This window comes from Metopolophium dirhodum, chromosome 5 (assembly GCF_019925205.1).
Source record: "Metopolophium dirhodum isolate CAU chromosome 5, ASM1992520v1, whole genome shotgun sequence".
In the NCBI taxonomy this organism is placed as follows: domain Eukaryota; kingdom Metazoa; phylum Arthropoda; class Insecta; order Hemiptera; family Aphididae; genus Metopolophium; species Metopolophium dirhodum.
Window position 1 is genome coordinate 13,487,407 of NC_083564.1, and position 144,179 is coordinate 13,631,585.

Here is a 144,179-nt window from a genome sequence, read left to right on the forward strand (position 1 = left end):
CGTACATTTGGTATGCTACGCGTGGGTCAAAGATGGAAAACAAATAGTGCGCTGACATCCCAACCAGCAACAAGTTTACACGAGTGAGCTGGGTATGGCTCCATCATAGATAATAAAGATATGGATAGGACATAATGATCTTATCAGCGGTCTTCGTCCTTCGAGGGGAACAATTGAGGCCAAATAAAGTATACTCATATCGAGTATCGACTATCAATATAAAGAGCCTCAATTGCCTTCCCCTCCGGGAACGCGGCCTCAAATGTATTTAACATAGGCGTGGACTATCCATGGTGTCAACAACCAGAGGATCAACTTGATAATCAAACACTTAAGTTCGGCAACCTGCAGCAACTCAGGATCTTTTTATTCTGAAAAGTGTCCTAATGAGTCATAAAAAGGTTAGTTAGGTAAACCTATGGTTAGTTGAAGCTAGAGGCCTTTGCAATTCAAGATCTTTTCCTACGTATTCGGCATTGTTAACATAACTATTCTACCTTTACACTTTTTCTTCCCCCGTCTCTCACAGCTATATACAGGTTCAGCCACTCTCATTCCACACCTCCATGATCGGTATTCTGTCTATCCATCTCTTCTTCAGTCCTCTCGCCCCTCATTTCCCACCTAAATTAACTAACTTCTATAGCCACTCTCACTATCTCTTATCATACAGTGACCGAACCACCTAAACCTATTCTCTCTTGTTTTCACTACAATATGTACACTAACCTAAACTACCCTTAATTAATTAATTTCTTATTCTATCCTCTTTTGTATCTTAACACCTAACTTATTATTCTCATATCTGCTACCCTCACTCCACTTACCTACCCTAACCTTACATTTCTTTTTTATCTTTCCCTTTCATACACCAAACATTCTGAAATCCTGTTGACCCATTTCCTTATCTTCGCCATATTACACACTACCTAATTCCTATTCACTCAGTCTCTAGTTACCTACAAGTAATCGTACTTGATTATCGGTGAAAATATTTAAATATCATTGAGCGAATTCCCTACTCGAAAGAATTACTTAAAAAAATATCATACCTCCCAATTTTCTAATTTTTAACACGACTTTATTGATAGCCGGAATAGTATTATACCAGTATAATTACAATACAAATATTGAAAATTTTCGGGCAATACATCCTTTGATCAATTAACAATAATAAAAAAAAGCTACTGAGAAATAAGAATCAATCGATTCTAAAACAGAAACTTAATCTAGGTACAAATAATATCATAATATCAAATAGTGAAATGTGAAAATTTGAAGAAAATTTCCTATAGGTATATCCCGTAAAACCCCCAAAATAAAACGTACGTTTGAGGTGTTCTCTTAAAACCTAACCTTTATTTAATTGTATTTAATATTTTTGTAATAAGTTTTTTATAAATTGACTTTATTCCATATAAATGTTCTAATTTCATTTTTCAATTCGTTGATAATATATGAAACGAATTCTTTGCTTGGAAAGCAATGTTTTAGAAAATTCAGAAAATGCAGTTTATATTTAAATATTATAAATAATAATTACTGATGCATTGATGCGGAAGAATAAGGGGGTGGACAATCAGCCGAACCGAAATCGAACATCTTAAACACTTAATATAAACAATTTTTCACACACGCTTCATAATATGAAAATAAAAAATTATTTATAATTCATATTTATACCGATTTTCTACCGAAAAATAAATTACTATAATCTCAATATTATTTATTAGTTAACGATATCTTTGCTCAGAATCGTTTTTCGTTTGTTCGTTTTGTATTTTAATAATTTATACGTGGATATATTATTATTACTAATAATTATAGTAGTTGTGTTTGTTTTATTTCATTAATTTATTTAGTACTATACCAATAAATTATATATAAATTAATAATTTTTAAAACATTGTGTTCAAAAAAATAAAAAAATTAATTAATTAGAGTTTTGTAATGTACCTACCTATATTTAAAAAATAAATAAATATAATAATAACTGTTGAACTTTTAGGGACATAATAGGTAACACATTCGTGTATGTAGTATTACACTATTTATATAGGTATATATTTTATATACATATACGAGTATATGAGTAGGTATATTATTCATAAGTGCGTACACGTCAGGATAGGCAGTTGACCATTCCGTGAATATACTTTTATGTGTACATGGTTATACATCCCTAATCCCTATGATATAGAATATAGATATTAGGTGAACAATAGAAGTTAAGTATGTGACCTATAACTTATAACGTTGTATTTATAAAAATGACCAGTTATTAATTAAAATTGTATCTTATGACTATTATCAGTTATAATTCATAACATGTATTTCTATAAATTAAACCAAAATATTTATATATTTATATTAAGTACCCTGTATAGGTATGCACCTATTAATTATAATTATTCTACAAACAGGGACTGGAAAAACGACGACGGCGTTTATATCTCGCGTATTTTATACATTTCTAGTCCGGAACTAAAATATGCGCCTACAACACTTGGATAGCACATTTTTCGTGACATTAAATATTTGTTATAAGTCTTAAAAGTAAATTTAAGCCCCAAAAGAATATAAAAACAAACTTACTTTAATTATCGACTCCTTCGGCGGAATCCGTGACGTGTGTGAACTGCGACGCCCATGAGGAAACGCTCCAGATTACAGAACTTAGAATATTGTAATTTATGAAAAATAAAATTGCACGAAACGCAGGAAGTTTTTTGCTCATGTTTTCTTTGCTTATTGAAATTTTAGAATTTTTAATCGACTGTGTCTTCTGCAACGACTTTGAGATTTGCCATAGATTAAATAAATAAATGATAGATATCATACTAGGAACGTCAATATGATGAATCCACGGATATAATATAATGCAACTTTTTATATCAAAGAGTTCTGTGTTAAGGACCAATTTGTTCATTGAAATTTGATATGACAATAAACCAAAATAGTTTATAATTTTGAATTTGAATTATAATAATATGATATAGGTATTATTTAAATTATTATTTTCGTTTATCGATTTAATTATTGATAAGGTAGTGAATAGATATCAGAAGCACAAGAATAATTTTATAAGAGCATATTGTATTTTATGAATTATTAAATAAAAATGTGATTACTGGATTTTAGAGTTAACATAAAGCCATAAACGTATACAGTAAATTCATCAAATACTATAATACCAACTATGTTTTTACAATGATGTGTGTTTTTTTTTAATATTCTTAATTATTTTTTCTTGTGGTGTGTGTAAATGATAAGTATTCTTAATAAAAATTCAATTTTCATATATAATATTATATTATAGGCACTCAGTATGTAATCATATGTTTATTTTTAGTTTAATTTAATTGTAGGTATTTAGTAAATAATAATAGGTATACGAAATTGTGTTTTCAAATAGCAATTTATTGTTTGTATTAATACCTACACCATAATAGGGAACTACAATTTTGTAAATGATGTACAAATGTATTTTTGGTGTTTTAAGGCTGCTGTAAGATCAATTTATGAGAATCCTTGCATTAAATTATTAGGATTATTTGATATGAATAATTATTTTATTACATATAGGTTTATTACATATTGGTAAGTCGATCAGAAACTATATTTACACTGAATGTTAATAGTAAAAAGCTATTAAAAAATCTATTATTTGTATTTATTTGTTAATAATAATTAAGACTAAAATATTAGCAGTAATCTTGTTCCTTTCGCAAAATGTTTTTTAATTATTTTTAATTTAATTCACATTTATCCCAAAGTGATCTCTGAATAATCATTCAATGATGAATATAATAGTTACATTCTCGGGGACATTAATTGGATTATAAATTAAAATAAACTACAGTTTCCAGCTTCTACTACAACATTATTTTATATTTTATTTTATGTTTTTAATTTTTTAAACGCAGTCTGCACCTTGTGTTGGTGATTTTACACGTAATATAATAAAATTGATACTAGTGATGAGTAGGTAAGTACCTTATTGTTTAATCAAATTATTTACACGATTATTAACTAAAAAAATATCTATGAAGTATAAACATCCGCATTTCCATTAACTATAAATTCATAATTGTATGAGCTATACATGTTACATATATTTTTCGAAAAAACTATTTAAAAAAAACAAGAATAATTCCTATTTGATGTCACACGGGTTGATCTAGCAACTGACTGCTACGACAACTGTGCAATTTATTTTAAGCATAATACGTTTTTTAAACGTCCAGAAAAGAGTTTGTTTTAAGACTGTCTGTCTTGATAACAACTAATTTAATTTAAAGTGTATTGTTATATTATATTATAATGAAATTAATAATTATAGTAAAATATATAATTGCAAGACATTTAATACCTATATCTATAGCCATCTAGGGTATAAACTACACTAAAAAAAGGTAATAATATGAAAACAAACTTACTCGTAAACATCTACTCTTCCGGTGAAACGTAGCTAGAGTGCCGCCATCGCCGAAAAAAAACAGGTATCTTCATCCATCTTTATCTAATCACCTCACTCCGATGAGCTGAAACTTGAAAGTATCAAAATATTTTATGAAAATAACCTGATCAAACGAAATTTGCTAGTTTGTGTTACAACTTATCCGGTTTAACGAACTGTCCGTTTATATTTGTGGCCTATTATTTTTTTGTTCACTGAAATCCAAATACATACAATATATTATATTTATAATACAATAGTATTGCTGAAATTATTAGAATTGTTAACCGTCGCCGACGAATTGACGATTGCCATAGATATCATAAAATATATTATTTACTATGATAAATCCAAAGAACTTATATATTATTATATAAATACTCAGTAAACTTATACGGTATATTTATAAATCGTATGTTCTTTTACAGAAATCTTTGTGATCTGCAATGCACCTATTCTGGTTTTCTATTTCAATTATAGTTCGCATGCCAAATTTAACTATACAAACTGGTCCGCACGTTTATAGACATTCTAATACATTCTACCGCCAGTGCCAATAGACAAAGTGTTTGAGAAGTTATATTTTTTTGGTACCTAATTAATTTACAATATAAATTATTATAAGTTACCTATGTAGGTACTTGTCCAAAACTCGACTACCTGCAAATCATTGGTTTTTATGCTATAGCCTTACGAAGTTCACGATTTTCGGTGTTTTACGCACCCGTACAACGCTTAAAGTTTACCGAGCTTAAGTATTACAAATTAATTTTTTTTTTAATCTAGGTAAATCAACGTTTTAAAATTGATGATGCAAAAATAATTCTGACACCCACCCATGGTGGTTTTACATAACAAGTCGAGGGATGTTTTTGATTTTAATTGTTCGAGCAAGCGCAGTGTGGTACACCGGGTACATATGAAAATACCAAAAATTTCAATTAGTTATAATACATAATATAACTTAAAAATAAGACTGACCGCCAAGTTCAGACTTCCCTGTCGTTTTCAGTTAAAAACTAATGATTTTCGGCAATTATTTTTTGCAATATCGTTCTTAATTCGTTGTTACTTGTAATATATACATATGCCTATTTTAAAAATATTATTCGTGGGTAATTGAAACGTCTAAAATATATTATCATATACAAATACGATAATAAACAAATAATAATAATTCAACTCTGTGACAAAGCGCTGACAATCAAACACGTCACACTTGAATGCCCCAAGTTCATCAACTCTAGACAAATTCTCGGAAACCCATCAACAATGCAACAGGCACTTGGCGAAGAGAACACTAAAAACATATATAATTTTTTCAAAAACATAGGCTTAGCAAAATTAATTTAGAAAAATTACTAATAATTAAATAATTAAATGTTTAAATGTATATAATATATCCCACAAAATCCCTATATTGTTAAATGTAATGTATCCATAGTTGTAAGACCAATATTCACTTAATATTTTTTTGTAATTTTCACAGGCTAATAACTTCAGGAGTTGAAGCCTTATTTAAATAAAATAAAAAAAAAAATAATTCAACTTAACCGGCTACGGTATTAATAATTTTTAATAATATCAATATAAATATAGTATACAATATCCTAGGCTGACAAATCGTCTCCACTTAAAATCGTTTTTCGTATACTATGATATTATATCATTGAATTCAAATTTAACACTATCCATAACAGTCACCCACTTGAAAGATGTAATTGTTAGATGTAAGATGTAAGATGTATTGTCAGGACCGGCTCAAGGGAAAAAAGTGAACTAGGCAAATTCAAATTTTGCCGCCCTTAACAATAGAATATTATCAGTATTTTGAAAATGCCGCCCTCTTACTAATGTGCAGCTTATGTGCCACCCTAGGCTTGGGCCTATGTCGCCTACCCCTTGAGCCGGGCCTGTGTATTGTTGATTCATCAATACGATGCTGGGTGGACTTGAGGACTTCCCATGTTCAGCGACCGGCGTCGACCCGTTTTGTGGCACAGCGGAAACTTCGTACAGCTGACTGTTCGACAAAGACACTGTAATATTATTTGAAAAATATTATTTCTACTTAATCGTAATAACTGGGTATAATGAGTTTAATATTATATTATATTACAATAAATATTAAGTACCTATATTATTAGCTTCTAATAATTGGGACGTCATTTTTGTAGATATTGATCCGGAAAAAATGATGCTGGCCCAGCGCTATGCCACGGTTTATGGCGTACCTATCCGATGAAATTGTTGGAGACTCTTTCAAACTGGGCAATCTGATAAACGGTGACGTGATCGTTACTTCGCCGCCATCATAGGGTAGACCAGAATACACAAAAATGTAGGTCATCGGGCTGTCGGCTGTATGTATGATAAAGTCCTGGAAGTGGGAATTACAATAGCCCCTAAAATGCTGTTACACCTCAACCTTAATAAAAACAAAGAATGATTAAAAAATGGCAACGGAATTGGCCTACAAATCTGAAAATAAGTTTATGGACAGATAACTTCTCAACGTAATATTATGACCGATCCAATAATAACTTCCCATTAAGTAGGTACTATATTAATATAGTCTATTAATTATTTTCTATTTATTATATTCAATGTGGGGGGGCTACCGTTTAAATGCCCCCCCCCCATTTTGTTTTAGGGATAGAGCTTTCAGTTTTTGTGCACAAACGATTGGACTTGGTAATTATTTTGACCAATAAAATATAATAACTAATAAGCACGATATAATTTAATCTGCAAATAACGTACCTAACTATCTTTATATATATAATTCTACTGTACGTGTGTTGTGATTGAACTCCTCCTAAACGGTTGGACCGATTTGAATGAATTTTTTTGTATGCGTTTGGGTGACGCCCCGGATTGTTTAGATTCACAAATCATTCCCCTAGGTCCAACCAGGGGATGTGCTCAAACGGGGATTTAGAGATTTACGGTGGAAATTTTTGTTTATAAATGGTTGCCATGGGTTTTAAAACTATTATAATAATTATTATTGGTTGCCGTGAAATCAGTATATTCATTCCATGCATTTAATTTTTTTTACGCTGTGTTTTGATATTCTATGTATCGCAATTACGTAAATATTGAGCTTATTATACTCACATATAAGTTACGTACATAAAACAATGCCTTCGTCTTCGTCTTTCTAACGCCTTCGAGGACGAGGAGGAAATATTGGTCGACAGACTCGGCATTCACAATTAGTCCAGCCGTTTAGGAGGAGTACAGTGACATACTTGGTATAACTTTGATACTTTAGAGTTAAATTATAAAGTTATGTACAAACAACACGGGGTCCGCGATCTACCGCAGGTAGATTGCCTACCTGATAATATAATATACTGCTGCGAATCAGAATTTTTATTCCAGGCAACAGAAAAGTTAAGATAAATTTTGAACACCATACACCGAATATTAAATAACGAATCGAACAAAGTTTGAGTCATATAGAGTTGGTACATTTAACGGGAAACGAAGTGCACGGGATCAGCTAGTATTCTATAATATAATATCATCGGAACAGTTTTTTGTTAACGAATGTTATTTATCTGTGTGTATAATATCAGTGAGTGAATACGTCAAACACAAGGCCTTTTACTTAAAAATATAGATTTATATTATAACCTTACATTATTAATTATTACACTACAGTTTTACTTATATTTTTACACTTTTATACACCTAAAATTTTACATAGATACATTTTACTTATATTTTTTTAATACTGAAACATATTACTTAAATTTTTACACAGTTTTAGTGAATTTTTACATTTATACAACGAACTTCATACTATGAATGGAAATATGAAAATGAAAATAATTTTTGGAGGATAATGATATTCGCCTCTTCGTGGTATCCTCTGGGTAATGCTAAATGGTTCTCAAAAATATTATACACATATTTTTATTTGGGCCGAGTTTACACGTCAATCATTTTTGCTTGTAAAAACCGAGCTTACAGTACACCTTATGAACTTTTTTTTTCCTTGGGCCGAGTTTACAATCGCCATCATAAACAAATTCTATTTTGTTTAAAAAAGTAAAGAAAATCTAAATTTATTGGTAATTAATTTTGTCCAGTAAGGCAAAAAAAAAATTGTGGTTAGGGAGTTTTAGGTTGGCCTATTGGCTATAAATTGCTTATAAATATATATTTATGCCCATACGAAATTTGAGTCCTCGAACCGGACAGGTTGGTTCTGCTAAACATAAATATGATTGTGCGTGGGCCAGAGAGAGAAATAAATGGTGCGCTAAAAATCTGACATCCTCTTAAGTGTCATCAAGTTGAAGAAGCAGTTGATTGTTGACAATTTGACATTTAACATTAACTGTTGTAGGTATGATTGGAAGTAAAAGTAATTAACAGGGCTATGAAGTTAATGCAATAAAAAAGTGTTAAATATAAGTAACATAACCAAGCTTAGTCAAAGACTTAGCTATAAAATGATATCACAACTTATAGAGCCGTTTTTTATACTTTTTACACGATTTTTTTACTCGAAGTTAGGCGGAGTGTTTTTGTTGGGATTATATTTATACTCAACGACAGTCATCAATTTCCATTTAACTACGATGATTAATTACTATAATATACATTTTAAATTGCATTGCATAGTTTGGAATTTAACCTTCATTATTGGTTGGTAGATACTTAAATGCCTTGATTTTTCACTGGGCACTAAGATTAGAATATTAAGATGTTATATGTTTCCTATTTTATTATATGGTGCCGAAACACGGACATTAACTGAAACATAAGAGTAAGAAAATTGAGGCATTAGAAATGTGGCTGTATCGCCGTATCCTAAATATATCATGGACTGATCGAGTAACCAACGTGTGCGTACTACAAAGAATGCAAAATAAAAAAGAATTACTGAAGACTATAAAAACACTGAAATTATAATACCTGGGTCACATAATGAGAAATAACCATAGATATGATTTGCTGCAACTTATACTTCAAGGAAAAATAGAAGGCAAGAGAAGTGCTGGAAGACGAAGAATATCTTGGCTAAAAAATCTCCGGGACTGGTTTAGTACAACATCAATTGAACTATTTCGATCATCGTTAGAAAAAGAAGCAATAATCAATATGATTTCCAACTAAATAGATAGGAACTAAACTGGATAGGAAGAAGAAGATAGGTAGTAGATAGTTATATATTTTAAAACATTTTCATTCAGTTAAAATAATGCAATTAATGTAAACCAATGGTTTTTTCCTCGTATATTTACATGTAGAAAGACTGTACATTATATAAAACAAATTCCAATACCATATAATATACTTATTGTATTATGTTTGAAAGTAAATTTTACTTATCCATATAATCATGGACAATATTCAATACTAGTAATGTAGGTACCTATTTTGCCTATACAATACGCCGGACAACACATTATGTTTGCGTGAAGTAGGTACGAAGGTACACATTATGTAAAACGATTTATATATATATTATAATCATAGGTTAGATACGAACTATGTATAGTCATACATTTTAGAGTATAATGAACAAACGATAGATCATAGAAACCCATTAGTGTGAATTACAAAAACAAAGGAAATCATAATAAACTTGCCAAACATGTTACTCGGGTTCATTGGAGTGTTGGACTCTAAAAATAGTGTGTACCGTCACAAATTGTAGGTTTAGTCATGAAGGTACCTATCTAATTGAAATCCAAGTACGTAAAAATATGATTTTTATGTATATAGGTTAGGTACTAACCTACTTCACCTACTAATGTGTCGTGTATTGTAACAATTACTCGCCTAGAGATATAGGTTATTAATAATAATAAATAATTAACAACTTCAGCGAGTTTTTCAATCTTAAAAAGTGGACTGTATTAAAATGATAGACACCACACAACATATAATAATAAATATAAATAATAATTAGCATCCGTGTAATACATATGTGAGGGATGTAGGCGCCCACCTACTATATAATGTAATATTGGACCGATTGCTCGATAGTCGAGACAATAATATATAATAATAATACAAAACGCCGCGAAGGCAACATAAAAAATAAACAAACAAAATACAAAACAATGATATGGTATCATAAACAATGATAATAAAAGCGCGTATCACTGTCGTGATACCGCGTTACCAGTTGTTGCCGCCGACCACTCGACTGTCCTTATGACCAAGCCTCCATGACGTCTGCTTGCCCGTTCTGATCCCGCGATCCACGTTGCTGGTCGATGGCTGAACCACACTAACTATGCATGTGATACGACGTCTCCTCGCCCAGATGACACATCGTACAGACAGACCCAAATGTCCGACGCGTTCGGCGTCCGGTTGGATTGCACCCGCGCGCGATCACTACCTACCGATTATTAATATTAAACTGCTATCTTGCCCGTTACTGTTTACGTCATTTAACAACAGCGACACACGGACAATAATTACAAAAGGGAATCCAGTCGCCCGCTCGCACTCGCGATCATATTATATTCATATGCCACCAATGGCAGATGCACTCGCGTATTGATATTCCGTAATATCAATAATATGAATATTATCGAATGGCTAAACAACGCGTAAATATATTACGTGCCACAGCAGCAATAACAAAATGGCGAGTTCGGGAACAACTCGCGTCACACGACTTCGACGACTGCGGTGGGCACGGAACGACGACTAACTTAATTATTGCTACAAAGTCCGTGTACCGCGGCGGTAGGCCTCTGTTGGCGGCGGCCGGACGGGATGCCGGTTTGCACTATACGGCGGCGGGGGGTGGGGTCTTCTAGCAGATTCTACACCTTATCGGCGTAGACCCACGACAAAAATAAATATTGTCGCCGCCGGAGTCGGCACCGAACACCTACTATAAACTAGTTAGCTGTGTGCTTTATTTCAATTTCAGTATAGTGAATTACTAATTAATAATTCTTAGTAAAATACAAAATATTTTAAACAAACAACCTAGCACAGTTTTTGCAATCTACTTCAACGACTTTTCCTTTATAAGGAAAAATTATATTATTATAATTATTCAATTTTATTATTCATTCATAACACATTAAAAAAATACGTTTTCAATAATTGGTAATATCATATACATGTCAACACCGCCCTTGATAACCACTTAAAGTGTTCACGTCTATGAACAGAGCCAATTGAGTACCTATATTGATCTATACGAGTGCTAATAATGTATAAACTTAACGTTCTATGCATAGGTGGATATTGGAGTAGAGGTCTTAAGTCTCTTAAAAGATTTTGAAATCAGTCCGTAACACTTATTTTAATTTATACCTAACATATAAGATACTAGTTGTCAAAGTTTGTCCTATGCAAGCCCCTTCCATAGATATTATTAAAATATATTCTATGCCAAACTGTAAGTAGTATTAATGTTATTTATGAAGAAATACGATATTACTGATGGCCAACAAAATGAAAATTTGAACAACATTTCCTAACAAAACTGAAAACACTCTCTTTGATAACTTTTAACTTTTAATGAAAACAGTTTTCCGTGTCTTAAGGTTAGGTGAGGTTAGGTTAGTATACAGCGGTGGGTTTAAATATTATATAATAAAGTGTACCTACAATGCATATTATATTATTATAGTTGGTTATTTTGTGTGATATAGGTAGGAAATGGGCATAATTAATTTAAACCAAGTAGTGATTTCTATATGTATCTTATTTAATTTTTCAGTGAAACAATTTTTTTTTATTTTTGACATATTATTATACTATAAATAATACCAACGTACATTTACATTTTAAATATTATGTACCATAATAAAATTGGTTAAGTTATAACAAATTGAAGCTATATAAATACAAAATTAACAATAAACTTCGATTTCGTCTATATAATAATTAATAATATAATATTTAGATTTTGAATTATATGAAAAATAACGATTATTTAAGTGAATAGTTAACAAGTGAATGTACAAATATAATATAGGTATATACATGTTATTAATTTCAGTGACCATTATTATATGACATAGCGTTGACATTTATCTCATATAAATTATTAGACTTTAAAAGATTAGTCTAATAATTATAGACCTTTGAATTTAGTATAAAGTAAACGTTATTATTAATAATATGGTATTGGTGTATATACTATAATATAATGTTATTTTGTATATTATATCTACTTTTTATACGTTTTTTTTAAATATTAACTTAATTTATATCGAGTTAGCATTTTCAAGTATAGAGTATCTATAATTATTTAATACATAATTAAATTACATTTTTAATTGAAATGTATTCAGAACAATGTATACCTATCATCTAATAATGCCGAGATGGTGTAAAATATTTAATATGGAAAAATAATTTAAATTTTAACCAATTATTTGATAAAAAAAAAAAAAAAAACAATACAGAACAAAACCAAAATTAATCATCAGTATACACACAAATACAGTTTCTATACACTTTACAGATAATATTATTGTAAAATTATTGACTATATTATGCTTATATATTATATATAACAATGACTATAAATTATAATATAATACGGTTATTGGTTGTACTTGACATAATAATTTACTACGAAAATATAATTCACTGCTTTGTAATAAATGATAACAACACAACATTATATTACAACAACGTTATTATATAACAATTTGATTTACCTACCTACCTACCTACCTACATATTATTTAAAACATTGTAACGAAATAATAACGATATGTTCAATATCGATATAGGTACATTATATTATGTACACTACACAACCTATAGTCGTCGGTCATTAATAAGTCGGGAATATATTTAAATATTATTTCAATATCATTATAATATTATAATAATATGTAGAATAATGTCAAGTTGAAATACTATATTTATTATTTACATAATATATTATAATATTATATCAATTAAAAAAATATATACCTATTTATATTATTATTACACTTACATAACACAGTTTTTGTCCACGAGTAAGGTACACAGTATCACTAACACCTGGAAGCACTCCGGATTAAACATTTTACTCGGAATCAACAACGTAAAAAAGAAAACAACTAAGTTTATAAATATTGCACGCTAGTGCGTATTAAATGCAATATTAAAAACATTATAATATTATGTACGTATAAATACACAATTCATATTATTATTGTTATTATTATGTATTTGCATATATGAGAGAGAGTACATGATTCTATTTTCTATATTTTATAATATTAATTATTATACACATTGCGCTGCGATTTTACGGAGAACGTTATAACATTTTATAGTCATATAAATAAACTAAGAGTACAAAAAAGAAATATTTAATTCGTCGACCGAAGTTCGTCTCGCCGTTCTACTTCCAATCGACGCTACAATGCGTCTTATACTCTTATTCAAACGAAAACGATTCCTTCGGCGTCTGTGTTCCTAAACCCCCCCCCCCCCCCCCATTAAGGCTTGAAAAAAACTGTAAAGGCTCCCATCGAGTACCAAATCGCTCCAACGAACATGACTGCACAAAAAACTCCTTCACGCACGACTCGCCAAAGCGTATTACACACAAACACTTACCTAAGCATAGTATATACATAATATATATATATATATATTATATGTTATATATATGTGTCACGTACAATATGAAAATCGATTATAAATTATAATAATATGATATATAGGTAAGTTCTGTTTAATATATTAATCGTCATGAAACAATGGTGTTAGGTACTTATAAAATAATTTTGACGATCTAGCCCATAATAGTATTTTTAGGTACGTACATAATAATGTATAAGTGGTTTGGTGTGGCGCAGTGCGAACGCTCAACTGCGGAAACCCACTGAGTCTACGTAACGGCCGGCGATGCTAGTTCCCGGATGGGTGACCATCCGGGATTTTTAGCAACGAATCCTTGCCACACATACAAAACGTGTATTCAACCGTTCCTCCTCTCCCTGCCAACAACCTACTATCAAACAAAAAAAGTAAAAATATAACTTTGAACATGAAATCAATATTTTTTACCCTGATTTTTAACTATAGGTAAAAATTTCTTAAAAATAAATATTATGTTGTTTATGAAAAAGTCCGATTACATATTATTATAATATAATAGATAACATATAGGTACACAAAAAATTATAAATTATTATGTATAAAATTATCAACAGGATATCAGAGCACTATTTATTTTGTTCCTATCTCTGACTCACACATAATATAGTAATTTTTTTTTAGTTAATTGGTCGGACTAATCTTGTATAGTTGTATTACGTCGTTGAGTGAGCTTTAGATATAGAACGATTAAATTTGAAGTTAGGAAAATTATCTGAGTTTGTTTGTATGATTTTTACGATATTTCAATTTTTATGCAGCTTGTGAGTATAGGTAGGTAGGTAGGTATGTAAAATATAAAAACTAAAAAACGTCCATAAATTATCGCAGGCAAAAATTTATTAAAATATTATTATAAAAATGCCGACGTACAAACATAGATAATTCTTCTTAACTTAAAGTTTAACTGCAAAAGGTCAATTCACTCTAATATTAGGGTTAACAACACACCATTGGTTATGCTGAACGCAAATTTTCTATGTTTCGGTTGAGTGTCAGAGAGAGAGAGAGAGAGAGAGAGAGAGAAAACAAACAGTGCGCTGACATCCTCTCAAATATATTGTAATGTGCGTGTGTATAATAATAATAATCGGTTGTTATTGTTAAACATCGTAACTATACGTTATGTATTTTCATCTAGAATCGTAACTGTATAAGTAACTTTCTATTAACCTGATGTTAAAAATTCGTGACGAAAAAAAAAAACAAGAATGAACTCTTAACGATTAGTTTAACTGTGTCTAATTACTTATCAAAATATATTGCTTAGATATTATATGACTTATTTATGACATAGAAAAAAACATAATTATTTTATACCTTTTTAATATCATTATCCCATAATGTTATAAATTATAATATATTATCATAGTACCATATTATATAAAACATAAAGCCGGATTTACTTTTTGATAGCGGTACCGAATCGTTTCAATCTTTTCGATCTTTCGTAAACCCTCAATCCTTTTAAGTTATACATATCGGCTATCGTATATACAACTACTTCCATTGGTCGTTTAGTCAATACCTCGGAATGTCCCAAAAGAGAAAAACCATGACTACATAATATGGTTACGGTCGTCGGTCTATTTATTTCAGATCGATTTCCACTTGTACATTTAGTATCCTCTTCATATTATTGTATTAAACATTTTATTCGTTTTTCTTAATTCGTTTGTTAGATTTGGCGCACACATATCTGCATTATAGTATTATGCATAGGTATACACAATATACTGCACACTTTACGTGTACCTAACATAACTTTCTATTTATCGTAATCGCCTTTGAAGTATAATGCACAAACGATAGATTTTAGGATTCCATTAGTGTGAATTACAAAAACAAAATAAATCTTAATAAACTCGCTAAGCATTTGGGTTCGTTGGAGCGTCGGACAAAATATTTTAAGTAGATATATATACTTACAGATATACTAAAACGAAGACAAAAAAGTGGGATTGATAATTACACGAAAAAACTTTGAAAAAAAGTAATTTAATATGTATTACTATTGTGTAATGACTATACACAACTGAACAGATTTTAAAGGCAATTATTTATTAGAAAAAAAAAACTTTGTAAGAATTAAGTGTACCATTAAACGAATAATTAATTCTTTTGCCTGTAACAACAATACAGCTTTTTCTTTGACGTCCTTAAAAACTATTTAACAACAAAGTTATCTAAATACTTTTATACCTCGTAAAAGTATATACAATATCCTCAATGATATGAATGTATTTACGTGATGTCTTTGCAGAGTTTAACAAAACAATAATCATAATAAATTGTATCCAAAACAACAGAAAACTGAGAAGTGGAAAATGGATTTCAACGATGGGGAATTCATTGCTTGTAGTTAAAAGTTATAATCTTGTGCAAGTATTAGATAATACATTAATACCTACGCTGTTCCGAAGACATAAATATAGAATATTTTATGCATTTCAAGGATTTTCCTGTCGCGGCACAAACTGAATTTTTACAATTAATGAGAACGACCCTTTTTATGTAAAATTTTTAAGTAGATGATTTATTATTTTCCTCGTTCTTTAGTACATAATGTTTTTTTTTTCTAGCTTAACCCGGAAACCATGGCCATTAGTTGTTTCTTGTTTGTAGGTTGTTTGTAGCAGGAAGAACAGGAGGAACATACGTTTGTATGTGTGGCAAGGATTTGTTGCTAAAGTCCCGGGTGGTCACCCATCCGGGAGCTAGCAACACCGGCCGATACGTACACTTAGAGCGTTTCCGCAGTTGAGTGTACGGACCACGCCTCGCATAAAGTTTAACGACTCAAAAACTATACTACGTAGTTCATAATTTCGATTTAGATGCATAAACATTTTCAAAAATCTTCAGACTTTCAATTTACATGATAATAAAGGCGGTTCTCGTTTGAAGGACAAATAGTGTGTGTACCGTCACAAAATGTAGGTACCGTCTACCTCCTATCTAATTGAAATCTATGTATGTGAAAATATGATGTTTATGTTTAGGTACCTACTTTTAAAAAATTACCATGTTTTGTGAACCACTCTGTATACATCATGATTGTACCTATAATGGCTATTATACGTGACCCATATGTACCTGGGCTACGCCTACACTATATATATGTACAGAAAATAATAGTACCCATGTACTATTTACTAATTAATTTAAAACGCGAGGGGGGAGGGATCTAATGTGGAGATTCAATTACACCGCCATTTTATAAATTAGTAAATCTTCGCGATATTCTCTACAGCCGGTAGTAATATAGACGCTCTTTTCTGCGAGCTGTTCAAAGGTTTTCAATTAAGAACTCTTTGCGGCTTGGTCCAAATGAAACACGAAATATAATGTTATAAAGAGGACAAAATGCAGAGGTGGTTACGTACATATAGGTAGCTGGTGTATGTTCAATCGAAAAAGCGTAAAAGCTTGTTCCTTTGACGTATTTATATAATTAATATACATAGTATAATAGTGTATCATATATTATATAGGTGATTATTTTTTTAATCAATAAAATGTCAGTCATTCAGTAAACGTACGTGTTTTTGAAATTATTATTTTACGTTGATAATTAGAAGTCGTTACAACACTATGTTAGTATAATCGTTATAATTTTTTTTAATTTCGGAAATATTACCCCGTACATTTTAACTCCATACTCCGAAGCGAAATGTGCTTATACATATTATACAAATCGAACTTTGAACCACGAACAAGACTTGAAATACTTATGAGAGTACTTATTTAAAGACTAGACGAGCGGAGAAGTACACCAACATTTTGCAGGGTATCTAACTCCACTCTGCTCATCTGCAAATAAAATGCTATTATAGTATGTCTGTTCGACTGGTTCGAAATTATATTTTTATAATTCGAAAAATATTTTGGTTAGGTTGAATATGATGTTTAAAATGTATATATATTACGTTGTAGATTAAAATATTAAAAGATTTAACAGATATTATAATATTATATAACTATAAGAAAAAGTAAAAAAAAAAATATTCGCCGAAAAAACGACTGTTTGGTGATGAAAGAAATCAGTATAATAATGTACGTCATTATTATTACTCTGAAGTACGCGCAGGTACATAGTTCCGTTGGGGTATGCACCTTGGAGGTCGTAAAACGAGCGGAAGTTGTACCTTCATAGATATAATGTATTATACTATAACGTATCCGGTAAGTGCGTATAGCGTTATATTAGCTTATCCACGTACGTCCGCATATTATGTTTGTGTCATAATATTGGACTTTCGTGCGAAAGAGCGAAACCAATCTGCCGCCGTATAGAGACTTACACCCTCGCCCCAAACCCTCTTTCCCACCGTCTGAAGAGAGCGAGCGGTGTACGTAATAACCAACGATATTGCACGGTTCAGATATTTTGTTTTTACAAGTCAGAAAATTACGACCGAATTTTGGCGACCACCGAACGGCGGCGGCGGTGGTGGCGGTAGCGGTGTCTGTGGCGTAAAAAGAATTAACTAGGTCGGGTCAGATAATATATGTTTGGACCGAGCAATAACGTCGATTTCACGCCCCGCTGGTCAGGGCTGATATTGGCTTTGGGCGGGGTGGGACGGGTGCAGCACGAGGAGGCGTTGGCACTCCGTTGCCCGAATTCTGTGAACCATGTGATTTGGACGAGAAAGAAAGAGAGAGTGAGAGAGAGAAAATAATAATAATAAAGAATATATGTACAACATCAGTCGCACGCCCTCAAACCAAAAGTCTTTTCATCACGACGCGTGACATAATGTTTTTTTTTCCCAAAAATATTCGATACGTCGACGGCATTTTGGTCTACGATTACGGTATTCGATGGCCGTGTAAATCACCAACTCTTTCGTAGCAAAAACGCTGTACCACTGCACACCACACCTCCTAAAATGTATACACGTGTATAGTAAATGTGCTGTGCCCACAATGGACGTTTTCGGATCAGAATTTTCCCCTCAAAACGCATAAAAAAAATAAAATAAATGTCTCTCCTTAATGCCCGGTCTGCACGAGGCTAGTATTTCAAGCTAGGCTAGAATGATGGTGGTAGTACTTCCGGTGATTATCCCGGCTTACTATTATCCTGGCTTGGCACAAGCTAGACCGATTTACACGATGCTAAGAATTTCAAGCCAGTCCGGTGGCGGGGGAAGGGGGGGGGGGAGCGCTACTATATCCAAAAAAATCAAACACTCCAACCCATATTAAACCACCCTCGCTTGACACGCTATATTATGCCTGTATAGCTTCTTACTAGTCAGAAGATTCTCCAGTAGGTCGCTAGCTTTATATAACAGATAGGTAGCAGTATCTTGATACCCTAGGATGGAGTACTGGCCACGTGTAGACCGGGCACAACGCCACGGCAATGGTATAAGTTAGGGGAGCTAAATAATTGTTATGTATAATAAGAGGCACGCGCGTAGTGATTATGATGATGATGACGACGACGACGGTGATTTTTCGTTCGAGTCAATCGCCCGCTGCCGATCAGACGGTGGTGACGCGATCGTATTCGACGTAGTGCACTACGTCGTTGACCTTATGTCAGTAAACCACGTCGCGCGCCGATACGACGGCCTCCGTCTCCGCGGACTTGGCGGACGAGCTCCGGCATCCTGCCGCCGCGGACGTCGCCGAGCGGAACCGCCGGAACCACAGGACGGTGAGCCCCGACGACACGGCCACGATGATGATGGCTACGGTCAGGGCGATGCTGTACACCAGGTGTGTATAGAGCAGGTGCATGCAGTACCCGAAAGACTCGTCGTAACCGGACGGACAGTGTTCCACGCCATCGCACCACAGCGACTCGTTGATGCACGCGTCCAGCTCAGGGCACTGGCTGTGGCAGTACGGCCCGTCGGCTCGGATCCTATTTTCGTTTCGAAAACAAAAAAAAAAAACACAAAACGATTGTAACGATATACGATACCAATTGAGTATGGTGGCTCTTGAGGACAAGTCCAAAGGGCGGGAGGAAACGAAAAAATGTTGCATGTTATTATATAATAATATAGAGGCACATCTCACTTTTTTCCCTTTTGATTATGCTACAGTAGGTGAAAAAGAAGGGAACACGAGGAGTGGGTAATTTTATATGCTATACATTTTATACCTATAATATATGAAATCATTTTTATTTATTATAAACTATGGAGCTGTGCTCCCGGGGGGGGGGGGGGGAGTCAATATCACCGTCGGTCCACGTTATCGCATGGCAAAAATAAGAGAGTACATATTTTGTTATGAAAACGCATGTGTGTGTTGGTATCTCCGTCTTACTAGGTACTCGTAAATGCATAACATGGAAAAATGTACGTTTAATTTAAAATGTTTTACTTTGTTATTCTTAATATAGGAGTGAATTGGTCAATCATCAGACTTAAAGGTAAAAATAATATATGAGTAGGTTCGCGTAGGATTTGATTGATATTTTAATTTTGAAGTATTTTATTTATAGTAGGGCGCGGATTCCAATGCAAATTTCATTTTTTCTAGAGGTTCCTAAAACAGTGCTTTCCAAGTACAACATTTATTTCATATAACAGGAAATAAAAAATTAAATTTTTATTTTGCATTTTTTGAACTTTTTTCATTTTTAGAGTATTTTTAGGTTTTTAAGACATTTTATTTTTGTTTGTACACATTTCATAATATTAATAATAACCTTTTAATATTAAATGTTTTAAATAATAATATTATAACGCATTTAAAAATGTACAAAACAATTTTAAAATGCTCATAACTTGCTCAAAATCAAAACCGTCAAATAAAGCCTAAAAAGCCAAGAGGGGCATATAGTTATAATATTTATAATTTTACTCGCGGTTTTACATTACTGGTTCGTCGCAGTCGTGTTTGTATCAGGGATCATGCCGTTATTTAAACATACTGTTTCGGATTTCATTGTCGTATTTTATTTTACGGTAAAATAAAAACTACATTTTTAAGAGAAAAAAAAATTGTCACTTTATGCCTTTTCGTAGATAGAAAATAGTAAATACGATACAAATAGTATCGTATAAGAGTATATTGCAGACTTTGTTATATCCATAATGCACGGGTCAATTGCACTGCACAAATAGTAGATTACTTTTTTTACATTTTTGAGGTCGACTAAGTCCCTCTAAATACCATACTGTATATTATTGTAGACACAATATAATATATATTTTGCACTTCTGACGAAATCGATACGGTGCGCAGAGCGTAAAATTACAGATAAAGATGAAATACGTGACGTGTATACTTCCGTTTATCAGGTAACCATATTTAGGTGTATACTAACTTGAAAATTTGTTGTCCAGCAACAACATTATAGAAACAAGCGAAATATTTTTGATTGTTTAACCGAGATTTATTTATTATAATTTTTTACAGGCTGCCTTTATGTTATAATGCGGAAACACTATATATTATTTATTATGCACCCTTGAGAGGTATAGTGCTTGCTGGAATAATTTTTTAACGACCTAGGCAAACGAGTCCCTAGGTCCCAATTAGAGTTAGTTAGTAATTCATGAGGTATTTTGATACGTTTCACAACCAGCGTGCCACATCACCACATTTCACCACATCAATCGCGAAGATTAGGTTATTATTTTGTGTAAACTATATTTTCTTTCAACTAAATTATTATCTAAATATTATTAAAAACGCCCAGGATAATTAATCGGTGAAACAATTTTAGGAAAAGCGTAATTTTCCGAAACAGTGTTTGTGAACGGCTAGGTATTGTATATCTATAGTTTATGTACACGTGTCGAAATAATTTTCCCGTCAAATTAATTTTCTCTTAAAAAATATGCACGAAATATAATACACTTGTTAAAATACATCCGTTTTACTATTACCTTGTGTTGGTTTTATGCCATAGCCCCCCGGGGTGAACGCGTAATATAATATAGTACAATATTAATAAGTCGTTATAGTTGTAATTTATTATGATATTAATTTATAGTTTAACGTGGGTCTTAAGTCAAGAATCCGTATTTAGCGGCAAACACGAAATTATGTTAAGGTCTTATAGCTACTGTTTAACGACAACGAGGATTAAGTATACTTAACTAATGCCCGTAATTGGTTTCGGTTTAGAGGATGCAAAAATGAACCATACCTGGATGATAGTTGTATCCAAGACACGGTGTACGAGCCCGGATCGATTGGAATGAACTCGATGACGATGTCTCGAGAAGAATTCGACATGACGTCTCTGGTGTGCCATCCATCCGAAAACACCTGCCACACACACAATACATAGACGGTGATAATGAACTTTCGGTTCTCTCGGACTTTGACGATGATATTATGCTATATAGGATGTGGCACTGAGGCAGTGGGTCACGGTGAGTTAAAGAGCGCTGTGATCACGCACTGGCCTGGATCAGATGGAACGATGAATTGTTGTTCAATTTCATTTCGTGATAATAATACATAGTTTCACGTTATTAGTAATCGTGGTCTCGTGGTCTCGTGGAAACTTTGCCTTGGTTGTGTACCACGCGCATTTGTCGTTACCACGTTAATATCTAATAACCGTAAAATGAAATTTCCGACACAAGGTCAATATTCCCGTTGGGAGCAATGTAAATAATGAAACGGGCCATTTAACTGATGCAATTGAACTAACTTAATCGTTTGTAACAATTAAATTGAAATATCATCTTTTTCCGTAAATAAAATATACTTTGACTCTAATATGCTCGGTTCACGAACTTACGTCAAAATGTATACTCGTCAGAACCCACTGCCGCGGCCTGCGTGTGTTATTTTTTTATCATCATTATTATTATTATTATTATTATACGATGAGTATGCCGTGCAGGATTATCCGCTGTAAATATTTTATTACAATAATGTGGTATTAAATATAGAAATATTTAGGCGACAAACCTCGACCGTGTAGTACGGGTCTGGACAGACGACCGTGTGGACCGTGTCGCCGGCATGTACTATGAACCGATTGTTGGTCGGGCAGTGCACGTGTTGGGTGTTGTTGGGCACCGCGTGCGACGAGTCCGGCATCGCCAATCCGGGCAACTTGGCGTACAGATAACTGTTGGTGTACTTTTGCTGGGTGAGTATGACGAAGTGGGATTCGCACGTGGTCTGAAACGAAACGAAACAATATAAATTATAATATTATATTATTGTTGTCGCGAAAGCTGCAACGCCGAATCCATCCATGTAATATTATACAAGTCGATGACGCTCGAGTACTCGAAAATACAATAATATAGCCATATAGGTATGTAGAGACGAAGTGAAGGATAAAATATTATGATGTATTAAAAAGGTTTTAGAGTGCATTACTGCAGTCATGGTGCATCATTATACTGGTACTTACGTTGTGATGCGAGTGGAACGTGAAATGGCCGCCAGGCCCGGTCAGCAAGTTGCTCTTCACCTCGCATCGTTTCGGCACCACCTCTCTCCTGACGAACTGCACGGTGGCCTCGAAGTAGTGAAGTCGGAAGTCTTCGGTGGAGTTCATGTTGAACACGTCCCACACCATCGAAGCCTTCGAGCCCAATGTGACGAACGTGTACGGCAACAGGGACGCGTTGGTCGAACACAGACAGTGTCTTGGCACCAGCATGGTCTTCGGGCCGTTTACCTCGTCCAAAACACTCAGAGACGATCCGATGTCACCCACGCACTGTAAAGTACCTCGGTCTTTGTTCAAACGGCTATAACAACCCCGATCTCCCGAGCCGATCGTAAGTATTGTCACCTTAGCCACATCGCCGGGCTGTCCTTCCAGTCTGAATACACAACTTTAAAACGACATAGAAAAAAAAAGTTAAAAACAATGACTCACATCGTTACAATATCGATGTGCTCGTATTTGCGTCGATAAGATTTTTGTGGTGTAATCAGTTTTTAATCGTTTGAAATCAATTATAGGCAAAGTAATATTTGTGATTTGAAAATGTACAATTTTTTTATACGCAAAATATAATGGATCTATTATATTATATAAAATGTAGACAAAAATAAAAGTGAAGACTAACAAGCGTTATTTACTATTCCAGCTTAACCCCGCTTAAAGACAACTTACCCGGAATTTTTGAACGTTAATGGAATGCAAAATAAATATTTGCGACTGTAAGTTAAAATACATTAGCATGAATGCAAACAATATGAATATACGATTACAGTTGTTCAAACAAGAACAGAGAAAACGTACATTTATTTAAGTGATGTGTTTAAAATAAAATATATTATATTAAATGATTATTTTTCACGTTTGGACATTTGTTTTACGGTCGTGAAAACAGTTTAAATATAATACATAATATATCCAATAAATATTCCAAATGTGTGGGTATGCGGGATGATAACAGTGATAAAAATATCTAAAGTTGAAACTCGAACAATAAAACCTCTTGTCGGACGAACCAATAAATTTTCGAGTTTCAGATAGTGTAAACGAGGAAATACTATTCGTATTGTTTGGACTTGGACGATATAAGACTAACAATGATATATTTTAGATATTGTTCATGCGTAGGGTGGTATTATTGAATACAATTGCGCACCTAAGTATATTATATACATCTATTCGTATATGGTATAGCCGGTCTACCCGTCACATATATAATTTATAGTACGTGAATGTAATATTAAGCATTAAGTTTACCTTAAATTTTTATTGCCTCCTCTTCCGTAAAAGAATACGTTTTTCGGTGAACGGATGGCTATTGTACTAGAAGGCGAGTGCGTGGGCCTTCGGAAAATCCTGGAGCACATACTTCCGGTTTCGGGCCACGAGCTTCCGTCCTGGTGCAGGTCGACGAATTCGTACAGAGCTTTAAACGATACCGGTCTGTAGAAAATAATGATGGCGTCAAAACGGTCGTTAGCCCCTTCTACCCCCTACTGTACAACACTATAACCACTGCTACTACCACCACCACCACCACTACCAACCGGACCGTACGTAGACATTTTACTACAAAAGCAAATGGTATAAGACACTCATCAATCCATCGATAAAAACGTAGCGTGTTCACTTTATATATTTATATACGCGTGTTTATTATAATATGTGTTTATCGTATAAAAGATAAATACGTCCTACCTGAGAGCCGTGGCGTGTTGTATGTTCAACTGGACGGTGAGCGACCGGGACGTGGACAGGAAACTCTCGGATAGCGTGCACGGACGCTGTTGCCGGGTCAACAGGAAATGATCGCAAGACCTCGGCGTTTGGCCGGGACAGTAGTTGGCCAACAGCGTGCTGTTGTTGTGCTGGTACTCGGACGACGAGGCGTTTCTCGAATCACTGAACGATTATACATAATACGGTATTATTAAAGAATAGGCAATCGTACATCACGTCACAAACACTCGTTGATAACATAATATCACAATAGAGATTAAGGGCAAGCGTCATATGATTACATTATTGTGTACGTACACGACTGCACGCAGGTCATAAACGGGTACTTGAATAATATGAAAGAATAAATAATATGACACAAAAATATACCAAACAGTTCAACTCACCAGAACGGATGGCAGGAAGAGTTTCCGTCCCACACCATCAGGTTGGTCGTGCAGTCCCGGGTCTGAGGGCCCGTCACGTAGAACTTGAGTACGGATACCCATACCTTGTACCTGGGACCGGATCCGGGTTCACGATCCACCGGATATCCGGCAGCCGCGACACCGGCTGGGGTGGCTTGCAGATGATACCAGCACGTCGTGTTCTCCGGCAAAGAGTGGTAAGGTGCGTGCAACCAACCACGGCCAGTGTTCCGTATCCAGAATTCACACCGTTTGTTCTTGGTATACTTGATCGATTCGATATCCACAAAGTGTACCTAAATAACCAAAAGCATTGCGTATATTAAACACCAAAGTCTCAAACACGAAATAAAATTACACTATTTTTTTTTTCCAAATTTTGGTTTATTTTTACATTTTTTAATTAATGTTTAATTAATGATAAAAGTAATAGTATATGCTAATTCATTTGTTTGATCTCTTTATAAAATAATACTGTGTTTTAAATACCTACGCCATACAACATTTGAAAAGCATTTTTTATGAGGATTTAGAGCACGTTAAATTATTTATTTTCCTTAGTACTTAAAATGTCTTAATTTTGTAAGTACTTGTTTAATTACTGTTACTCTATATTTCTATTCACTTTATTACTACATTAAAATATGTAATTATTTTGGATTGAACGCTGTTTGGTAGAAATAATTTATAAATTAATGTTTGACTATACGTTTGTACATTATATTATACCTATTCTAGATTTTGTATTTTATTAGATATTCCATTTTGATGTAATTGAAATACGAATGCATCGTATTGTTCCATTGATTAACATTTCATTGTTTACTAGATACATAATATAATAATTAATAACCAATAACGATAATGTTTCATATTATATTGAAATGTTCCAATAGGTACCTCTATTGTAAAATTAATTAACTTTATTGTTTGAAACCTATTGTTGGTTATCTCAGTTTTATATTCAAGCGATACCTATCATACATTTATTTTCAAGTGGTTTAATTCTTTTACGGATAAGTTATACAAACCATAATGGATGATCTAGTTACATCTAAACTGTACACATAGATGTATGACATATTTTTCTGTTTTTATAAAAACGATTCTCAGATAGTTTGCACTAAATACACCAACGCAATAGAACACACAACTTTTATACAACTTTTATTCGAAAAAAAAATGTTTCAAATTCTACTTTTTATCTGCAGTCTCGCAAATAATTCATTAAATGTATCAATATTTTCCTTTAGCCTTTACTCATGATTGTTATGCATTTTGAGCGGAGGTATACATTTTATAATGATGTGTATTGTAAATATTTTTTTCCACTTATTTGGTACTCTCCTAATTTTTAGGATGCGAAAGTCTATGTAGCGCAATCTAAAGATTAAAAAATTAACAAAAATGGAACTTTGAGAAAGTTGAATAACTAAAACTTCAAAAAAAAATTCATGAAATTTATGATATACATTTAATTAATTCTTAAAATGAACTTTCATTACTTTTTAATTTGTATTATATTATATCAGAAAATATTATTAGAGCGTCTTTAAAATATATTAATCAATTATACTTAATAATTTACTGTTTTATCATTTAACGTAGTATACCTTTTTTTTTTTTTTTTTTTTTTTTTTTTTCTGTTTGAACCGACAGCAGAGGAGGATCTGTGTGAACACTACTACTCCTAACGTAGTATACCTAATATAATATATTTATATAATTTACATATATTATATTTCAACTTCAATAGAAGATTAATATCATTTTCAAAGGGTTATGGTATTTTTGGGCTCTATAACAATACGCAGGATTTGAAAATTTTGCCATGTCCGTATGTATATAATATTAAGTAGTATAATAATATTGTGAGCAGTAAATTTAGTTTTAGATAAAAATATTTCTATATTTTTAAACAAAATTAATTAAATAGTTAGTTTAAAAAAAACATTATTTAATTATCAGATTAAAATATACCTATAGGTTGTTTTCTAGAACCAACATGGTTTATTTAAGTCGTGATAAGTTGTATAAATTACTTAGCGGTGGAGTACCTGAAACGACCACAACTCTTTGTTATTAAAAACTCAAACATTTACTCTGAATGGACGCAATTACGTTATAATTTTTTTTTTTAATTTCAACATTAATCACGCCGCACAAGCAATCTGCGAGGAATGTATTGTTTCAATTTTGTAATAGTTTTTTTTTCGGCGAGATAAATTTCACAGTCTCGTTTTAAACTTTACATTCACCTTTTTGATAGGTATACGTACATTTCGGAAGACGACAACCGTATTTACATAATGTAGAGTCCTGTCTTGGTTTACTTAGATCCACATCATTTACTATTCAAGCGTGAACTGCGCTTGAAAGGTTTGTTTGTATTCTTCTTTTTTTTTTTTGAAAAGTATTTTCATAATATGCCTATACGGTCTAACGGGAAGAACCCTATCTCGAAAAGCATGATAAAACATTTCGTGTTGTAAATGTTATCGCTTGGTCAAACATCTATTGAAATATCCTTAATTTGAATACACACTACAATATGTAAATATACAAGTATATGTACACCGACAGCGTATAGGATGTCTACCGATGAGTGGAAATTGATTTTTGTAATAAGTTGGCTTTTCCGTTTGTATAAATATTTTAATGGAAAAGTTATCATGTGTTTTCATAAGTTCTTCGTGTTTTATTTTTTTTTTTAAATAAACTATTGGTACTGGCTTATAATAGTGGTTTTAAAATAAACCCGATTTATTGATGATCAAATTCAACACGGTTCTTACTTAAATTACTATGTTACTTTTCATCAAATAAAAACTATAGTTGCCAATTACTTCAATCTTAATTAGGTGCCAAAAGTTGAATTTAGTCGTCATATCCATTACGTATACCAAACAAAAATATTTTGCCCTTCCGTTATAGGTTAGGTTATGTTACCTCCTACACGGTTCCTCCCACTATACTTACCTACTCGTTTATAATGTATTTTCACATAATATGTAACAAACCACACTTAAAAAATATTAAAAATATTAAAATACTGGGAATACGAATACGACACTGACGGTGTATGGTGTGTGTACCTGAATAGTCTAACTGAAACGCCGTGTGACAATAATACAATATGCATATTATTATTGAAATAACTTGACGTATAATAATAACAAATATTATTATGCGAGTTTATTATTACTCTCTAAAGCAGCATATATACAATGTTGAGTAATTAAATGAAATGTTGTCGGAAAAATGTATTATATTATTATATTTATATAAAGTTAAGATTTAGGCCACAATATGGCCAATGAATGCTACATACACAATGTATTATTACTAATTATTTAAATTTACAAAACCATTATGGTTTAAGAAATACCTGAAAAATAGTCTCCATGGTGGTAAAAAAAAAAAGAAAGAGCCGGGTCGAAAGTATGCACTACAGTTAAATATAAAACTTAATATTAATTATAATTATGACATTTTAGAAGAATTGTGCGTTTCAAAAATAAATACTTCCCAACAGTTCCAGTAATATTTTATTATTATAAAATATTATCAATATAATAATATGTATGTACACTGTAAAAATAAATATATACATATTTGTGTACTTTTGTTATAAACTAGGTATAATGTATGCATTGTAATGTGATGAAAATCGATTTTTAAACGAATTCACAACAGAAGCAGACCACCCTTGCCACCCTCCACGTCTTGGTCAATGTGAATGTAAAATCGTTTTGACACAATTATACTGCACGTCATTATACAGTTGTACACTTTTCTCGTGGTGCTCGTTATAGTCATCGGCGCTACTACACGAACCTTCAACAAATTTAAAATAAAAGGGGTGAAATATCACTGGAGTCAATTATCCCGGTTTCGCCGATTTTGATATATTTCACGCCAAACCGTAAACGCGTATTTATTTCGATTTTATGAGGCCACTCAGACTACGGCGCGTCGTTTGAAATCGATTTTTCTATGCACGGTGAACAGAAATTTAATCTTTAAAAGGAAAACGTATGATAAAAACTCGTAACAATAATATCCTATCAGATAAAACAGAATAAAAGTCGTTTAAATGGTTTTCGATGCGCAAGAATAGTATCAATAATCGTGTAATCAAGCCTATATTTAATCATTATTAAACTATTAGAAAATTTGCCACAAGCCGCTTGACTGGCCTCGCAGTTGTGTAGATAACGATAAAAATAATAATTATGAGTTCTGTTTACTTTGAAGTTTGAACTTAAACTTAGACTAAAGTGATTTTATAATTACATTATTGTTCAGGAATTTTAATACATATCATACGTGTAACTTCTTGAGTAGAAAGTGTGTTTCCACTTAAACTTATAAATCCAATACTTCCTAAGTACACATACCGTTTACATTTATTAACAAAATAATATTTATCACATTTTTCGTTACTATTATCATTATTATTATTTTTTTTTACAAAATACGTATTTTAAGCGTAATATTGATCAACATTTTTACTCAATTATTATTTTGAAAATTGAATATTTGAAATAATATATCAGCCAGTCTAGACCATCACTTATACCTAAAATATTTTTTGTAAGATATTCCATGTACTTACTTCGTATGAAACTTATAAATTCGCTTGATAAGTAATAAGTTATGAAACGTAAAATATATTATAACGATGTATGCGAATATAGGATTTATATATTTTGTATTCTATTGTTTAAAAAGTTTAGATGAAACTCATAAGAATTCAATCAGATATAAACAAGTCAATTGTATCAACTTTGCCGCATTTATAGCGTCATATATTATTATATTATTAACTATTATACCTATTATGACAAAATTCATTGTTGTGAATTTAAATGCAATGTTGGCATGAATAGGGTAAAATCGGCTCGAATATTTAAAATAAATAAGTTCCAAACTGTCAAACGACAATTGGTATACAAAGAGGCCTTTTGGTTTAATGTTTATATTAGGTATAGTCAACAATGACCGTAATTATATTGTGATTATATTGTAGGCATGTGAACAATATTTATAGCAAAAATAATTATACAATAAATAATGTAGGTAGTCGAGCGAGTAATCGTAATGCAAGTGTGTGTATATCTTGATAATAAAAAATATAGATGAAACCACCACTATGTGTAATATATTAATACGTTATATTATTATTATTATTATTATTATTATTGTACTCATAGCGGACTACATAATGTTCGTCAGAAATTACCGTTGATATAAAGTCATTGAAATGTGTACTCACTTGTACTTGAAGTTGAAATCCGTGAAGTGGACCGAACGGATACATCAGAGTGCCATATGGTGATGTAGAAAACTGAACTAACAGTTCAGGTCCACTAGACGTAGTCACGGGCACAGTTTCACCGGATCCGCAGAATCTCAACAAAATCGGATCTCTAGTTGTGTATCCATCATAAACGGTCACAAAATCTGGTACGTTGTCGCACTTGCTCCAGTCCTGTATATAATTTTTTCTCTTTAATTAGAAAAAACATAAGCAAAATCGAAATACCTATATTTTGTTTGCGTAATAAATGATATTAAACATTTTAAGATATAGCTGGTATTTCAAATGAATTTTATAAACCCAAAGTATTAGATCATCAACAACTATTGATCATTACTCATCAGATAAAAAGTTCTGAAATACAATGCAGTAAGGTTCACTATAATTAACTTCCGGTTCTATTATTTTGTTTCAATATTCCTTTTTTGAGGAATTTGCTAAAAGAACACTATATATCACACGAAGCGCACAAAGTTTAATTTTTCAACAGTTTAGCATAAAATTATTTATACGGAGTAATTTATTATTAAAAGGGTTTCATCGGGAAACAGCCTTATATAGGTTCATTAATTGCTATAACAATATTTAGCTGAAAACTGTTTTGTACCTCGAGTTAATTAACTCAAAATGGATTTAGCGTGAAAATAACAAGGTCAGAAAGTGTAGTATAGTTGGTGAAATTGAACACTTTTGTTTGAATTTAAATATAAATCATTAAAGTTAAAACCTAATTTTATTTTTCAAAACGTTGTCGTATAAATGGAAGACCTACTTATACGTAATATTATATTCCACACAATTTAAAAAATGTATTTTTTCCTTTATTGAATTACGTAGATTTAAATATATAAATGGTGATTGTATAATATAGGATATTATAACGAATACTCTAAACATATCTAGTAATTTAGAATAATATATTATGAGTTATGACGTTATATCGTACTATGTAGGGATACGAAATTTAATATCTAAGTGACTGATTTTTGTACGACAAAAACTTCACGGTAAAACGTCCCAATTTGGGACTCCCAAACCAAAAAAAAATGTATTCGAGTGTAGCAGAATTGAATAAGTACGATACCGGTCGATTCATATCCGAAGATATTAATGGGTCGTTTGCATATTAAAAACTATTTCGTTTGTTTCGATGAGCGTCAACAACAAAATAATGGATTGTTTCTTGTCAGTGATCGTCGTGATCATAATATTATCATGACAATATAACATTATTTACGTAAGTAATAATATATAAGTTCTGGAGACCCGATGAAACCCAATGACACACAAATACGGTTAGGTCATGGCCCTGCAGCGATGACCTGCACGGCTATCCTCCATACCTTCCGTTCGACGGGCTTCGGGTCAGCTCCTTCGGGATTCGTCCGATCCGTTTTGATCGACACCAGACGGCTGTACGGCTGCGTGATGGATATTAGCGCCTGTTGGCCGTACGGTATCGCGTGTTGCCGGATCGCGTAGTAGCAAGTCAAGTTCCGTGGATACAGCCCAGGGTAGTTGGGTGACTGCAGCACACACCTCTTCTTGTCGCAGTTGCTGAATATCCGTGAGCAGTAAGTGCCCTCCATCAGGTCGCCCATGTGAAACGATTCGTTTACTTCTGCGGCACAAAGGTCCGAGCGTAAAGCGTGAGAAAAAAACATGTAATAAAACATGTCGAATATAGGGAAATACGACGATATAAATTATTCAAGCCTCTGGCTGAGCGAGGGCATCGGAGGCTGCAAATTCATGATTTCTAAAAAGGCCGGTCAACAAAAGTTGTTTATTTTTTCGCAAACCTACCCCTAATATTCAACCCTGTGATATTATTTCAGCCGACGGTTTGTGTTTGGTTTATGCGACGTATGAAAACAGTGACCGGCCATCACTTACGTAAATTCTACACTGTACGCGCAGTCCAATTACTCATAAGTGTCATCCAATATTTCACACCAGTCTGAATCGACTCGTCAAGTGGTAAAAGATAAGTGATAGGTATATATAAATTATGATAAAAATGTATAGTTTAGAAATAAAGTTACCGCTGAATAACGAGTTGCTCTTATATTGTATTATTTAATTACTATATGGTCCGCTGAAGTATATAATATTATAATGTATATTTGCGAGTCTCCGAACTCGACCAAGACGATGACGACGGTCATTTGTGCGAACTCCCGTTGTACATAAAATCTTTGTTGTATTGTTTTATGGCCGTTTCGGGGTCGTTTGTCATTCCGTCTTGAAAAGCGCAAAACGGACGGGTAGTGCAGCAGATTTATGTGCCAAACACAATATAACAGACAATCGTAGTCGTCTTAATTTAATATAAATGTTTTAACAATGGATAATGGGAGTGATTACTTCTTTCTGAAATATGGTATAATAAGCGATGCCGTATACACTGTACATGTTTTAAAAATAATAAGACAATTAAACAAATTATCACAGAATTGGCGTGGTAAGTCATAGAATATAATTAAAAATATATTATGTATTACTAAAAATGTCAATTTTTTTTAGACATTTACTTTTTATTGATTAAAATTATTTTAATTTATTCGTGTTGCAATAATATTCATACATATTGTGTTATATAATCCATTATCTATACTTATATTCAAACTGGACCAACAGTCACTATTTAATTTAACTAACTATAATTTCAAATTTCTTATTTAAATTTTAAAGGACATCACAATACTACATTTTTTTTTCCTTTTTAATTTATTGGTGTATTATGGTAGTCAAAAATCTCAAATTAAAAAACAATATTTCGACGAGATATAAACGAGTTGATGAATAACCCACATGACGTCATGAGCCGACGAGTGAGCAGCTGTCCATGTTTTACGTGTAAAAGTAATTTGATTTATACAATGATTTTAATAACATACGATAGTATTTCAGAATTTTTTTCATAATTCTAAGTATATTTTTTGTGTTTATCAATCTAACTCTAATTTTGTTATATATTGCTGTGCACAAATACATCAGATATAGAACTAAATTTAGTAAAAACTTATTTTAACATGGTACTATCAATACAAAATGTATGCCCAGTATTTGGCTACAATATGGAAAAAAAGGTGCCATTATGGTTACACTGGAGGAGGTGCTTGGAACAACTTTGAGAAAAAAAGATCGGAAAATATTAAAGTGCCCTGCCAGAAAACGGAACATAAAATTTCTGTTCTTTTATATATGAGTATGTAAATAACAACTATATGAGGAACGTACATTTTTATAAAATACTTGCGAATAGTCCATTAAAAAAAGTCAATAAACAAAGTTAACAGATTTAACGTAAACAATTAAGACACCAATGACCTATAGTAGTTCAGGCGAATTTATAAAATAAAAAGTTTAAGTTTTAAGTTTCTATCAATATAGGTATATAGGTCATTGATTTAAATTTAAATTCATTCGATTTCATAATATAAATTTATTTTTCCCGCGATTACGATGTGTGCATTTTATTTTAGCTGAAGCAATAATGACCATTTGGTCTACCAATATTTTGTTGAAAATCACAGTCAATATTTATAACTATTATTATTATTTGTATGTAAAACACCCTTACAATATAAAAAATAAATAAATTCTAATAATCTATTCAAATTTCAACCGCGATATCAATATTAATTATGCTCAAACTAATATCAAATAACATTCAACATATTTAAGCAAAATATGCTTGTGCAAAAAACCCCTCCTGTATCAAGCGTTAAGCCATTATCGCAGGCTACTGACGAAAAAGTAAACACCCAAACTATCTGGTACACGGGGGATCGGGAAAGGTGGGATTTAGTGGTACCTATATATACAATAATATATTATACGCTATGAATAAAACCCCATGGCTTTATATTATACACTTTCCGTACGGATATATTCATATTTTTGTTCGGTCTAAAGCAGATAAGCAGCATGTGTACCAAAAAAAATCCACACTGCCTTAAATTTAAATACGACGTATCCCATCGAAAAAAAAAAGGTGGTTAATTTTAATCGACTTATCCGCGTAACATGTGACGCAACCAATGTCCGTCGTATTATGATGTACGTCATTGTACATAGGTATACAGTAATAGCTCGTAACTAATTTAAATACGATAAATTAACAGACCGCAATTTGACCAAGATTATAATTTTAATTAAAATAGTGATTCGTATTCATTTAATAAAAAAAATTCTCTTCGAGTCCACTCGATCAATTACACCGTTTGTAAAATTATGCGAAAACATTCAGATTGTGAAATGAGTGCAATATTGTGCACAACATATGAATATTTTTGTTAAACAATACCAAAACATATAATATTGTTATTGTAAAACAAATATATAAGGTGTAAAATGTAAATAATGTTCACTACATATTATATTTATTTTTCTGCTTTAAAATAAATATTTAGGTACCTCTATATAACTAATTAATGTAAACGAGCAAATTATTGAGGGTAATATTCTTGTTAAACACTATAATACTTATACATTAGTTGTCATTCCGTAATTTCTCAAGTAAATTAATCGTATACATCACCAAGTTTCCGTTAAACGGGTGGAAGGTACAGTTTGCATTCGCAGACACAGATTTCTTACAAATTGTTTGATCTAGTTAATGTATGCACTATGCACTAATGGCATATTGTTCAAATAGTCCAAAGTTCAATTTGACAGTTGAACAAGCAGTACACTGTACAAGTACTTGAAGTACTCACCTACTGTACGGTTACAAGTATAAATGTATAATACTGCCAAAATGTTTAAAATATTCCGACTTATTACAGTAAAATAAATTTTAAAAAAAACCGGGAAACCCGCTGTTTTGTATAGTATAATATATACTATATAAGTATCAAGTGTACCTCGTTTTTCATGTATCTGTTTAATTTAATTTCAATTTATAGTAAATCATTGCATACAAAAATCGAATCTGAGCGGAGATGGTGAAAACCTATTTATAAGGATATTCTGTCATTTAATTATATTAGTTGTACTATAGGTACTACTAATAATGCGGTAGGTTTAACTAATTTTTGCCAAAATCATCGCTCATAATATAATTAAATTATTGTTATTATACTTTTAAAGTTATAATAAGTCAATACCAACGAACAGTGTGTACATAACCTTTGGTAAAAATAGTTTAAATTTAGTTTAAATATATTGAAAATGTCATTGTGTGTAGAAAATAATAATAAAAGGAATGGCGAAAAGTTTCAAGTTCCTGCTATTAATATATTTTTAATTTCAACAAAATAACTAAAGGAAAAAATGTTATTTTTCGTTTAAATATCCGGTTTTGTCAAAATTTGAACTTAAAACTCTTATAAAAATGTCAAATGTCTATAAACTGCTAAAAAAAAGACCAAAATATTTTGAAATGTATATCACAATGTCATTATCTAGAAAATGATCGTATAAATATTTATATAATAAAACACGATCGATTTTGTCAAAAACTGGTGTAGTGTAAATATTCCAGTTTTTCCCGATAATTTTCAAAAGCACCAGTAATTACTTTTAATCCCCCCCCTCTCAGTACAAACTACTAAATTCAATTTGTAACCAAGAAGCACCCTCATTCAGAGACATATAGTTAAAGATTGAAACAATTTTAGTGCTCTCAAAAATGATGATAGACAAAAAAAAATACACATAATTTATTGTAAAACCAATACGTTAATCTCTCCCCTTAGAAATAAGAATACAAAAAAAATATAAAATTTAAATTGCATATTTAATGATAAAAAAAAATAAAAAAACCAAAATATGTTTAGATTATAGGGATTGATGTGTTTAAAGGATTCGCGACAACTCTGGAGGGAGAGGTGGTTTTGGCCTCTTCAGCATTCAATGCGAATCTAATGGTGGGTTAATGCTATGGAAGTCCGATCACTATGATTGATGAGGAACGGCATTTAGTATTGTACTATGGTTACCATAATCATAATAAATAAACAATAAAGTTGAAAGACGAGATCATTTTATCGTTAGCGTTAGCACTAATATGATCGAATTATAATATTATTCTGAATATGCGTATTACATATACCTATTACACCGGAACATCGGCGGTGATCCATTTAACGTGAGATAATCATTATTTCAAAAACTATTAGCGTTTTATAAAGGTACATTTTTACATAATTTTAAGTTGTTAAAAATATGTATTACAGTAAAAGTTAATTATATTTATTACTAAGTTTATCGTTTTCGTTTAAGATTCTGAGTAGAATGTATTGATTTTACAATGATGAGTGTTTTTTTTTGTGTGTCTGTCATCACGGTTTGGGGCAGTAAAACTGCTTCGATTTTCTTCAACAGTATCTTGTTCGATGGGAAATTGAATCTAGTAGGTGCACTCGGGAGGTTAAAATTCCCAATAGTTTTCAAAAGCACCGGGAAAAACAACATAAAAATTAAGGAAAGACGGGAATTTTTACGCAAAATCGGTTTTCCACAAAATTGATTTAGGTTTTTGGTGTAAATTTACTTGAAAATTTGATACGAGACTCCTACTATATTGTTACAATGACATTTGAAAAATATTAAAAATCCTTAGTCACAGTTTTTTTTTAGAAGCATTTAAAGTTCAACAATTGACAAAATATGGAAAAATCACGAAAATTAGCAAATTATTTTGAGTTAAAAATTCATAAAAATTTTTGTTATTAAATCTAAGATTTGAAATTGTAATGCAAGATTCCTTATAAGGTTATTTACCTTTATCAAAATAAAAACGTCTATAAATAAGTCAAATTAAATTTTTATGAGCGTTTAAAATTGATTCGATTTCTCATGTAGCGATTTCCTTATTTTGTTGTTATTCAAAAACGAATAACTGTAGATACATGCAAATTTCACTGAATGTTTATTTTATTAATTCTTATAATTGATAACATTTTCAAAATATTTTGATTTGTTTTGAGCTATTTACGGACATTGTCAGTTTTCAATTTTTTTAGTTTTTTTTCTATAAATATCAATTAAATTTTATTTGTTGTGTAAAAAAGCGTGAAAATTTAATACAAGGCATCTGATATATTGTTAAAATAGCAGTTTAAAAATATTAAAAATACATAGTCACAATTTTTTTTATAAACATTTTAAGATCGAATTTTGACAAGATTTATAAAATTTAAAATTGAATAATTATTTTGTAGTTAAAAATGTATAAAATGTTCAACTTTTATATCTAAGGATTGAAAATTTAAAACAAGATTCCACGTAAATAGTTAATTTTGTTACCAAAAAATCTAAATAATACATAAACAAAGTTTATTTTTATAGTCACTTTAAGTTAAAGATTTGGACGAAATTACATATTAAAAAACCTAGAATAACTTACTATTTTAGTTATTTTGTTGTAATTGTATAATATTATTCGTGGGTACTTGAAACTTCTAAAGTATACTATTATAATATATCCATGATAGTATCACACTATAACGGTTTGTTTTTGATGTATAACGTGTTATAAGTACCTACCTAATGGATATTGTGATATGATTAATTTGGAATTTATTATAGGTACCTATTATTATATGTCAATTTTTTTTTTAATACCATAGATAAGTATAATATATGTCATATACCTAGACTGACATACCGACTCCGCTCAAAATCTTTTTCTTATACAATGGTATTATATCATTGAATTCAAATTTAATACCATCCATTATACAGTGACCTACTTGTCACCTACTGTACAGCAGAGTAAAACTCACTTGCCCACCTTTTTTAAATTTTATTTTTGATGTGAAACATCTATGGGGGGCAGTAGGACCGGCTGTTGGCGTGCCGATGTTACCACGCGTGAACATGTAATAGGTACACCTTTAAAATAAAGAATCATTTTTCTTAAAAAATCTGAATGTTTGTTTTTGATTATTCCATGTTTATTTCCTTTAATAAACCATCTTCTCCACTTTCGTCAGTGGAATATTTTTGGGGTAGATCGATGCATAAAATCGAATTTTAGACTAGTAGTTAAGAGTTGTAAGTATTTAAAGTTTTAAATAGCGGAGTGGTGTATTGTACGGGTGTATAATCCGCATACTGTTTGTCACTATACTCTGTTCATCTAAACTTTAAAATTTCAAAGACTTCTAATAAATAACATTTCTCAAATAAGATTTTTATAGATTTAAATACTCTGAATAATATTTTGCTTCAGAATGGAAAATTAAAAATGTACGTTATAATATTGTCACTCAAAAGAGAAAAAACTTTTTAAAAAAATGGTAAAAATATACAATTTTTAAAAAATGCTATTTTGTAATGACTTAAAATTATGCAAAAGAAATACGTTCAAAAACGTTTGTGTTGTATGTAATAATGAGTGGCCCAAATCAAATGGATCACTCTGTATATTTTTTTTTCCGGTATAATCGAGAGCCGGAGAAGGAACTGTTGCTCACATTGCTTCTTCTCCGCTCACATTGCTTCTTCTCAACTTGCTTACATTGCTTCTTCTCCGCTCACATTGCTTCTTCTCACACTCTGTATATTTAGCAGAAACAATAGAAAAATATTATGGTCATGATAAAAAAAAATAATTACAAAATTTAAAAATATTATTGAAATAATTTATCAATGAATATAAATATAAAAACTATTGTATATTTGCGTATAATCGCTCATTACCTTCAAGTTTATAACGTTTATAACATTTAAAATTTTTTTTTATTAGGATAAAGGCTTCGACTACTAGGTCATTAGCGTGTGATACTGTAGGGGAGGGTTCTGTAGATTAATTTACACGTGTGTGTTTGTTTTGGCAGCATTTTTAATTTGGGCACCCGTAGGTATCTGCCATGCCCGGGTGGGGGATGGCGGCACTTGTTCTCCGGACACCGTGACTTGCCCGGATAAAAATGACACCCGCGACCGAGGTATCGAACTCGGGTCGGCTGCGTCGCAGCCGACGCCTTAGTCCGCTCGGCCACTCCGTCCCTCATTTTAAATTTATCCACCTATAAAAAGAATAGTAGGAACCTATTACCTTTTTTTTATATCCACGAACTAAATCATCCGATTCCTTAATAAACATAAATAATTGATACCTCGAAATATTAAATCAAGAAAAAAATAAAACATATCCTGACGTATATAATTCTTCCGTTTTTCAACTTCCATATAGTATGATTATATATATAGAGTTTTACTATTACTTGGATTTACGCTGAACTCGATAATTGTAATGCTACTACAATTTATTTCTAACTTAATATCGATTCTTATAGACTTTTAAATAGTTTTGATAAATAAATAATTACAGTATTTTTATTTGGCGTAAATAATTTATACACATATCACCTACTATTAAACTGCGTAATACTTTTATTAATTAAGATTAAAAACTGCATTATATTTTTTATTTTGTTTACTGGCGCACATAATTCGACGAAATTTAATCTTTTCCGGCACGTTTTACATGAATGCGTACTTGTACAATAATTACATACAATCAAGTTTATTAAGTACAAAATAAAGTTTACCTTTAAAAAAAAAACTGAAGTATAACCTTTTATAAGTATCTTATGTACGTTTATACATCGTTTACAGCCTTTCAATTTTCACGGGCAAAATGGATTGTCAATTTACCGCATTAACCGTTTGTAACGCTTTTTATAATATGTATTATGATTTATGATGTATAATCGTGTATTTAATAATATTTTCAAAATGCTCGTAGATCACGTTATTCGCATTATTTTAATTTACTACATTTAAAATTCAATCTTGCACAGTTGTATATAACCAGAGGGAACAGTGATGGAGAGTAATTATAATCGTTTAACTCGTAACATTTTGCTCGTTTTATATGAGTAAATTTATACTGTTATTGTACACGCACAGATACAACGTACAATATAGTGTGTCACGTTTGATCTCACTTTTCATTATACATCTGAATCACTTTAATGAGCATTGTACGTTAATTAATTCGTCTTCTTTCGGTCCACGTCATTTCTCAGATATCTGTATTAATAACTTATCAAGTTTAAATTTATGTTTAAGGGAGACGATTGCACCCTTATTTTTATTTAAGTTACGTACGCGCGCTTTAATCATTCATAATCACTTCTGACAGTTCCTAAGACCCATTAAGTCGACGTCAACTATCGGTACCCATATTATATACTTATTTATACCTAAATTATGGTTTTGACGTGTCTAAATATTGTGCTGTATACCAGTAATCAATATCCATGTATAGGTGAGTACATTATAAAATGTCCCATCAATGGATCGTTAATTTTTTTTAATTGACAGACATGAGTTAGTTACGCTTATAAAGTTATAGTCGAAACCTTACAGTACAAAACGATACAGGAATAATATAATTCATCGTAACTTGGAAAATTATACATAATTACATTTCGCTGACGACTTTATTAAAAATTTCAACGACTTTTAATCATTTGACTGAACGTTTAAAATTACTTTAACAGCTTTGACTAAACGACGCGACGTAGCACTATATGTCACGCTATACATCACCCGTTTTACTCAACTACATCTATTTATTTACTTTTAGTGGTGTATACTGTATACATATATAGGAACATAAATACATAGGTGCATAATATATACCTACGAACAAATACATACATAATATACATTTATATATTACTATGTAGGTACCTACTGTTCCAATTTTACAGTAGTCACTATGGTATAGTTGTATATAATTACAATTGACAAATGAAATGTGAATGCCAGTAATAATAATTGACTACATATATTAATTCCTCCATTTTATTTTTCGTTTATATAGGTACCTATATTGCTCCGGCGACTGGAATACAAATACGGTAAAACGTGACGTCGACTTATTTGACACTGTAAAACGTGTACAACGCGTATATTCGATTTAGAAAAAAATGTTTTAAATAATTTATGTAAGTACACGTGGCGAAAAGTACTTAAATAATTCTTAAACTGATGTCTGCTGCACATTTTTACGCGTACAAACTGTACAAACTTACTTGACCAATAACAACGGTATAATTGCGAATTTGTGCAACTGCAGCACTGTGTATCGATACGTATGTCCCAAAATATTATAATATACATTAAAAAATTTACTGGTGTACGGAAAAAATTGGAAATAATTACAAAACACAATATTATTAAGAATTTAGAATTGAGAAAACCAAATGATTAAAAATAGTAATTTAATACAAACTGTATCCGCTGAAATAGTGAATAGGTACTATTAAAAATATATATATATTTAATTAGCTTCTGACCCAATTTATAGATCGGACGACTGTATGGGAAAAACAAATAATACAAACAACAACGTAAAAAAAAAATACTAGTTTTCGTTTTGTTCCCAAAAACGCAAATGTACTAAATAGACAACCAATGAACGGCATATTAAAAAATAATTACGCTTAGTGTAAAATAATGGTTTCCATTTCACGAAATGGATTAAATTACATAAACTTAAAACAACTTCCAGATTATGATCGATGTTCATGAAATGGATATTCATTTCTTGAAAAACTCGATTTCACTATCACAGTTTCTCTGTTCACCCTATATATTATGTCATTCAATCGATGTCCATTTAGAAAATTGTGTAGGTATACAATCTAGTTGCAATAGCTTGAAATTTGAAAACCTTCATAACTCTTAAGTTTTTTCTTGCCCCTGAAGTACATATTTATAAGTTATATTTTAGGTATTTAACCAGGAAAACACATAAGTCAAATTTATTTTTATCCCCGTTGAGATTAGAAGTATATCGAGACTTGAGTGTATATACATACTATATAGGTTATAATATAATATACATTATAGTTTTATGATTTTGTATATTTTATAGGCATATTCTCATTTCCAAATGTATATACATATAATATACACACCTACTATAAATATAGTGTTAAAAACGTGTCCAGACTCCAGACCTTAACTTAAGCAAAACAATGTAAAAATTTAAATATCCAACTGTAAATACGAGTAGATAAATGGAATTTATTGTAAAAAAATTAATGGGTGGCTAATAACCCCGCAGTTGCATATGCCTTAATTAATTACCAGAGTTGCGTCTGGTCATTTTTAACGTAAACAAAACTTATCAATACGCTGCAAGTATAGTCTGCAACTGTGACCGGTGGTGAAGCAGCATCAAATTTATTTTAGTGAAAGAGGAAAACAAATCTACCTGCGTAAGATTAAAAACAAATCTACGATAATGAGTATAGACTTATATAATATTATGTGACGTACGTCGAGTTGCTTTCAGCGACGGCCCTCATATGAATATATAATATATATATATATAATTTGTGGTGCACTCTCGAACGAAGTAAAAATTTTAAAAACGTGTGCCCCCCTCCCTCTACCAATCCCGCGGACTTGTAGACATATATACTTATACCCTACGCAAGAATCGATAACGTCGTTATGCGCGGGCACAATATGATATATATAATAGTAGGTATATAGGATACCATCTCTCTATATAAGTTGTGGCGGGGCACGCACCGAAGATATTTGTGAAATATTCTGTGGGACGGTTATAATATGACCTAACCTAAAAGTACATTGTCATAGTTAAAACAATATGAATTATTATAATATGTATATACAGCTGATGGCAGCTGATAGGTTGAAGCGGCGGTGGCGATTGGCGTGACGACGACGACGATCTGCGCAGCATCTATTGTTATACGTCAAGGCATGTGCGGCGCATTTCCCCAGCCTCCCCCCCCCTCAACGAACGCGTGTATTTTCATATTGTATTTTTTCGCAAACAATAAGTGCGCAATTCCTGTGTGAGTTTGTTCTCGTCAGCCTGGAGGGGATTCGGTCATAATTTTTCAAAATATTGCCACTTTGCCACGCCGCACGTAGCTGTTTGCAGCCAGCACTCTGCTCAGAGTAAAAATTCGAATCGATATTATTGGCCACAAATGAAAAATAACGAACATTTGAATTCGTTCTGTCGCCGCCGGAGGTGAACATAATTTTACTAGTAAAAACGACAATGATATAGGTACTGTACAATAATATTGTAATAATTACAATTTTTTTTTCGACAACACGGATTTCACAAAAATTCTGAAAACATAGTTTTACAGTTTTACACGAACCGCACTTCAGTGAAACGCACTAATTTTTCGCAAAAATATTACATTTAAATAAGATAGTTTTGGTGTGAGAAATTGAGGATTGGTGAAACTTAAGTTATATAATAGATAATTATGTTTCCATTCTTTTGCATGTAAGTTTGTGTCTGCGTGCTTTGTGTCGCGGTGCGAATAAATCCATTTGGCCTGCTAACAAACTATGTTATTTTATGTTATTATAATTTATAAATAAATATTTTGTACCGGGTCACGTGTAAATAATTTAATAATAAGCATTGAATTCCGATAAAAAAAAATAAAATAAAAAAAATACCGTAAAATATATTGAACTGCTGCAGGCAAGTTATTACTATTTCGTCGAAAGAAAAGAAATAGAAATTTCCTACGTTCGTTTCGTAATTTGATGTAACAACACGATAGTTGTATTATGGCCAACTACAATATTAGGAGGTACTTGATTATTGTCATGTATTGGGCCATAAAAATTAATTTCGCAAATTAATCAAAATCCTAACCAATTATTAATTATCAATTAAAAAAATCAGCTTTATCTTACGGACTTTCATTTGTATAATATACGTATATACCTAATATTATATTATTCACAAGTTCCGCTTGCCTATCTTGTATAAGGTAATCATTATAGTTTAAACATTAACGCCACACATCTATGACGATGAAAAATGTCAACCGTCTTTTTTAAAACACTTTGACATATTTCATTACGACCCGTCATAAAGATAATGAAACTTTTGTTGGTAATTCCGTCGAATGTCTCTTGATATAAAATCGAGTTACGATAGGGTATACGATCACAACGACTTTTGAACATCGTTTGTCAGTTTTCCGCCCGCACAATGAACATTAATATTCATAAATTCCTGTACACATTATACACCTATAATACGCGTGACTTTACACAAAAGCATTTCCGTTTATTACAACTTATTTCAATATTTACGCGTGTACCTACTTCTACAATGTTTACGTTAGAAATTATGTCGTAATACTCGTAAGTTATACACAGTTATTTGTCCCTTTCAACTACATCTAATATAATAAATTTCAATCAGATAAATTATGAGGCCACGTAATTGTGGCCGTAGTTGGTCGTTGTTTGACCGTTTACCTGCCAATATTGGTCTTTGGTTCGGCGTTATATACAAGGACGGTTTTCGATATATATATATATTATATATATAATATATATAACGACGAATTCGGAATCGCCACAATAGTTTTTAACAATTAATGCGCTAAAGCGTACAGACGATAAATTTAAGTTAATTAAAAAGTTAACCTCTACGGAAAGTTTTAATGGGCTGCAGTAATAAACATTAGCGTAATAACGGCTTATCAGCGTTTTTACGGTAACTGTGATACGCACAATTCGAATACTAAACGGAATATGTGTTTTTATAGCGGCAGTCGACGATTAATATTGATTATACACATACCGTTTCGATTTCGTCGGTAATAAGAATATATATAAGACTCTTGTTTCAAAGTGAGTATTTATTTCGATTACTCGTCGGACATTTATCACGCTCCGCGTGCCGCGGTCCTATAGTCGAACTGTATACCGTCGTGCAGAGACGTATGCACCAACCGTTTGTGTAAACATTTTAGCCGTTTCAATAATCGAGACGTAATACACTGGATTTGCGCGAGTTGCGATGATACTGCGTAACACATCGACCGATTAATAATGGACCAACGCCACCCACATACGTGACCCACCCACCCCGCGTGGCACGCATACGCGCGTGGCCACGGGGTGGAATATTATCGTCAATATTTCAGAATTCCCAGCGTTAGCGATTTAAATCACGTTCGCTCGAACATAATAATAATGTAGGTAGGTATAGACGGAAAGGATTTTCATCATTTTTGCATTATTTTTTCTACAAGTGCTACAAAATGCTAACCGAACTAAAACATTTTATTTCACTACTATAATATGTAAAACGATTCAGAGTAAAAAGTAATTTTTATTTCGCATTTCCTACACTTTTTCGTATGAATTTTTCACATATTTATGGTTATCTTAATTGTTTACATATTATGTATGTGTGCATGTACGTATGTGTGTATGACGTATGCATTTGTATTAGGTATGTACGTGCATCTTGTACTTTGAAACTAAAAAATAAAAATATGTATGAATTCTTGTCTTGTGCATTTGTATATTCATTTAATGTCGTCTTAAATATGTATTTACGTTTTTAGCCGGGTGCATGTATATAACTTAAATGAATTATTCACAATTACCTACTTCGTTTGATAGTGAAAAAGTAATACACAGTTTGTCATTAGGTTTTAGATTATAAAATATCAAATATCAAACTAACCCTGTAACAACGGCATGAGTTAATTTGAATTTCTTGGTAATTTCCTGAGGTAATGTTTTTTAGATCTTTTATAGCATTTTTGCATTTTTGGCCTGACAATATATCGTAAGTACAGTGGATACTTAACGATGTTTCGCGCGGGGTGGAATTGAAAAAGTCCGTGTATCGCAGTTTTTGGACGATGGTGATATTAAGTAGTACAGATAACATATTCTTATTATTTATTAACAATATTATGTGTGTAGTACGTAAACAATAAACATATTATAACGTTATGTATCATTATAACTATTAAAGTCGAGATTGTTTTTCGCTCGTTTCAAATCTCAAATTCTCAGACTTAGTAGGCCCAGACCTGTTTAGTTCGGGATATTTTTTTTTTTAATCAAATCGTTTTTCCTTCGTATTATACATATATAGTGCGGCCGCTATTACAATTATCGATCAATTAATTATTATAATATTGTGATTATTAATAATAATATCCATTGAGCCCCGTGGGCGACTTACTCGCAAACATTTTTTGCTCGCCGTACCGGACGACCGCGCGGTTCCGGTTGAGCATTTTGTAGCCCAGTCGGAAGTCGAAGTTGTAACCCGTGTTGTCCAGGCTGGACAGCGTGTACAGCCGGACCAGCAGAGTGATGGAATTCGTCTCGCTGTAGTAGTGAGCAGGCGCCCAGGACGTGCCACACCAGCCACCCGACACGGCCGGCCTGTCCGATTCGGTGATGTGAAGGTCGCCGTCCGGACATCCAGCGTTCGTGTACGAAGCAAACCGCCCGATGGTGAAACTGTCCAAAGTCACCTGCTCGACAAGACACACATGTAAAAGTGTAAGTATTGCGTACAAGAGTTTGTCATTGTAGTGGTAAATGTAGAAAATGTTTTCGAACTGTTTGATCGGACGAACACTCAAATACCTACACACTGGTATAATATTATGTGCTTTGAAGGTGGCACATTCGCGGATTATTACATAACGTTATCGTATAAGAGAACAGAAAACCCGCAGCATAATATAATATCCGTTTTGCAGTAGAAACACGCAATATGGCAAATTTGCGTTCAGCAGAATCGACGTTGTGGTGTTGGCTTTGATATTATTAGAGCGAATCGACCCGTCATCAAATTTAAAGGCAGGACAAACTATATAGTATATTATTTGAGGCAACCCGTGGGATTTTATTAATATATATTCGCTTAAAGCGAGATATAAATGTGTAAACTATTGGTATTTTACAACGCTCATAAACTGCCTTTAAAATTTAAATAGCAATAATAAAACCTATGAAATACCCTGGATAATATCGTTACCTTTAAATTTAATAATAGATAAATTCACTATTATATCAAACATATCAACACGCCATGTTCTGTCACGTGTGTAAGGCGAACACTAGTAATATCTTTTTTATATCATCTAATACTAGTATTTGCTAATTTTATACTAATATAGGTACGCGTAATATTGTATGTATCCAAAAATTACATAATTATGATACTCGCTGACCAAATATGTTGTAAATGAGATAATAATATGACAATTTTCCATAATACATTTATTTGGCTGCTACTCGACGTTTTAAACATCTAAATTCTAAACAGTAATAACTAATAAGCTAATAGTATAATTTATTAAAAAGTGTCGACGCGTTTCAATAACATATAATATTAATATTATTATGTATTATGATCACACGGCGGTATGGATAGGCATTTTCGGTACACCACTGCCATTGTCAGTTTGTCCGTTATCATAACACAAAATGATGGGTAACAAAATATTATTATGTTGCTTTTTTTTATAATTAGCTTATTAAACTTATTCATAAAAATATTAAAATATATAATACATTATTTTATTATAAAATTATTATTTGTTTGTGTGTGTGTGTTTAGATTATTGTAGAAGAAATACGGTCACCACTATGATGACAGGAAAAAATTAATGTTTTAAAAATTGTAATTGATCCAGACATTTGAAGACGGACTGTGGCCTAGATTCCCTCACTATTATATTATATATAAGTACCGTATATAGTCAAGAGTGGATCCTAGGGGTTGGCTAAGGGGAGACACAGCCGTTTTTTTTCATTTTCTCTAGTTTGAACCGTTAGAGCATTGTGATGGAGTTTTTTTCTCAATAAAAAAAAAAACTTTAATACACTTTGTTGCTAGGTAGGTATAATAGTGGAATTTAGAAGTTAGACTATATGAATTGATAGAGCTGAAAAACTTTTTCTTCGTCATCGGACTTTTGAAAGACTTTGCAAGATTTACGACGGGTCAACAATATTGGAATGTGCTAATATCAGTCGTGGTTAAATAATGTACCCACATAGAAATTAAAGTACCTATATTAACGGAAATAAAATAAATCGTTTAGTTATTAAAATGAATAGTAATATTAAAATAACCCTATAAAAACTACTGTAACATATTATTCACTACAGCAAGGAAAACAATAATAATTTAAAATCATTCATTCAACATACCAAATAATTTATACTACTTATAACTTCTTCTGTTTTTTATTCATAGATCACTGACGATATAAGACAGCGTATATAACCTATAAGTGTACAACGTATAATATAGAGTTTTAACTCTTAAATCTTAATAACAATTATTATTTGCGCCTTTCGTAGAGACTTATAGTTTATATTTTATTATCAGGATATTAAATCAATAAAGTCAAGTAACATTTAGTAACTTATTTACTTATATTATATTAGTCATTAATATTAATCTATAAATATTAATAATTTGTAAAAATATTCAATGTAAAATAAATACTAGATTCAATTTTACGTCAATTTTATATTTTTGTAAAACCATTTTTAAGAACTATTATCCTTAATACAAACATTTAATAACTAAGAAACTACTCATTCAAATTTTGAATTAGGTACATAAAAATGTTCAACAAATAATCTACTAAGTAATTTACAGAAAAAACAAGGGCTTCTCATTTAAAAAATCAGAGGTTTGTACTTGTTACAATATAGGTCACTCCTTAAGTAGTACAACAAAATTCAAGAATTTGAGTATATTATATATTATGATCTTTGAGTATATTAAAAAATTTCCAAAAATAAAATGTTAATGCAATCATTATTAAAAGAAAAATGGGGATGAGTATGTTTGGTGAATCACTCTGTATATATAGGTTTTACATAAAACTGATTTTACCACTTATACGAAAGTATAATCTTAAATGCAAAGCAGGCCACGTAATTCATACTCGCGATGTGGTACTCTCTCAAATTGAAAATGTATTTTTTCCAAACCTTAATCGTTTGAATTTAAAATAAAAATTCTCAAACGATTTTTACTTTAGTTTCATTAGTGTAACTACGTTGGCCAACCGAAAACAAATACCCGCCCGTACTGTTATCAACATTTGCCGTTAGCAAAACGCAAGTTTGCTCTTCCGAATAAATTATAATACAACATACATATGTATTTCACGTCCTCTTTTCGCAGAAGTAAAATTGGCACGGACCGTTTTATTTTCTGGGACATTAACATTGATCGATATCACTATCGCATAATATAATTTGTATTACCCCATTTTGTTCTTTTCACAAAGACGATAATATTATATAAATATAATTGAAAACGATTAAATCACTATTATTATTTTATATTGGACTTACTCACTAATTAAATTCTACATTAATAATTAATTTAAAAACTTAAAATGATTAAATTGGTACTAAACAAAATGTTGTATTGACATACTTTGGTCTGTGATTTTACAAATCATAATTAAAAGTTTAAATCAAAAAATAAATGTAATATCTTCAATTAGGTGATTACAAGACAACTGACAACTTTCGAAGCTGTTTTTTTTCACTTATTCGCTTCGCTTTGTTCACCACGACGCGGGATATTGGTGTATTAAATTTGAAAGCAATTTAATATAAATCATTTCATAAGAAAAATGATTCTGGGCCGAATTTGGTTAAACCGCTTGCTGATATTTATTCAATATTTTTCAACAGCTGTCGTCAATCTGTTCTTATACGTCTTGAATGTATAACCATTGAGAAAATCACAGTTAGCCACGGCATCTGTTTTGCAATTATTGATATAATATCACATTTATTTATATTAAATTAAAATTAATATTAGGTATTGTAAAATCAATCCCATTCAAATAAACAATGGGTACCATTTCACTGTATATAATTAATAAAGCATTATATATATTATGTTTTGTATTCAATAATTGTGTACATTTTGAAAGTAATTCATACAACTAATATTGTTTAATTATAGGCTAATGAAATAAAACAACTGATTCATTAAAAATATGGGTTGGATTGCAAATGTGATCTGTGAACAAATCAGTTATATTATATTATGCACAATTTAAAATTCACAATCGAAACACTGATTTTCTAGATGTAACTATCCATTAAAATAACTAATTGTTTTTAATCAAATACAACAAAACTTTATCACAAATATTATACTATATAGGTAACTATAATACTTGGGTCTGTCAAAAAAAAGTTACATACATATTTTTTTTCTAAATTTATTTTTTTTTCAAATAGGTATCGATCTAAAAATTTGACGGATTCACATTTTCACTCAATAAATATTTTTCAGTATAATTGGAAATACAAATTTTGTTTTATGAAGTAATTTCTGCCGTTACAAATGTGCATGCTAAGCCTACATTGTATTTAAATAACACAGTAAAACTTGACTAACAATATTCTAATGAATTTTCATTTATAACTTGTATATTGTATATGTTTAATGTTTATCATAAATATAAAATAAACTAGACATGGCATACTCATAACTTCGCAGTAATATAAAATATAAAAACATTTTAAAATTAATATTAATTTTATAAATGTATTATACAGTTTTTATAGTTTTCCATTCTACAACAATTATTAACGATATTCACAATATTTTGTTTTTAATTCAATAATATTAATGTTAACAAGTTAAATATATTATTATGTTTTAACGTTCTTTGTTTACAATAATAATTGATCAGTGCCACATAAATTGGTCATAATTTTCGGCGATTCTCCGAAACATTTTTAACAGAATCAAAATAACGTCAATCTTTTCAATTATTTTAATAATAAATAAGGAAACGTATTAAAACGATCCATTCCCACTGCTAATTAATTATCAAATTATGTGTTGCATAATACAGTATTATACTGTTGAATTTAAACAGTATAATTTACATCACTGAATCAGAATAACTAAATATATTATGTGTTTCGGTAATTGAATAACCGATTTCTGTATTTAATATTATATTGATATCGTTTTAGTTTCTAGCATAGTAAACACAATTCATATAATACATCAATACGATTATTTAATTCACATTTATTCAGTTTTCTGTTCTAAAAGTAAAATTTATCCACTTTATCTCTTCGAGTGGATTTGAAACTGAATTGAATAACTTATAGTACTGCCATTGACATTATGCTAAAATATTATTTATTCCAAGAGTAATACTTGAATTATTTCAAATTTACATAATTTACATGATTTAATATTTGTTAATACTTATTTCCATTTCAATGGTAATCGTTTTCCTTCAAATTATTACAGCACCTATCCCTGAGATTAAATATAATAATTATTAATTTATAAATAATAATAAACAATATTATAATTCGATTTACTTTTAAATTATATTTCTTCGTGATTTAAAATAGTTGTTTTAGAACATAAAAACGTTATACTTAACTAAAATATATATAGTATTTAAGACCTTAAGTAATTATTTAAATTGTAAATCATTCCCAAAGTGTTCTTCAGATAATTTAATATGGCAAGAATTCAAAAAAACTAACCTATACTCCACATAAATAAATATGGATTATATTAATATAATATATAGACTATTATATAGTCTACTTATTCGGGAATTTTGATTATCTATGTATCATTTACAATTCAAAATGTTTATGCTTGGTAAATATTTTGAAAGATAACACTAGTAAGTAGTAATAATCTTAAAAATTGGTATCGTTTTTAAAAACAATTTTTTACTTAATTTAAAATCACTATAAAACAAAATGTTTGAAAAAATTACAATTATAACTATTTTCATCATTATAATTCTTAAAGTTTTTTTTACATTTTTTAATTACAATATTATAATGACGGTTGTTAAAGTTTTGATGAGTGGAGTAGTGCACCTTCATTTCACACATTTAAACTTCAAATACTTATAAGTTATAACCATCTAATCAATAATAAAATTCATTTTTTAATATATCTATACATCGAAAGCCTCAGATCAAAATTCTAATTGGAATATTAAACTTCAATATATACTGCAGTACAAAAAAGTAAAAAATAATGACGATACAAAATTTTTGTTTTGCAGTGGCTTCAAATAATATGAAAAAAACTCTTCAAAATTGTTAATCATTTTTGAGAAAATAAGAGGAAACTGCTATAAGAATCATGCTGTACGTACGTTGAATATCAAACGGGAAATTTGGATATTATAATTTTAAGTACGTACAAAATTCAAGTCTATCTGACCATGAAATATTAATTCAAAAATGTACGTAGGTACTACTTTATTTTTTTCATACTTAATTAATGACTCCAAATTTAAATTTAAGGACGTTACTTGTGTTTATTAAATATGTGCTCACTTGTATTAGATCTCCTAAATGATGACCTGGTGCCACGAGTTTTATAAAGCAGACGAATGGCAACTTGTCGGGTTTCGGGCGATGTAATTCGAATTCGTACGTTTTTCCGACATCTCCATAATAAGTTCGATTGCACGCTGTAACAAAAAAAAGAAAATTACTTTAGTATGCGGTCGAAAATATTAGTCAGTACCAATATGACAAAATATTATAATGAACCTTCCGTATCGGGTAAGAACTCATAGTCCATAGGCATAATGCAAAGTGGCATAGATCACTCGTATGATGTTATTATAATGTATTATTATCATCGACACGTCTAGACGCGTCGTTACGATTGTCGAAAACGAAAACCTTCGTACACCGACATAATAATAATAAATCAAAACCAGGCCAGGGTAGCTTTTTAAGGAAACTGTCTGGCGGATTACATAAAACTACATGCGCGGCGGCGGTAATAAGTACCGTTCGTTGTATAGCTCGTACTGCAGCTGACGCGTAACAGAGTAATAAAGTTTACAAGCTAAAGCAGTTATAATTTTTGCGGGTAAAAGCATGAAATGCAATTTATATCTCGGACAATACACGAAAGATTCAATGTTATATTCGGAACAATGTTTCGGTTTCGTGCATGTCATGCAACAGCAGCTTAATCTCGTTTAACAAAAAGAAGAGAGCAGGGTAAAATAAAAACGTCATCGCTTATTATATACGGCTGACAGTCCAATGAAATATGTTTCAACAAATTTGCGCAAACAAATCATCAGTTGAACAGAAAACTTTACAGTAGTACCCTATAAATATCTGAAAAAATATAATATTATTACCCAAAATTACCAACAACTGGAGTAAACGTCCAAGTGTGGGGTGCGTCGTGTACCTATACCAAACACGATTTGTGCACAAACACGCCAATCACGTTCAATTATCTATTGAAAAGTTTTAGAGTAGAAAAAAAAAGCAACTTCGACAATAATAATCGTATTTCGACATAGGTATGGTATTATAATATAATGTAGACTGTGCGGGTTACCTATAATAAGTACTCGAAAATCGTCGTGAAAAACATGTTTTCCCTTCGAACGCACAATCGTTATTGTTATTAATAAAAACTCCTCGCAGGTACCTACACGCGATTTAAAAAGCGAAAAGTTTTTCCGAGTGGTTTTACAGCTGCAGCGAACAACGGCGGCGTTAGTACCTACACGTAAAGGTAGGTATACACATTTGTATATTCAAATTGATACAATACGTGTAACAGTAAAGTTACGGTGATGTATTATTTAATAGCGACGGCTGACAAGTTTATATTACTGCAGTAGTTCCTTTTCTTTTCTGCAAATAGCTATGTGTAGAATAAAATAATTGGTTCCGCGACGACCGTCGTCCGTATACATTCAGCGGATATAAACAAAACGTGTTGGTTGTAAGACGTATATATAGAGACGTGTAACATTATTATTCCCAACATCGGGAAATATGTAAAACCATTTTTAGACAGTTCGTGGGCGGATTATATTTTCACATATTATTATTATAACGAGCCGGTGGTGATATTATTACATTTAAAGACATCTCGGCTGTCTATTTGCTCGCGGTAAATCGTTGCTCATTATACAATAATAATAATTTATTCAATTGAATGAAACGGGCCGATGCCTGCAATAGAACAAATAGTTTATAAATAATTAGAGAACAATATCACAGAAGAACTATAACATTAAATGTAATAAGTACCTATTTTTACATGATATGTTATAACATTTACAACGAGTATCTTAAATATTATAATAATACCATTTTTAGGCGCACACAGTATTACATATATGATGTAAACGTTGCAGTTCATGTGATCATTTAAATATTTAATATCTACCTTAAAGATGAGAAGAAAAATTCAACTCTCGTCGAGAGCTTATTGCACAGAGCCATGCCCTAGAATTGGTGAGTTTTTGAAAAATGTTGTGCCGTGTACTGATATATACAAAACATGGACGTAGAACGGCTGTTGAAGGTTGCGATATTAAAAGGAATACAATTTGTTACGATTTAATACAATTTATTTACAATAGAACAGGGACATCAGTGGTACAATTAATTAACTTAAAAATAAAAATTATATCAGCTAGTTCACGTCTGGAAGATGAGGCTGGAATGTTTAGAGAGGACACCTAATTTTGTGTACTGCAATCGTGGTATAATCATAAGTATATAGATAATATACTGTTAAAAGAACTTACACAGAAATAGCGTTATGAACAATTATTCTTCAACACAATATATATGCGTGCACGAAAAATGTCCCTACAAACGATATGTAGAGCGTTTTGTGACGAAACAAAATCATATCAATAACGACATTACATACTCGAGATACATCAGTACAACAATAGTATACCGCATATACCTACAGCACATTATATGATTACACAGGTGGTACTTTTCGCCAGACCGCGGGTTTTACAACTTACAAGCCATATTCCGTCCAAAGGATTACGGCCGTTTGCCCTCGCGTAATTTATTCATCAACTGCGGACGAATTATAATTTATAATTGCTTTATGTCACGACCGCCGCGCCGCTTTGCACCCGAGAAATCACAGCCAGCCCCCCCCCCCCCCATCACAACCGCCACCGCCAAATATACCTAATGCGATCGAGCGCGTGTTTTTTGGCTCCGTCGCGCGGACCATCACCACCGCCGCCCCGAAACTTAACCCACATAACATTTACATAACAAACGTCGTGTAAAAGTACACATCGAGAACAGGTACCTACGATATTTCAATAAACATTCCGCACAGGCGTTGTGCTCGAAGCGGGCGCATTACCATAATTATTATTATTATTAGCGCGCGAGGCGATCTTCGGTCGACTGAAATAGCGTTGTCGTAGCGTACCTATATAATATGTTTATGTATATTATGTATATTATTATTATTATTATTATTATTTACGCGAACGCCACACCGAAGACGACCGCATTGCGTCTCGCACGGTGCCAAAGCCAAACCGAAGTTTTCTGCACCTCGCGGGTACGGTTCGACCCTGCTAGTACACTGTAATACGCGTATATGTCTAGATCAAAGCACAATATTATACCATATTATAATGCACAATATCATATTATTAAAATCGCAGTGAATGTTCAATAAATGTTTTGGACGTGGTTAAAATGCGAGCACACGTATAGGTGGACGTCTGTGAATTGCCGCCCGCGCACACGTAGCTGTGCCTGAAGGTGCTTAGCATCCCCACGACATCATAACACTACCCTCCCCCACGTTTGTTTTGAACTAAAATATTTTAAATATTATATTTCAGTACTATATTGAAAATATTGTATATTATTATTATTGCGTACGGTAAATTATTTTTGCGCATAGGTATAACATTAAATGTCAGTTTATTATTCTCAAAAATAATATTATTTCTGTGTAATATATTAGTAATAACTAACGGCAGTAGTGGAACTGACCGAAGTAAAACACACACATAAGTAATGAAAAACACTTTGTTATATGTCCTAGGTTTGACTAATGGCCTAAAAGCCATGTGACTTCGGTTGTGTGAGTAGACAGCCATACGCCTGCACTACGGGAATATAATATTTACAAATTGTATTTAAATAACTATACCTATATTATGTTAAATTTACTCATTTTGATAAAGCATTACGAAATTATTTTTTAATTTAACAAAAAATTCAGTGATAAACTGTTTCCAAAATTGTGTTTGGGTATAGTTGTTTGGGGGTGGGAGGAGGAAAATTCACGGCCACTTCGTGTTAAATATTGTAGCATTCCCAAGGTTTAGATCAAATATACGCCTATGAGAAGGGTGGTACGGTAGAGACGTCGGAGAGACACGATTTTTGTGAAAACAGCAGTACACACGTTTGACGACGAATTTCCGACTGCACTTCGTGAAGAAGATGCCCATAGTCGATGGGTTTAAGGTTTAACACGACTATAAAATCGAGGTGTTTATTTGTATTTTTATCACTCGTGCTCCTCCTCTCTAGAGAACCCTGTATATTACAAGTAAAATAAAATATTTATTTATGTTCCTATACACATACGGCAACAGGTGCACCATGTAGTTGCATCAGCATCAGTAGAAGAACTGCACTGGCGTCGTGCACTCGTGTTATACATATCTACACGTCTACACGTAAACGTATATTATGCCGAAGCGAGGGGGGGGAGGGGGTCGTGTTGCGGATCGTGTATACAAGTCGCCCTTATAACCGGCATGATACCTATGTACGTATATATTAGGGGTGGAACTGTATATAGAACGCCGGTATTGGTGAAATATACGATTTGAAGGGGTTGTGTACCTATATATATATACGTGACTTAACCGGCGGCGATGTAAACCGATTATGGCGGGGGAAGCGCCTTTTATGTTTCCGGATAATAGTAATATAGAAAACAAAATATATATATGCCAACTTTACGTGTAGGTAGGTATCGTATACACGGCAATATATTATTATATAAAACGTTACCGGGAAAAAACATCACCGCACACGCGTCTCGGGAGGATTTAACGTGAGTCAAAATCGTATATAATAATATTATATACGGGGGTATAGTCGCGTTCGCATAATAATAATAATAATAATATGTGATATTATAATAATATAAAACGCTCTATAAGCAAGGCGTATCCACAGTGGGTGTGTAATATGGCGATATCCGTCCGTGTTCAATATAATACAATAATATTATAATATGCATATATGTATAGGTATGTGCTGACCGCGATATAATGTGACGTGATTGATGATGACGTGGTCGACTGAACGTATATAGGAAGGTAAATGAAATACGCGCTTACACCAGGACGGCGATTTTATATTATTATTATTATCATCGAAGCGTCGAGTGCCCCGGAGTAGAGTTACCTACACCACCGCCCCCACCAGTGTATATATATATATATACGCGTGGCGTTAATTGAATTATTATTGCCACCGTCGCCGGTGTCGGGTGGTCGGTTATATAGTGCGTGTGTCGTAAATAATATAAAATATATATATATATATGTGTATTATGTATGTATATGAATAGTGTATACAGTATATGCGTATATAATATATTAATGAACACTACGAAACGTTTCACACCGTTGCGGTACATATATATGTATATATATTATAGGTATTTGTCAGGTTCGTAAATTAAACCCATGTACCTATATGTACGGGGACGTGAAATAATTACACGATTGCAATGACGCGTATTACATAATATATAATATCGTACATAATATATCATTTATGGTGTATATGCATCATATATAAATGTATCATATAGCATATAGATGACGAGCAGATTTCAATAACGACAAGAGTATAATATTATTGTGTTGTGCGTGAGTATAATACTTATTGTTATATACCGCAGTTAAGGGGTGGTACCTACACTCCGGAGTACATATAGAACCGAGAATTGCTTGCCGTTAATTCGTCTACGACATCCAATTCGTAAATTAAAGAATATGCAATTTTGATTACCCAATTATTTTCGAAAAATTTTCGCTTTTTATGATATGTCATTTTTAGACATAATTTTTATTTACATTATATAATATACATCACGAGCTTCGAATAGAGTTAAAGTTCCTATACTAAAGGCGTATTGGGATAACTTTACGCTGAAGGCGTAGATACCTGATGAAGTGTAATATAATAATAATATTTTTCAATGGCTCTTATTGCAGAGTAATATCACTAGATAATTCCTCTACTCGCGTTCTTCTTGTCACTTTTTTTCCTCCCCATGATCTAATTTACTTACTATATTTATTTATATAGATTGCAAATAAAAAAAAATGAAAAATCTCACCAACAGTCTACCAATGCAATAGTTAGGATAGGTAGTGAAGCTTAAATTTATTATTTTTAGCATTAAATATTAAATCAATATGTCGGATAACCAGGGTGTATGGATTACATATTAACGCACAACAAGATTTAAACTTTTTAGCCTAAATTGAAAATAATAATGCAGAAAAAACTAACAGGCGAACGAGTGTCAATTGAATAACTTGAATGTTTAGCACATTTTTTTCGAAAAACTAAAAGTAAATAGGCAAATTCCAAGAAATCCCATTTCAAATTATTGCTGCAAACCAATTAAAAAAGTCCGGAATCTCAAGAGTCCAACTTATTTAAGCAAATGATAAAAATTCGTCTGAAAAACGATACAGGATATATTTAAAAAAACTAAACACTGTACGAAAGACAAAAATAAATATTATTTTTTTACTTATTCAAATAAACAAAATGAAAGCCTAAATAAATATAAACAATAGAATATGACCAAAATATTCGGAATAATTTCTATAATTAGGCTTTTTTGTATAAAAAACAAAAACATGAGAGTATTTTTAACTCAATCCACAGATATATTATTTTATTTATTTTACAACAATAATAATATATGCAAATAATGCTTTATATTATGTTAATCTGTTCTCTGGTCATAACTATGGATTTTTTCGGGATTCTCAACCCCCCCCCCCCCACCCTTCTGGTCACCCATTACGTATGCAGTGCATATTATATAATATTTAGGTGTGGTCCTTGCGTCCACGTCCACATTTTGCAAACGTACATAATCACAAACGGCATTGTTATAAAACAATTATATAGACAATGACTAAAAACTGTATGCACATAATTTGAAGATTTACGTCAAATGTATGCTGTTTAAGAGTAGGTAGATCTTATGAAACGCCCTTACAAGCGATTGCAAACTTTTTTTTCCATAGTATCGACGACGTTGCACATTACTTCGACAGAGCCACCATAAGTTATCAATCAAAAAGTAATAAATACAACCAGGCCTGACAACAAATTTTGGGCCCACTAAGGACAATTCTTACAATGTCTGGTTAAGGTTAACAGACACTTAACCGGCCGAATTCTGACGCTAATAAAATCTGTTATCAGTCGGCTAGCGTTAACCGATACTTTACCGGACATTGTAAGAACGGCCCTAAATGTTTTTTCGGGACTTATATAAAACTTCCAATAATAAAATACAACTCACTCACAAGTATCTCATACACGATAATTATTTCTAGAAATCTTAGTTAACCCATAGCTCAAAATATCAAAATTACTAATATATATTAGTCATTTTGATAAAATATTATCATACATTTTGATAAAATATTTTATTAACATAAATAAACTTAATATAAAAATTTCAAAAATTATAAATTCGTTACAACGGGCCTTTAAAATAGCCGGGCCCCTGTACTCTAGATTCAACCCTCCCCCCTTGTGGGGATTGGTGGCCCTGCATAGAACAATTTACAATACTCCCGGGAAATACTTGGTAGTATGTATGTGTAGGCTCCGGTAGGCAATTGCAACCTATCGTATACCACCTTAGCCTTTAAATCACGAACATGATAGGTACACATAGGAACGGTACGAAAAACGGCACTACATAGTGCATATAAATATTCAATACATATAATATATTCAATAAACATCGAATCGACAAACGGTTTGTTGCTATAGTACCCTCTAAATGCAAATCGTTTTGAACTAGATTATACGTTTTGTTAATTTAGGTATGACGATAGTTTTACATCGTTTTAAATCGAATAAGTGGAAATTGTAACCGTTAATAATTCGATGATATTATAATAACATGGCCCTTAAATATACGTCGTACAGAAAGGGATTAAACTTTAGAAAATAATATAATTATTAACTTTTCGGCAGACAAACTCCGGTAGTTGGTAAATCGTACGTACGCATACACTCGTACAAAGATATACGGTTGCGGACCTTTTATTATCTCTCCAAATCTTTGTAGTAAAATAATAATATCAGTTCACGAGAAATCAATGGTATTACTATTACACGACGTGCATTATTAGCGGTATATATTATTATTAGCGCATTGTGTTATAATAGCGTACCGTTATTTGTATTATTCAATGTAATCTAAGACAGACTTAACAATAATTAATATTGTAATGCGAAAGCTATATACATACAATGTATACGTTGTACACGCGTATCGGTATACACTGCAGTATAACCTACGTTACATTTTTTTTTTCGTATTTTTCAATTTCGCGCTCAGATTGATTGTTTGCGTTTGCCACTGTAAATTGACTCGCGAATCGGCTTGTAGCTGTGTCTATAAGTCAATACATATTATGTATGTGTAATGTGAATGTACAGAGTGATTCACCAAGCACGATCAACCCCTTTTTTTTTTTTTATACTATGAATTTTTGAAGTTACGATTTTTTAAATTCTTAAGCATACTATAATTGTTTTCAAATACTTAATTTTTTTATACCGTTTAAGGAGTATTCTGCGGCGGTTCAAATTTATTATTTTCAAGTGAGAACTGACAATGGCTTTTTTCTGGAAATTTAAAAACAGATGACATTTTTATATGTTTAAATCGAAATTCAAACGATTAGTTTTAGAGTTACCTATTAAACTTTGCGTACCAAAAATAATTGTTCCATGATAATTGATTTGGAAGACATGGGCTTAGATAAGCAATGATAATTTGAAAATAATAGTACCTAATTAATATATTGACGTTTGTAAAAATAGTCCTCCGGATTATCATAAGTACTAGATTAAAAATAACATTTTATTTATATTTAAGCAATACAATTTTCATGGATTATCATCTTTGATATATACATTTTAATAATAAACTCAGAAACTACTCATTCGACTTTTGACTTAAATTTGTCAACAATTTGAAAAAAAAATCATCTTCTTAATAATTTACAGTAAAATACAGATGATAAAATCGCCAACATGACGCACTCCTCAAATGATATATAAATCTAAATACATGAAAATATGGTCCCTAAGTAATAAGTATACTGTATAGGTGGTAACTATATACTTAAAAAATCAAAATATCATAGTTTAAATAAATAAATTATTAGGTATAGGTACCCAAAGAAAAAAACGGAGTACTTAGTGAATAAACTTGTACATTAATTTTAGAAAATTCCGGAGTAATACAACAGGAAAAAGATTTGTTTTAAACAAAACCTAATTGAATATTTACACAAAGAATTGTTTGATGAGTGCTTGCATTTGTCTGTGGGAGTGAAACTTATAAATAATAAGGAAAAATGTTGAATATTTAATGCTTTGATATATTTTTCATTGAAATTACATAATCGATATAGAATATTGTTGTGGAAAAAATGGTAAATGTTCGATGGAGCAGGTGTTTACAATTTGTATGTGACGTGTATACATTACTTTATAGTATCGATTGATTGTTGGTCGTAAAATAATAAAGTCGTTAGTTAAGACACGAATTTGTACTCAATAATTATTATTTTTTCTCTGCTACACTATTCATAGTTAATTATAAATATTATTTTGTTTTTAATAATTTATTATGCAGGGTTAACACATTATACTAAACATTGTATGGTGATTGGCTCTTCGAAACTTTAGTAAACATTTAAGACATTTATTGCAATTATGTACTCGAATAAATAAATAAGAAGTTTCAGGAATCATATAATACTGCAGAAAAAAATATTTAAACCTAAATCTGAGAACTTCTATTAAAACTTAAAAGGTAGCGTGATATTTTTTAATTAATTTTTAAAATCATTTATACTTACATTTTGAACTTCCATAATTTTATTTTTCAAAAATGTATTTTAAACTTTTAACTTGGGATATTTAAAGATTTTAAGAAGAATCCTAAATCCGAAAATAGTAAAAACCTTAAGTTTCTAAGTTTATTAAAAAGTTTAAATTAATGCAAGAGTTTTCTTATGGAGTTTTCTTATGTGCTATATTTACTCTCAAAGCGTTGTCTTACCAAATATCTGGTAATGCTATATTAGACTAACTTTTTGAGGATTCTTTCTTTAACCAAAATAGTGTTTATAATGTATATATGAAAATTAAATTAAATTTTCATTATAAAACCAAATAATTATTCTTTTCAACCAGTCTATAAACCAATGACTTTCTTATAATTTCTATGGCTATAGACTGACGTTATGAAATATAAAATTTAATTTTAAAACAGTGATTAGTGTCGATTTTAAAATAACTAATTTTTACGTCTATATAATATAATTTTCACATCTTATTCGAGGTTGAAACAGTTACCTATATAACACCAGAATGAGTGTCATATAATTTAAGGGCATATACCACGCTGTATACCTGTCGTTATAGTCGTCAATTTATCGTGCGCTGGTTTAAAACGCCATTGTTCGTATTACAATATAATGCTGCATAAACATAATTTATTCATATTTTGAAATCGTTGGATAACTCGAAGTGTTAATGTGCGTCTGTAATTTACGCACCGAAGTGATTAAAATGTAAATTATGTTCGACTGTAACTGTGTATGCTTGACTGATTACTGTAACACTCACTTGTTTCGGTACCTATCGTCTTTAATTACTAGACACCAAGCTTTTTTCATTATATGTAATAACAACAGCAATAAGCATGTATAGTATTTGTATTTGTTATATGTATAATAACGTGTATCATATTTCGGGTATTACGACAAAAGAAGAATGATGATTTTATTGAAAATTTAAAAAATATCTTTCCCCTCGGTTTCAATCGTTCATTAATCATTCTTCATACTATACCAGCTACGTATAAACTGACTGTATTTGTCTCGGGTTATCCTGGCAAAAAATATTAGCTGATAGTTTAAGCTGCAATGTAGTGCGCACAATGCGGGTCATATACATTTCATGATACCTATTTATTTCTTTTATCATAATATACAGCCATATATAGGGTACCTACCTGCGACGATAAACACGTTTTCATAGTGTTGTTCAGTTATTTTTTTATTTTTGTATGAATTTAATATGCATAAAGACATATTATACTTTATACTCTGCGACGTGCGTACAACATAAACCCGTCAAAAATCGTTTAGACGTTTAATCGTTTTTTTTTTCATCCACCAACCTATATGATAAATTTACATCGTACAGTTGCACACAGATGGACTATCATTTATGAGTTTATTATGAACCTGTGAACCACGTGATATGTGTTGTAGATTTTAACTTCCGAGTTTTCAATCAATAAACATTAGATACCGTCTGTTTATTGTAATAAAGGCAGAAGTAATCGTCATGATGGTATGACGTGTATAGCTGCCTATACTATGTAGTCGTGAAGCACGTACGTACAATGCATATTGTATAATATTATAATATTGTTACAAAACTATACCTATATTGTGTTGTCAGTACCGGATATTATTGTCTGGAGGAGTTATTTAGGTGCAAAATTATTATGAATACTGAACAGTATGAATACCTCGTTCAACTGAACACAAAACGTAATGAATACAAAATAAACCATGTTTAACTGTAAACTAATAAAAATAAATTTTCATTCTGGAAACGAAATGTTGGTTTATGTCGAGTCAACGTTATTCGGATAACCGTTAAACAAACAAGATAATATCTGAAAAATAGGAATGTGAAAAATGTAGGTACATTTAAGCAAATGTAAGTCAAAAGAAATGGATTTGGCATACATTATATGTATATTGTATAATGTATTTAAAAAAAGGAGGGAAAATCGTATTGGCAATTTGCCTCCCTTTTTTAACCTGACACGATAGAAGTATGAAGAAATCACATTCAACAGGATAGTAACTAACAATACTGAACAATTTTGGTGCCATTCCAAAATGCATTCGATAGTGTTACAGATTATAGTTAGGTATAGCTATTACCATTAAGTATACACTCTATAGTAGAATTTATACTCAACGGTATTAAATCGACGAATAATAGCGATTTTTCCATTTGTAGTATATACTATAAACCACAATTATTACTGATCGGTTTAATGTTGTTAAGTTTTCAAAATATGTAAATAAATAATTGGAATAAAATACTTAAGCTGAAAATATTTTATACCTACATAAACCTACCTATATATCACTACAATCCCGACATAAATGTTATCTTTTGTAGGAGGTACTTATGTACCTAGTTAATGTTAAGTTGGATACTATCGAGTACCCGTCGGTTAAATTATTTTATGAACTATGAACATTAAATGTTTTAGCCATTAATAAATCTAATCCGTTACCTAAATCTGCATTATATCACGTGAATATAACTGTATATTTATTCAATAAGTTTTGTCTTTAAACCGTTTTCAAACAGGTGCTTTTCATTTTTGTCATTTATTGATTTTACAATATACATCGATAAAGTTCAATACAATTTTCTGATTATAAATAATTATTACATTTAATACAAACCATTATGTCGTCAGATTGTATACCCAATGATCTGATAAGATACTATAAATCTCATAATACGTAATACGTGTATATTATAGTATCTCTTCGTCTTCTTCTAGTATCGGCCGATGGTTTTTCAATCCTTTATTTTCCCAATACTCAATGATTCTTATCATTTTGTCAGTGATTTCCGTCAGTCCGACGAAATCTTACATTTCTCATCTACCCGGTATCGATGAACACCCAAATAAGTGGTTTGATGTTTGTTTCTCTTCACATTCACAATCTGTCATGCCCCATCTATTTAAGTCTTCTTTGATTCTCTCCACCTGTGCGTCCTCAGACGGTTGACAATTTTTCACATTTTCTATGGTAGGTTATGTTTCGGTGCTAAAGATTCTGTGGATACGCCCTAGCCTGCGAGCGCGTCCTCTCTTGTTCGCTCCTTCCAAGCTTCAATCAAGGTTTTCCCTTATAATGTTAATGTCGTTTTCAAAAAGACTTTGATTTTAACCTGCTATGGGTTGGAGTTACACTATATATTACGATATGCCTGTCGTCATTTATTTGTTTCTCCTTTTCTATTTTTTACTAATTCTCGTCTTATATTTCGGACGGCGCTATTCAGCTTAAGATTTGTACTTTATCAATAGGTGTTGATTTTACTATACTATTATGTACCTACTTCAAATCGCTGTTTTAAAGGTCAAACTTTAACCGATTTCGTAGCATTTAAGACATCAATTTTATCATATAATTGTTCTATATTATTTTCATTACGACGTTAATCATACACTAATGTTTAATTTATCTTCTTTAAAATAAGTTATTATTTTACACCCAATAGGAGACTAATTTCTGAATAATCAAATACTTGAAATACTTAGAAAATACCACAGTGTATATAGTTTTAATGTAATTTTCACAATACGATAATTGTATTCCGGACTTCCACGATGAAAAATTTATACAAAATTGAAAATAATAATTCGATTCATACACGACTTGAAAAATATAGAAAAAAAAACAGTAAAATAACTAACAGTTGTTTTTAAATTCAGTAAATATAATATGTCCATAATAACATATTAATATTATGTATTGAGTATACCTATATAAAATTTGAATTTACACGTGTTATATTATCATAGGTATAGGACACAGGAAATAAACCGACACAATGTATTTCAAATAAATATCCATCTATTCATAGGTTTATACAGAAGCATTGAACTTTCGAGTTAGGTATATTTACATTTAAAATAAATGTTTCACAGATAAGTACACAACTCTTGATGTTTACTCTCCAGTAAAGGTATTCATTTTAAATTCTGATCATGAACGAATGAACGATGAATCTATTGATTTTATACAATTGTTTATTCTTCGTGAAAATACATTTTTTGAGTAGGTAGTCAAGTTTGATTTAACATTTACTTATAATAACAAACGGTTGTAAACAAAACACGAAAAATGCTTTTTATTTTTTATTAATTCTCAATATGTTTATTTTAAATATTATTTTCATAATTTATTCACATAAATAATATGATTATCATTTGACTTTAACATAAATTCATAGTAAATATTAAATAATAACAAAGATGAATAAATATTTAACTATATTTAACACAACATTTTATCAGAACACTTACATTGTAAACGTCTTAAATTGCATTATATGTAGTTATTACTTATTAGCTTTTAAGAATATTACAATAAGGGTGTCTACATCTAGAATTATTACCTAGTTGTTTAGTCATAAAAATGTTTTTTTCATTTTAAATGTATATGAAATATTAATCATACTTTATGTAAAACTGTAGGTTCCTACTAGACAATTTCAAGAGCATTTTATTTATTTATTTATTTATGTAAATTAAAACGTAATTTTTATTCCATATAAAAATATTGTAATATAACTGAGTTTACGATTGACTTAAATAATATTTTCTTTATGATTAAACAAAACAACATGTATCATAAATATTTATTCACTAATATATTTTTTTTTTATAGTGGAAATTCCATAAGTTTGTTGATCCATAAATTTAAAATATTATGTTAATTATTATTATTTGTTATTATTTTTACAAAGTGCCTAATAATCACTAATAGCTACTTAAAGACACTAAAGTTGTGGGCGTGTGCATAAAGGTATGTGAAATCGTAAACTGTAAGAACCTATTTTTATACCTACGTTAATATGATTAATATCGCATGCAAACATTAAACCTTTCAACTATACCGTGTGTAAGATATAATTTTTGAAAAATAAAATGAATAACAATTTTTACGACTAAACTTAACATAGTTATTTAACTTAGGTATATTAAAATATATTTGCACCTGTACATTATAATACATCTATTGGATGTTGATGATAAGTGTAAATTTATATGTCTGTGGTCATATCTGAGAAGTATATTATATCTATGTAAAATATATTAATATATATTTCAATATATATTATAATATATATTGTATTATATCAAAATTCAAATAATAATTATTTTTTCGAGAATAATATTTAAGTTATCCGGACATTACCAGAAAACACCTAAATTTGCACTAAAATGTAAAATAGAAAATCGTAAAATAAGTCATTCAAACATCAAAAGTTTGAAATATTATGCAAAAATATACATTAAAAAAGAATTCTACGCCACGAAACGACTTTTGCGGTAATTTTGTAACGATCAAGCGAAATAAATATGCAAATGCATACAAATCCGCGTTCTAATTATAACGTAATATAATTAGTTGATTTTAAAACTAATTACACAGTTTTATGTTAATATCTTTGTTGCAAACCATAATATATAGTTTTCATAAATTAATGTCGTATACGTTCAATGTATTTTTATCGGTCATCCGCCGTCAGTTTATAGTGAAAAATATTATTCAAAACAAAAAAAAAACTCGGGGCAAAGATGAGAGAATATTCACAGATTATCTAAATATTTTTGTGAACATTTATATACGAGCACATATAAAATCCACTGTACACTGAGAAAAACTCAGATGTATATACACATACACATGCACGAGTCGCATAAATAATATTATACATTATATCTGTATATTTTATTACACGGAATGATTCAAAACGATTTACACTCGAAAGAAGAAGAAAATATTATTGGATGTGCCAAGGCTAACCAACGGTAAAGTTTGCATGGATTCTATCTATTTTATATATGCGTCCATATATATAATGTAGGTACCTACGTGTGATTGCAGCTTTTAGATTTCCCTAGAAAATAAAACTTGGAGAAAATTATTGCTCTCCGAGGCACACACTGTATTTGACGCTTTGGCTATTTACTCTGTCGATTTTTCGATAGTTTCAAACAATTTGTACGCCGTTCGCCGTCTGCTTCCCGTACTTTTATTTCACCTGCAGATCGTTTTGAATATTAAATAAACCGTGTTTCTTTTTAATATTATAATAAAGGGTACAATGCGATTTATCGATTTTTATACAACAGATATATTATTTTCAATCGCCGCATAGCATATAATAATATAATATGGTTGATAACATAAAATGCGTCCCATAACGACGTTAAATAATTTTTTACACGTACCGGCAAGTTTGTGTAAAGGCCCCACAGTGTATAATGTTTAATAAACGCTAAAACATTTCGAGTGGTCACTGAAAATCTATACATTTTCACCGCAAACTCCCTGAACCGTCGCTTCCCGTGTAAACTATACATGACCTCATTACACGCGTGAAATCAGCGGTACAATAATAATATGTAAAACTATGTGCGCTTACAATGCCGACGACCGACCAAAAATTGTACAACTACATAATATTATTATATTATCTACCTAGGTAATAATATCAAAGTAACGAAGCGTTTTGTCGAACCTATTGTGTGAATGATTAATTTATCATCATTATTATAATGCATGTTGTTAAATTATATATATGGATGGAAATCATGAACTTTACAGTACTTTACAAATTATCGTAAAATACTTTTTAAAATGTACACTGTACAGGTATTTATTTAGTGTCAAACGCGTCACAGAGAAATAAATAAACAAATCGAAAACGCTATTTTAAATTCAAAAAGCGTTTTTTTTCCGATTACCTTATCAAATAGGGTTTGTTTTACAACATTGATTTAAACACCGCGACAATATTGTTTAATACCCATTCCAACCTACAATTCCTATCACAGGTACCAGCTATAGCGAAATCGTCCTTTGACGAACACCACCCCCTAATGTCGAAAACTGCAACTACACAATATACATAACAATAATGGTCGACATGTTTTATATTTTTTCATCCTCGCGCGTTACGGTCCCGTCAAAAATACAATGTGAGTGTTTGACATTGGATTTCAGAATAGTCAATAGGTACCTCATATAATATGGTTCCCGACAGCTGACACGTTTTGTAGGGAGGTTTCCTAGAAAAAATTTATAACACACACGTCTTACCGTGTTGTATTTCGAAAAAGATTGATGGATCTATATAATGAAGACCAAACTAAATTGCTAAAAGCCACATAATCGCTTTGAATTAAGCATCGAGCACGAAGCGTACTTCTGGGTACTCCTGTGAAGTATAATATCGCGGCGATTGTGTTTAATTTGACGTCTGTCGAGTTCCACACGGAGGCACTTATTGCTATTATCCAGCCATCCATAACGCGCGAGTATACCTATGTATATTATTATGTGTGTGAGTGTATATAATATTATATTGGAAATACGCGTAATTACATAATAAGTCGTAAGTACAATTATAACTATAATGTTTCAATAACAAGAGAAGTAATAATTAGGTGAAGGTGTGGAGAACAAAACGTATAATATCCAATATCAATGCGAGCAAACGGTAATCGGCTTAATACAGTTTTCGGAACTTTTACGATGCACTGTGCACGGGAGTTATATGGTTACATAATAATATCGCATTAAATGCGAAGAGATTTCTGACGAAATCACGGTATGATATTCAGAGAGAGAGAGAGAGAGAGAGAGCAGTCGGTGTTTATAAATATTAAATATTTTAATAAATAATAATACACACTGCATTACTACGTGACGTGCAATATTTATTAAATCGACGATTGTCGACGGAAAGTTTTCGACCATCCGCGGTCTGCGGTGCTCGTATATTATTCATTTGGTTATAAATATCACAACGACCATTTTCCCGGTAAACGAGACGGCTATATAATAATATACGATTCACGGCAGCCACGGACATCATATTCATCGGGTTCATTTCACATCGTTTTATGGGTTGCAAATATTAAAATATAAACGTGTAACCGTAATAATAGTTGATCAATTTGTCGGATGTTGATCGAAACCGACCAACACTTTTCTCGCCCATAAATTACTAACCATAAAAATAATTTCACGAAACTCGGGTGTTCGAGAAAAATAATACCTAGATATTGGTGGATGCGAAATGCACACCGACTCTTGCACGCCTCAAACTAAGACACTTGGAAATAATTAATATAATATAGTATTAAGGGGGTTTGCGCTCGATGACGACGTGTCGTGCATTCTGATATCGATACTTTCTGTAGCAGTAACTCTGCAGAGTAAAACGACAGAGACAAACACGAAAAAGGAATTAGCCGACAAAATATTAAACATCAACCGGTTTGGATGGTTTTGTGCGGGACGACTCCAGGGAAATGTTACGCCTCAAAAGCTCTCCCGGAGCGGCAGGTCAGTGTCACTCGGTGCAGATATTTCGAGGGGCGGTACCTGAGCGACCCCGTACTGTATAATATTATTATCGGTCTCGCCGTTTCGAGTGGCGGGAAAAAACAAATTTTACAGGACATCCGTATTCAAAAGCATGACGCGTGTTTCCGTTTACGTGCGTCGTTTGTAGAATAATGGTACCTATATATATATATATATCCTACGGTCCTATAACGAAATAATATCGATATATAAGCGTGCAGAGACGCACGTATATAACGTATATTTGTTACGAAAATATGCAACGATATAATATACTGTCGAGTGTATCATAATGGCTAATGGATGTAAAAAATAACTTTCGTGCAGAGTTCATCCGATGGAATAAATACTAAACAACAACCGAATGCCGCACTTTTGAAAACTTACAAACAAAATGCTGCAAAGTTCCGGACCGAATATCTTAAATCTAATACCCCGACTCGATCAAATCGATTTCATCGTCCTCTAAAACTCTTGAACGGATTATGCTATACCTCCGTCCTTCATGACGTATAAAATATAATAAAGTGTCATTTTTATTATTCTTTTTATAATAATATATTTACCGTTATTTGTATTTTGTATACACGGCCGATGTATACTTTTTCTAAATTTGTACTAAGTCCCACAACCTGATGTTTGGGGGGGGGGGGGGGGGGAGGGTGACATTAAATAAAAAAATCGAAACATTAAATTGTTGCAAATTGTTTGCTGAACTCACGCGTGCAGTAGTGCGGTTCGTCGGATCCGTCCGGACAGTCGCGCCGTCCGTCACAGTACTTGATGGACTGCACGCAGCGTACGGCGGCGGCTGTGTTGGCGTCGTCGTCGTCTTCGTCGGCGGTGGACGACGAGGAAGAGCACGCGAATTCGGAAAGTGTACAGGCAGCCAGTCTGGTGGACGTGAGCTTCGCGTAAACGCCGCCGCCACCGGCCGCGGCCACCACGACCGCGGCCAGCACAGCCACCGCGGCCGTGGGACGCGCCACTCCGACTACGACGGTCCGTCGAGGCCGCGGCGATGCTGCAGTGGCCGTCGTCGTAGTCATGATGTTTTCTCGTCGGTACTTTAACTGCTGCAGCGGTATCGGTCGTCGGGGTGCCGAGAAAAAAGCGCGTGCCGGTGGCGGCAAACCACGGCAAACGAACTTTTGAAAAAAAAAAATTAAATCTACCCTTGGACGCGCATCGTCTGTTCGCGGTGGTGGGGGGGCGGTGACGACGACGGTCGGACGAGGTTTCGATATATAATAATATATAATACCTATCTCCGCGGTCGTCGCGATTGACGACGGGTGGACGACGCACGTGCGTTGGCGATGACGACGGCGGCCGCTAAACCTCGGACTCACGAATATCGTCACGCCGCGCGAGGGTGCCGCGTACTTACTCTCGCCGGAGTCGTCACTCGTCGTCGTCGTCAGTCGGCGTTGTCGTCGCCGTCGCCGTCGTCCGCGATCGGCCGCCGCGGGATCGCGCGTCGGCGGCCCGCAGGACCCGAGCGCTCCGCGGACAAGCCCGCGCCCTGACCCGTTTTCCCGACGTTGGCACGAACGCGCTCGCACACTGCGTACAATCAATACTGCCTAAAGTGAAAACGCCTACCAGATGTGTACGTACACGCTCACCGGCCGTATCTCCTCCGTGGTTTCAAAGCTCCGACGACGACAATAATTATAAGAATACGTGACACGATGATTAATATACGGTGCGTACATAGACGCACGATGGACGCACCATGGACGCCGCGGTCGACGCGCGATAACGTCACCGGCCGACGGATATTTTGAATGTTCATTTTCGCATTCGTCCGCCCCTTCCCCCGCTCACCATCAACAAACCCGCCCCACGATATAATATTATTATACGCAAAGTATATACAAGTCCACGGGTCTCGCAACGCCGATCGTAGTACTAGCAACCTATATAATAAGTGCATACTTGCAAGCATTTGCAGTATTCGTCGAGTGACGAGTGCAGCATAAATACGTATTTGTGTAATATTATATCTAATAATATACAATATGCACTCTCGCAGTAGAATATAATATTATGTAATCACCGATGACATGAAAAAACCAAAAATGGTTTGAAAAATACTCTAAAAATAAGAAACAACCATGAAAAAAAATTCTACTTCTTTTTTTTATGTTCTATAATATACGAAAATTAGTAACTAAAAATGAATATGTTTCAAATATCATTATTAAATAAATTAAGAACACATCATGAGCGGTGAATAGTGGCGAATCCTGAAATCAACAGAGAAATAATATGTAAGAATCGTATTACGTAAATGCAAAATAAACAAAAGATGTTTAACAATACTTTAAAAGTTAAAATAATTACTTAAAAGTGCAAAAAAGAATGCAAAATTTAATTTACAATCTCAAAATCCGTATTATAAAATATTATAAATAAATTCAAGATCCTAAAAAAGTCTTGACATGTTCACTAATCAGGGTTATCATTTTTTGACGAACCCAAATCTATACGATTTTAAGTGTAGGAATTATTATAATTATGCATTTTATATATTATCCATTTCACTAATATATCATAATTACCTACTTTTAAATCTAGATTTTTAAGTCTCGATTAATATAAATTTATACGCACAGTATTCCAAGTTCAACTGCAGAACGCTAATATATTGTGTACGCATGAGGGAGAAGGAACCTAATGTTCCATATAATATGTCAACTCCTCTGTATTCCACCTTAGGCATTATATTCTTTCTTTTTTTTTTCTATCCGCGCCAACGACTCGTGACGGACGGCAGCCACCACCTGAGTACGGGCACACAGTCTCCGTCGCAGGAATTTTCGTTTTCATTTAATCTTCTTGCCGAGACATCTCGAGCTTTTTCTATTTTTACAATTAGAAATGTTTTTCCTGCGCAATGTATCATTACCAGTGCTGTAATTATAAGAGGGATCAGCGAGGCTGCAATAGCCCTTAAAATACCATAGTAATATATACGTAGTAACCCCATTATTATTATTTTTATTTTTATACTGAATATAAATTTTAATATTTTTTACGGGATATATTTTTTGTGGCATACCCTGTTTCGCCTATAATTAACCAACTGCCTACCTTTAATTATTATATGTGTCTGAAATTTTATATTTTGGTATTTTAGAAAACGTTGGCAGAAAAATGTGCACCCTTTATTTATTACTTAACTAACCGCATAAGCAAAATTCTGAAACTGAAATGGTTCGCTTCCCTCTGTTTCAACCACTTAACACGATCTCAGGGGAGCCTTTTGAAAAGTCGCTTCCGGCCAAAACGTTGAAGTTACACTACTAATTATTATACATATATGCACGTCGCGCGTCGGAAGTTCAGATATTTGTCGATCTTCTTCGACGTTGAACCATAACCCCTTGTTCCAATTCCCCACCCCATTAAAATAATATTACCCTTATAATATTATAATCATAATTCGTATTATTATTCGCACGTGCGTCGCACACCAGAGTTTCGTGTTTAGAGCATCCATGTCTGATACGCGTATATTATAATATCAAAATATTGGTGCAGGCTATAATATGACTTACACGGAACGTTTGATATTAAACGATAATAACATCTAAATCATAAAAAAAAAAGAAAAAAATATGAATAATATTCCTTACGATTCAGAGGCAGAGGCAGAGGCGGTGTGGCGAAAATGAATTCATTTGCAGGCAATGGTAGGCATATAATATAATGGTGACGACGACTCTTGTGTGACAGGTTTTTTATGCGCGTTATTGAATTTTTTGTTACGAATTGCTTAGCAGGCATTTGGAAATAAGATTATATTGTACGCGTCACCCGCGCAACATTTAATCTTGTCCAACGTCAAAGTTTTGTGCTTGTATAATATTGGTGTACCTACGTAAACTTTAAACATTTTGTTTTTGTTCAAACGCAGTTAACGCGTTATAAATTTATAATAATTCGAACGAGTATTGCTCAGGTGTGTGTGTGTGTGTGTGTGTGTGTGTGTGTGTGTGTGTGTGTGTGTGTGTGTGTGTGTGTGTGTGTGTGTGTGTGTGTGTGTGTGTGTGTGTGTGTGTGTGTGTGTGTGTGTGTGTAGATATACGAAATGTATAATAATACACGTATATAGTGTAGGTATGTGTGGTATGCGTGTATCCGCTCGATTTCCTTCCGTCGTTATTTAGTTGTTGGTCTTTATCTTTAAATATAATAATTGTAACAATATTTTTATCGCAAAAATCAAAAGCATTGCGTTTTGGTTTTTATTTGCCAACCACTAAAATAATATAATATTATTGTTGGTTTTATTTTAACCGTCTTATTTTTAGAGCTGTGTTAGATATATTGTGTTTTTGAAAGTATATAAAACATGATTTCATATTTATATAAAATGCATATAATATTATATTTTATGAATAAACACAGAATACATTTTTTTAGTTGGTCTGTAAATGCATAAAACCGCCCTAAAACTAGAAAACACCAGCAATGAACCTTGTAGAAATCGTCTACACAGTTATATTTGTATATTAATAAATAATAAGTACCTAAAATGAATAGAAATACAGAAAGCGTAGACTTTGATAGAATGGTCTTTTTATGACCGGATCGTATCTCATTTGTATAATAATTAATAGCTTTAAATCATTTATTATTTAGAAAACGTGTATAGTGCATAGTGCATGGCTTCGGATACAAAAAGTTAGTAAACTGCATTATACAATAATGTAAGAACTTACATTTGTTGAGTTCTTACGTACTTTTTTTTCGAAACTATGTCCTAGCCACGCTTTATGACTTGAGTTACTATTATTGTATGCCATGGCTAATCTTTATTTACATTGTCCATTGGAATGGTTTTGAAAAGCCAAGCAATTCAAAACAGTTTTGGTATCTTTGTTATAAGTGTACATACTACTACTACTACTACTACTACTACTACTACATAATACTATTTGTTTACATAAATGTCAATTAAAATCATGATATCATATCCAATGATAATTTATGTGGATATAGTACCCAACGCACATTTTATATTGACTTGGAAGTTATAATATTACCTTATGCAAAAGTAAATACGACAACGTTGCACAATTCAAATACATTATTATCCGTGTGTAATCGTGTTATAAAAAGGTATGCTCAGTAAGTATATATTATGCAAACGCGTGTTCAATCCTTTTAAATAAAATAAATACTTACGCGTTCGGATTTGTGATAATACTGATAATGGGATACGTGCAATGTTTACAGCTGAAATATATAGTCCTTCATATATTATGTACGTTCAAGTTATATTTATTGTATACATAATAATATATTAATACAACATATTATGTAATTATTTTCCACAAAATTATTGTAAGTAATTCTATATCTATATAAAATATTGTTAGTTATATACTTATATGTATGTGGGGTAAATATTGTTCGCAAACGGTTCGGCCCATGTGGCGATACAACAACGAAAAAAATAAATACATACCTATTATGTGTCTGTTTATTGTTAAATTAAACTGAGGTACTTAATGTATACCTACTTATACCATAGTTGGATAATAGGCGTGCAGTGTTCAGTTTCATGTTTTCATATATAAATACCATGTGGCGACTCGAAACTATCAATTTTTTTTTATATACTTAATAAATATATTAAATACGGAATTAAATAGTTGAAATATTACAAATTTAAAATTAAATCATTCAAGTTTATAGAAAATGTATAACTAGCTTCTCTGTGTATTTATAATAGAATATTTAAAACAGAATAAAAAAGTAACAAATAAAAATCATTAATTTTAAAATTGAAATACACAATTATAAACACAATAAAACCATAATAACTCTGTAATTTCTTCCATAAAATCTGAATTCGAGAAATATATTTTAGCTGTTAATAGATTAAAGGTTTAATGGTTAAATGATTTTATTAAGCAATAATTTGGAACCTGAACATTATTATTGTTATCGTCGTCTATTCTTATTGAAAAAAGATAAGTAATTATTGATTGTGTTAGTATTAAATAGTGAACTCTGGTAAATAATAAATACGGATGCTATTGGACCGTAAATTATTCTCGAGGGAGCAAGGAACATTATTTAGAGCAAATTATACCGATTTTTATTACAGTTTATGATTAATTATTACCATGTTCTGTGTGTGGGCTATCATGTTTTATCATTTTCCCCGAAAATGTACAACATAATAACAAGAATATGGGCTTACTATAAATTACTATAAAGTTGGTTACCTTTATAATATTGCATTTAAATTTAAAACCTGTCAATTAAATTTTAATCGGAGAAATAAGAATCATTTTAAGATAATAATAAAAGAAAAAACCGTTTTAAACGGAAATGTATTGATAATATCATTATTTAGGTACCTACCCTTTAATAAATGTAAATTACGTAAGTATTTTAGAAAGAGTGGTAATAATATAATTGTATGCTAAATTTCCACACACTGATAGAAAACTGAATCGGTATAATGTCTATAGACTATTTTTATTAGTAGTTACTAAAAGAAAATATGTAGGTAGTGGATATGTATAGGTATACTCATAAAGTTTAAGCAAATTAAATCGATCGTGTAAAAATGAGTAAATGTATACACCGACTGGGTAAATACTAAATAATACAATTTACATCGACGTACCAAATACATGATATGAGACTGTTCACTTATAGCCTCGATTATAATATACTTTAGAAAATTATAATTGATACATGAATGTAACGAATTTAATGAATAACGAATGTATCCTATGGTATACAGTACCTATAAGTACTATTAACAGACAAATATGTGTGCCTATGATTTTTTTTCTCAAAAATGACTCCACAGATTTGGTACAGGATTTGTTGATGCAAGGGATATTCATCGGTGAAGGTCTCAACTCCGATAAAATTCACGTTTATGAGTTATCCTCAAAATTAAGAACATAACTCGGTCACCTTGACGAACGCAGCTATTACTTTCATTTTTTTCCAAATAAGAAGTACGTTTCGTTTTAGAAAAAAGTGTTAAAAAAAGAAAAAAAATTTGAAAGTTGTTTCCCAAAGTGGATTCACTTCTATTTAGCTGGATGATCCTTTTGAGTTTTTTCCACCTCTATAATCTAACATTTTTCAGCCGAGAAACTATGGGCAATGTCAACCCCATAATGTAATGCACACCTAATTTGAGTTTAATAACCATATTGAAACTGAACCCGAGTTAAGCTCGGTCAGCCGGTACTATATAATAATATGTATATATGTATGCATAATATAACCTATCAAATACATTATATTAAGTCACCCATCTAAAATTCATTATAGCTCGAATTGTGAGAAAATTAAAATTTAAGAGTGCAAGTTTAATGCAAGATGTAGTATAAAATACTATAAATAGAAATATAAGCATGGAGAGTAATTTAATCGTGTATCAATAAATATTAAATTGTGTATTGTTATAGTATAAGATTCTTTTTGGATAAATTTTATCACAATAATATTCCACAAAACTCATTTCAAATATAATAATAATATTTCATGAAAATATATTTAATGCGACGATTTAAATGCAATAAATCTGAGATTACTCACTATATATAGTATACAGTATATATAGTAATAATCAGATTTACATTTCAGTTCAATTTATTTTTCAAATACCTAAATAAATAGTTTATAACCTATAAAAATTAAACATAAATATGATTTATGTTTGAATGTGTTATACTATAATATGTATGAATCAGAAAATAACAAAAGTACTAAAGAACAAATATTATACTTTGTATATGTTACAAAATATGTACAATGTACCTAACCTTAACGTATACAATATAATCTAGGTAGATGCTTATTGTTTGATATTTTTTATATTTCACTATGTACTTTTATCACAATACGGGTATAAGATAAGGTGCGATCAGACAATATTCAGAGCATTTTTATATTTGTGTCTAATACATCATGATATAACCTAACCAGAGCTGAAAATACGTACATAGGAAAAATATTATGCAAACAGTTATGAATTATTAGGATATTGCATTAAAAATAGTAAATACCGTATCTATAGTAAAAAAAACTTTGTTAAATTTAAACTGTACGAACATCAAGTATACTTTAACATTAAATTGGCATAAGTACATTTTAGCGAGTTGTTAGTTTAGAATTATTCATTATTGTTATAACTAGAAATATTAATCTTCTATAATATAATAATTATTTACCTCCAATTATGATCCAAGCTTTACTAACCATAAGAAATTAATTTTTTTTACCGACCTTGAATTTTTAGAAAATCATTATTTCTAATAAAAAAAAAAATGAAAATAGTATCGCTTTGCATTGTAACCCTTCATTATTTTCCGAATAAATATTGTAATCTTATAGGAAAAGTTTTTGGGTTTATTGATCTCGGTAAGTACGCACCGATCAAGTTACGATGAAAGCACCATGTCCTGAGGATAGTGATGGTAGTGAAGTGTTTAATTATTTTTTTTGTTGAAACTTTTTTGCCTGCCCAACTCTTAAACGTGTATACAACTAATGTATATTGTCTATAAAATTTACATTGTGGATAGCGGAGAAAATAACTAATGCTGCGTTAAAAATTATAGAATATAACGTTTCTGAGGTATAATCAATTACATGTATTGAGACTAATTACATTTAAATGAACAACTTAATAAATTCTAGAAGGTAAACCACTGTACAAGCTGTTCCGTACACCATATTTCAAATTCCCAAAGATTACACAAGATTTCCAAACGTCCCTACACTGATTATAAAAATCCCCCGATAAATTCTATTTACTTATAGTACATATTTATTTAACGTTTAGTGATTATTTAACTATTTAAGTACCTAAGGAATGATTTGTAAGCGAACGCGAATACGCAGTTACAATGCATGTCCCAATGTATAATGATTCTAGCATTTAGCCATATAGAACGTATACATAAATAAAGAGATGCGTTCAATGATTAATGTTTTTTTAAAACTAATTTCAATCGGGTAAAAGCGTTACATATAGGTGACATTTTTCATCACGATTGAATCTGGTAGGGGTAAATACCAACTGTACTCAAGTTTCGCCAATCAGGGTACGCCGATAAACTGAAGAATGCAATTAAAGCAAAATCAACTCCATACCAAATACTTGCCAGTTGCCAGTGGCTGACATAAATATCTACCATGTACGATCGGATCGCATGCTGTGAACAAGACCAATTACATAGTAGTTGTGATCCATAGGAATGTGGAAATATTTAATGTTATCCAAAATCATACACTAAATAGTAAATATACAGGGCAATTCACTAAGTATTCTCATCCCCTTTTTATTCCATAATGCAGTTATTTAAAATCTGATTTTTGGAAATTTTGAATATACTACTTTAAAGGCCATATTTTAAAATTGTTGACATTTTTTTTACTTAATAAACTGTATTACATTTTAATAAACAACTCGTTGAAATTTTGAATTAGGTACATATAATCAACCTTTTCAAAAAAATTATCCACTAAATAATTTACAGTAAAAAAGAGAGGTTTTCACTTGATAAACAGAAGTTTGTAGCTTCACAAGACAGTCCTTAAATAGCACAAAACGTATTGTAAAGAATTTGAAAATATGGTCTTTAAGTATTTAAATAAATAATAAAATAATAAATATTTTAATCAATTTATTATCAAAAGAACGAATGGGGGTAAGCATGCTAGGTAAATCACTTTGTATATATTATTAATAAACAAGACGTAATAACCGTTTTTCAATACATAGACACATAGGTAGTTGATATTGATATTGAATTTGATTAATGACTGTTGAGTAAACAGACTGAACATGAAACAGGCGAAGTGTGTTTTTATAATTTCTTATGAAATTATACTTACTCTACTTTATACTTACTCTACAATTTATCTAAAACCAAATACAAAACGACTTAAATTTTATTTTTACAGAATGTATCATACTGAAATAAACATTAAAAGATATTATAACTAAAATTGTAAATGATTAAATATAAATTGTATTGATGTTAATGAACATCACCAATGTGGTAATGTGTGACACATTGGCTAAACACCGATTTAACAGAAGTTCAGTACGTAGAAGTATGGTAATATAGTGATATAATATGATAAAACGATGGTTAGTGTATTTTATTCTTGTATTTAGTAAATTAATTTCATTTATTTTTTTTTTTAGTGCTAATTAAATGTATTAAATATTTAAATATATTCTTCTTGTATGGGTAGGTACACACAATTAAAATAATAATAGGAATGGCAAAAAACCAATCTTGTCTTTTGATTGTTGCAAATTGCAGTGAACAAACTACATTGAACATTAACGCACATGTCGTTATAAAGCATAGGTACCTATGTGTTATATGGATTAATAGCATTCGGAAAATAATTTGAGATCGGTCTTTCAAAAAAATTGTCAGGATGGTTTTTTAACGTGCTTGTTTCCTTTGCCAACTGTTACTTTTTTTCTCGATTTTTTCCAAAAAACTATTAGGAAATTAAAAAAATGTATATACCTAATCTACGGCCATTTTTAAAATGTGCAGGAAGTAGAGTATGAATATATTTTTAAACACCCATAAAATCCTGTACGCAAACATAATATGAAAGAAGCTTATTTATTTTAACTTTAAAGTGCAAAGAGAAATATTTGAGCAAACTTTTTTTTAATCTTCCCGTTTCTATATTATTTGTGCACAGTATAATGTTATAGTATATACTTAATATAGGCTCGTGGTTTTAAAATACTTTATATTATACCACTGAAGAAATTAAGATAATAAGATACCTATATATGGTCAAATTTTTAAATCTTAATCAAATAAATTATAGAATATTATTACTATCAGACGATTTATGAACACCGATAAGTAGGTATACTGCAATTTGATGTGTATCATCCTGAGACGGGACAGGGTACAGGTGACATGTACAGGTAACTCATTATTAATAAAGTGAAATTCCAATTCGTCCAGTTAAAAGCTAACAATACTCAAACAAAATAAAAGTGAACCTATATGGCTATATGCATTGATGGTTATCGTGGTTAAAAGTTGAAAAGTCGAGTGATATGCCAGTAGGTAGGACGAGAGAAAGTAATGCGTTGGTGGACGCATATAAATGTTAAAGTGGATTAGGCTCCGGAGTGATGTGGGTAGTATAGGGTAAGAAATTAGTTTATGAGCAAAAGTTGAAAAGTGACGCGATTTGAAGATAAAACTAGTAAAAATAAATTGAGATGTCTTGTGAGTTGTGAGCGCTGAGTGGATTACAAAGTATAGTGTCGAAAATATTTGAAACCAAAGAGAAACAGCAGGATTTGATTTCGAGTATGTCGTATTCCTACATTATGCGTATAGTATTAGGTAGAGATAGATAGCAGTAATATATTGGTGCATTTTGAAAAAAAAAAAAAACCTCGGATTAGCACCGGCTACACTCGTCTTTTTTTCACTACATGAAATCATGGAAATGTTATAAAACATACATAAGTATAGGTACATATTATATATATTGATTTATATTATAATAGGAATATAATGTTTTTATCAGATGTATATTAATTATACCTAACTATTAACTTATACATACATATATACCGACCGCCATCAGTGGTGGGCGGCGACATAGATGTTTAGTTTATCTACCTATTTGTATCTATTTAAACTCAATTTTAAAAGTATTTTTATATCACTGTTAGATATATTATATCATATAAAGATATATAACATACAATGTAATGCTTTTATGTTCGGGGTACAAACTTTGAACAAATCTAGATGATAGTACTTCTTCTTAACCTCTATCACTATGTCACACAATATAATATACACAAACCTTGAAAATGTCACATCTGTAGAAGCTACTAATAACTCGGCAGTTGGAAACTTATTCTCAAATGATGGTAATTTATTAACTAACTCCTTTTTTATAAGAAATTTCAAATTACTTATAATATATTATTTTATCCGGGCATCAGATTTAATGTCCACGAATTATATTTAAAATGCTGTAAAAACAACTAGTAATGGAAACGAGTCGGGTACTCAAGTACGAGAACAGCGACGACATGTATACTCAAATACCGAATTTTAATTTCAAAAGTTCGTCCGTCCCATATATTATTATGTCGTCAAAATAATGCGTAAAATACAGAAATGCGAAATACGTCATGTTTAAACAACAGAAACCATCAACATTTACTTTATTATGCAAAATAAAATCGCGAAGAGTTTTAAGTGCAACGGACGCGTCGTGCGTGTATGTACAGCCAGTTTTGTATTTTACGAAGTGTGGACCAATGGCTTTAATAAATATTAGCCGGGGTTATGCTATATAAGTCGGTGTGCTCGATAATAATGCTTGGCCGCACAAGTGGAGAAAATCCTTTTCTAGCCTATGGGGCTATAGAGTATAATAATAATAATAGACTTAGTACATGGGAATACTACGCAGTGGGTAATAAAATGAAAATATGAAAAGGGCCGTTCGCCTCTTTGTACTTGTACGCTATCAGCGCTGAAATTCAGAAACACTCGGTGCAGCAAGCACTGCAGGCTGTTAACATATTTAACCTAATATTATTAGAGTTGATTGCAATTACATTTCGGTGAAAAATCAATATACGGATAATGGATATGGCTTTAAATACATTAAAATTAAATCCATATACAGAGATTCAACCGTGGAATAATTGTGTTAAATTTTTTTAAAACAGGTGCCCATTCATTTATCAACAAACAGTTCTCTAACATTTCCAGTTTGAATTTTATTGAAAATATCATATTTTAACTCACTTTAATAAACACCTGTTTCATATTTATATTAAATAAATTGTTTGTAATCGTTTTATGACTATCTTAGTACTACTAGATCTTTATTACTATTATTACTTTTATTATCATTAATATTGTTACATAATATGTGTTTTTTAATATTGTATTTGTTGAGCCATAATAGTCTATAATCGAAGGCTAATGAAAAAAAAATTGTTTTATGAATATTGAATGTCTACCTAGTAGGTACCTACTATTTCTGCATATTTCATAGGAATGAAATTTTACATTTTTTCATAATAATAAATCATTTTTTTTTCTGAGTAACATTAAACAGTTAACAAATAAAATGAAGTAACAATGTATCAAGAAAAAATTGTTAAGGTAAGAAAGAGATTAGAAACAAAAAAATAATTTATTGATTTCTGAAACTTACAGACAAATTGAAGACATATTTTGAAATAATTAAAACGGAGGAAACTAAAAAAATCACAGTTTGCCAATTTAAAAAAAATAACGAATACAGTTTGTAAAGTCAGCTATTGTTTAGATTGCGATATTCAAGTTAAACATATACACCAAATACAGGTCAAAATACTAAAATCCAATACGCGAGTGGCGACAGGCGATCCCTGACTATAGGTTATAGACACATCTGGTTAGTCTTATCCGTCTTATCTATGTGATCGATATTTGTACGTAATGCATGTGAATTTTATTATAAGATTTCTCACGAAGAACGTGATAAGAATTGTAATCGCAAAACCTCATCCCCAATGTACCTACCTACAGCAGATGCACGTACCTGAATGATTTTTGTATTTCCAAAATTTGAACTTTTGGGTTGGGAATCGATTAAAATTTACCTACTAACAACCTATCCACCTTAAAGGTACCAATTGTGTCTGTTAATTTCTACCATAATATGTCTATATAGAACATAGATAGATAGATACAAAAGTAACATAATAATATAGTATACTGTATACCTAGGTAATCTTTTAAATAATACGCAATAAAAATTGTAACCTATGATAATCCTAAACTCTTAGAATATTGTGTGTATTGAATTGGTAAATCTGATTAAATGTTTTGAGTTAAATTATTTAGTTGTTGATTGTTATATTTTGTATTTTTGATATTAATTATTATAAATATAGTACATATACCTACTATTTTTTAAGGAAACCAAATTATATTAGTATTATTACTTTAATAATTAAAAGTATTTTTTTTTTTAATCTTAGAAAGGTAGGTTTTCTAAATTATTTTCTAACTATATAATTAGTGCGCGATAAATTAAATACCTACTTTAAAAAACACAAACTATAATTTTTATTTTATGAATGTATTAATATAACAATTTACACAGGAGAAATATATATATTTACGAAACGTTTATTTTAACTAAAGCGTTATAATAGATATTAATATTCAAGGCACACCAGTCTAGATGCGTGTTTCAAACAGTAGTAAATAACAATAAGACTACAATCCATAAGATGTATGTAATTTGTACTGAATCATCTAAAGTTAATTTCAAGTAATACTGCTGCAGACTGCTGCTGTATGTCAGTACAATTGTCAGCGGCACAATTTTTCTGAGATGGAACATTTTCAACAAAAACTTTTATGCAACCGGCCAAGAGTGCAGGAACTTAAGCTAGACGGTGTCACAAATTCTATAAGAATCCGAAACTTTGGTCAGAAGTTTAACATAGAATAAAAATAAGTAGCGACAAAGCGTGATAGAAATTCTTTTGAAAATGCTCGATAATCAATAGCGGTACATAGTGTGATATTAAAATCCTCTGAACAATTCTTCGTTCGGTGCATAATATTATTGTGGATCGAATTTGGAACACAAAACTTAAACTTTTTCCAGAATAAAAGAATGTATTAAAGTGTAATAGGTATTATGGTTGAAAACTTAAAGGTATGTATAAATAAACAAAATGAGTACAACATAAACTTTTTTGTGATACCCACTCTAAAATACATAAAAACCGAGCTATTCACCAAGTATGTTTGGAGTTGTATCTGAGAATACAAAATATGTAAATTAAAAAAAAAAACATAAACTTCATGTTCACTTACAAGGCGTTTCAAAACTTATAATTTGTATTCACATTTTTTGTATTGTCAAATAACACAATGATATTATGTGTGTAAAAAAATACTGAACATGCAAAAAACCTACATTTCTGTTTGATTAAAATTTATTTTTCTTCGCTTTTGAAAAAAAATAACTTGTCATCCATAGCAGTGAGTTCTTTGTGCAAATGTGTGTTTAATCCAAACGACATTATCGAGGAATAATTTCAATTTCTACATAGATACCGTGGTTGTTATATATTGTTGCGGATAAAAAAAAATACAGTACCTATACCTACTATAAATAATTATGCTCTAAATTAATTAGTGCGAATAAAATAAAGTATCTTTTATGTGTTAATAATTTAGACCCCAGACAAAGCAATATTTTACTTTGTCTTTGAAATTATAACCCTTAATTTGCACAACAATTTTCATCATATTTTTATAATTTCCTCAGAGCTACACTATATAATTTAATTTTAAATAAACCACGATCGGCAAGAATGGTTCACTGTTCACTCAATATGTGTAAATATTATTCAATTTCCTCATTGTAAAACTGATATAGTGTTTTTGTGCTTAATATTCCATTTAGGTGATACCTATTATTATTTCTGATGAATCTGTTAGATTTTAATCAAAATAAAAAAACCATTACTGCTATTGTGCAATAAAAAGAAATAATATAGGATGTGTTTTTAACAAAATGTTTTGTCATTGTTTAAAAAAATTTAAAATTTGTTTTACAATGTCTATCTATATGTCTATATTATATTATTATGTATGATTCAAGTGGTAATTTAAAAAAATTAATTTAATTCTTTTTAACTGAGTTAAGTTAGCATTTTTCTCCATATTTACTTTAAACTCTTTTAAATTTATATAATTATAATTTATAATGTTTTTTGACTCTTAACTTATAGCTCTTAACATTACATTCTTAATGTTGGCTCAACTTAACTAGGCAACTCAAACTAATGAGTAATAATATGCATTTAACCTGGCGCAGTGTTCGATACCTCGATGTTACACATGACACGTTTATACACTATTTAAATAATAAATAAAATATGTTATACTTACTATCAATAGTTAATAATATCTTTATATAGGTATATCTTTTATAGTGTATAGTGTATAATGTATATATATATTAATCCATCAGCCAGGGTACATCCATTAAACTGTCAATCCGTCGATCTGGATTCGTCCATCAATCTTGGATTCATCTGTCGATATTGGCAAAAGCAATAAAAAAAAAAAAAATTAAGCTTAGATATAGGACAGTCAGTTAATTCAGATACCATGTGTATCATTAGTATATTACATTTGTAGAATTATATTTTACATTTATATTTTACTAAATAAAGCTAAAAAATCGAATTGAAAAATAATAATACTCACATATTAAGATACTGCCTGATATTAATAAATACATCAATACATTAGTTAACTCTTTATATAGGTACCTATATAGAATATGATAATATGCTTGGAAGTTTGCATATTTTACTTTTAAAAATTATAAATGTAGTTGGGTAATAGATGCGTATGAAGTTTGCCCCCCCCCCCCACGTTTTCAAATTTTCTCCAGACCTACGCCATTTTTTGAAAATAATTTGAAAAAATTTGTTAGCCAGTTTTCAGAATTTTGAAACTATTATTTTTACCGCGAGAAAAATACAAAAAAGTGAAATAGGTTTTTTTTAACTTTTTGCAGTTTTTATTAGACTGCTTTTATTTTATTGAGTCGATCGGAAAACTTGGGGGGCTGCGTGAATTTGGCTCCCCCAACTCAAAAAAGCTTCTCGCTTTAAAAATAATAGTTTTCAAATTATTTTCAAAAAAATAGCGTAGGTTTGGAGAAAATTGGAAAAGGTTGGGGGTATTTGTCATATCTACATTCTACGTACCTTCTACTGTATTACCTATTATTGATGATATCATTGATTATAAACATTATAAGTGTATTAATTAATTACCCGTTGACCCACACTGATTATTTTACGCTTTTCTACAACATTTTAACGTTTCTCAAATGTTTTTAATTTGAAACCCTTTTAAACAAAATTTTACGCTATATAATTAAGAAAATTAACAGTTAAAGCTGTTATGGTCCTTAGTGTATTATAATACGCGTACCTATAGTGAGTAATTTATTAAATCTCACCTATGGGTTTAGACTAGGTACTGTGAAAACTTTACAATACCTGATTTAAGCTGATGACCCTTTATGTTAGGCAATATGTTAATATACACACACCTAATTTAAAACCCTAGTGATTTGAAAAGCTAATTTATTAGTTGGATTTAAAGTTTTAATTGAAAATAATATTCGATCTTATAATCAAGATCAAGTATCAACCAATGTCTATAAGAATAATCTAATATTAAATTTGTCGAGCATAGATTAAGGTACGAATATTATAATATGGTATGCCAATAAATGCCACGTGAACTAATTTTAGTTAAATAATCGTTTCCGTCGATTTCTGTTTTAACGCAACTGCCAGTGTCCCGGTCACCGAAAAATCAAAACAAAATTTAAGCAACGTTATAACAAAATACATCAAAAATCGTGTATTTGTATTTTGAGAGTTTTTGGTTTCTGTAAGAAAAATTTATGAGAACCTTGTATTGAATTTTGAAACAGGCTTTAAAATCAAAAATTATATTTTAAATGATTTACACATTTGTCGTGTTTATGACGAATTTTGTCAACATTTTAACTAGACGCTTGTAAAAAAAAATAGTGCATATGTATTTTTAATATTCTTGAATTTCTATAATACATCATAATATGAGGAACCTTGATTAATTTTTATTGAGTTTAAAAATGTTTATCAACATTTATAAAAAAAAAAGTCATAGACTCGGAACCAAAATATTATTTAAAATTATACAATACTACAATGTAACTTTGTCTGCAGACACAATAAAATAATCACACATCATTGTAAAACTAATATATGGTCACCCCGCTCAGATCCTAAAATATATTTATTTAGATGGATACATTTTTTTAATGTTATTTCAATTAATATACAAATTAATATAATACGCTATAATAAAAATATGAAAAAAAATTGTCTCCAGAAGCCTGAGCTTATTTATTTAGTTGACTTATGTATGTGTATGACCAGATATTATACTAATTATACGGATGTCGTAACAGTTGAATTATGATGTATTTGCCAAACAAATGCTAAAAATTGTAACTTCAATAATTGAGCTGTTTGCTGTGGCCACTTATTGAACGAGTTATTCATTAAACAATATCCATTTAAGTCTAATATAAATCTTAATGAATTCCATCTAAATGTATATAGGTTAGGTTAGGAGTATACCAGGTATATGTATAAGTATATTATATGTATAACATTGTATACATATATAGGAAACCTTTGAAAATACAACACGGCCTGACTGCCGTCGATATTTCCTTTGGAAAAGTTAGAATGTTTATTATGATAATATAAGAACACAAATGTAATATATGAGAAATGCATTTTTATTTTTTCTAACTTGACCTACATTTTTTTAAATTATGAAATATATAGATCGAAATATTAAATGAATATATATTCGCTTGTATATATCCTAGTTTTGAAATTAAGATATTCCTTATTCTTATATTAAAATTAATTTAATTTTGTCATTATTTTAAAGTATGCCTATGCCCTATATGGATCACGCTATTGTATAAAAAAAAGCATTGAACTCGGAATGGTCTCGGTTTTCTATCTTTTTTTTTTAACAGTATTTTTTTTAGGTGCCTACATTATACCTATTTACCATATTCAAGTGCGGAATGATCGTTTAAAAATTATCGCAATACCTATACAAACGAAGAATACGAGTTACATTGTGTCGCCGTATTGTACATGGACAATATCATTAAAATATTAAACGCACGAAAATAATATATTGTCTATGTTATAATGGTGATCCTTATAGAGGTGCGTTCAAGCTATATGGAGGTACCTACTACCTAGTCGACAATTGACAATTGTATAGGAGTAGACAATATTGCGGTCGGAGGTAAGGTACGCAGAATGATAATCGGATGAAAGTCTCGCATATAAACTCTGTAGGATGTCTTTATGCTCGCTTAATGATATCGTTAGAATATGTTCGCCAAAAGCGGATTAAACACAGATGACACAAACGACGCTAACCAACCGACGTTTTAGGTAACCGCGTCTGTTAACAACTTACTATTTCCCACACCGTAGATACCTTTAATATAGGTTCCTCCTACCTACGTCTCCGACGCAGATACAAAAAAAAAAAATAACGTTCTCTTCCATTCCGATCGTTTCTCGCAATGGGGCAACGAAGTATCTATAATATATTGATACATATAGATTATTAGTAATTTTTTTAATATATATAGGTACTTACAACTAATTATTACCCACGGGGTTTGTGTTTGTGATTCGTTGTCTTTTTCCATATTTTTCTGTATTTTTAAATTTTTTTTTATTATCAACTGTTTGAAAAACTTGTACATAGGTATTTTAACTTGATTCAGCATACATTCAAACCGTATGCCAGGTCGTACTCCGGTAGTCATAGTCGATGGCAGGCAAAACTGAAAGAATTGTACATCTCCTAATTTCCTGTATCGTCGTTTTTATACTTCATCGACTTCCCAATTATATTTTATTACGAGTACTTCCCATATGTTTAAATTTTACCGTAACATTTACGCATATGGATATTATGCATTAATTGCGAAATAGATGGGTACTATAATACTCTCATTTATTGTGTTAATTAAATTTCTCATAGGAAATGTCGATGTTAAATGCCTCTCTAGTCTCTGCTACACTATTATCATTATTATTATTAAATATTAAGTGTTATATTTGTTATTAGTTTTAATTATTTTGTTATTATTATTATTTGATAACATTGAACTTGTAAGTGTCCAAATCTTTGGCGTCTTCACCAAACGTGGTGACGAGGTCGGATGGGCCTTTTTATGATATTAGTTATCCAGGCACACACAGACACCGCTATAATAATATATATTTATTTATACAATATATACACGGACAGTGCACACATGAATGAAGATCGATATAATATGTGTGCGATACATATATGGACCTACATAGGCAAAGAGGACGTGGTAAAGAAAAATGAAATGAAATAAAAATGAAATGTTACATAGTAGATATACAGGGTGGATTACCAATCAAGTTCACCACCATTTCCCCCCTCTTCAATGAATTTATTGAAATTCTTATATCTTACCATTTAAGAAGTGTCCTGTGACGAATCAAACTTTGTTTTTCAAATGAAAACCACCCCTTTTTACTGTAGAATATATATTTTATTTTATTTATTTATAAATCAATGGGTGAACATCCTTTTGTTAAATAATATAACGAGTAAACATGTGGTATTTTTAAAAGATGATATTTTAAAAATACAAAAAAACTCAGAAAATGTACCGGAGTTCTTACTACTAGTTCGAACTTTCTAAGTTACAAACTTATCCTAGTTCTTAGGATTAACTAAAGATACTAATCCATGATAATAGGTTTAACAGATATAGGTAGGTACTGATGATTTAAAATTATATAAATTATATAATATTAATTTACTAACATTTTATAATTTGTAAAAATTGTCTTGAGTATAATAAGTAGGTACTAGACTAAATATTACATCTATTTTATATTGTATGTAATACCATTAGGTAATAAAAAAGTATCTACTACATTAGTAGGTAGTTAAAAATTAATAAGTCGGAAACTTCCTGTTCGAATTTTGATTAAGGTGCATATTATTATATACATAATAAAATCACCCGCTTATCAATTTGCATTTGAAAAAGGTACCTAAGTAGTTCTATTTGGTTTTTATTTGAAAAAATAAGTCTATACCACTACAAACCAACCCTTAAATAGTAAAACAAATAGTATGTAGGAATCTGGTATATTATGTAATAAACATATTTGAAAATATTACATAGCCATTCAATATTTATAAAAAATCTAACACTAAATTAAAAAAAAAAGCAATATTAAAGGATACCAGCACCCCGCTGCATGTTAGGCAGCTAGGGGAATCACTCTGTATCTATATTGGTACATGTATACCAGCGAGATCAAAAAATTTCACTTTTGACAGAGCGTGGTGCGATACATAAAAATAGAATCCTTTATTACTGCCACCGAGAAAAAGCCATAATACCAATACATATATATATTGTCATGGGCATAATATAAGGGCTAGTTTTCTAAGGCAATTGATGCCCCGAGGGTATATAAAAACCCAAGCAAAGTTTGTACGTGACACGCGCATATGACAGCGTTTATCGCGCGAGACGTCGTCGAAGTTTGAGAGAAAAAAATGTGTTTCATTTCCTTTTTCTCTCGTTCCCTCACTCTCCTCTAAACCTCATCTCGCAGTAAACCACTTAAACGCATAAAACGTTAGTTTTACTTCCGTCGACATATATATTATATTATTGTACACGACGGCTGTGATGCGGTTCACGCAGTGATGAATAGTGAATACAGATTTGATACATTTTCTCCCTTCCTTTGTGCGCCTGGCTTTGGGGGAACACGAAAAAAAAAACGTTTTTAGCCTTTGAATCCAATAATAAAATATCTTGATGGATTATTGATAAAGTTTTCTTTTTTTTTTACCGTTCGATGTTGAAGTATGTTAATCTAAAGTCATAATAAATAATTTAGGTACGCGTATTATACTGCTATAATAATAATAATAATAATAACATTTATTTTTCTATAGAATATAATCTGCTAAAAATATCAGATAATGGAACTCGACTATAATGAGCTTCATTGTTACACATAATAATACCACAAAAAAGAAAATTAATAAGTGTTGATAAAAACCTTTACTGTCATTAAAAATACATCAGCGGTAGACACTATAATAGTATAAAAAATGAACAATTTATTTAAATTAACGAAAAATAAAATAACATTTTAACTGCTTAAAATACACAATAAAAGGCACAAATATAGGTAATAGCTGTAATTCCGTATTATACAAGTGTTTTGATTAAATAACAAACAAATCACAATGTAGGTAATGATAGTAATAAATTATATTTGTACATAAAATAATGACTTAAAATTAAATATCACAGACGAAAAAACTAAATAGAAATAACATGCATGCCAATAAGGCGCTACGTACGGTATTTACATACATTATACATAATATATATTTACACGTAATAATATAATATATAAATGACTACTACAGCTGAGAAATGATCCGTTAATACGCAAAGGGGGTCGATGAACAGCGGGAAACCTTAGAAACGGTGTGTAAGCATTAGCTATTATTATGAGGATAATAAAATATTGTATAACTTTGTCAACGAGGTGACACATCTTCATATTACCGTCGATAATCCACCCACTTCCGAAGACAATATCAGTCAACAGAGTCAAGTAAACTGTATATAAACTTCACATTCAAGTTGTCTTTCTGGTTTATTAGGTATTATTCGAACGCTTCGACGTTAATATTTGTCCCGTCAATAAAATAAGTCTCACACAAAAATACACAATGCCGATGATTAGTTCGCCCAATGAATAGATGACATATATGTGCCCGTTTTACAGACGATCGGTATCTATGGTAGACATATTATTAATAACTATGTGTATATAGGTAATGACCTTGTCTGTTTCGTTGCATTAAAAAAAAAATCGAAATTAATGCGTTCAATATGAACACACAACAACAACAGACGAATTTAAGCAATTATATTAACCGATGTTGTGTGCTCTTTGCTTTTTAAAACGTTTATACCACGACTAAAACAATGACTATTACTCGGAACACATTGAGCGATGATCGGTTTGAGCATAAACTAATGATTAAAAACTATTTTATCATTTATGCCGTGTATACACACTTTTTACCGATTTATTGTTTTAATGTCTTCTATGAATACTATTCAAACACTTGGTCTTTATACAAGAAATCACAGGAAATATTTAAGATTTAATATTTTTCGAATAATCAAATACGATAATAGAGTCACGATATTAACACTCGAAATACAATGATGGTTTCGAGAGAGAAAAACTAAAATTAAAGAAATCCTTTAATGCACCGTATTTATAATAAAGTTGATTTACGCAATCATAAACTTAAGACTAATCGAAAATATTCTTTGTTGATATCGTTATCGTAACAAACGATATAGTAATGAGGGAATTTTATCAGTCCTGTCATTCGGGCACATTATGGGAAATGAGTATCCAACTGTAAGCACACGAATATTAGCCGCTACTATTATGACGGTTTCCCACCTTCTGACCAACCATGACATGCACATTCTGAAGACCTTATGATTAATGGTTTTCGTATTTCAGATTAATAAAACGTTAGGCCAAACAAGACAAAACCTTAAAAAATACCGAGCAAAATGTTATTAAACGACTCTAAATTTGATTTTATTAACTCTCACTATGTCTCTGGAACAATATAACGATTAACGGTGTATTTTTCATTTTTCGATACAACTCGAAGCTTCAGGAAACAAAAAACAATGTAGTGAAAGAAATCTGAAAATAAAAATTATATGATAAATATATTTATATCGCAATACGCCAATACGTACATCTGAATTAAAGTTAACAAAACTGACCTGGTAGGATCGGTGATTTCGTTGAACCCATCCACGTCCACAGTGTTTGGCTCGTTGTCCAAGGAATAACTAAATGTCAGCTATATTGTCAAAAACACAAAATAATTAACATTAATGTTATTATCTAAGTACATGCGTATTTTTAATTACTTGTTCGTTGAACAGATCTTTTTTTATAAGTCTCATTGGCTCCAAGTGCGAGTGAAATTGTTCCACTCTAGTCAGTTGTATTTTTAACAAATGTTCTGCAAAATATAAAACATCATTAATTATTTTAGAAGTGATACGAGATTCAAGAAAATCTGAATAACCATAGCAAGATTCTCATATTATACCTATAACGTATCCGACGCTGACATCATCTGGAAGACCTATCCGATCCCCAATTGCCATAAGTTTCCCATTCCTGTGATAAATAAAAAATCAAAAAAATCAGAATATTTAATTAAAACCAATTCATTTAAAGACAAAAAAGACGCGATTAAATTTTACGATTCTGTCAGCATAATAGTGAACGACGTAGAGCCAGAGCCAGGATTTAAATTTATTCATCCAGGAAACTATTAAGTATTGTTATTCTAAACATGTTCATATATGTATATTTTCTGGATGGTTGACAAATTAACTACTTTATGCGTGACACATGGCTTGTGAAAAAATAAAATCATCTAATAAACGATCATTCACACGTCATCTGTTCCAAATGTTAAAAAATAAATATTTTACTGAGCCATATGATCATATTGGTAAATGTATTTCTCATAAAGTACCTATACTCGTATTAATAAAAACTCAAACCTCGTCTGGATAATTCTTATTTATTAAAATCACATTTTACTCGTTAACATAATAAAACCGACATATTTTTTAAATATAAGACACTTGAAATTATACCTATAGCTCGTAATAAAATATACACAACTACTTTTACAGTTGTACGTTATACTTACACCGTCGAATACTATTATATGTATTTTAAAAAATAACCATTATTGATGGGTGGTCCGTTTTTTATGTTACTGCAGTTAATTAATGGGACGTACATCGATTTACACTTGAAGCTGTTTTAGATAAAGTATACTTTCAGTGAACAATAAATTCCATTAAGTAAAAGTTGTTTTAAATCGTAATATAGTATACAAGTTACTATAAAATTAGGTACCTATAGTTTTAGAAGTCAAGCACCTAAATATTTTTGTGTATTTAATATAAAATACAAATAGTACCTATTTATATTATTTTAATCCTCGCATATCCTAAAAGTTACAACGTTTTATAAAATTTATTATGTATTAACTGCTATACATTTCATTTTTTTATAATTCATTGAAAGATATCAATGAATAAAGTAAAGTTAGTAACTACCTTTTTTAATTCTGGAAAAATATTAAATCAATAAAACATGACAAACAGTCTTATTAACTATTGGCATTGTTTTATTTCGAAAGGAAATATATTTTAATTAAATTAAAAACCATAATTCTAGATACTATTTGAAAATATATATTAAAAACTAATTTTTTGATAACAAAAATAATGAAGTTAAAATTGCACAATATGCGAACGAATATTGTTGTAATATATTTTGAATAAATATAATTAAAATAAAATTATAATAGCAATAAAAAAAATGATATCCCGTAACGTTTATAAAGCGAGTTTTTATACTTTAGTCTTTACATTATACACACAAATATCAATTAAAAATTACTTATTATTAATCCTGACTTAATTATAAAGTTGTTGTGCCCAATCAATTTATCTTTTAAGTGTAACGCCTTGAACGTCGTTCACAAGTTACGGCTATGAACGGCAAGTTTTAAAACTTTTGACTAACATCTGAGGTGAATTAAATACCAAACTTCCGATATACGCAACATAATTATTAATTAGGGGGTGTAAGTCTTGGAAAATTTGTAGTTCTCGATTGAAAATTCCTTTCCAACCTAAATAAATCGATGTCCAACAAAGAGTGCATAATAAAAAGTATTGAATAGCGTTTTTAAAACAATATTTTAATTTTAATTAATGAACCCTGATGTACCCCTAGTACGTTTAAATTGAACGAAATATAAACATTTAAACAATATAATCCTTCTTCGTATCTAAGTTAATAAATAATACCATTTACAGGTTTCTATACAATGTAATATGTATACTGTATGTCTGTATACTATGTAAAACACCCGTTATGGTTCATCCGTCCATCACAACATTAATAAATTATCGAATACCGATACTTTTTATAAAAATAATATCGGTATTTCTAAGCATACGCTCGTAGCGATAACTTCTGTCTTATAATTAATGTATTGATTAATGTTTTATTGTCAAAAACTTAGTTTTATATTTTGTACCAACTACTATTAACCAACTATTATTTATAATTCCATATATGTTACAATAAATTGTGCCCCGTGATGTTTCAGCGTGTATTAAATTATAGTAAATCATATTGTTGTAAATAATTGAGTATAATATTGAGTTTGAAGAATTTTAAACATGAATTAAAGGTGATATTTAATTTTATTCTTCTAAATTAGGGCAATATAGGCATATACATCTAGGAACATATTATAATGTTTACAATGTTTTCTTTTCATTACTTGTCTTCAAAATAATAAATCTACTACTATAAAGTAGCGATTTGCTGCTGGTGCGTATTACTACTATAATAAATGACCAATGAGTTACCTATTTGAATTTAGATATTAAGTTTTAAGTTAAGCGTCCAATAATAATACTTACAACAAATCACCAGTATCAACATTTTGTTGGCAACATAATATCTTATTTATTGGAACTACATTTTTTTTCATCGTATTACCTTCGCATTTGGATCGATTCCAACGAGGTATTTTTCTTCCATAAAGAATTTTAGCCAATTAAAATCTGCCAATTAGACAATCGCTTTACATTCCCCGACAAACACCAATCGAAACCCATTTTGGTTCTTTTAACAATGGCGGGAAATTTTCCTTTCATTTTTTTATTTATTTTTTTAATTTAACGAATGATAAAGTTAAAAAATAGTTTGTTACCATTGGAATTTGAGCTTATTAGTGCGAAAAACACATCACAGGACAACTCCTTTTCGGAGAGCCTTGACGTGATAAACCGGTTAACTCGTCAATTCAGCAACTTGATTAACGACAAGGAATGAAGGAAAACAGAGGGGACAAGGGGCGTCAACTGGCAGCTGCATTGGAACTCCCAATTTATTATTCAATTTAAAAAACGGGTTACGAGAATACTTTTGACTCATGGAGACTGCATGTCATTAAATTGGAAAGAACTGAATTCGTTTTATCCCAGCAATTAAAACTGAATTTTTTATCGGTCAATTTTTACATAAAAAGCGACAATGCCTACCTAAAAATGACAAAATATAAATCGAAAAATCATCATAGTTGTATTAAAATGTTATTCACCTTAAAGAACCAGTTAAAAACCTGATATTCTATTGAATATATATCAAAATTAATTTGAACAGTAAAAATATCTCCACAACAGTTCACACGTTTAATATCAATGAAACGAGTATAGGTAGGTATAATGTATTTTAAATTTTTAATAAGCATTAGATTTTTTACGAGATAAAATCATTTATTGGTTCTCCAAGTTTCAACGATTTAAAAATAAAATAAAAATATACGAATAAGTATACACAATAACATATATATAAATAAAAATGTTAAAGAATTAGATCGGTATCAATTTACCTAAGAATGTCTAGACAGTGGTAACCAACAGGCACACTAACAATATTGTACGGTTTGGTTTACTTAGTTTAATTTGAAAGAGCAATAAATTTAAAGGGACGTTCCCTCTTAGCCACACCGCCACGATCAAATATTCATCTAATTTAGATTAAATGTAAATAAAAATTCAAATTTCGTGACATGCCTGAGAACGTTTTCTTTGACACCGTACGGCTATAAATATAAAACCATTATTCTAGTACAAACATTAATATACATACATAAGAATAAAAATATTAAACTATAATTAACATAAGCATTATCTTAATATAAAAGTTACTTACAAAAATTAACACAAACTACGTAAATTGTATATGAATGGAAATATCGTATTGTATACATACGACCGTACATATATATCATACATTTTGTTTTTTTTAAACTATTATTAAAATTCAATTTAAATACATTTTAGGACCTAGGGTTCCAAGTTTTGAATTGGTTTTTCAATTCAACATAAACAATGAACACCCATCTATAAACTCATCCATTTTTTGATTGAATTAAAATTTAAACACCAGACAGATCTCCACTTATCTTTTAAAATTGTGTACTATATATTTTGAGTACACCTAACCTTCAAATTTAAAATATTATCAATTGTCTACGATTTATTTAGTTAAGTATAATTTGATATCATTTTTGTATTTTACTCAAAAATAAACACTTGAAATTCTTATAACTTATATAATATAAATTTAGGGGTACTTATACGTAAAAAAATTATTTAAAAAACTTACCCAGATATTGGTGCCATTTTAAGTACTAATGCACGGCTCAAACAAAATCCAGCACCTCCGGTAGCAAACCAAAATGTAGTTTTCTAAAACAAAAATAATAAATAAATTTAAAACAAAAAAGTTACAAACAGTACAGTTAATTTACATTTAAGCACGAACTTTATTAATAAATTAAATAGATACCTACAAGGATTATTATTTATACATATATTCAAAAACCTAGGACTAACTCTGATCAGCAGAAACTGCTGTATAGTAGGAATTGACTTTACTACGTAATATTGATTAAGTTAAATTTGAAATCAATGATGAATTGTGGTAGTGTGGTAGTATGGTACATATACAAAAACGATTCTATACGAAGGCAACGGGTGAATCAGCATCTGATTCTAAGGATAGTTAATATTATATTAGATATAATATTTACAGTATTTTCTAATTATTATTATCTTAATTTGGAAAGTGAAACTTAATTTTGTCAATTAATATCTATTAACAGTAATATAATGATGTAAATCGGTTGTCACGTATAAATAGCTTAAAATAAGTCAAATATTTATAAAATAATAATATAAATATTGCTAAATGTTTCAATCGTTAATTTTTTTGAATAAAAACAAAATAACTAAAATTGATTGAGGAAAAATCGTCTTTCAACTGAATTAAATTCAAAAACAAATCGTATGATCATTTATTTATTTAATGTTTTTACAACGTATTTATCAAGGTTTGCAACTTAAAACGGATTATTATTCTTATAAATAGATTTTTTACAAGTAAAATCTCATATACTCATCCCGTCACCTTAGATATTGACAACATTATAATGATTATACACAGAAAATTCCATGACATTGTTAAAGTTTTTTAGTGGTGGAAGTTTTAAACTTTAACAATATTTCATCAACTTTAAGATACTCTGTACGACTTATTTAAACCAAATGAATAGATATAACTAATTGTATTATTATTATTGTTAACTTACTTGGGATTTGGCGCGAATTTGTAATGGTTTTGGAGTGCTAGTACGTCCCAAATACCAATCCCCAATTGGATTATACATTTTCAATAATTCATCCAAAGCAGGAACATTAACATAGTTGTCGTCATCTACGTGACAAAACCACCTTAAATCAATAATAAAAAATATATAATATTATACACAGAAGTAAAGGACAATAAAACTATGTAAAACACGAATAATATTTAGATAGCGTCGTAGAATGGATTTTTTAATCAAACAGCAAAAGGCCCTGAAACATTTTTAGCAGCATCGTGCCCTACATTTCATATTTTGTATTTCTGTGGCAACTATTATTAAAGGTGGTGTATGTAAAATGTATAACTTCAAAAATACATAAATATCACTAATATGACAAGACAATTTAAACGCGTAAAGTGTTTAAAAATGTATAAACGCAGAATATGTATTACAATAGTAGTAAATTAGTATACTACCTACATAACAAACTTTAAACTAAATGTACATCTGTCGTTTTTTGGGTATGCAAAATTAGATATAACATACAACAACAATTATACGACTTCATGAATTTTACACTGCATACCAAAAACATATTAAACAAGATCGATTTAAATAGTTGTATACTAACTTTTTTTTCGTTTCAAGGAACACGTCCAATTCAACAGACATTTTACAGCACAGCGCACGTCTAAAAATCAAATTAAAACTAGCATCAAATACTATATAAAGCCGTAAAGAAAAAGATTTTAATTTAAAAACAATTATTTATTGATATCCCACTGCGATTTATTAATAATATTACATGCATATGTATTACTTGCCTACTATGAGTGGCTGAACAGTTAGTGTTTATGACGTGACCACCTAGAATATGAAATAGTAAAACATAAAAAACATAAACCGAAACGATCACATCAATAAAATTATTTTATAAAGGTATTTTTTTTATATAACAACGTTGTGTTATAACGTTATAATTTTTAAATATGAAACGAATAAGTGAATCTATAAAAAAAACGTATATTAAATTTATATATTTTGATAAATTATTCATCATAATTCATAATCAACTCCCTAGTGAAAAAATCACAACCTACAAACTCAATCATTGAAATTCAATAAGGTTATATCAAAAAATTTTGAATTACCAATTATTTAAATAAATATTCTTATTCTGTAAAAAATATGTATTCATAATATTTATACAATTTAAACTTGAAAAAAAAGTTTTCAAAAATCGGGTGTCTTATCTAGTCTTAAAAATGTAATAGCATGGAAATTGAGAAGAATATTGATCAAATATTTTTTTTGAATAATAATCTTCTGTACATAATTATTTCTAGTGTGTACATTAGCCTACTCAGACAAAAACGTCATTGTTGAGCTCATATTGTTTGAAAACAAGAAGAACCATTGTTCCATCTAAAATTCTCATATTTTTAAACTAATGACTTGAGATTAAAATGAATATATAGGTATACAAAAACCTTATCGTGCTTTTGTATTTATTAATTTTAACGGCTTATATATTAATATAATATAAGTACGAAAATAGTTGTATATACAACAAATGAAAAAATAATTTTAATCTTTTTTTACATAAACAAAAAAAATATTAATAGATTATTATTATTTTTGGTCGATTACCTATTTTACAAATTAAAAAAAAGTAATTAAAAACAAAATACGAATATTTACTGACATCAGTAGAATTGCATTTAAAAAATGTTTATTATAATATATATTTATGTATAATTATTAATGCAAATAATAGGTATATTATCATTATGATAAAAATCAATATTGAGTATAGACTATAGACTAAAATGTGTAATAAGACAATATTATATAATATATTATTAAATATTAAAACTATAAAATACTATAATACCTAAAATCTTTCAAAAATTAATTTATAAAATTTAAAATAAATATCTCAAATTCTAATCAATATTAAGAAATTTCAGTTCTCAAAATAATTAAATTAAGTAATAGAAATAGTTTACTCAGATCTACTAGTTTTAATCAAATGTTGAATCTAAAATAAGGCTGATATTATTCTAGGTAAAGTTATTTTATCATAATATGATAATCATATTATACTATTATACTATAAACTATAATAGCTTTATATAATGTGAACGTATTTAAATGTTCATAAAGATACAAAATGTATAACTTGGTAAATTATTAGTTTGAGTAGGTATACATTTTAAAAATGGTAATTACTCGGGAATACGATTTTTATAATCTCTTAAAAATCTAGTATTAAATCGAAACAACCTACATATAAAAAGTATAAACATTAAAAGTCCTATTTCAATATATGTAATAAAATAGGTAGGTATAATGCAAGATTATAAAAAAGCGATGAATACTAATACATGATTACTATGATTAGCTCAAGCCATATAAACCGAAAATAATAAGCGGTATGATGAAGTCTGCGGATCAAGTATATAAACATGTATTTTAGTACCAATGCATACTTGTACACAAATCGAGGATACAATATAAAAAAAAAGTTTTTTAAATAATACGTTTACAGCACCTGTTAATAACGAGAACATTTTATCTGATCACCAAATTACCAGTTGAAAATAATAGGTACGTTTCCGCGTGGTTTTTGTACTTTGAACAAAATATTAACTTTTGACTTTTAGTATACCTACACATTAATGTAGCAATGTAACACTTTAATGTTCATATGCAGAGTTGTTACAAGTAAAATAACTTAATGAAATAATCCATCACAAATCTCAATGTGTATGATCTTCCATAATAGTAAAATGCTAAATTGCATTTACGTTTCGTTTATATAGTAGTATCGAGTTTTTATAGCTTGATAAATGTTAAACATCAATAATACTTTGTTACATATTATTACACAAAATTAATGCATCAATAAAATAATTTATTATGTGTACCCCGTAACTAAATTATATTAAAAACTAGTAATCATACAACTTACCCGTCACTTGACTTAAATGTTGATCATTAGTGTCTGTAAAAAACCAAGTCTGTAACAAATTAAATTTTGGTGAACTTATTATAATTAAAAACAACACAGCACTATAACATTAAAGACTTTAATTATATACAATCAAGAAAGTGCCAGCATGCACGACACACGTATCAATTTGGATTTTATAATACGGTTGATCTAGTTAACCTTGATTTTATAAAAATTAATAAGTTACCCGACACATTTTACGAACTTTACAAATCTTACATAGGTATGCTTGATGAATTTAATATTAAATACATAGTTAATGTAACAAAACCCAAGTACTAAATGTACAGTTGGAATATCAGCGACATCAACAAGTGCAACGTGCCTACTATAATAGCTACTATACCTATCCAAGGCAAACCTATATAGATATTTTCACCGATACAGGTACTACACAAATTGTTTTATAACTGCAAGAGAACGTGTTATATAGCACAGCATATCCTATAAATATAATTAATAAATCCTTCACTTTCATTGTTCGTTCTTGTAAAATAGGTATAAATAATTTTAAAAATAATTAGGATGCATTTTATTTATTGCATAAAATTAATTCTAAATGTAGGTAAACAATTACTATAAATAATAAATAAAACTAATCAATGATCTCATTATAGTATAACATACTTTAACTGAAATTAAATATTTTATTTCACATTTATTAATTTAAAGTTATTTATAGAAGACATAGAAAATAGAAACAAATAATTAATTAAGTATTTTTCAAAAATGTTTTATGACAATCTCTAATATATATATAAACCAATCGTAAAATGAGGTAATTTTCCATATATATTTTATTTAGTTATAAACTATCATTGTTTTCGAATAATCAGTTTTAGCTAAAAATAATATTAAATATAAATTGGATCTAGGAAGGTCAAATAACAGTTTAAAAAAAGAAAAAGTTGTCTAAAAAGATCGGTATTTTATCTGTACAATCAAATAATTAAATTTATTAGGACCTTAACTAATACAATCAATGGGTACCTATGATTGAATAATGTATACGTATTATACATATATTATACATTATACAAGTGTAAAATTACTGAAGTGTATACGGTCTGAATATGTTTCAAGTTCGATTATGTGAATCAATAGCAATAAACTGGTTTTTAACAAATAAAACTTTTTTTGTTAGGATTCAAATAACTGTTAAAAACTCTGGAAATTTTAAATTAATAACGTTTAAAATATTAATATGTTACATACTTATATGTATATTGTATATTTTGTATTTAGTGTTTTTCGAGTTTTTATCAGAAACAAAAATCATAGAATCTACTTATAATAATTTCTTCTTTAAATTATACTCGATCTTTCTCGATTCAATTATAAAAAATACTACAAATCAAAAATCCAATCTGGACTCTTGTAAAACATGCAAGACAAAAGTAATCATATAATGTATTGAAAATAAGTAATATCTTAGTGCCAGATTTTGAGCCTTGGGCAGCGTCGCAGCGGCAAATACTAGTTTTTTTCTTTGTACAATGGTAATCAAAATAGTAACAAATACAAATTAATAAACTAGAGCATCTAACAGTGGCGCAAAAAATCGTTTCATGTGTGTACGGAGACCTTGTTTTGAGCAATCCCCTCGCTTCACTTACCTCAACGCATGGTAGTAATATATTATATTCATACATTTGAAATCAATGATAACTTTTTTTATTCAAAAAATTATGTTTAATGAAAATTAAAAAAAATTTAAGAACTTTTTAAAAAATTCTAAGTTGCTTAAAAATAATTAACGAGTTAAGATTTTTAAATTTATCGAACATTTCTATTAGATAATTTAGGCAAAAAAATTTAAATGAATAATAATTGTAACCGCTTTTGCGCTATGGTCTATGGTAGGCCCGGGCCTACTCACATTTCTCCGAAAATAAATGTTTTAAATCGTATTGAATGTGTCGTATATATTAATATAATTAAATTAATTTAATATTGTAAATACGATTTTAATTATTTTAATTCCGGAGGTTTTTACTTTTTAATAACTTACTTACGGTTCAATTATACCGGTCGGTTTCTAAATAATCGACAAAACCAACTTCACACACGTAAATAATCGGCACCCGACGAAATGCATACTGTGATTCAAGCCGGTTTAATATATTATATGTTATATTTTCGACTCAATTCTACTTGATACTTATACATGTGAATAATTTCAAGTCACCTCTTTATAATATTATCTATTTGATTATTTGATTGATTTCCAAAAATAACGAGACGTTTATAATAGGTTGTAGTCAGATAGATACTTTCGATTAGTCTAATACCACAGGCGCAAGTAGGGGGGCTTTAGAGACTAAGCTCCTTCAAAAATGTCCCAATTTTTTTTTAAGCTTATATTCAATATTATTATATAGTAGGACTTCAGCTCCCTCTCCAAATCTCAAACGCTATTTGCATCTGTCTAATACTAATCGCACTGCGTGCCTTTAGTACTACGTGATTATTTTTCGCTCTTATTTTTGTTTAGTCCGTCACTCATTTTTGACATATAAAACTTTTTTAGTCACGCCATTGCCCATTATACACCAGGTGATTTAAAAGCAACTGCTGAAACCGGGGTGGCTCAAGTATGCGCACACAGATACTCCGTTTACAGTAATTGACGCGTACACATCAATGAAAAAAATTAAATTAGAAATTATGCTTTAAAAATATTTTATTTGGTAAACTGGTAAAGCTATCTTTTTATTTTATGGTTAAATTAAATTTTAATCAATATTGATTTGTACAATTTAAAATACATGTATTTGAGTGAATTTAGATAATGATGATGGTTGAATTTTTACTAAAGGATAATATAAATATAATCATAGACTGGAATAATTTTCTGATAATGTGAGTTTGAGAAATTAAAAAAAAATTTCCAAATTTTTCCGGGGTGTGTGAGGAACATTTTACACAATCACCAAACTTTAACTTTAATTACATTATGAAAATCAAATTTGTATTTTATAAACTGATTATAGTATCAATATCAAAGTATAAAATAAAATAAATAGACCAATAGATAGGTACAAAATAGTGGAGAGCGCATATCCAACTTCAAAACCAACCATAAGGGTTGAATACCAAAGAAGAAGATACAAAATAAATATTGACTGAACTAACAACTAGAAAAGTAACTCAACACTTATCAAACTAATAGAAATTACTACGGTTAACCCCAAATTAAACAGAACAGGACATTGATATTGATATAAAAATTTAAATAAATAATAATTAAGAAAACATTTAAAAAATCATAAGTAGAAAAAAACAAATTATTATTACAAGATCAAGCATTTTCCACTTCCTCATTTATACAATTACTAAGCGTATACTACTTTCTACATAATCTAAAAGGTTTTAAAGACCATTAAGGCATTACACACATTGAAATACCTATACCTATTGTATAATAACAACTTAAAATATACTGATGTATACTAAATTTTATACTAAAATTATTAATTAACTGATCAAAAATTCAAAACAACTTAAGCAGAAAAAAATTAGGGCAGGTAAAAGGTTTGACTCTGTAGTTAGTTATCTATTGATTTTTATTTTTTTTCACTTTGTTATAACTGATAACTATGTAACTTAATAACTTGCTCAATAGCCTAGGTATATAATATTTAAAATAAATTAAAATACCTTGTAAGTTATTTTATATTAATGCCTTTAAAGGAATGCGTGACATTTGATTGAGTAATTTAATATTACATAACTATTTTGATGTGTTTTCAAGAAAAATGTCTTATTTGTTTATACTAATAAGAAATAACTTAAGCAGAATAGATACCTACATACAAAGATTAGGTAGGTACAACCATAAGGATAAAAATAAATTAGTCACTTTCTAGTGAGTATACTAGTAGAGTATACTCATCAAATAAAATAGATTATAATAATTATATACACAAATTTATAATAACAGGTACATACCTGTTTTTTTGCAAGTTGAAACCAAGTCCTTATAATTACAGGCAGTCTGGTCAAGTGATTTCTCCCAGTAGTTTTTACGGTGATGAACACTTTTTCTAATAGATCATCGTCGACAGGCAAGATGTGTTGGAATGATTTTCTTTCTAAAGTTGAATAGTTTGTAGAGTTGCTTACTGTTTTTGGCAGCTGTCACACATGGAGACAAAAAAACAAAGAGATCAAAACGTTAATTACACAGTCGAAACACATGAATCAGGCGAGCGGGACTGACCTGTTGCTGGCCGAAAGTGAGCACGTTGCCTCCGGTGGTTCCCACCTGTTGGTAGAAAACGAACGATGCGAGCGCTAACAGGGCGAGTAGTATCTGCAACTGTAACAGCCATCGTTTGGTTTTCCTGGACATAGTTCCACCGCGGTCGGCTGGTCACATTTTCGGCAATAAATAGACGGCCGTCGTCCAGCCGCCGCTGCTACAATATTATTAATACTGATTAATTAGTATATTACAATAATAATATACAGATAACTTCAATAATATTAATTGTTGTTGTTGTTATTATTGTGGTTCACGTTCGTTATCAGTGGCGCACCGTTATCACTCGTTACGGGACACGCACGGATCGCGGCGGCCAACACCGTGGAACAGCGCACACGTTCACACCGGTCGACGGACGGAACGCGAATGGCGAATGCCGGTTCACGGTTGCCACTTGCTGCCTGCCGGTAACTGGTGGTGACTAGTGAGTGGCGGTTATCTATACGTCACACCAACTGAATACCAGATTGTACATAATATTTTGTACCGTGGCGGTGAAGACGTGAACGCCGACTCGCCCTGACCGTGGTAGAGAGCGACCGCATAGGCCGATTGCCCGCGAGACTGGTCGGCGATCGTGTCGGACGCGACACGGACTGCGCGGAGGCATCAACCTCCCGGTCCCGCGGTGGCCTCGAGGTGTTCCGTATCGCGTTAATAATATTATTATTATTGTTACACATATTTTTCTCTCTCTCCGCCTACCACCGCGCGCCCTAACGACATCCGTATAATATATTATTATTATAAATAATAATTACGAACGTCCTCTTCCGACCGGCGCGTTTGTTACGCACGCAGGAACACTGGATACTAGAAGAATATAACATAAGACATAGGTACTAACCACTAGGTACCTATTATATTAATATTATATAGGTATATTTTTTTATTTACAAGAACCTCGCCGGAACATCTCCTGTAGTGCACAGTTTGTTCGGTCTTCGGTGGTCGCCTTTAAAAATAAATACTCTAGGTACGCACCATTGCTTTGCTGTTTTAAACCGACAGGACTCCAAAGCAGCAACATTGCCTGCATTACCCTATTTACTCCCCTATGCAGCTATGTAATAGCCAATAGGGACTTGGCAATAGACCTAGTTGCTATAGGTATTTATATTTATAACATTATTAATAAGGCCCGGATGTTGATGACTTTTGTGTCTTTTTTTTAGATCATCATAGACGATGCTTTCCTAGCTTAAAATGTGTTACAATCACATACAAATCTATTATTGGTAATACATTTTAGATTCTCATGAGCGGAGCGAGGAAACTATAGTGATTTTACAATGGTGTTTATTTTATTTTTTTATCTTCTATACAAAATTTCTACCAGAAAGAGCGCTTAGATTTCAACATAATAAAGTACCTTATCTTTTAGAAAATTGGATCAAAATGGTACTTTAGAGAGGTCATTTTTCGATTTTCTCAATAGTTATTTAATGCCACTGGAAAAACTATCGACAAATTACGAAAAACCGCTAAAAATGGGATCTTAATTCATTAACGCTTTGTTTATCACGATAGAAACGAATAAAAGTTATAAAATTATAATATTAGTTCAACTTACAGCCCGTACAGGCTATAATAAATAATAACACTATAAAAAATCCAGACTGACAAACCGTCTCCGCTCAGAATCATTTTTTTTATACAATGATATTATATCACTGAATTCAAGTTTAATACAATCCATTATACAATGACCCACTTGTAACTGTACTGTACAGCAGACAGTGTTGAGTTTATAAATATTCTTTTATCTTTTATCTTTTATCTTATCTAGATAAATAGAGATTATTAATTTACACAGTTATATAAGATAAAAATCACCGTTATCTAGATGAATTTATCCAGATAATTTAATTTATTAAACGGATTTTATTTATTATAATTTATAAGTAGACAATTAAGTAATTTATTAAGTAGGTAGTATTTACTAATATCTATCAACATTTTCGATAATATACTATTAAGTTATTCTATATTACTACGAGCTTACAGAGGGTGCCATAATCCAATAAAAAAAATTTATCCGATAATTTATCTAGATAAAAAAAAAATTTTCATCTTTATCTAGATAACATTATTATAATTTATCTTAATCTTTATCTAGAAAAAATTATATTTATCTCGGCTTAACACTGACAGCAGAACGACATCCACTTAAATGCTTTTTTTATTTTGCATTATTTTGAGTTTTTTTTCGTTTGAGGTAATTTTTTTAAGTTTTAGTACATTTTTCAATTTTTTTTAACAATTGAGAGAAATATGACGAGTTATCATTACGTATTGACGTATGGAGGGGCGATAAATTAGTACCTAAACGGTAACATAATAATTATTAATTGGAACTTTAGAAAAAGACGAGCCAGGTAAAATATGTTTACTTAATAGTTAATTCTGAAATACTTAAAAAAACAAATCATAGTCCCTATACATACAATGTTATTAGTAAAAGTCGTGAAAGAATTGTTTAATAATTCCATGATCATGGCCAACAGAAAATACGACAATGTGCTACTATTTTTAAATATTTCTGTACCGTACATGATCAAAGCCGGTCGATTAATTAGTCAATTATATTAAAAATTGGTTCATACCCACAAGTATAAACTACTTTGGTCCAACGGCCAACGCCCCTTCATATAGAGTGTCCAAAGAAATTAACTAGAGGACAATATTTATTATTATAAGTTATAATGCGGGTAAGAATGGACATCTCTCATTGGTACATATTGGGTCGTTGACAAATAATAGCTAATAAAACTATAAGGGCGCATCTAGGGCTAATATGTAAAACAATTTCAATACTTTTTCATCTTACTGAATAGTCACACTATACTCACACCGTGACTGAAACCTTAGAATTAGTCAAATAGACCCATGATAGTAGTATTTTTATTGAATAGCGATGTAAATAAATAAATAAAAAACTAAACCCATTTCTTTCCGTTTTTAGTTCGTAAATGCATTTTTTTATGCACACACAATATGTGCCATATGACCAAATATTATTAATCACTTATATATATATAATTTATATTATTATTAAATTTATCTGTGGCACGCGGGCAACCTATCACTCGCTACGTCTGAGTTACCGACGCCGTATCGTACATTATAATATATTAATGTGGTATATTATAATAACGACGTTACAGTGACATTTGTTGTCTCCGTCTTACAAGTGCGTAACATAGCAAATTGTACGCTTAGCAGAACACGTTTATCTCCGTTAGTTTGAAAATTAGAGCGAGTTGACCTCTTATACAATTTAAAGGTAAGATTATTATCTAGACAATGACTAAGGCTTTTTATTATATTTAAATTTTAAAGCGAGTTATGAGTATTTTAAGATGTACAAACAGTTTACAATTTTAAAATACACAAAACTTGTAAGACGGAGACAACAAATGTCACTGTATAGCGTCCCCTTAAATGGCACGTCGAAACAAATATATATAACTATAGCGGTAGTAGATATCGTCGAGACTAAAAAAATTGTTTTTTATGCTATGTGTGCGTGAAACAAAAATATATCGTTTATATTATAATATAACCGACCGTAGAACGGCGTACATTACTATGACTTATGAGTAGAATATTATGAGCTGTGACTTGAGGGCGTCTTTTTTCCGGCCCCATTATCATCGACACATAACATTAATACATTATAATATCATTGTAAAATGCCTTTAAGACGAGTTATCATTGATCTATATGGGAGGTATCCAGGACCGGATCTTAGCTTTTTAACAACCGGGGAAAATTAAAAAAATACGCCCATCTCAAGGAGATTGCCAGAATTAGTATTTTTCTTTACGAAAAATCTAGTACACTCACACAGTATTGTGAGGACCAACATTTACAAAACATTTTGCAATATAGGTACTGCCATACTGGACCAATAATTTATTTACCACAAATAATTTTAACAATTTTAACTTAAAAATAAACATTTTACATTTTAAACTAATCAAGTAAATAGTTTTAGAAGCACTTCTTAATGGTGTATTTAAAGTTAAAATCTGTGGTCAATAATTCTAAGTTTCAGGTTTAGAATAAATAATATTGATAATAATAACATGACGAATTATTTATTAATAGATCTGAATTAGGTATCCATTGCTTACTTTTAATATAAAACGCTTTATGTAAAAGAACAGTATTTAATTTACAACATAACAATATTAAACATTTTTCATTTTTAATAATATGCGTACCGAAAAAATGGCACGGAAAAAATACAATGAAACAAAAATGTGATTATGTACTGAAAATTGAAATATAATGAATAATGATTATTACATAATAAAGAAATTTACTTTATAATGGATTATAACTTATGGATTAACTTATGTATATAGGTACTAAAATATCTACATTCGACAATCTACATTTTATAAATTTTCAAAATAATAAGAACCCGGTTGTCTATTTGATATCTTGAACTATAAAAATAAAATAGATAAAAAAACTAACCAAATAGAATATAAATTTCCTTTTAAATTATTTTAATATAATATATAAAACATAATTTTCAATCTGACTTGGGCTACATATCAATAGGATAGTATTTTTGTTTTAATTATTTAATTATGTTGTACTTTAGTACTATCAAGTTTATCGAGAAAATTAATAGTTGTATATTTGTATTTAAAAAGCAAACACAAATAACAAATTATATTCCATTTTGTGTTCTTTTTTATTTATCTAGTGGCCATGATGATATTTATAAAAAAGTTCAGCTAATAAAAAGGTATTTGTTAGATATAAAGACTTTTATAACCTACGAACATAATAAATAATCTGAAAACAATTAAATCAGTAGTACCTAAGTAACATTTTATGTAGTACATAATTTTATGCAGTACCTATTTGAAAAAAATATATAGTTGTTAATTTAAAGTTACATAACAATGAATTACAATTAATAGTGTCATTTTAAGATAAAGTTTAAAATAACTTTCTACATAATATATTTTATTCAATAAAACGATGTCATTTACCATACTTTATTATGTCACTAATCGGAGAGTACATTAATCTATGATAGACTTATAGGCGTGTACACTCCCGCTGACAGTTGCGGACGGGTATTTCCACGACACTGCGTACCTATTTCATATTTGTTCTTTTTAATTTTTAAACCAATGTTTTTAGTTATTGCTTATCTCGATTAAAAGTAAAATTATTTTATTTTATTTGCATACCTAATATTACACATTTCCTGTAAAATATTATTATTTGTACCTAGTTTTGACTTTTGTTTTAAAGTCCATTTTCAATTTTCAATTTACAAATTTAAAACCTTAAAAATACGTTCACAAAAATTATACGCCCCAGGGTAAATCCCAGACTTCCCCTCCCCCCACACTAGATCCGGCCCTGGAGGTATCAGTATTCTCATTCTGTATGCTCCCCCTCCCAGTCAAAGCTGAAACTGAAGACTATACAGCAAAACCGATTGATTACGACAAAAGAACGAATGTAACTCAGCCGCTCAGGACTTATAACTAGTTATAAGCTTAAACGCCTAAAATGTACACTAGTTACATGATTTGTAAGTTATTGGAAACGGCGGAAATCCATTGGAATCGATTGAATTGACCCGTGGGGGGGGGGGGGGGGGGGGGAGAGTCCAAGGGTTTTGCAGGATATTCTACATAGACCGAAAAAAACATAATTATCGTACTATCGTAGTATCGTACCCATTTTATACATAATTAAGTCATCAAAAAGACGCAACATTCTGGCAGAAGTCGTTGGTTTTAAAATAGTGCCTATATAACTTTTTTTGACGGTCCCAGTTATCCAGTCAAAACTTTAAATGCTTATAACTTTCAACCATTTACCAGGAAAACTATTAGTTCAATATTATCGATACATTTTGTACAACAACTTTTTTAGGATTTTATTTCAGGTTATCAAATTAAAAATATATTATTACTATTTGAAAATCATTTTTTTCCATTAAGATTGGATGTCAGCGCACTATTTGTTTTCTCTCTTTGACCCATGCGCAACATAGACAAAACGCATTTGCGCAGAATCGTTTTTTCTATGTTTTCAAGTAATCTTAGAGTAAAATCATCCATTACAAAAATATAGAGAGTAATATTTTTGAGGGAATGTCGTATCGATTTTAGATTTTATTGTTATTTGATTATATATTTGAGTTTCAAAATAAACAAAAAAATGTTGTAAATTTAAATGATGTTTAAATTGTTTTGAAACAATAGTTAAAGAAATTGATATGACATTCCCTCAAAAATATTATTCTCTATCTTTTTTGTAATGGGTGATTTTACTGTAAGATTACTTAAAAACTTAGAAAAAACGATTCTGCGCAAATGCGTTTTGTCTATGTTGTGCGTGGGCCAGAAAGAGAAAACCAATAGTGCGCTGACATCCTCTTAAGAATTAAGTATGTACTAAGCTTACATTTTTAAGAAGTAATTTTTTGAATAACTAACAATTTCTGAAATAGCTAGTGAATGTTCCAAATGGGAAACATCAGAAAGGAACAGGTCAGGATGAAAGTATGATGGTAAAAACTGATTTAAAAAAAAATATATATATATTCTCTAGTATTAACTGTTAAATGTATAATTTATATAGAACATGAACATTACAATGTAGGATTACATTAAATATTTAGAGCACTCAGTATCAAAATATAATCGATAATATTATAATATACTTGAAGTAATTATAAGGTTATAATTATAATTTATAACATTAAATCTTATGTCTTAGAAGTTTTTGATGATATATCATAAATTTTTATATTAACATTTCTGAATTAAAAATTTTAATATAATATACATTTTAGCACTTGGCATTATAGACTATCATCAGAAAACAATTTGGTAAAACGTCATCACGTGTAGCAATTATACACTTATTAAATATAACTAAATTAAACTCAAATGCTATTACTTTATCACAATTTTTTTAATATTATGGTTCTACTATTTCATTAAAATTGCGTCTTAAAACCTTTAACTGGCCGCAGTTGAAATAATCATAATAAACTCAAAATAAGTTAAAAGTGATATTAAATTATAAAGCATTTATTTTAAAATAACTACAAAAAGATAACATTTTAACAAACCAAATGAAGTAAAAATATGAATTTTTGTGATGTTAAAACATTATGATAAAATAAAAATACACCCACGTTTGTTTTAATACATAACAAATGTAAAAAAAATATATATGATGATTTGTATCAAAGTATGAATAAAACCTATGGCTAAATTTTACCATTAAAATTAATTTCAGAATTAAATTATTATTAGTATATAAAATTAGTAAAAAGATCCATGAATTAAATTACTCAAGAATTTGAGTAATTGTGGTTTAATAAATAAATGTTTTTAACTATAACTTAAAATAATGATTCATGAATTAATTAAAAATATCAATATTAATTTTATTATTTTTATTTTACTTAACAAGGAAACATCATAGACATGGATTTAAAATAAAATATGGTTCTTAAGAAGTCTATTTCAGAACCATCTATGACAGTCTTGAGAAAGGGGACAACATGAAAATTAAATTAAAATTGTTTTTCTTACAATCGTAATAATACCAATTTTATAGTTTAAATAATGTAAATACAACCAAAATTAGCTATTACACAATTAGGTATTAGTCCAATTGTCGAACTCTAACTCTATGCGCTGAAGTTTTTCACAAGACGGAACAAAAAAAAAAAAAAAATATAATAATAAACATTTCTTTACAAATAATATCTACAATTCATCTTTAGGCTTCTCGCGTTCTACTTCTTCTTCTTCTTCATCTCCTTCCTCGCTCTGTAAAATAACATGTACATGTATTTATAATTACTATATAATATTATTGTTAATTTATTTAAGTGAAGATTCAACAGTAGACTGTTATTATTAGCCCAAACATATATTATACAAAATTAAAACATACATTTAGAAAATATTTATTATCTTTCTATAGTGTGGCCTGCCAACCAATGTTCAATTGGGGATTTAGACAGGATGTCTGATAAGGCTCTTGTTTGTACTCGTCATTTCTTTCAAATACATGTTTAATGTTAAACGAGATGTGCAGGGATCACAGAATGGAGAATTATGTTTTTCATTACATAGGCATGTGTTAGGTGGTTGAATGGAATATTCAAAGTCTACTTAAACGGGTTTCTTTCCAACTTTTTAGTTTATCATTACGACCATAATTATGTATATTTTTAATGTGATTGGAAATAGAATTGTCACGCCTGTTTTCCAGATAATATACAGTTTTAAATCAAAATTTCAATTTTGAATCAGAAGTAGAAACGGGAATATATATGGACTCATTAGTGAGGATGGCTATTCATTTTTTATAACAATATAATGTTAATTACCGTTGTGCTAGGAGAACTTTCTTGTTTTCCATCAGCTTCGATAAACTTAATGATTGCTTCTAATGTTCTGTCTCCATTATATTCAATGGCCTGTTTAATAAAATGTAACCAATTAATGAAGTCATTCATAGAATAATATTCTACAACACTTTAAAATGTTCACAATGTGAATAGTTTTAAGAACAAATAGAAAGAAAAATTAAATTTTGTTTGATTTGCAATACAAATACAAACAGTAAAATGAATTAACATACTTTTGGACTATCTCCTTTTGGATAGTATGTCAGTGTAGGGAAGCTGGAAATTTTGGTGTGCTCAAGTTCATTAACTGTAGCATCCATTTTTGCAATGACAATATCATCTTTATCGGCAAAATATTCTCCAACCTAAAATATAAATTAATGAAAATAAAAACTTTGTTGAAGTAAAAAAAACATTAGGTTGTATTTATTTACTTTATCGAAAATTGGTGCAAGCTGTTTACAGTGTCCGCACCATGGAGCATAAAATTCTACAAGTACATTCTTAGTTGAATCTAAAGCTACACTATCAAAGTTAGTAGCAGTCAAAGTCCAGACTGGAGTTTTGTTCCAATCTTCGGGTAATTCTTCAGAGAGCAAATGTTGCTAAACAGAAATGTTATGTTAAAAATAATATCCAATAACTAATAAGTAATATCATCATACCTTAACTTTTCCTTCGACAAAATCGGAAACAAATTTCCTCACATTTTCTCCGGTTAAATCGGGAGATTCTGGTTTAAATTTGGTCATATCGTCTTCAAGTTTGATTGCCCTCATGCTTGGTACTTCATTCTTTTTCATTCCAAAGAACTCCAAAATCCTTTGATGTTCTTCTTCATCAGCATTAATAGTAACAATCACAATCTAAAAAAAAACAATTTCAGATTAATTAGATATGAATTTATTAAAATATGATTTAATTTACTTTTCCTCTGAAGTCAAGTGCAACCGGCTTAATGTCATCAATGAATTTTTCAAAATGTCCTTCTTTTTTAGATAAGAAGAGCAACAAATGACTCTTAATCTGACCACCAAATATTTTTTGAGCAGTATCTTGGTTGAATTCTATAATGGGAGGCAACGAATGAACAAAAATAAATGTCTTGATGTCTTCAACATTGGCAATATCTTTATCGTATGGAACTATCTTTTCGTCAAACTAAAATTAGTACAAAAATATATAGTTAATACTTAAATAATAAATTACATAACACAATGTTAATGCTTACATCTTTATATAAAACAAATTTATCTTTGTGCTCTAAATTAGAGAATTTAGAATAATCTGATACAAGACCAAATGGATGATCATCAACAGAATCCGCTAATTCTGAAAATAATTTTGCAGCATCTGATTCTAAATTTTCGAAATAACCAACAATAGCAACATGTTTTCCTTCAATGAATGATTGTACTTCTTCTTCTGATTGCAATACTTTTGCAGCTGGTCCAGATTTCTTTAACACCCATTGAATGATTTCATCTTTAGTTCGGCCACCTAGTGTTAATATACAAAATAATAATTATTATTATAAAACGAGAATTTGATGAATACTTTTTAAATAATATTAACAATTAAAAAACTAAATTATTTTTTGTACCTGAATAGTCAATTGGTTTTCCACTTTTAAAGAACTTTAAAGTTGGATACCCACGGATTCCAAACTGTTCAGCCAAGTCACTCTCAATAGTTGCATCTACTTTGCCCAATTTAACTGATAATTCATTTTGGGCTAAGTGTTGAGCTGCATTTGCATATTCTGGTGCTAATTGTTTACAGTGACCACACCATGGTGCATCTACAAAATGTACACAAAACAACCAAAATTATAAAATAAATAAATAAACATCAACGATACATCACAAACTTGAAATTTATTAAGTATGTTATAGTAAAACCTCTTAGAACGGAAGTGATTTTTTCGTTGTAGGGAGACTAAAATAAACGGGATATAGATTATACGTGACTATTGTTACTTTCCATTGTAAGGAGATCTCTGTCTTAAAGAAGGTCCGTTATAAGGAGATTTACTGTAGGTATTTGGTTTTCATAGTTCTTATGATATAAATTTACAGCTTATAAATTTTAATTACACATAATTTTTATAAAATGAGCCGTGTAGATATGATTTACATTGATGTCATATCCCATAGAGAAACTGAATATTTCTTTTGTTATTGGTTTACACATTTATTAAACAAATATTCTACATAGCTTTAAGGTATGGTATCTAAGATGAATGTTTGTCATATAATGCCCAGATATTTAAATATATACAGCCATATTTTTTTTTTCATAGGTATATAAATATGGAATAATACTAATATAAGATACAGTAGAACCTCGATTATCCGAACCTCCGTTATACGAACCCTCTATTATCCGAACTATAATTAGCGTATACGAACGTTCTGTTATCCGAACATGAAAACTTGTGTCCGGCAGGTATTGATAATTATGTCAAAAAAATATAATAAATGTCATGTATTTAATTATGTATTTATTTATTTCTAATAATGTATGTATGTACCTAATGTATTTCTAATAATTTAATGTATATCTGATAATGTAATGTAATATGTAATGCAATTCTAATAATATATTTATAATAATAATAAATAATTAATACATAATATTATAAACATTTTTTATTTTATATTTCCAATATCCGAACTTTTGCGTATCCGAACTAGATGCGGTCCCAATTAGTTCGGATAATCGAGGTTCTACTGTATAATTATATAAATAAAGATAAATATTATATATTTGAATAAATTTACAAAATATATTGTACTATACAAACGTCAAACATAAATAGAAAAAAAAGGTGGGCAAGTGGATGTCGCTCTGCTGTACTGTAGGTTACAAGTGGGTCACTGTATAATGGATGGTATTAAATTTGAATTCAATGATATATCATTGTATAAGAAAAACGATTCTGAGTGGAGACGATATGTCAGTCTAGGTATAAGACATATTATACACTTATCTATGGTATTAAAAAAAAAATTGACCTATAATAAATTCCAAATTAATCATATCACAATATCCATTAGGTACATATAACGCGTTATACATCAACAACAAACCGTGATACTATCATCATAATATATCGATGAAAATATTACAAATTAGAAGTTTCAAGTGCCCACGAATAATATTATACAATCACAACAAAATAACTAAAATAGTTATTCTAGGTTTTTATGTAATTTCGTCCAAATTTGAACTTAAAATGACTATACAAATAAACTGTGCTTGTGTATTTTTTAGATTTTTTGGTAACCGAATTATCTATTTACATGGAATCTTGTTTTAAATTTTCAATCCTTAGCTATAAAAACTGAACATTTTATAATTTATTAATTACAATGGTTGATAATTTTCGAGATTTTGATAAATTCTGTCCAAATTTGATCTTTAAATGCTTATAAAAAAAAACTGTGCCTATGTATTTTCAATATTTTTCAACTGCTATTGTAAAAATATATCAGGAGTCTTGTATTAAATTTTTACACTTTTTGGCCCAACAGATAAAACTTTATTGATATTTATAGAAAAAAAAACTAAAAAAATTGAAAACTGAAAATGCCCGTAAACAGCTCAAAAAGTGTCAAAATATTTTCAAAATTGTATCGTGTATAGGAAATGCTAATATAAACATTCAGTGAAATTTTCATGTATCTACAGTTATTCGTTTTTGAATTACAAGAAAATAAGGAAATCGGTACATGAGAAATCGAGTGAATATCTAATGTTGTAAAAATATGAATTTAAAACGCTCATAAAAATTTAATTTGACTTTCTTGTAGAAATTTTTTTTTTGATAAAGTTAGACAAACTTATGAGGAATCTTGTATTAGATTTTAAAATCTTAGATTTAAAAAGAAAATTTTTTATGAATTTCTAACTCAAAATAATTTGCAAATTTTCGTGATTTTTCCGTATTTTTTCAAGATTTGAACTTTAAACGTGTATAAAAAAAAACTGTGACTAAGGATTTTTAATTTTTTTCATCTGCCTTTGAAACAATAACCTAGGAGCCTTCTATTAAATTTTCAAGCTTTTTTACCCAACAAATAAAATTTTATTGATATTTATAGAAAAAAAATTTAAAAAAACTGAAAACTGACAATGTCCGTAAACAGTTCAAAAAAAGTCAAATTATTTTCAAAATTGTATTGTGTATAGAAAATGCAAATATAAACAACCAGTGAAAATTTCATGCATCTACGGTCATTTGTTTTAGAGTTATACCAATAACCAAAATCGATTTTGTTAAAAATCGATTTTGCGTAAAAATTCCCGTTTTTTCTTAATTTTTCTTTTGTTTTTCACATCGCTTTTGAAAACTACTGGGAAATTAAAATTTTGACCTCCCCAATGCACCAACGATATTCACTTTCCCATCGAACAAGATACTGAAGTCGAAAATCGAAGCATTATTTCGACTACTTATCGTGTACACAGACACAAAAATAAAAAAATAAAAAAAAAAAAAAAATAAAAAAAAAAACACACATCATTGTAAAATCAATACATTCATCGTTTCACTCAGAATCTAAAACAATTATGATTATGTGCAATTACTCAAAAGGAAGTAGAAGATAATAAAAAAGATAACAAAATTAAATAATAAACTTTCACGATAGCTAAAAAATGCAATAAACATAAGAAATATTTTATTCTGAATAAATGAATTAGTCTAGTTAAATAAAGGTATGTATTTAGTCATTACATTATATATATATATATAAAAGATAGTCAACACAAAGCAGTAAAATATAGTTATTTTGTATGGACTATGGATGTAAGAATGTATCGTTATATTATGTATTAAACTTAAGTTACCGGTTATCTATTTTAATAGTACTAATTAGATACCTAGGTATTATATTTTAATTCTCAATAGAAATAGTAATAATAAGATTATACTTTATTTAAACATTATTAATTAAGAAAGCTTTTAACAAATATAAATAATTATAATAAATATTATTTGGATACAATTTGTAGTGAAATTATAGTAAAATTGGTAACATATCTCAAAACCCTATTTTCTAGGTAATTTTACCCTAATTGAAAATTAATTTTGTCATCATTTAAATTATTATATGCATTAAAAAAAAAATGTTTTCTTTTTTTTATCAGTTGTTATATTAGTCTGAAAATTCAGACCAAGCAAAAATATGGTTTTAAATATTTAAATTATAAATACTGTGAGTATTTTTATATTATATATTATAATAAGTAGTAGGTACATATATGAGTTTTTATTAATAATAAAAAACAAAGTTTTGTGAAAAATATGTTTATAGTAAAATAGATTGTACATATGGCAAAGTTAAATATAATATACTTAATAACATTGAATATAATATTATTCAGGATATACAAAAATAATAGGATATATGTTCTAAATTATAATTATTAATTATAATGAATGAAGTGATAAACCTATGACTAATAAGAAATAATGTTAGGTATATTAAAGTTTTGATAGCACCATTCTATAATTAATATTGTTCAATATACCTAATATCAATTAATTTAATCTATTCAACATAATCATATTAAAGACATGATTTTCTCAGATGGAAAAATAATAAATGACTATAGCTATTAATTTAATAAAGCCATTTGAATAATAAGCTAAACAGTTTTTATTTATAAACTATAGCCTGTTCCAAATAATAGAGCACCAGTTATGTGCACTTTTTTCCCCTTCCACTGGTTGCACACCGCCAGACGGAAACAGGTCGCTGCCCGTTACGCTCATATTTGGAACTGAGTATAGATAAATGATTAAGAAAATATTTTAAGAAAAATAAATTGTTATTTAAGTACCTAAGTAATTTGCTATTGTAACTTTAAAATAATTATTAACTATCAAAAAATGAGAATTATACCTAAAACATATTTTCTCATAAAACAATACCCAATATTTGTAGAGGAAAAAGATAAAAATAGGATGTCAAAGCCATCATAGCTTGATTAGTACCTCTTCATATTTATTGATTAGAATTCTAAGAATTTTTCTTTTAAAGCTATGAAGTTTAAAATTATATTTAACTATTTTAACACACATTATATTACATATAAAATTGTGATACCATTATATATAAAATGTACCTATTAGTCCAGAGAAACTAGACATTATTTTACATTTGCCAAGTATGAGCTCCTTTTAGTCAAAATAATATAATTATATTTGTGTAGGTACTGTATTACGGTATGTATATTTGCAAAAAAAAAACAAAGCCATAAAGTCGATCTCCCTCTCCCCACTCTGAATAATATGGGGCTTGATCAATGGGAAAACCTCAGTGTCTACAGTTCTCAAATTATATGGGGTCATTGTGACGTTTTCTAACCTTTAAAACGATACAAAATTTCTGGGTTTGTGAACACGACAGCAATAAAACGTATACTCACAGAATTTGACGAGCAGGTATTCGGACGACGAGACGATACTTTGGAAGTTGTCTTTGGTCAACACAAGCACGCCCTCGTCTGACTCGACGGCCACCTGTTCCTGGACACCGGCGTCGGCGATCGCCGAGTTAACCAACAGGAACGCTGCGAACGCTACGTGAAGAATCATGTCGTCGATTCGATTCTGCAGACACGGAACAACAGAAAAAAACACGTCATAAAGAATACAACGTAAAAGGTGAGTAGGTGGTCACCGTCCTCCACACCGGTAATTATTGTTATAAAGTAACGTCGACACAACCGTGGACGTCGAGATCGACCCACAATACTACAGCCGTTGACACGGCGTTCGTAGTAGACGACCTTTTAGTACTTACCGGCGAGTGCTGTATTGTAGTGATGATTCGACGTGGATGCGTAAAATTTGAAAACCCTGAAATCTAAAATGAAACTTATCGGATCTGACGGGTATTACCACTCCAGGGGGGGACAACGACGACCGCTGCTACGTTGGTTGTGCGAATAGTGACGGGAAAATGTGCGGTCGCGGTGCTGTACGCCGCTGATAAAATGTTGATGATGTAAACAAAATGTTCATACTGGCTCGTGGTGCCCGATCATTGGTCCGCGAGCGCAGTGTACACGCGCACACATTTTCGAACCAATAATAATTGTAGTATGCGTCGTCCGCGTTTTCTCTCTCTCACTCTCGTGCCTTGCCGCTTGGCTGGCAGTGTCGTTGTGCTCATATTATGTCTTATCTCGTTTCAGACACGGCAACAACAAAAAAATATTGTTGATAATATATTTTATTATTGATTTCACTGAATGTTCGAGTTGGAACTGTTGGAAGAATAAAAATATTTTGGAGCCACTACCCACATAACTAATATTCATGATATTTTCTTGGTTTATGGCATGTTTAGTGCACCTATTAAGTATAGCTTAGTCCGTGGTCTCAATAGAAGATAGTCATCCAACTTACTATCCAAGTATTGGAGGAACCAGATCTCAATATGGGCCGGTATGTAACTACAACTGCCTACTGGTAGCAACTATAGATATAGTGGCAACTGGTAGGTAGTGTGGTACTCGTGGTAGGTATTACTGACACAGTGGCGCGGCACTGGTACAGATACTGTACACTTGATTCCAGAATATCATATTACAACGATTTTTAAGAATCAAGATGTCCGTGATTACCAAAATATTACTAAGACTTTCTGACTTTGTACACTGATTTCCATTAGTGATTTATCCCTCAGTACCTCATTAAATCGACACGTACTTCGTATTTCCTTATTGAAATTCTTTATGCCTACCACATTACTTAGGCAATTAAATGAAACATGACGTGTAATTATGTATCCGTCTTAGTAAAACAATTAGGTTATGTTCAAACCGTTCAGCCTCCAGCCTCTTGTCGTAGTAGGTAGGTAGATGAGGACATCGGTGACCGACACAACTTAAATATTGCAGCTCATCACCATATTCCATTACGAATAACGGGTTACAGGCTATAATATATCCCAGAGAATATTTTAAGAAATTTTATTTCGCAGACTGCATTGCAAAAAATCGGTGTTTTCCAATTTAAGAAAATGCGTGGTCCTTATATCGTTTACCCGTGAAATTAAAAGAAGAAATACAATTTTTTAAAAATTCGGGTGTTACAACTAAAACCAAAATTGATTTTTTAGAAACGGATTTTTCGTAAAATTTCATGTATTTTTCGGACGTTTTTGAAAACTAGGTACCTACTGAGAATTTTGAATTTTTACCACTCAAATGCACCAACTAGATTCACTTTCACTTCAGAAAAGTTACTGAGGCTGAAATTCGAAGCATTATTATTTATTTATTCTACTTTTCTTGTACAGAGATAGGTATTTACAAAAAATTAAAAAATAACACACACACACACATCATTGTAAAATCAATACATTCATCACTCCACTCAGAATTTAAAATTTCCTGTACTTTTCAAGCGTAGGAAAAAACAAAAAAAAAAATTAGGAGAAACGGGAATTTTTACGCAAAACCAGTTTTTGACAGAATTGATTTTGTTTTTTTGGTATAACTAAAAACTAATAATACATCTAATAACCGTCAATACTTTAAAATTTCACCAACTGTTTATAAAACCATATTTTCTACCTTTCAAAAAAAAAAAAGTTAATTGGAAAGTAACATTGATTTTCTATGAGAATTTGATATTAAAATTTTTACGAGATTGGATATTCACCCGTAAATTAACAATTTCTGAACAATCAATGCTTAATATTTTGTTGAAATTCAAAAACAAATAACCGTAGATACTTAAAATGTTCACCAAATGTTTATACTAGCATTTTCTCTATACACGATTAAATGTTCTAAACATGTCGAGCAATTTATATTTTATAGACATGAGAAATTTTTGATTTGTTTTATTTTTTAATGTAGTTAACTAATTTTTTGTTATGTTAAAAAGCTTGAAAATGTGATACAAGTTTCCTCAAACGTTTTTTATAATAGACATTCAAAAATATTACAAATGCAATTTGCACGATTTTTTAAAAACCATTTGACAAAATTGATCAAAATCACGAAAATGTAAAAATTATTTTTTAGTTTAAAATGTATACAGTGTCCAATTTCATATCAAAAATATTGAATATTTTAAACAAGGTTTAAACTACCTAGTATTTCATATTGTAACCAAAATATATACGGATTTTTTTTCGATATTTTAATTTCAAACTTGGATGAACTTAGATATTTAAACGAAGAATAACAGTTTTAGTTAATTTGTTGTAATTTAAAAATATTGTTCGTGGTTATTTGAAACTTTTTTGAAGTATGCTTTTATACTTTATACACACAATGACATTTTCAAATGCAACGTTTTCGAAAAAAATTAATTCAACCTTAAATTAAGTACATTAGCAATAATATCAAAAAATATACTTGTAATATAAATTATAAGTTGACCGGATATTCACCCGTAAAATAACAATTTTCTTATTTTGTTATAATTAAAAAATAAAAATTTGGTATAAGTGGATGTTGCTTTGCTGTACAGTAGGTTATAATGATACAATATCAGTGTATACGAAAAATGATTCTGAGTGAAGACGGTTTGTCAGTCTAGGATATTTTATATTATATTTATATTGTTATTGCCTACTTATTATATTAATACGCTGTGGTAGCCGGTACCTAAGTTGAATTAATATTATAAATTTACAAAAAAAATAACTGAAATCGTTTTTCTTGCAAGAATAGTTATTTAATGTATCTAATTTCGTCCAAATTTTACCTTCAAATAACTATAAAAAATGTCCAATTCTTGTAGCTATAAAATGTTTATTCTTTATAAATATTTGACTACAAAATCATTTTAGATTCTGAGCGAAGCGATAAATGTATCGATTTTACAATGATGTGTGTTTTTTTACTCACTTTCCCATCAAACAAGATACCGAAGTTGAACATCAAAGCATTTTTACTGCCCCAAAAAGTGCGACGATGGACACAAAAAAAACAACAAACAAACATCATTGTAAAACCAATACATTCATCGCTCTGCTCAGAATCTAATAAACATATGTAGATACATCTACTTAAAATTGTCACCAAATGTTTATTTTATTAAATATTGATAACAAATCTCGCTGGATCAAAAAGCTTGAAAATGGAATACAAGGTCCTCCTAGTTGTTATGATAGTAGTTCAAAAATATAAAAGATGAATATGCACGATTTTTTTACGAGCATTTAAAGATATAATTATGACATTTTCAAATTTTTTTATAATTGAAAATTTATAAAATGTTCAATATTTATATAGCTAAGCATTGAAAATTTAAAATAAGGTTTCTCATAAGTAATTATAAAACTTATAAATTATTACTTAAACCAATAAACATATAAACACATTTGTTTCATAAATATGTCTGGTTCAATTTTTAACAAAATCAGATTTAGACAGAGAATAACAATTTTAATTATTTTGTTGTAATTTAAAAATATTATTTTTGGGTAGGTATACTTGAAACATTTAAAATATATTATTTTATTTTCTACATCACGCACCGAGCATTTTAAAATAGAATGTTTTCGAAAAAACGCTGTATTACTATATAATAGTAAAATAAATTACTTTAATATCAAAAATTCATAAAATATATTTAGCATATAATATAATGTAGGCTGATAGACCATCTTCGCTCAGAATCGTATACAATGATTTTATATCATTGAATTCAAATTTAACACTTCCATTACAATGACTTATACGACACCTAGTGTATATGTACATGGTAAATCTGTTACCCACTTGCCCACTTTGTTCAACACGAATCTCTGAGACTATACTGACTATAAAACTGTTGTGACGCTCGTGATGGTTGAGTGTGAGAAGTTTTGCCCTCCATGGTTTATTTTAAACTTTGGTTTTCAATGACTCTATAATAGTCTAGTCCCAGTAACTATTGAATCCTATAGTTACTCCCATGCTCTTTATCTGTATCTACCCGTCCTACCTATGTCCTTGTTGTGCAGTCGTCACCCAAGAGCCAAGAGGCTCCTATAGGTTTAATCCTATTTTTTTTTGTATAAACTACCTACTATAATAACGTTCCAGTTTTAACTTTAATATAATTGTTGACCTTTGTTTTATTGTTATAACTTATAACTAACTCATATTTTTGAGTTTTGATCTCCAATCTATGTGACTATGTGTAACTGCAGAGAAAATTGTAAATAGGGTGAATAAAAATATTACTACCTAAAAGGAAACAATCTTAAGATCAATTTTTATAACATTAATTTTGATATGTTTCAATTATGAAATCAATTTATTTAAAAAATAGACTCAATTATATGTATATACGTAGTACGTAAGTACGTTTATAAATATACTCTATTAAATTGACAGTACTGGTTACTTAAACATAATATACTAAATACTTATTGAGGAGTGAGAACAATAAAACAAATTTATAGTAGGTATAATAAAGTTGGCCGAGTTTGTTGGCTATAATAATCATATCACAAACCCTGAGCGTATTTTTTTTTATTTTTTTTTTGGCATTCGTTTAATAGAATCCTGGCTATTCTTATGTGCTTATTTAAACGTTTGAGCATTAATTATTATATTTTATGTTATGTTCTTTTAGATATGCGAGTGTTATAACATATTTGTACAAATATTTCATATCGATTAATTTAATTTGACAAAATAAAAATATGGAAACTACAAGTAACACAACAAATACTTTACAATCTGAACTATTTCTAGAATTGAACGAGGAACATGAATCTGGTGATACTCATAACATCAGAAGTAAGTTTTTTTTAAGCATAAGTAATAAATAATAAGATAGAGCATAGTTCTAACAATTTAAATTAATACATTTAACCTGGTTAAATCATTGTATAATTTTAATCTAAGCGTGTAGTAGCTAGTAGGTATATTGTCATTTAATTTTTAACTACAATGGATAAAACATTATTTTTTAAAGTAGGCACGCACAATGTTACAATATGTGAAAAATATGAAATTCGCCTATAATATTTTATATCATATAATATGTATTAGGTACCTATGTAATATGTATACCATCCAACTTCAGTACAACTGTTTAAATAAAATTAAATCATCCTAATATATTAAATGATACCTTTTACATCCATAAATTATTATTATATAATATCTACTTTAAAATATATGGTATAGGTGTTATAGTTATACCTATTATATTGATTTTATCGAATTGTCTTAAATCCATAGGTGGTAAATATAAAATAGATGATCAGTTGTTACATGCCGAAAATAGGTGCTTATTTTTTTTTTTTTTGGTATTAAGTTTTAGTACCAATAGGTATTTTATATTTTAAAATTTTAACTATCTTTAAAACTTCATTCATTTTATAAAATAACTTATTTAAATACTTTATTATGTATTAATCTATTTTATAATAAAAAAATTATTTCTATGACTTATGAAAGTTATTGCAAATACAAATTTGTATAGCTTTACAGCAGTGATTTCCAACATGGGTGGTACATCCCGCTTGTGGGCTTTTTTAAATTTGAGGGGTGCGTTTAATTTTATTATATTTAAGAATTTAGTATATACAAATCAGAGACGGGTGGAATGAGATTTTTGAAAATCTAAAAGGGGCGTTGAGTAAAAAAAGGTTGAGAACACTGTTTTACAGGAACCGATACATAAAATAAGAACTCGACATCAGTATGCTAAACTTATGGGAGGCCCTAGTTAAACAAACTCTGTGTAAATTCATTATCAGCTGTTCCTCCCCTTCAAAAAAAAAATAAAAATCCTGGTTTCGCTCTGACATTTTTAAGCACCTAGACATAATCGTTATTTAATATTTGTAATAAGGATAAGACTGTAATTATACTAATTAATAAGATAGAATAGCTATAAGATCACCGACGCCACTTCGAAACCCCGTAAAAATTTTATGTTGAATATATAATGTTACTATACTATATAAAATATAAATATATAGTACTATAATACTATATAAATTATAGTAAGTTGTTTAATACTTGTAATAATAAACTAATAAAAAAAATTAATGGAAAAACGAGAATTCTTAAACAAAACCAGTTTTTAAAAATCAATTTGATTTTTTTGTTGTAGGTAGTATAGGTACCTAATTATGAAATGAATATCTTGATATTTGCGCCGAATATTTAGTGTTTTTTTTTTGCATTAATATTAGCATTTACTTGACATAATATAACTTTCAAAATATTTTGTGTAAAATGACTATAATTAGATATTTGATATTATTAACTTTTTTTAGTTCGATTTATGTATGAAAACATTGTTTTAGAGTAAAGAAGCTTGACAATTTAATGCAAGGTTACTCACAGTTGTTCAGACTCCAATTAATAATATCGAAAACACAGTCACGATTTTTTTTTAAAAGCATTTAAAATTCTAATGTTTACGAAATGTTAGCGAAACGCTCAGAATCGTTTTTCGTATGCAATTAATTTAGTCATTTAATTTAAATTTTTACACTTCCATTACAGTGGTCTACGCGTACTCAATGATGAGGTACCCTTGACTCCTACATGAGCTAGTGAGATGAATCTTTTTAATGGTACTTTAATTTGTAAACTGTGATTATAATTTATAAGCATCAAAATATATTGATGTAGATCTTGACTCTAGACCAACTTTTATTTATAAATGTAATTATTAAACTATGTCTGTATGGTAGGTATAGATATTAATAATGTAATCTACATAATATATTTTATTAAACTACCTAGTCCCTTTATTAAATAAAATAAAACATATAAAATATATTTTGGTTTATAATATTATTTTTGATGATCGAAATATTTTGTAAGAATTTATGGTAAATGCAACTTGGCCCATCCATAATATATAGCCCGTATAGTTATCTAACTATATATATAGTAAAAAAGGTGGATCGTAAATTCGGAAAATGTTTGCCGATAATATGGCGTACCTATAGCTTACACAAACATGACCTCATTTATTTTCAGGCAACAAACAGCGCATCTTGAATCGCTTATAAACTATAAAGTCCAGAAAAATATGACTAAAGCATATACGAAAATAACATAATTGTCTAATTATTATACAGAACTAATATTTTGAAATAAAAGTAGATTGTAGATAGGAAGCTACCAGCTAACTATATGGCTTTATGTGGCTATATATATTTAAGATATTCATAAATACTATTAAATTAAATAAAGAATAAAAACATTATTTGAAAGTATATCTTATGGTATTTGTTAACATTCGTGCTATCTGGATATGTTCAATAATTATTAAAAATAAAATTAATATTGACTTGGTTTTTATGTCTATTGTTGTTAACTTAAAATTTTAAAATCATTTTCGTTTACAAATCAAATTTTTATTACCTAAAAAGATGGTTCTTTTATAGTTAAGCACATTATTAAATAATATTTTAGAACTCCCTAAATGTCATTTTTAGTTGAGCCTGCAGGATAAAAATAGAATAGGTACCTACATTATACTTGATAATTTATTATAAATTAAATTAAATTATGTGAATGACAAAATTGTTTTTAGATAAGTCACTTACAATTTACAATTACTTACATTATTAATTGTTATACATATATTGATGTACGTATAGTGTCGTACTGTCGTATACAGTTTAACGGAATTAAATATTTTCAGTAGGTATTGACCTCCTTTCACAAACCAGTAATGCGTATACAGTTAGGTACATACATAATACATATGGCATTTGTGTCTGTGCAGTGTGCCAGTGTGAAGCGCATCATATTTATATTTTTTTAAAACAATGTATTGTAATAGATAGTGATGGTTTATAAAAATGTAACATTGCATACAATTCCCAAATTTCAGAAAAAATGAAACACACAATAGGTAACTTGGAAAATTATATAAGTAAATTATATAGGCAGGTACTTATAGATCACACGTGGTGCCAATCATTCTAGGATAAATATAGATACCTCGATAGATACTGTGCGCAATGTAATACCAGTGGTGGTTTTGAGGGGGTGATGCGAGACGATACACTCCCCCTTTCCTCTGAGACTTAATTATATGTAAATATTAAAAATTATAATTTGTGGCAATTTTATTAACAGTAAATATTACAAGTTTAAAAATACATTTAACAAGAATAAAACGGATAAGTACTCTTGGGCAGTCTTTGGTAAGAGGATAAAAATATGTTTGTTTGGTACAATGATAATAAATTTGCATCCTCCTTCATTCTATCTTTCATAATGAATTCAATTTAAATACCGTACCAAGTCAATCTAATATTAATACCCGTAAACAATTAGTATAATGTGTTGCACTCTATAATACGGGCGTTTGTAAATTACATTCGATTTTATTGAACTGGTATCTAGTAAAACTAAAAAGAGTACTAGGTATATTATATAGTATTTGCGTCTGCCATTGTTCGGTTTTTAAAATGGGTGCCTATAATGGCTATAATGATTTGCACCCCATATAGTATCAAAATGACCTTGAATTGATCAATATCTATTTAAACATTGTTGTACATTTATTGGTAAAAGTCTGGTAAAATTGTATGCGTAAAAGACAAATTTTTATCGCTATACTATTATAATAATCATTAATCAATTAATTATCGATATCAATGATCTTATACATTATATTAATGTAATATTTTAATGCAACGCCATGGAATATCTAAATGTATGTGTTCATAACAATACTTTAAGGACTAATATTATATTGTTAGTCACCGCACAATGAACAAAATATGAAAACAAAATTTAACTGGAAACCTAAAATCTAATTCATCTGGTCATAGTTTTATAAAATAAAATATTTAAACATGGAGAATAAATATCTCACGAAATTATTACAAGTTCTAACTGTAGATAATACTTTTTGAATACACAATAAAATTTTCTATATTAAAACAAAATATTGTTTCTTTTTTTACGTATATAGAGTGTATTTGTGTAATTATTTACTTCAACAGAATAATGGGCTCCACTGAACATGCCCCTATGAGGGCCCACGGAAATATCAATATGTAAAAATGATGTCACATAAAAGTGATTTACGGAAATAGTTTAATAAACAGTCGATCATGATAACTATCGAAGTTAAATTGAAATAAAAAATAACGTAACTTAACCTTAGAGGAAATAAAAAAAAACGAGTGGCTGAGTTTTTCAAGTTATCCTACAATGTAAGACCTACATCATCGATATATCATGACTCAAATGTATTATTGTTATCATTATTATTATTATTAACTGAATATATAATTTTTCTAATATAAAAATATTTTGAAATAACCTAATAGCCATATAGGCCAAAAATTAAATTATTTCTTCGTGGTATATTCTCTGGGCTCTGCAGGATAATGCTAAATGGATTTCATAAAAATCATATTATAGGTACTTAGGAAGGTACATAAAAAACCTCCAAAGTTTAGTGTTTACTACACAGAAAGGGATAGGTATCTCAACATTTATTTGGCGCAAATTACTACGTATAGAAATGTATGTCGAAAATGTATTGGACATAGGTATATTACAATTTTCTCCCTTCGTTAATTGGGCGCAATTTACATTTTTTCCTTTACAGTCTATCGTAACTCCTATAGTCTAAATTAGGTGTATGTAACTATAAATGGCTTAATCTATTGCTGCAGATGATAAATATTGGTCTCCATAGTCTATCCACCTTATAACAAATACCCAATTGAATAAATAAATTATTAACTTTGGCTCACAAAAAATATTCACCATATAGTATAAGTAGGTAGGAAGTGTGTAGGAACCTATGTAATTTCCAATAAACTATCAAAATAATCACTAAAACATCGTTGTATGCACTTAAAAACTAATATTTCCTAAAAAGTCAAAATATGCATATACATTTACAAATCGTGGACTCAGAACCAAAAGGTGCTACCTCAAAATATCAAATTGTTCAGAAGAGCCATTTTAAACTATTATGGTTTTAAATTTCATAGTTAACAAAGTTGTACATCGTGTTTTGTACTTACTATTGTCTATTTATACTTAGCATGCAATAAGATCAACTAGAAAATAATATGTAAAGTATCTGGTAGGTATATAGGTAATAGGTATGCACGAATAAGTCCTTTCTCTAGTTTATAGTTATCATTTGTAAACAAATGTATCGTGTGCTGGTAGTTGGTTTAACTATTGACTAAATTATTTATACAAATTTGTATATGACTGCAGTATGACACATTGACACATTTACATACATCTGGCGATTTCCCAGTTCCCGACACCCAATTCGCTGAAATACTTATACTTTTGTATAATCATGATATTTCAAATTATAACTTAGCATTCATAAAGTTGACTTAACTTAACTAACACAAGTTAATTATAACACCGTATGCGTTATAGGTATACCTACTCCGTACACATTATTAGATGAGTTAACACATTTTATGTCGATTACATATTATTATTATTACCTAATTCACAAAGTTGTCGAAAAATTAGACATTTAAAAAAAAAACCAATAAGAACTTTTTTTCTAACGGCAATTTAGGAGTTGCCAAACTTGGCATGAGCCTTACATTTTTGCATGCATCCGTAGCATTACATTCAACATAATTTAATTTATAACAAAATTATTGGTAATGTTTAGAAATCGATTAATTGTATGGCCGCTTGTGAGAGGGGAAAATGGTAGACAATTTTTATTGCCTTCCCCTGTCATGAGTGTCTGCCGGATCTAGTGACGCATCGCTGTAGATAAGTATACACGCCACACGCGGTATCGAGGTTTAGTAGTTATAATATATAATATCATTGATTTTAAATAATAGTATAATAATAGATTATTTATTATATATTATAGATTTTTAATTATATTTGAGATATATTTATTATATGTAATGGCCAGGGCTCGGGACTTATAGCACTTAAAATCTTTAAAATAAGCGCTTAAAAACATCAATATAAGCACTCAAATAAGCATTTGAAAAACTTAAATTCAAGCAAAAATATTTCATCAAAAAAAGAAAACTTTCTTTTTATATGATAAAGTAGATACTATAGACATAATTTGTATAACTGTGCTAAAAATAATGATTACCTAGGAAAAGTTTCTAACTGAAAATTCAAAAAAAATAAATAAATTTGTATACTATAAAAAAAATCAAACTTCACTTTCGAGACAATTTGCATTATTATTTATAGATATTCCGAGGGATTTTCTGAAAATTAAAATGTAAACGATATTTACAAATAGTTGAAAAAAAATTAATTAATTAAATCTTACCGTCATAATAGCATTAAATGATTTAATTTTAATTCTATCAAAAACAACTTATCAGTAAAAAAAAACCATAAAAAAGTAGAACAACTGGTCAAAAAAGCAAAAATAACCAGAAAACTGGAAATAAGCATTTTTTTGAAAAATCGATGAAAAAAGCATAAAAAAGCACTTTCAAATTTCATAATTGAACGTGTCGTAACACGGCTTACACTTCCATAGCACTCTGCTACATTTTAAGTCAATCCATAAAAATAAGCAAATGCTTCAAGTCCCGAGCCCTGGTAATGACATGTAATTTCAGTGTATGACTGTATGAAGTTGTAAAATATTTCAGATCACTCAATGGTGTACAGTATACGGTTATAAATATCTACACAACCAAAACAAATAGGTTGTACGCTATTGTATAATTGAATTTTCCATTTACATAATAAATTCTGAAGTTTATAGAAATGTTGGTATCATTATACTACCATTGTAATGATTACTGTGCTGTAAATCGTCTGTAACCATAATACAGAACATGGCGCACGCACGGAAGTAGTACCGGAAAACAATATAATATTATACATCGTTAATTACGGCTATTTTAACATTATTTTTCGGTGATGTGAGTAGGTATATAGTTAAATAATGAGTACAAATTTGTAAAATAACAATAATTACAACAGTAATCATGCTGTTACACTATAAACAAAAATGATAAGTAGGTATTAGTTTCGACCGGAGCCTGCAGATCGGAGCACTTATTCCTCAAATATTGGTGTTCGAATCGTATTTATCACAAAAATACAAAATAGAATACTGAATAGTACATAATATTATATACAATGTAAAATACATAAATGTAAAACCAGTTGACAAATATTTTATTTTTTTCATAAATGCGAACAAATGTTTTTAGGTGTTAGGAGCACGTTTAAATTTAAATGCCAACCAAATAAGCCTTGTCCAGAACAATTATCCATTGATGAAGATGGTGATCTAGTAGTTCGAAGAAGTCCGCTCGCCAAAGGCATTATAATAGGTAATTAATAATTATTATGAAGATACCGTTATATATAATAATATACATAATATATTATGTGATTCAACATTATTGTGTTAACAATAACAAACAATTAATATTTGACTTTGACATATTGTAGAACATATAAATCGAACTTCATTAAATATGGTTGGTATGCAAGTGTGGCGGAGCGCGTTATTAATGGGTGACTTTATTTTGGAAAACAGAGATATTTTCACCAATGATCAAATTGTATTGGAACTTGGATCTGGAGTAGGATTGACTGGTATCGTAGCTGCCATGTATTGCAAAGAAATCATTTTTACAGGTAAATCTGGTTATTACTATTGATAAATTACTATGATTTTTAAAAATGATATAATATACTATATTATGTAGACATATTAGTATATTACATGCATACTACTAACCTATATACCTAAAATAGAAAACACTATAGAGGAACTAAGAAGGAACTTGCTTTGAAGTTAAGTTAGTAGGTATACACTAGCACTTTTCTCCAGACCAGGCATATCAAACACGCGGCCCTCGGCTCCTTTTTTTATGGCCCGTAAATAGCAATATTTACGAACAGTTAGTTGAAAAAAAAAATTATACAATTTTCCATTCGTGTCACAACTATGTTAGTGAGGCCGAGAGATATACATTATGTTACTTTTCTGTCTCATCGAAGTTATCGTCTGATATTCTGATAAACTGTCATTTAAGTATTTTAGATAAAAAAAAAGTAATGGATAAAATTAAAAATGTGTATAAAATATTTTTTTCAATTAATTTGTATGTGCGTTTGTATAGTTAACTATTAAATATATTTGGCCCACTTTGAGTTTGACGGCATTGCTTCAGACGTAAGTTTAATGATGTGTCTTTTGTTTTTAAAATTTTAAATGGTGATACATATTAATTTCCCCAAAATATTAGAAGAAGTAGGTTGGTTGGTTCCAACTTTTTACACCAGATCTAAGATTACTTTTTATGAATTATGAATCATTATCCCACACAATTTTATTGTTCAATAGTTGTAAAGAACCTGATAGAACCTAGAAGTCGAATGCTCGGGTTGCAACAGGCAATAGCCTTGATAATTTTGACTTCAATTACGATTGTAAATCTACTTCAGAGTTTATGTTTAAATTTTAAACAATAATACATTTTTTACATAGAAAATATTTTATATATAGGTATATATATATGAAATATGTATTCATTATATCTTCATATTTAAGAATATTGTTAATTCCATTAGATTAATAGTTGTTATATTTAATTAAATTTAATGTACCTACGTTAAATGTATATCATAATTCTAAATGCATCTATATGTAGGTACACTATATTGCTCTCCTGGGCGTCAATAAATAAATAAATAATATGAATAATTGTTATCATTTAATTGGAATTTTTTTAGATATCAACAACAAAGACATATTGTCAATGATTGAAAAAAACATAAACTTAAATCAAGATTTAATCGTCAGTCGAACGACCGTTTTGCCGTTGAATTTCAATGAACCTGAATTATTGAGTGATGCACTATGCGAGAAGTTAAAAAATATACATATTATAATAGCTGCAGATGGTTCGTTAAATTTTATATATTATTGACATTACAAATTGATAGAATTAAAAATTAAATATATTATATGATAAATATTATTTTGAACTGATAACTGAAAACTCACAGTGTGAATAAGTGTGATCATGATTTAAGATAACACTAAATATTTCGGCTGATATGCTTTAATTTTATTCAGTGTTTTTTTACGACAATGCGCAGAAAATAGTAATAATGTAATATGCATGGAGGTATGCAATTGTAAAATATATAACAATTATTTTTCAAATTCAAATTTATAACTTTTTTTCCACTCATACACAGTAAAACAAAATTGTTCATTATATTTTAAATATATATTTTAGATTCAAAGATAAATATATTGATATAAAAATGAGGTGAGTTTAATTTTTTTGTGTCTGCATCACCTTTTGGGGCAGTAAAAATGCTTCTCATTGAAAAATTAATTCAGTTAGTGTATTCAAGAGGCCAAAAAAAAAAATTCTCAGTAGTTTTCAAAAGCGTTTTTATACCTAAGAATTGAAAATTAAAAACAAGGATTCTTATAAGTAGCTCATATACTGTAACCAAAAAATATATAAACACAATTTTTTTTATAGATATTTTAACGTAAATCAAATTTGAACGTACCTAATTAGATATTTAAATGACGAATAACAATTTCAGTTATTTTGTTGTAATTTAAAAATATTATTCGGTAGTATACTTGAAACTTTTAAAGTACCTACCTATATTAGTAGATTCTGTACAAACAATGACCATTTTCAAATGAAATGTTTTCGGCAAAAAATAATTCGACCTAAATCCTATTGTATCTATTACTGATAGTTAAATAAATATAGGCTGACAGACCAGGTATTTGCTCAAAATCGATTTTCGTGTACAATGAGTATTTGATATAATTTAATTCAAATTTAACACGTCATATTCATTACTGTCACCTACACGACACCTAAAATAAACAACACTACAGCAGAGTGGTACACACTTTCCCACCTTTATTTTAAAATCGAACCGCCATTTGATTTCGTGTGCTTTTTAACTCACTATCAATCGCTCAAATTTTAAAAATTTTAAAAATAATAATGTAATTTAAATTTCAATCAAACTCAAAAAGGGGGAGGTTTGTGATTCAAAAATAATCTTTATTGCTGAGCTTGAGAGAAAAAATATGACAAATTTAAATTTGCAAAAATAAGTGTAATATTTCTTTGTCAAATAACAATTTTTATCGAAAATATTAAATAGTACCTACTTATGGACCCCTATTCGAGCATTGAGCTAGATCATAAGCAGTGGGGCCCATTATACATTATATTTTTATCTGTATAATGCAAATAAATAAAAATAAATATTAAGTCCTTTGTGCAGTAAAAAAAAATCCAAAATCAAGTCAAAGTTTTACCGGCCGAAATATTTACCTACTTTAAATAAAATAAATTGTGATCACACTATATAATAATATGGCTGCGTACGAGTTGATTCCCGGGTACCTGTTTACTAGTGATGATCAAAACAGTACCAAGGCCAAGACTTTAAAAATCTTGGTCTTGGTCTTGCAGATTCAATCTTGATCTTGGTCTTGGTCTTGCGCAAGACTCTTGCGATTTTCACAAAATATATTTAAAAAACTATAGTTTTAAAAAACTAAATAGCTGTGTGTAGGTTTTTTACTATGATCTCTAAGATGAAACTTAAGTCCAATATATTATATAGTATATTAATAATTCAAACATTAACATAAAACAAGTCAAACAATTACATTTTTTATTATACTCGTATAGAACTTTGCATTTTAAATTATTTAATTATGCTTATAGTATTTTACTTGTATTTGTATTTGATAAATCAATTTACCAGCATAACTAACTTTGTAAGTTCCTATTACATTTATAATAAATATCAATAGGTTATTACTAATTACTACCCGATACCTATTTAGGGGCGGGGGGGGGGGGGGTGATAGGGTGTATTATATCGCAAAAAATGACTTTACGGGAATAACTCTCAAGCTTTGTAGAATTGTCGGATTTTGATGACTATTTTTTTATCTGAAAGAAGAAGACTTCCTACAGCCCGCATCGATATCTGATTTTGTATTTTATTTCAAATAATTGTCTTAAAATATTGTATTTTTTTTTTAGACATATTATAAAGTTTGAGAATAAAATATTGAAAAACAGAGACCGATGCGGGCTGTAGAATATTTCCATCTAGCAATTAAAAAAAAAAATTGAAATTTGGTTGATTTTACAAGGCGGTATCGTTATTCCCGCAGAGTGTAGTTTTGAGGACAAAATAGTATCGGCACCAGGCGCCTTAATGAAATCTAGATACACTAATGTGTTTTCGGGGAAAAAAAAAATTTGAAAGACTGCATGTGTCAGTGATGGTCTTGCTTTGGTCTTGCAGCTTCGGTATTGGTTTGGTCTTGTTCTTACCAGCCTAATCTTTGTCTTAGTCTTGGTCTTGGTCTTGGTCATGCAGCATTAAGAGTCTTGTGAGACCGCAAGACCAAGACCAATTTTGATCATCACTATACTGTACTGATACCGTTGAGTTGATTCACGGGTCATTAAGAGGTAAGTATGTACGAGTTGATTCCCTGGTCATTTTAATATATTATTTTCAATATATAGTCAAATATTCAGCCTATTAGCCTAATCCAAGATACACCACGAGGAAGTTGGTTGACAAGTTTCTCAAAAATGTTGTTCTTTTAAGTTTTTACATATTTGAAAATCATTCAATTTTTTATTAAAAAATTTAGTAATTAGATAAAATATTATTATTAAAAAAATTTAATAATTTTGTAAAAATGTATGACACATTGTTTTTAAAAATTGGTATCTGGTAATGAGATTACCTGCAGTATACCGTGACATTACTCGTACCTAATAATGACCAGGGAATCAACTATAATACATAAAGTAGGTCTCGGGAATCAACTCACCTATAGCGAACAATATGATAGGTAGGTATTTTTTATAAAATATATTACATATTATATAATATATATATATATATTATAATACTATACAATAATTTTTTTTTCAGTGATTTACGATAACTACATTACTGAACAATTTGTCAATACCCTAAAAAAATTAATGACAATATCCCCTAGAAAAACCGCTTATATAGGAATGGAAAAAAGGTACTTAATATAATAAATATAAATACATTTATAACGTACTTACTACCTATATATTACATATTACATGTTAAAACAAACTATTTCTGTTCAGGTATGTATTTAGTTCAGTTGATTTGGAAGTTTGTGCTCCATGTTACGAATACTTCAGCGATTTGTTATCACAAAATAACAATTGGTGTCAAGTGCAACAATTAGATTGCAATTTTTCACAATACTTCCAATATAACAAAGCCAAAGAACTAGTTATATTCAAATTAACCGCCAATCATTCCATGTAAAAATAAAATGTACGTTAATATATTGACTATTGCCTATTTGGGTTTTTGGGTAAGGTTATTATTGTAATTGAAACAATATTAAATTAAATAAGCATTAATCAAGTGTTTTACTATGATTTAGTTTTAATCTTTATTGAACATAACCTAACCATAACAGAAAAAATGGTGGTGACTGGTGAGGTTTGTGCACGCCTGGAGAATCAGCCTATATTCAATGTAGATATTATATACAAAGCATGTATTATATAACCGTACATTTAAACATTTTAATATTATATTAATAATACATTATATAAAATATTCGACCCATACACACAAATTAAAATGCATTCTTTACTGGCTTGTTCTCAAAATCTAAAATACAATTTATTTATAAATAAATAATAAATAATAATAATTATAATTTAGTTTTAATCCGCCAATACGTTATAACAATTGATAGGTACTCAAATATTCTAATTATTTTTAAATGCTTTTTATTTGCTTATAGCTTTACTGATTGCCAACTGCAAACAATACAAAATATATATTATATAAAAAAAGTCTCTAAATAATTTGACGTGGTTTCTCTCTTCTTTCCATTAAAATAATTGATCAGTAAAGCTGTACGTTGCTCTCCCACCATCCCTCCTAAATACTGAATAGGCTTATAAAGGTCATTAACCCAACTTAAGGTTCTAAGTAAAACAGTGAAAATGTTTTTACTCTTGAAAAATTTAACATAAATGCGTGACACCCCGTGGATAACACTGAATGTCACGCAACAAAAACCTTTTAGCGTCTAATGCCGATACAATAAATAATTCCAACTGTTAGATTTAATGGTGTTATAGATATTTATCAAATATCTACTTGAGCAAAACGTTTTTTTAGTTGAAATATTTAGTTGTTTCTTTTGTTATTTGTTTATTTCATTACTTACCGAAACACGAATATAGTTATCAAAAATTGTATTACTTATTATTAATCGGTACCTTACTATAGTTATAGTTACCTAGTTTCCTATGTCTTTATAGCCTATAATCTGTAGATATCTACTTATAATAATATTTGATTAATTAACTATTAAGGATTAAATATGACAGTAGGTACCTACACCTGTGGGCTGTGCTGCTGCTACATGTACATTTGGTTATTTTCTGTCAAACAGATTTGATATAGGTATACACAGTTAGTGGCATAACCAGGGGGTTTTCGGGTTGTTAAACCTCCCCCCTTCGTTGCTTTCTCCATCCTAATAAATGTATTATTTAATATTTACATACGAAAACTGTAAAAAAACTTAGTTTAATTTATACTTGAATTCCCCCCCCCCCCCCCCCCGCCCCTTTCATTATCCTGGCTATGCCACTGCGCTTAAGTACAGATGAGGCCTGTGTGTTATACCGATGATTGAAGTCAAGAGTGCGCATACCAAATCAAAAAACAAACTTTTTAGGCACTAAACTTAAAATATATTTTCTAATGAGACAATGAAACTATTAAAATTAGTTTCTAAATACCTACCAACTTTATAGCTCGTAATATCACGTGATAAGTGAACAAGCTCCGTGGTATAGCCATAGGGTCCATCAACCGAGATTTTGGCCGGTATAACCTGGATTGTTTGTACAAAAAGTGGCCCGTCGGCCGTCAATCTATAATTTGATAATTTTGTGACGAATTTAATTTTTGGCTTTAATATGTTTTGAGTCTAAATTATTAAGTATGATAATAAGGGATAATCGTAAATTGTTTTCTACTCTTAAATATTTAAAAAATATATTGAGAAACGCTAAGACTAACTACGCCAATCTATATATAGAAGCATTTATTTTAATGTCTATGGAAAAATCAATTTTGATGGACCTAGATAATGATTTAATAGGTAATAATGAACTGGATACCTACTAAAGTCTAAAAGTAATTTTTAAGTAAATTGTTATTGCAATTATTTTAATAGCCAATAGGTATACCTAGATAATTATTATTGTTAAACGTTTATGTATACCTAATAAACTGTTTCTTAATGATCAGGTTTATTTTATATTGAATAAAAGAACACGCTAAAAATGTTATTTGTTACCTATTTGTTTGAAACTTTAAGCACCGTTAAATTGGTAGATTGTTTAAAGCTAAAATCAAATTAAATTAATAACTCAAAGAAAAAAAGTTCCAAAAATAGGTGGTAAGAACATAATATATTCAACTAAAAAAAATATATGATTTGATGATTAGTGTTCCTATAATAAGTTGATTAGACCAAAAAAAATATTTTAAAACACTTTCCAAACAAAAATGTAAATTACGCGGATGTCGGTAATATTATAGTATAGGTACTTAGGTGATAATTATATTGAAAAGTGGCCTGAAAATATCGGTTTGTCGTTTGTCCAAAAAGAATTCTGGAGCCACTCCACCCCCACACTATAATAATAATATACTAGTACTTTAGTACTTAGTAATTAGTATTATATTATATAGTAGATATTATACTATAATAGTATAGAAACCTCTGTTGTCGAAGCAAACTATAAATTGCACCAATGAGCTTTAAAAAAAAAAAAACTGGTATAACAATGCTTAAACTTGTGAAAATAGGCATGACCTGGCAACACTGAATTATAAGACGTATACAATAATATAGTATACAGCAATGCAGCATTAAAGAATAGGTCTAAACTGCAGTTGCTAGAGAAACTGTCATTTGGTAGTTAATATTATCAAGGTTCTTTAGGCGCAGCTACTGACCGCCGCAGGCCACGCTCTTCCATAATATTATCTTTACTGTCTTTGGAAAACATAAAGTTTATTTATTAATGGCCAATGACGCCGTAACAGTAAAATATGTATTATAGGTACATCGTACATGATAAATTTAATTTAATACATTTATCATGGTATTATCCTATTAATTATTATGATGTCTTTATGTTCACCTACAAGCTACTACAACTTGAGCACTGACGTAACGTCCATGACCATGAGGCATGAAACGAAAACAATTTATTGTCAGATCATATATTAAATTTTATATTCTGAGTGAAGCGATGAATGTATTGATTTTATAATGATGTATGTTTTTTTTTTTATTTTTTTAGTAAAAATGCTTTGGTTTTCTTCAACAGTATCTTTTCTGATAGGAAAATGAATCTAATTGGTACTTTGGGGGGTCAAAAGTAAAAATTTCCCAGTAGTTTTTAAAAGCGCCGTGAAAAACAAAAGAAAAATTAAGGAAAAACAGGAATTTTTACGCAAAATCTGTTTTTGAGAACATCGATTTTGGTTTTTGGTGTAACAGTTTTTATTTATAAGTATTTAAAATTCAAATATTGACAAAATACGGAAAAATCACGAAAATTACCTAGCAAATTATTTTTAGTTGAGAATTCATAAAAATTTTTCTTTTTAAATCTAAGATTTGAAAATGTAATACAAGATTATCCATAAGTGTCTACCTTTATCAAAAAAAAAAAATGTCTACAAGAAGGTCAAATTAAATTTTTATGAGCGTTTGAAATTCATATTTTTACAACATTTGATATTCAATCGATTTCTCACTTATTTTGTTGTAATTAAAAAACGTATGACTGTAGATACTTGAAAATTTAACTGAATGTTTGTATTAGCATTTTCTATACACGATAAAATTTTGAAAATAATTTGACTCTTTTTGAGCTGTTTACGGACATTGTCAGTTTTCAATTTTTTTGGTTTTTTTTCTATAAATATCAATAAAATTTTATTTGATGGGTAAAAAAGCGTGAAAATTTAATACAAGGCTCCTGATAAATTGTTTCAATAGTAGTTGTAAAATATTAATACATAGGCACAATTTTTTTTTTACAAGCATTTAAAGTTTAAATGTTGACAAAATTTATCAAATTTAAAATTTAATACCTACACTGCTCATTGCTATACCAAAATGCAAATAGCAATATAGCATAATAGCAATAGACAATTATTTATTTCCTATCGGCTATCATAGACATAAGACTTATAATATAATATTATATTGAACCTATTTTTATGACTTTAAGATGATTCACGGGTATGGCCCACGATATATTATCTTAATTCGTGGTATGGTCGTATGG

General features: G+C 30.0%; 4 protein-coding genes and 1 long non-coding RNA gene across 9 annotated transcripts in view; 1 reads left to right on the top strand and 4 right to left on the bottom strand.

Annotated features, from left to right (window-relative positions):
- The window catches only part of LOC132945807 (uncharacterized), a 15,317-nt gene extending 10,561 nt beyond the window's left edge, over positions 1 to 4,756 (bottom strand). The window contains exon 1 of the long non-coding RNA XR_009664604.1: positions 4,440 to 4,756. This is a non-coding gene — a long non-coding RNA (uncharacterized LOC132945807). The remainder of the gene's footprint in view (positions 1 to 4,439) is intronic.
- A 9,130-nt stretch (positions 4,757 to 13,886) lies between these two features.
- LOC132944764 (uncharacterized) lies at positions 13,887 to 72,533 on the bottom strand. Its single transcript, XM_061014247.1, has 12 exons — positions 71,790 to 72,533; positions 53,058 to 53,194; positions 46,906 to 47,203; positions 32,270 to 32,547; positions 30,882 to 31,097; positions 25,583 to 25,899; positions 25,155 to 25,358; positions 24,714 to 24,899; positions 23,418 to 23,847; positions 22,964 to 23,179; positions 22,188 to 22,309; positions 13,887 to 19,943 (listed from the first exon to the last, which is right to left on the bottom strand). Exons 1-12 carry the CDS (start codon positions 72,115 to 72,117, stop codon positions 19,616 to 19,618), a joined length of 3,060 nt encoding a protein of 1,019 aa, XP_060870230.1. The 5' UTR covers positions 72,118 to 72,533; the 3' UTR covers positions 13,887 to 19,615.
- Positions 72,534 to 92,832: 20,299 nt separating this feature from the next.
- On the bottom strand, positions 92,833 to 107,975 carry LOC132944781 (fringe glycosyltransferase). 2 transcript variants are annotated; one of them, XM_061014278.1, is made up of 12 exons: positions 107,346 to 107,975; positions 107,075 to 107,260; positions 103,082 to 103,130; positions 100,932 to 100,974; positions 100,739 to 100,798; positions 100,111 to 100,252; positions 99,126 to 99,208; positions 94,960 to 95,030; positions 94,775 to 94,869; positions 94,625 to 94,704; positions 94,445 to 94,541; positions 92,833 to 94,382 (listed from the first exon to the last, which is right to left on the bottom strand). In XM_061014278.1, exons 1-11 carry the CDS (start codon positions 107,475 to 107,477, stop codon positions 94,484 to 94,486), a joined length of 999 nt encoding a protein of 332 aa, XP_060870261.1. In that variant the 5' UTR covers positions 107,478 to 107,975; the 3' UTR covers positions 92,833 to 94,382; positions 94,445 to 94,483. The 2 variants fall into 2 exon arrangements, with proteins under 2 accessions (XP_060870261.1, XP_060870260.1); XM_061014277.1 differs by having other exon boundaries at positions 92,833 to 94,541.
- A 6,853-nt stretch (positions 107,976 to 114,828) lies between these two features.
- On the bottom strand, positions 114,829 to 122,416 carry LOC132944521 (protein disulfide-isomerase). Its single transcript, XM_061013909.1, has 9 exons — positions 122,248 to 122,416; positions 117,413 to 117,610; positions 117,041 to 117,309; positions 116,737 to 116,970; positions 116,475 to 116,675; positions 116,244 to 116,414; positions 116,043 to 116,174; positions 115,789 to 115,878; positions 114,829 to 115,222 (listed from the first exon to the last, which is right to left on the bottom strand). The coding sequence occupies exons 1-9, from the start codon at positions 122,414 to 122,416 to the stop codon at positions 115,160 to 115,162; spliced, it is 1,527 nt and encodes a 508-aa protein (XP_060869892.1). The 3' UTR covers positions 114,829 to 115,159.
- LOC132944523 (methyltransferase-like protein 22) lies at positions 122,345 to 140,950 on the top strand. Of its 4 annotated transcripts, XM_061013911.1 has the most exons (8): positions 122,932 to 123,271; positions 127,409 to 127,575; positions 134,967 to 135,089; positions 135,211 to 135,399; positions 136,501 to 136,671; positions 139,726 to 139,825; positions 139,917 to 140,152; positions 140,225 to 140,942. In XM_061013911.1, exons 2-7 carry the CDS (start codon positions 127,479 to 127,481, stop codon positions 140,101 to 140,103), a joined length of 867 nt encoding a protein of 288 aa, XP_060869894.1. In that variant the 5' UTR covers positions 122,932 to 123,271; positions 127,409 to 127,478; the 3' UTR covers positions 140,104 to 140,152; positions 140,225 to 140,942. The 4 variants fall into 4 exon arrangements, with proteins under 4 accessions (XP_060869895.1, XP_060869894.1, XP_060869893.1 ...); XM_061013912.1 differs by lacking the exon at positions 122,932 to 123,271 and adding an exon at positions 122,345 to 122,485 and having other exon boundaries at positions 139,917 to 140,943; XM_061013910.1 differs by having other exon boundaries at positions 122,933 to 123,271; positions 139,917 to 140,942.
- The last annotated feature ends 3,229 nt before the right edge of the window (positions 140,951 to 144,179 follow it).

Excerpts from the sequence above, each read along its gene's own strand:
- LOC132944764 (XM_061014247.1), bottom strand. The coding sequence starts at position 72,117 with ATGACTACGACGACGGCCACTGCAGCATCGCCGCGGCCTCGACGGACC. Across the intron at positions 25,359-25,582 it reads TCTTCCTGCCATCCGTTCTG|TGATTCGAGAAACGCCTCGT; the intron begins GTGAGTTGAACT and ends ATAATCGTTCAG. Across the intron at positions 22,310-22,963 it reads ACCCGTACTACACGGTCGAG|GTGTTTTCGGATGGATGGCA; the intron begins GTTTGTCGCCTA and ends TGTGTGTGGCAG.
- LOC132944781 (XM_061014278.1), bottom strand. The coding sequence starts at position 107,477 with ATGTCCAGGAAAACCAAACGATGGCTGTTACAGTTGCAGATACTACTC. Across the intron at positions 100,799-100,931 it reads TGTTCAGCCACTCATAGTAG|ACGTGCGCTGTGCTGTAAAA; the intron begins GCAAGTAATACA and ends TTTGATTTTTAG. Across the intron at positions 100,253-100,738 it reads TTCCTTGAAACGAAAAAAAA|GTGGTTTTGTCACGTAGATG; the intron begins GTTAGTATACAA and ends TATTGATTTAAG.
- LOC132944521 (XM_061013909.1), bottom strand. The coding sequence starts at position 122,416 with ATGATTCTTCACGTAGCGTTCGCAGCGTTCCTGTTGGTTAACTCGGCG. Across the intron at positions 116,676-116,736 it reads CACTTGACTTCAGAGGAAAA|ATTGTGATTGTTACTATTAA; the intron begins GTAAATTAAATC and ends GTTTTTTTTTAG. Across the intron at positions 115,879-116,042 it reads CAAAAGGAGATAGTCCAAAA|GCCATTGAATATAATGGAGA; the intron begins GTATGTTAATTC and ends TTTATTAAACAG.
- LOC132944523 (XM_061013912.1), top strand. The coding sequence starts at position 127,479 with ATGGAAACTACAAGTAACACAACAAATACTTTACAATCTGAACTATTT. Across the intron at positions 135,400-136,500 it reads CAAAGAAATCATTTTTACAG|ATATCAACAACAAAGACATA; the intron begins GTAAATCTGGTT and ends GAATTTTTTTAG. Across the intron at positions 136,672-139,725 it reads TATTATAATAGCTGCAGATG|TGATTTACGATAACTACATT; the intron begins GTTCGTTAAATT and ends TTTTTTTTTCAG.